General features: G+C 45.7%; 3 protein-coding genes and 1 pseudogene across 3 annotated transcripts; 3 read left to right on the top strand and 1 right to left on the bottom strand.

The window, feature by feature from the left end:
* Positions 1-250: 250 nt before the first annotated feature.
* On the bottom strand, positions 251-866 carry LOC118847119 (annotated as a pseudogene).
* A 13,556-nt stretch (positions 867-14,422) lies between these two features.
* WNT6 (Wnt family member 6) lies at positions 14,423-39,944 on the top strand. Its single transcript, XM_036753382.1, has 4 exons — positions 14,423-14,499; positions 36,002-36,222; positions 36,529-36,872; positions 39,483-39,944. The coding sequence occupies exons 1-4, from the start codon at positions 14,423-14,425 to the stop codon at positions 39,942-39,944; spliced, it is 1,104 nt and encodes a 367-aa protein (XP_036609277.1).
* An 8,134-nt stretch (positions 39,945-48,078) lies between these two features.
* Positions 48,079-68,027, top strand: WNT10A (Wnt family member 10A). The gene is made up of 4 exons (XM_036758258.1): positions 48,079-48,191; positions 49,549-49,811; positions 63,433-63,812; positions 67,530-68,027. Exons 1-4 carry the CDS (start codon positions 48,079-48,081, stop codon positions 68,025-68,027), a joined length of 1,254 nt encoding a protein of 417 aa, XP_036614153.1.
* Positions 68,028-104,429: 36,402 nt separating this feature from the next.
* Positions 104,430-105,760, top strand: CDK5R2 (cyclin dependent kinase 5 regulatory subunit 2). The gene has a single exon (XM_036756813.1). It carries the CDS (start codon positions 104,430-104,432, stop codon positions 105,516-105,518), a length of 1,089 nt encoding a protein of 362 aa, XP_036612708.1. The 3' UTR covers positions 105,519-105,760.
* Positions 105,761-121,896: the final 16,136 nt, after the last annotated feature.

The raw sequence follows: 121,896 nt of genomic DNA, 5'->3' as shown, positions 1-121,896 counted from the left end.
CAAGTACTGTCTTCTATGTGAAGGCTTTCCTGATTTCCTCCAGCTGCTAGTGCCTGTGCACATTGTCCCCCTGGAAGAATATAAGCTCCTTGAAGGCAAGGACTGTTTGTCTTTGCGTCCATCCCCCGCACCTAGTACAGTGTCTGGCACATAGTAAGTACTTAAAAAGTTTTTGCTGATTGATTATTTTCAGAAGTGTGTTGCAATGTCTTTATTTGACCACAGCAACCTTGTTGTGATCTGAATTCGTTTAGCCACTGTTCTGTTTGGCTGCCAACTCCCTGTCTCTTTCTTTGGCAATGATAAGACAGATGCCACCTCCTTGGAGCAGAGAAATCCAAGTCTTATTACCTTTGCCACTAGCAAAAATGATTGAAAGCCTGGTGGCAAAGGTGTTGTCATTGGCATCATTCATGTGGATACCATCAAAGGAACCAGAATGTCTCTCCCAGTTGGTGATCACACCAATTCACCCCAAGACAGCTCCAGCAATCCCCATGCATGGGTTATCAGTATCTAACTTGATGAAGTTGGTAATTTTGTCACTCTCCAAATCCGTCTGAATGGTGTCAATCCTTTTGATCTAGATGGTGGATGGTGTGACTGTTATGGGCCACAATGTGAAAGATACCTTTCATGCCCACAAAAGACCTTTCTCACTTGTCATGATTTATACTTGCCTCCTCAGAAGTGATGCAACAGACAGCAAAGGGGCCCTCATTGTCACATACCAGATGGAAATGTTCTCCTGTTTTTTCAAAGCTGATGATTTCCACAAAACCAGCAGGTTAGGTCATGTCCGTGAAGATCTTACCATCCATCATAATGAACCACTGTACACAGATCTCTTAAACCTGGTCTCCTGTCAAATTTCAGAGGAAGATGATGTGCTCACTATCTATTATCATGATCTGTGCTTGTGTTAAATTGTGTTAAATTCTTTTACTAGACACAAGGTGCCCAACAGCCAGGACAGCCTTCTCTTCTCTAAATGTTGGATATCTCTAACACACATGCTCAACACACAATAGATTTTTATTTTGGCCTCACTGGTGATGCCACTGTAGAAACTCCCAGTGAGGAAGCTTCCCCTAGTAGTGCTAATCTGTAACTGCTCTGAAATCTGTTGTTGTTTGTCTTTTGTTCTTGAAGAAGACTATGACACCAGGGAAGTGATGCCATGACATGCAAGTGAATTGGATTGAACTGAGGGAGGGCTGTGCAAAGTCACCAGCCATCTGGTGGCCAGTGGTGAGATACAGATAAAAACAACTGGAGATGGCACTGGATATAGTGGGAGACGTTGGCCTTTTTAAGCTAAGGTCTTTGATCTGGTCTCAGTTTGACTGAGGTAATGCCCATTCTGTGATTAAGGATAGGTTAGAAATGAGGCAGAGAATGGCCTCTTTACCTAGTTAAAAAAAAAAAAGGAAGGAAGAAAAGAAAAATTAATCTGGAAGGGGAAGACCCTTAGGGCTTTTTTTTTTTGGCCAAAGCAGAAACAATTGCTATTTGCATTCACTCTGAGCCAATGGGGCCCAAGAGAAGGAAGGAAGAGTTTCAGTCAGGAAGAGTAGTCTTAGAGAATTGCTGGGGATGTGGAGATGTCAGGTGATTTGCCCAGGGCCACACAGCAAATATAAGACAGAGGTAAAACTTGAATTGAGTTCTTCTTGAGTATGAAACCAGCTTTCTTTCCAAAATGCCTCTACATACCAGAAGTGCTTAATGTTTGTTAAATAATCATAACAGCAAGCATTTATGTGCCAGGCACTGTGTGCTAAGTATTTTACAAAAATTATTTCATTTGATCCTCACAACAACCTTGAGAGGTAGGTGCTGTCACTATCCCTATTTTCTAGTTGATGAAACAGAGGTTAAGTGACTTGACCAAGGCCACCCTGCTAGCAAGTATCTGGAGCTAGATTTGAACTCAGGTCTTCCTGACATCCACTACTCCACACAGCCAACAAGTGAGCATAGGGATATAAATTATTGGCTAAGTCATGAGGGGGAATTCCTTCAGCAGACCTATTTCCCCTTATTTCATTTTTCTTTTCATTCCCTCTAGGCCTCTACTCTCCAACTGAGGTTGTTTTAACCTGGTAAAGGGGAAAGAAGGGGAGAAATTGCAGAGAGGAGAGGAAAGAGGAAGGGAGCCCAGATGAGATGATGGACTCAGTGTGCAGAAAGAGACATGTATATTTGGACATAGCAAATGAGGGAATTTGTCTTGCTTGACTATGCATATTTATTACAGGGATTTTGTTTTTCTCTTTCCCTCGCCACCCCTCCCCATGGGTTGGGGGAGGAAATAGATTTGTATTAATTAAAAAACAAAAATCTCATCTAAAAGAGAAGGAAGGGGAGGGAAGAGGAAGAGGGAGAAGAGGGAAGAAGAGGGGCAAGTGATGAAGGTGAGAAAGGAGCCTGTAGGCATAGATGCCCTTAGGCTGGTTAAATTTTGGACAATTCTCCAGTTTTGCCACAAGGTTGCGCTGTGACTCTGTGCTTAAATTCCTAGGGAAGGGTGGAAGGAGGGAGGGGATGGGTTGGGGTGGGGGGGATCCTAGACTGCCCTTAATGGCCCTAGTTACCAACTGAACTTGTGAAAGGCTTACTAGGTGCTGGGAGCCCACCACAATCTCACCATATCATCTCTTACATCCTCTTGGGGGGCTGAGTCCCTCACATTTTGCCAAGTTCTTTACTCCTACCTTCCCAGGGCAGGAAGTTCTGTACCTCAGTTTCTCCAGGCGTGCTTCTTTCTACTTTTGGAACACCTGAGATCATGTTACATGTCAGTCCAACTCACTTTCGATGACCCCAGAAGCTAGTCCCAAGGGGGAAATCTCTAGAGATGCCCCTTGAGTTCAACCGCTCCCATTCCAAGCCTGCTGGAAAGTGAGTTAAGCGGAAACAAATGTTCCCTGGCTCTCAACCCAACCCAGCCCTGGTGGGTGGCCCCTCCCTCCCTTCTCTGCTAGCCCTTTTCCTCAGCCCCTGCCCCACTTTCCCTTTTCCCCCATTCCCCTCCCTCTTCTTTCAGTTATTCCTCCCTGAGACTCTAGCTAGGTAAAGAGGATGAAGAGGGATGAAGATGTTGTGGACAGTGTGTTTTTAAGGGGAGACTGAGCCTCAGGCTAAGGTATTCCAGAGACCATTGGCTTCCATGGAAGAATGATAATAGCTAACACTTACATGGCACTTTAAGGTTTGCAAAGTCTTTTACAAATATTTCATTGGAGCCTCACAACAACCCTGGGGCTTGTGGTATTATTATCCCCATTTTATAGACAAGGACACCGAGGAAACCAGAATTAAGTGATTTGCCTAGGTTGCACATCCTAGAAGGGGTTTAAGAGAAAACTCTAATGTGTTATCATTCAAACCCTTTTGAATTTTCCAGCCCTTTTCATAGAGAGACCCAGACTTATTAATTAGGGATAAAATTATGGCCAGGTGCAGGAACCTGGGTGTATGAGTTCCCATTTTTGCCAAGTGGAGTCACATTCTGGGGATTTGGGTGGGCTGGGTCTAAGTTGTACACAGACAATAAGCTAGGAGTGATATTAGTTATGATAGAGAAGGGCAAAGAAATGAACTCTTTCTCTCTCTAGGGGTTAGGCCCCTCCCTTCTCCATTCCCTTGGGATCCAGAGACCCAGGATCCCTTCAGAATTCCCAAGCACTGTCCCACAGTAAAGAGAGTTAGAGCCAGTCACAGGATGGGAAGAAAAGGAGGGAGGAACAGAGGGGGAATATTGCAAGGAGAAGGGCCCAAATTCCCAGGCTCTGGCTGCCTTAGGCATTCTGGGAAATAGAGACAGATAGAGAGACACAGGCAGAAACAGCAACAGAAAAACTGAAGAATTATGGAGACAGGGAGACAAGGACATAATAGAAGTAAGAAAAGGAATGGAGAAGGGAAAAAGAAGAAAAACAGGGAAGAGAGCTCTCTAGAGATTGAGCCTGAGGGTTTTGCTTTCAGCCTGGAGCAATCCTGATGTTATCTCACCCCTGCCTGTTGGCTGCTTTCCCCGAGCTCTCCTGCCCTGCCTCCATTCTCTGTCCTTCCCACTGCCCTTTCCTATCCACCCGCCTTCTAAGGAAGCATGAACAGGTTCCCAGGGCTCAAGGCAGAGAGTAGGAATTGGACTCCTGAGGAAAACACTCTATGGGGTCTTGGAGCAAGGGAGTGGAGTGCAAGAAAGAGACCTGGGCTAGTCTGTCCAAAGTTCTCTTCTAGGCCATTCTGTTCCATACTTGCTCCAGTTCTTCCCTTACTCCAGCTGCTGAGAATCTGCCCATGTGGTCAAGGGTGTGAGTGTTTATCTCTGTGTGACCCACTCCCATCTGAGGATCTGAGTGTCTGTCCATGCATATTCATCTCCATTTGATAAATGTTGATTAAATTCATATTCTGTACAAGGCGTCCCTTAAGGCTTCCTCTGATGCCCCATGCTGGAATGGAGAAGGCCCTGCATTCCTGAAGGTGATGCTAGCCCAGCACAGGTTCTGCTAGGTCCTGCCAAGCTGCAAAACTTCACAGATGGGTCTGGTGACAGACTGTCACTCAAGGACCAGACTCTCTAAGTTTAGAAAGGTATATCACCGACAAGTGATGAAATTTTTTGGCCACTGCAACACATGAAACCATCTACTGGGGTTTGGAGGGCTTTCAATCTGAGTCAGTGAAGGGAGCACCCACACTGAGGAAATTTTTTCTTTTTTAAACATTTCTTTGTTTATTTTTAGTTTTCAATATTTACTTTTTTAAGATTTTGAGTTCTAAATTTTTCCCCTTCCCTCCTCAGGATGGTATGCAATCTGATACAGCCTATACATGTGCAATCATATAAATATATTTCCACATTAGTCATATTATAAAAGAATTAGAACAAAAGGGAAAAACCATGAGAAAGAGAGAAAATAGTATGCTTTGATCTGCATTCAGACACCACAGTTCTTTTTTGGGATGTGGGTAGCATTTTCCATCATGAGCCTTTTGGCGTTTCTTAGATCCTTGCATTGCTGTGAAGAGCTAAGTCTATCAAAGTTGGTCATTGCACCATGTTGCTGTTACTCTGTACAATGTTCTCCTGGTTCTGCTCACTTCACTCAGCATCAGTTCATGTAAGTCTTTCCAGGTTTTTCTGAAATCTACCTGCTCATCATTTCTTATGGAACAATAGTACTCCATTCCATTCACGTACCACAACTTGTTCAGCCATTCCCCAATTGATGGGCATCCCCTCAATTTCTGATTCTTTGCCACCACAAAAAGAACTGCTATAAATATTTTTGTACATGTGGGTCCTTTTCACTTTTTTATCATCTCTTTGGCATACAGACCTAGTAGTAGTATTGATGGATGAAAGGGTATGCAAGTTTTATAGTCCTTTGGGCAAAGTTCCAAATTGCTCTCCAAAATGGTGGGATCAGTTCACAACTCCACCAACAATGCACTAGTGTTCCATGATAATGATAATGTTTTCCTGTTTTGTCTATTAGCCAATCTGATAGGTACGATGTGGTACTACTGAGGAAATTTTTTTAAAATCCTTTATTTTTTAAAATTTTTTATTACTTGTTTATTTAATATTTTTAGTTTTCAGCATTAATTTTCATGAGAGTTTGAATTACAAATTTTCTCCCCATTTCTACCTTCCCCCCACTCCAAGATGGCATATATTCTGATTGCCCCGTTCCCCAGTCAACCCTACCTTCTGTCACCCCACTCCCCCCGCCCATCCCCTTTTCCCTTACTTTCTTGTAGGGCAAGGTAGATTTTTATGCCCCATTGCCTGTATATCTTACTTCCTAGTTGCATGCAAAAACTTTTTTGAACATCTGCTTTTAAAACTTTGAGTTCCAAATTCTCTCCCCTCTTCCCTCCCCACCCACCCTCCCTAAGAAGGCAAGCAATTCAACATAGGCCACATGTGTATCATTATGGAAAACATTTCCACAATACTCATGTTGTGAAAGACTAACTATATTTTGCTCCTTCCTATCCTATCCCCCTTTATCCATTTTTCTCCCTTGACCCTGTCCCTTTTCAAAAGTGTTTGCTTTTGATTACCTCCTCTCCCTATCTTCCCTCCCTTCTATCGTCCCCCTTTTTAAATCCCCTTTCTCTTTCTTTCCTGTGGGGTAAGATACCCAATTAAGTGTGTATGTTATTCCCTCCTCAGGTCAAATCCGATGAGAGCAAGATTCATTCATTGCCCCTCACCTGCCCCCTCTTCCCTCCCAACAGAATTGCTTTTTCTTGCCACTTTTATGTGAGATAATTTACCCCATTCTATCTTTCCCTTTCTCCATCTCTCAATATATTCTTCTCTCATTCCTTAATTTCAGTTTATTTTTTTTGATATCATCCCTTCATATTCAACTCACCCTGTGCCCTCTGTCTATTATATATATATATAATATATGTATACATATGTGTGTGTGTGTGTGTGTGTGTGTATTCCCTTCAGCTACCCTAGTACTGAAATCTCATTAATTATACACATCATCTTTCCATGTAGGAATGTAAACAAAACAGTTCAACTTAAGTAAGTCCCTTATGATTTCTCTTTCTTGATTACTTTCTCACGCTTCTCTTGATTCTTGTGTTTGAAAGTCAAATTTTCTATTCAGCTCTTGTCTTTTCACTGAGAAAGCTTGAAAGTCCTCTATTTTATTGAAAGTCTATATTTTGCCTTGGAGCATGATACTCAGTTTTGCTGGGTAGGTGATTCTTGGTTTTAATCCTAGCTCCATTGACCTCTGGAATATCATATTCCAAGCCCTTCAATCCCTTAATGTAGAAGCTGCTAGATCTTGTGTTATTCTGATTGTGTTTCCACAATATTCAAATTGTTTCTTTCTGGCTGCTTAAGAGTATTTTCTCCTTGACCTGGAAACTCTGAAATTTGGCGACAATATTCCTAGGAGTTTTCTTTTTGGGAACTTTTTCAAGAGGCAATTGGTGGATTCTTTCAATTTCTATTTTACCCTCTGGCTCTAGAATATCAGGGCAGTTCTCCTTGATAATTTCTTGAAAGATGATATCTAGGCTCTTTTTTTGATCATGGCTTTCAGGTAGTCCAATAATTTTTAAATTATCTCTCCTGGATCTATTTTCCAGGTCAGTGGTTTTTCCAATGAGATAGTTCACATTGTCTTCCATTTTTTCATGCCTTTGGTTCTGTTTTATAATATCTTGATTTCTCATAAAATCACTAGCTTCCACTTACTCCAGTCTAATTTTTAAGGTAGTATTTTCTTCAGTGGTCTTTTGGACCTCCTTTTCCATTTGGCTAATTCTGCCTTTCAAGGCATTCTTCTCCTCATTGGCTTTTTGGAGCTCTTTTGCCATTTGAGTTAGTCTATTTTTTAAGGTGCTATTTTCTTCAGTATTTTTGGGGGTCTCTTTTAGCAAGTCATTGTCTTGTTGTTCATGGTTTTCTCGCATCACTCTCATTTCTCTCCCCAATTTTCCTCTACTTCTCTAACTTGCTTTTCCAAATCCTTTTTGAGCTCTTCCATGGCCTGAGACCAGTTTGTATTTTTCTTGGAGGCTTTTGTTGTAGGTTCTTTGACTTTGTTGACTTCTTCTGGCTGTGTTTTGGTCTTCTTTGTCACCAAAGAAAGATTCCAAAGTCTGAATCTGAATCTGAGTCCATTTTCACTGCTTGCCCATGTTCCCAGCCAACTACTTGACCCTTGAGTTTTTGGTTGGGGTATGACTGCTTGTAGAGTAGAGAGTACGTTGTCCAAAGCTTGAGGGGATGCACTGTTGTTTTCAGAGCTATTTATACACAGCAAGCTCTGCCATGCCAGTGCTCCTCCTCCCCCAAGAACCACCAACCTGGACTGCAACTCAGATCTTAAGCAGGCTCTGCACTCCCACTCTGATCCACCATTTAATTCCTCCCACCAGGTGGGCCTGGGGCTGGAAACAATGGCAGCTGTAGTTCTGTCCTCAGAGGTGCACCACCTCCGCTGACCCTGGGGCAGTGGCCGAACCTCAAACTCCTTTCACTCTGTCCCCGCAGCTTTTCCCACTAACCTTCTCTGTTGTCTTTGGTGTTTGTGGGTTGAGAAGTCTGGTAACTGCCACAGCTCACTGATTCAGGGCGCTAGGGCCTGTTCCACCTGGCTCCCAGTCTGGTTGGTTTTGGCGCAGCCCATGCTGGGCTCTGCTTCCTGCTCCGTGGGATAGACCTTACCCAGTGACTATCCAGGCTATCCTGGGCTGAAGTCTTGCTTCCCTCTGCTGTTCTGTGGGTTCTGCAACTCTAGAATTTGTTCAGAGCCATTTTTATAAGTTTTTGGAGGGACCTGGGGGGGGAGCTCAAGCAAGTCCCTGCTTTCCAGCTGCCATCTTGGCTCCTCTGCCCTTAAATCCTTTAAATAGGAATTCTTAACCCAGAGTCCATCAGCTTGGTTTTTTTAAAATATATATATGTGTGTGTGTGTGTGTGTGTGTGTGTGTATACATACATACATACATACATACATACATACATACGTAGCTGGCTTCCTGTGTAATCTTATGCATTTTATTTTATTAAAAGTTTTAAGAAATAAAATTATTTTATTTATTAAAAAATAAAATGAATTATTCTGAGAAGAGATACATAGGCTTCCCTAGATGGAGAAAGTAAATATAACACAGAAAATGTTAAGAACTTTATGCTAGTTATTAAATGTTAAAATGTATCCCTATCTATCTGTCCTATCCTGCCTCTCTCCCATTGTCCCCCTAAACTCTCGTCTCTTTCTCTAAGGAACAACTACAGCATATGCCAGTCACTGGGCTCAGTATTGGGGATGCAGAGGTAAAAGATGACAGGCCCCATCCACAAGGAGCTTTCACTGTATTAGGAGAATTGGGCACACACATGAATAATTCTAGGTTGGCATCAAGTGAGATAGTATATGTAAAGTGCTTTTCAAACTTGAAAATATTATATGAATAGTAGCTATTATTATGATTTGATATATTATTAATGTAGCATAAGATAACCCACATTTGTATAATGCTTCAAGGCTTACAAAGCACTCTCCCCATGACAATCCTGGAAGTCAGAGGGGTAGGAGAGATTCGAGAAGGGAAGGATTACCTCTAGCTGAGGAAATCGGAGAGGACAAAATGGAGGATGTGGTACCTGAGCTAGGCCTTGAAGGAAAGAAAGGATATCAATAGGAGAGGACTGTTGGAGGTGGGGGAAATCACAGGATCATAGATATAGAGTTGGAAAAGACCTAGGGGCCACAGAGTTCAGCTCCTCAGGTTAAGTAAATCGCCCAAGGTCACACAGATAGCCACTAGCAGATTGGGGGTTTGAACCCACAGAGGATGGGTGTGTACAAATTCACAAGAGCAGGAGAGAGAGTGCTGAGATGTGTGTTTACATGTGGATTGGTGTATACATCTGATTCTCAGGGTGAATAACTGAGGCTCTCCTCATGTCTCTGTGGGCAATTGTGTTTACAGTCTGGGGTTTTATTTTCCTTTCCTTTTTTTGCACCTGGGTCAAAAATCTTTATATTCCCCACCCCTACCCCCAACCTCCTTCTCTTTCATAGTGTAACTGGTTAACTAGTCCTGGAACATCTGAACTTATCTCCCCTGAAAGCAGTCAGGGATAGGAGTGCAGGAGTTACAGCCCTGACCGACTTAAAAAGGCAAAGAAGCTCATGGTGGTGGTCATGGGTGGGGAGTGAGCTTCAGATCAGAGACTGACTTGCCTCCCTATTTGTATCCTCAGCACCTAGCATGGTGCTTGGTATATAGTAAGTGCTTAATGAATGCTTTTTCATTCACTCGTGCATTCATTGGAAGCCTGGATATCAAAGATCCTTGCCCACCCTCCAGCCAAGGGCTCCTTCCCCTGTTCCAGTTCCTTACGCAAGCAATACGCAGGGGAGTCAAGACACTGCAATAGGGACCCTGGATAGGAGAATGAGAGTAGAAACTTGAGTGTCCTGGGGGCTCAGATCTAACTTCTGGAATGCAGCTGGATACCCCTGCCCCCCTCTGTCTAGGCTCCCAGTTCTTCTGCTCTAAAGTCTGGCCCAATGTGCTGCTGGACTGCTGGAGTGTAGCAATGTGTATTTTAAAGGAAGGGGTGGGAGAGAAAGGGGCAACAGAAAAGGCCCCCTGCAGGGGAGAAGGCTTGTTGGCAGGAGCCCCAGTTTCCTGAGCTGATCCCCTTCCCTGCCACCCTCCCCCATCTTTGTTGTTTCAATAACATCATTTCTGTCCCCCCCACAGAGAGGTCTGAGAGCCAGAGAAGGAAGGAATAGGGACTTGGTGGTGGGGGAGATGGTGGGGGGAACATGGTGAGGAGAGGTGCAGGAGCTGAAGGTTGTTGAAGAACAGGGGATTATGTCCAAGTGGAGTTCAGTTCTTCCCTGGGCAGATTTGGGGTACCCTGCTGCTCAGATTGGGGCAGGGCAGTCCCTGAGTCCTGGTCCCCTGACAGCAAAGACAAATATATTAAAATTCTTGCCGAGGAGAAGAATGCTGGATGGGGAGAATGTTTCATAATCTCTAATAACAGTGGTGGGTGGGGGCAGGGGGCAGGCAAGGAGGGCTCTGGAGAGAGGGAGTGGGCCTAGCTTTGGGCTTCTCCTTGGGCCACCTGGGGCCTTCCCTTAGGGGTGCTTTGTTAGTGGGGGCTGACCCCCAAGCCCTCCCATCCACCTGTGCATCTGTCTGGGTCTGCATGTTCTTTAGTTTGTTTATGTCTGATTGTTTATCTCTCTGCGTGCTCTTGTGCATGTATTGGGTTATCTCTTTTTGTGGATACTACCCTCCCATAGCAAAACATTTGTTAAAAATAATTCATGTGGCTTATTTTGCATTTCCTTTGGATTCTATTCATTAAATGTTAAACTACATCCCTATCTGCCTGTCCTATCCTCTCTCCCAATGCCCCTGCCCCCACTCCTCTCTTTTTCTCTAAGTATCCACCAGCTTCCAACCCTTTCCAAATCTGCCCAAGCTTTTGGCTCTCTACTTCCCACTTCATTTCTCCTAATGCCCCCCTCAGCCCCTGCCCTTCTTTCTCCTTTGTTCTCCTGGTCCCTGCTCCTCTCCAATGCACCCACAGCTCTTGTCCTCTGTGCTTGGTGCCGATCAGCTCCTGCCCCTCTCCTTCAGTGTGCCCTTACTCCTATCATGACCCTTCTTCAGGATCCCCCCAACTCCTACTCAGCTCCCTCATTTGTAAGGGAAAGAGATTAGGCATTTATTAAGGGATGACTATGTGCCAGGCACTTTGCTAAGTGATTTACAAATATCTCATTTGATCCCTTGTATAGTGGAGAGAGAACTTATTCTTGGAGTCAGAGGACCCAGGTTCAAATCCTGCCTCTAACATTACTGGTGTGACCTTGGGCAAATTACTTAACCTCCTCAGGCCTCAATTTCCTAATTTATCAAATGAGGGGGTTGGGTTAGGTGGTTTTTAAGGTCCCTTCCAGCTTTGTATCGAGGATCCTAGCTATGGGACCTTAGGTAAGTAATTTAAAACCCTTGGGCTTTATGAAGCGGCTGGATTGGGTAATCTCTAGGTTCTTTCCAGCTCAAGACCTATGATGCCATGAGGCTTCTGCCTCCTCCCATCAGTCCCTATTCCTGTGCCAATGTTCTCTCAGCTCTTCTCCCTTCACTATCCTCCAGAGCTCCTGCCCCTCTCCTTCAGTGTCTCTATGAACCCTGCCCCTTGTTCCCAATCTTTTCTCCCCTAACGTTCACCATCCTCTCTGTCCCCTCACCTCCTCATTCTGGTCCCGGTCCCTTTGCCCTAATTCTCCCCTCTACCAATATCATCCTTTCTTAGCGCCCCCTCGGTCCCCCCGCTCCTCTTCTCCACTGTTTCCTAGTCTTTCTCTTTATATCGCTTCCCCATTTCACCCCAAGGATCAACCCACAGCACCTCTCCCTCTACTCCTAGTGTCTCCCCACGTCTCTGAGTTGATAAAGGGCCTGTTCCTCTCCCCCACTGTCTCTCCCTACCTCTTTTCCTGCCTCTTCAAACCCCCACAATTTCCCGTCATCATCTCCCAGCCCTCATCCTTTGCTCCTCTTCCTTAATGTCTAATAGCTCTTGTTCCTTATTCCACAATGTCCTCTGCCCCCAGGACTTATTCCCTCCCCCTCCATCTCCCTGATTCTTTCCCCTCTCCATCCTTTGTGCCTACTGTTCTTTTGCTCTTTCCCAGTCCGTTTTTTTTTTTAATGGTACTTTGGGACTTCGGACTGTGAATACAGCCAGGCTGGATCTTTGCTTCTGTCCCTGTTGCTCTGCTTGTCCTCTCCTTACTAGTCCTCCCGGTGTCTGGCCTTTCCTCATTCTCCAGCTTTTTCTCTTTCCTAGTTGTATCCTATCCGCAGACTTTCCCTCCCACCCCTCCCCTTCTGGATTGACTTTCCTTCTTCATTCGATTTCCCTTTGCCCCATAGAGTTCTTTTGTCTCCCTGTCCCTAAGCCAGTGTAGGTGTCTCTGTTCGTCCCACTCAAGCTGCCAGTTTCTCTCTTTCACTAAGTAAGCTGCAGAAGGCTCCTTATTCCTCCCCTCCCCCTAGCTCTCACCCCACCTCCTGAAGTTGAAATGAAGATTCCCTGGATCTTCCTCCCACCCGTGTTGGCTAAGGTCTCTCTTCTAAGGGCCCTGAGCTACTCTGCTTGTCTCAAACTACGCTTTCCTGCCCTGAACCCCGCCCCCATCCCCAAACCCCAAGGCACCTAAAAGTTGGGGCCAGGGCGAACAGGGACTTCTGTTCTCTTCTGGAATCTTGACCTCCATCTGTCTCTCCGCACCCGTCGGGGGGCACTTTGAGGGACCCCTGCTTGCAGGGGGAGGAGGTGAGCCCTTCGGTGCCCTCCCCTGAACCTAGGTGTGATGAATGGTTCTGTCCCCCCTCCTCGCCAGTTGGTGGCCCCCTCCCCACAGGGCCCTTTGATCTCTCCCAGTGGGGAGGGGGCCGGGGGCATCAAAGGCATTTTTGTGGCATTAGAGAATCAGATAAACGCCGTCTCACCTGCAGCTGGGCTCCCCCACCCCCACAACACCGCCCAGCGGCTGCCAGGGGCGGATGCCGGGTGGGAGAGGAGGTGGAGGGGCAGGCTCATGGAACCAGGGACCCTTTGGGGCTGAGCTGGTGCTCACTCCGGCACTGCTACAAAGCGTGGGGCGAAAGAACTTTAGTTTCCTCCTACCTCTGAAGCCCACCAGCCTCCGGACGAACCACAGCCCTTCCCCCTACCAAATGAAGGCGGGAGGGAGAGCAGCAGTGCATGGTCTCAATTCTTAGGCGGGAAGGCGGTCAGAGGAACTTTCTTGGCAGTGAGGACCGCGGCACTGGTTGCCCAGAGGAAGCTGCGCATAGATCACTGGACTTGAAGCTACGGGAATTGAGTTCGAGTCACAATTCTGTTACTTGCTATTATGTGACCTTGGACAATCACTCCATCTCTTTGGGTCTCAGTTTCCTCGTCTGTAAAAGGAGGGGATGTGTGGACTAGATTATCTCTAAATTCTCTTCCAACTCTAAAGCCTATGAATCTTCTTCCCTGGGGATGCTTCAGCTCTGGGAGAAACTTCTGAGAGCTTTGGCTAACACAGATCAAAAAGTCTGTAGACTGAGGGAGCAGATGACCTTTGTCAGGAACAGTTAGCCTCAGGAGGTCTGCGACTCTAAGTTAGACACCCCTATCCTTCTAGGCCCCCGGGGCTGCATATTCCTCTAACTCTTCCCCCCCCCCCCCACTCCCTCATTCCTGGGAAGTTTTCTCTCTTTACAGTCAACAAACCTGTCAAACTTCTCCTCCCCCCCCCACCTCTCCTCTCCCCTTCCCTCCCCTTCTTAGCTCTTCCCCGCCCCCCTTCCCACACAGTTTTCTCCCAAGCTCTGAGCTGGGGGCAGACAGGGCAGCTCGCGGACCCAGGATATAGCCAGCCCTTGGGGTGGCGGAGGAGAGACCTGCCCCACTGGACCGGGAATTCACCCCGGCTCCGCCCAAAGACCCCGGCTCCCCGCCCCTCTCCACCCGAAGCCCCGGGGCGCAAGGCTCTGGAGATCTCCGCCGCCGTGCTGTCGCAACTGCCACCCCCCCACTCTTCCCCTGCCCCTCTCTCCCGCCCCCGCCCCGGCCCCCCTCTCCTCCCACCCCCGCCCCCGGCTCTGATTTCGTCTCCGGAGTTCTGGAGAAGGCAGAAGCTCTGGCTCGCCCCGTCCCTCCGCCTCTGCCTCTCCCTTCTCTGCAGGGATGGGGCTGGGAGTTGTAGCCGCTGCCGCCAGGCTGCACCAGTGCTCCCCCTGAAAGCTCGGGATCCCCTCGCCCCAGCTTCACCAGCACTCCCTCCGGCTTCTATCTCTCCCGCCCCTCCCCAAAAACCAGACCCCAGCCGTCGAGATGCTACCGCCAGCTCCGACTCGCCTGGGACTTGTTCTGCTTTTGCTCTGTCCCGCCGACGTGGGCGGGCTCTGGTGGTGAGTGCGGAGAGGGATAGAGCTGGAGCTCTTAAGCTCCTCCGTGGGTTCGGTGGAGCGCAAGGGTCCGAGGCAAGGGGATTGGCAAGCCAGGCTAGATACACAGAGAGGGACTGGAGGGAGAGGCTGGGCTTGGGGAACTCTGGGGGAGAAGGATAGGGAGTGGGGGGATCACTGGAGGAGAGGGATAGGGGAGGGGGGAAATCATATACGGTTGGGGGAGAAGGAGGTTTGGAACCCCTACTCCCTTGCCCAGTCCGTTGCCGAATCCTTTCTCATCTCCCTAGCTTTCTAGTGCCTAGAGGCTAGAGCCTCAGTCACCCAGGCTCTGGATGAACTGCTGCCGAGGGAGGAGGAAGCGGCAGTGGAGAGGAACGAGGGGGAAAGAGAGATGGGAACGATTAGAACCGTAGGCACATTCTACAGCAATTGTGAATAAGCTGCTAGGTAGCTGTCATGTTGCTTCATGTATGTTTTATATGCTCTACTAAATTGAAAGTTCCTCCAGGGCAGAGACCAGGTTTCAATTCTTTCATATTTCTATTCCCCTTCTTTCCCTGCCCCCCCCCTCACATTACTACCTTCTTATCCTCCTCCCTCCAACACAGTCCACATCTCCAGCACAGTTGGGGCTCAATAAATGATATGTGAGGAAGTCATCAGAGAAAAAGGATAAGGTGCTGGTGGAATGGTTTCAGGACCGATAGAGCTAAAGAGGCCAGGAGAGGGCTGGGGGAGGAGCACCTTTCTGGAAAGAGGTGAAGGGGAGGAGCTTGGAAAAGGAGGGAGAAGGGGTGGTCATGAAAGAAAGCCTAGGAGGTAGCAAGCAAGATTCACTCATCCATTCATTCAACAAACATTTATTACTATTATTAAGTGTGCAGAGCACTATGCTAGGTGTTGAGGGCCATGCAAAGCTTATGTAAAACTGACCTTTTGGAGTCAAGTTAGGGAGATGAGACATAAACAGAGATAACTATATACCTGTTAAGTGTGTAGAGAGGTTTAAAACCAAGGACCACATTTGAGATCAAATGGAAGAGCCGTCTAATGTAGTGTCTTTGATGTTCCACTCTGGAAGGGGAAAGAATGGAATTTTTATTATTTCAAATGCTTCCCTTAGACTATAAAAGACTGCACACTGGTGGGGGGGAAGTGGCAAAAGGAACACAGGATAAAAAATTTGGAGCTTCAAGAGATCTTATAGGCCATCTAGTCCAAACCTCTCATTTTAGAGATTGCCGGACTGGTGCCCAAAAAGGTTTAATGATTATTTCACAATCAGACATATATGACAAAGGTAAGACTTGAACCCAAAGTCTCCAGACTCAAAATTCAGTGTTCTTACTGATTTCTAATATTTAAAAAAAATCCCAAAATGTGAACTTGAATAAGTCATACAGGTATTGATAAGGGGAGGCGGGAACCCTGGTCCAGATGGATTGACAGTTAAATACTATCAAATGTTTGAAGAATAATTAATCACCATGTTATATACATTATTCCCAATAATTAAGAAAAACTATTAAATTCCTTTTATGAGACAAAAATGATTCTAATCCCTAAACCAGGGAAGGATAAAGCAGAAAAAGAGAACTGGGAAGACAGCATGGTACAATGGAAATTTCACCAAAAGGGTGGATATGCCTTCGGATTAGGAAGACCCAAATTCAAGTTCTACCTTGGATACATACTGACTGTGTGACCTTAGGCAAGTGACTTAACCTTAGTTCTCTTAAACAACTCTCTAAGAACAGATGCTGATCTGCATCAATAAAAGGAGTTCCTCACTAGGAACATCTTACATAATGAAATAACAGGTCTGGTTGAAAAAAGAAAGGAAAAAGAAAAAAAAAAGCCCTGGGGGCCTGGGTACTGCTTGTGATGGTTACTCCTTGTATGACCTTGATCAAGTTGCTCAACCTCTCTGGGCCTCATCAGCAAAATGAGGTTGGAATAGATGAGTTCTAATGTCCTTTTTGGTTCTTTATCTGTAATCCTACGACCAATATTTGGTAATAAATTTTGAAGCAAAAAAAAAATGCTAAATACAAATCCAAGCAAAAAGACTACATATAAAAATACATACATATTGGCTATGACCAAGAGTTTCTCCTGGCTCTGCTTCCCAGCTAGCCCAAAGAAGACAAACCAGACAGGAAAAGATTTTAGACCATGGCCTAGAGCAAAGGGCAGAAGATTTAGAATCAGAAAATTAAAATCCTGACTTTAGTCGTAAATTAAAATCCTGACTTTGATACTTACCTATGTGACCTTGGGCCAACTTTAGCCTCTCTGACCTTATATTTAAAATGAGGAAGAGTTTGGTTACTAGATAATCTAAGGTCTATCCTAGTTTTAACTTCTATGATCCTGGACTTCTCCTGGGTATCTTTCTTCAGCTTATAGCCTCTTACCACTTCTAGTTTGAGGTCAAGAGGCAAAGTTAAGGGGCCAGGGTCATCCCCAGACCAGGGAGCATTGTGCCAAATGATCAATTCCAGACTTTCTGGGATTCAGGAAGGCTAATGAGGTTAGACTGGGTAATAAATGGATTGGATAGATAATCTCTAGGGTCCCTTCCAGCAAAAGTATTCCATGTTCTATGTTCCACATAGCTCCAACATTCTGTGTTCTGTGTTCTGACATTCTCTGTTTTGTGGTTTAAGCGCTTCTTCCAGGTCTTCACAGTCTATGTTCTTTGTCAGCTTTGACATTCTAAGAGTAAGTCCAGGTCTAGGTTGTATTCCCTATCTTATTGTGGGCTGATTCTTGGAATAGCTCAATCAGAGGGAAGCTTTTATCTCCAGAGCTTGGAGTTAGTTGTCTCACCCTGTGGAGAAGGCTGGGGGATTAGGGGTCCTGGATCAGGTAGGAGTTATGACAAGGACATCTCTAACATTTTCAAGAGGTTTTTTTTCTTCTTTGGTGGAAAGAGAAGAACCTGTGGGTGGCTCAGGGAACTGTGGGAAGGGCGTCTTCAAAGGGACACGATCACCCAGTCCATGCACTAGGAACTCTCATTTGTGTGCAGACCATTGGGTCATTGGTTGGAATGTGGTTCTCTTGAACCCTCCCACCCACCACCTTGATGGTTTGTGGTGGAGAAAAGGGCTTCCTTTGGGAGAGGAGGCGTCAATGCCTAAAGTGAGAGCTGCAGGCCTGTATGACACCACAGAGTGCCCCCTTGGATGGAACCTGGGGGTAAATGAAGAATGACTCCAAGGCCCAGAGTAGAGAAGAAGAAACATAATTCATATCTGTAGAGTTCTTTAAGGGCCACAAATCCATTTCTTTATTATTACTTGTATTTTGCAAATGAGGAAACCCAAGCAAAGTTACTTGATCAGGGTCACAGCTGATTGTGTCAGAATGGGGGCCTGAACTTAGGTTTTCTGGCCTTTTGGCTCTTTTCGCTGCACTAAGCTTCCTGGACAGTGCTTTGTGTCTTTATTCCTAGCTCAGTCATGGACTGTGCCTCAGTTTCCCCCAACTGACCTGCTCAGGATTCCCAAAGGCTAGGCAGGGCATGCTGATAGAAATTTAAAATCCAGGCCCCTAAGAAAAATCTTGCAAAGGGACCTCTTCCTCCACCTCTTTAGAGGGTATGGTTCTTCATTTAGTGGAAAGGACACTGAAGTGGGAAGTAGGTCTGTGGAAGGGAGGAAATGTGGTCATCTGGAGGGCAGAGGGTCTCCTGTGGTCTCCTGCTTAGGGAAGCAGAGCTGAGTCTAGGTAGCCTTATCCCTGAATGCCTGGAAAGCTGGAGGAGTGGGGGAGTGGAAGATGACTGGGAGAAAGGGATGTGGGGGAGGGTGGGATGAGGTAGGACAAGGAGGCAGGTGTGGGGAGAACAGAGAAACCTTCACAGCTGCAGCTGCAGGGAGAGAATGGTGAGGACAGAGGGGCAGTGGTGATAAGGGGACTGGGCTAGGGAACTCAGATACTCCTCAGGAAAAGAGAGATCGGAGAGAAATTGCCTCCCCACCCTCGTTGCCCCCCCCCCCCCCTGTATAGCAGCTGGCTCTCTCTCTCTCTCTTTCTCTCTCTCTCTTCTCTCTTTCTTCCTCCCTCCCTCCCCCTCCCTCTCTTTCCTCTCTCTCCCATCCTCTCTCTCTGGCTCTGTGTTCTCTCTCTCCTCCTTCTCCCTTCCTATCTCTCTGTTCTCTTCCCCCCCCATGATCCCTCTGTCTCTCTCTTTGTCTCCTCTTCTTTATTCCTCCCTCCATCCCTTTCCCTCTCTTTCCTCTCTCTCTGATCCTGTCTCCTCTCTGGCTCTGTGTTCTCTCTCTCCCCTCCCCCCTTCCTATATCTCTGTTCTCTCTCCCCTGCTCTCTGTGATCTGTCTGTCTGTCTTTCTCTCTATCTCGATCTGTCTCCTTCTGTCTCTGTCTCTGTCTGTCTGTTTGTCGCTCCCTCTCCCTCTCTTTGTTTATCTGTCTTTTCATTCCTTTGGTGAGAACCAGGCCTCCCTGCCTCTCTCTTAACTGTCACACTTCAGTATCCTGCACCCTTTCCCTCCAAGATCATTCCTAGGCTGAGCGATGGTCTCGGTGGCACTTGATGTTCCAAATTATACTTGATGTGACCCCCTGGGGGCCCCAGGATGATGACACAGAGGCGCCTCTCTGCATACAAGCAGAATGCATCTCTCCGTTCTCTGTTCCTTCCCTTCAGCAAGGCATTTATCAGTTTGATTTAGCAGGAGTCCCCTGACCTAGAGTGGTTGCCTGCTTCCTGGTTTCTTTTGAGTTCTGGCTGCAGAGTTCTGGAACAAGAAGCCGAGGAGAAAGAAAGTGAAAGTTCCCCTAAAAGTCTAGAATGAGATGGACTTCTTGACCAGAGATTTACCTGTCTGGGGTTTGGTGGAAAGAAGTAGTCTACGAAAACAGGTTTGGCTCTAGGGTCAGCTCTGGGGCTCTGGCCCCCATGGACGGCCCCACGTGGGAGCCTCAGGGCAGATTCTCAGCCCCGACCTCCAACCACCTTCTTTCCCACCCAGCTCCCCCAGTTGCATGACTCAGCCTTAAGGACTGTCTGCCTTTCTCCTCTGTGACTATATCTCTGTGAATCCGAGAATCACAAATTCTGGGAGGCAGGCCAGGCCATCTAGGGGTCATTTTGTCCAGCCCAGACAGACACCTTTCCTTCCCTGCTGAGAGAGCCATCCTAAAGAACCAGGTGCCTCAAAGTCTGATCACATCCTCCAAAGTCTTTTGCTCTGCCATTTTTGCTAAATGCTTTCTAAGGTCTCAGTTTGACTGCTCATGCTGTTTCCTCGAGCATGAATGATGAACTTCATCATTACCTTCCAGTGGAAAAAGAAAACAACTTATCCCACAGAATGACCAAACTTGTTTTTCCCCCCTTCCTTCCTGATTTCTTTCCTTCCTTCCTCTTTGTTTCCTTCCTGTTTCTCTGATATGAACTAGCCCTCTCCCTATGCCCCTAGAAAAAACACAGCAGCAGCCCTAGTTCCCTTCCCCCACCCTCTTCCTCCCCAATTCTCTTGGAAGAAAAAAATCTGAACCAGAAATACAGATGAGGACAGATCTCATCTCTGGCCTTCCAGGGAAGCATAGATAGAACCCAGGCATCCTTGTTCTCTCCTCCCCCTCCTTTTGCCATGCCCTTAGCTTTTCCCGGGCTTGACCAGGCCTGGCCATCCTTTTCATATCCTGTCTTAGCTTGGGGCCCCTGGCACGGCATGGGTAGCACTGGTGTTAGCCCCACCCAGCCTGGGTGGTGATAGTGGGGGTGGTGGGGGAGGTGGCCATCCTTCCCCTCCTCCCTGCATTGCCTTGGCAGCTTCTCAAGGAGGGAGACAATGGGGCTGTGAGCAGGAAAGGGCAGGGTCGGGAGGGGGCATCCAGAGCCTGGCCAGAGCTCGCCCTATGCCCACTAGAGTCCTGGCACTGTGACATTGCTAGAGGGAATGGACTGGGCCCCCTCTCATGCTCCCCCAACCCTTATCCAAAGAAGCTGTGGAGGTGGCTGTGGGGGGAAGGAGGGGTAGATCAGGAGAAGGCCCTGGGGTGACAGGAAACATCAGGGCCCAGTCAGGGGGATTCCAGAGTATGAATATTAACTGAAAACTTCGGCTGGGTCGGAGGGGGCACTCAGGGGACATGGCCAGGCTGGATGGAGGCCTTGCATGGCAAAAGAGGGGTGTTGGGGCTGGGAGGGGCCCTTGGCAGTAAACTTCCCACCCCAACCAAGTATTACATGGATAAGAAGAAGGAGGGATGGAAGGAGGGAGGGAGGGAGAGAGAGAGAGAGAGAGAGAGAGAGACAGAGAGAGAGAGAGAGAGACAGAGAGAGAGACAGAGAGACAGAGAGAGAGACAGAGAGAGAGACAGAGAGAGAGAGACAGAGAGAGAGAGAGAGAGAGAGAGAGAGAGACAGAGAGAGGAGGGGGGGAGAGAAAAAGGGGAGAGGGGAAGGGGGGGAGGGAGAGAGGGAGGGAGAGACAGAGAGACAGATACAGAGAGAGAGACACACACACAGAGACAGACAGACAGACAGAGAGACAGAGAAAGAGAGACAGACAGAGAGAGAGGCAGAGAGAGAGACAGAGACAGAGATGGAGAGAGGAGGGGAGAGATGAGAGAGGGGGAAAGGTGAAAGAGAGGAAGGGAGAGATGACCTCTTCTATTCCTGCTCTTTCTCACTTGTTCTTCTGTCATGGGCTTTTTTTAGGGCCCTAGATGCACAGGAGCCTCTCCCTTCTGTTTAACTTGTTAAGGGCTGGGCACTCTTCTCCAGAGAAAGAAGAAGTGATGTTAGGGCTCAGAAGGGGCTTGGGATTCAGGGCTTATCCTGGGGAGAGAGCACCTTCTTAGCACCACTTACCAGGGCTCCTGAGGAACTTTATTTAGTCCCCAAGTACATGAAGTCTAACCTGTTCTGATTTCTTTAGACGTCTTCCTTTCCCTCCTGCCTCAGGGACAAGACTATGACACTGTCAGCTCCTTCACTTGGGAGATGAGAGGGCTGGTCTAGAGCAGGGGGGTCTTAACCCTTTCTTTGTGTCATGGACCCCTTTGGCAGTCTGGCAAAACATGGGGACCCTTCCTCAGAATGTGTGTTGCTTACAATTGTAACTGAATGAAATATTAAATCTTAGTTTGAAGTTAATGAAGATAAAGAGGTATATTTTTTATTTCCTATCCAAGTTCACAGACATCCTAAAATCAATCAAAAGCCCCCTTGAGTCTGTTGTGGACTTGGATTAAGTACCCCTGACAGATGATCTCTTAGGACCCAGGCGACTCATAATCCTGGAGCTGGGAGTTGACTGATCTCCCACACTTGAAGTCAGCTAAGTCCACAGGCAGTTCTCTTGTGTGGGATGAAGTCTCTTAGGACGAGATGCTCAAGTCACTTGGAAGATGGACTAGAAGGGGACGAAGAGAGAAGGGAAGTATAGAAGAAGAGTAACAAGGCCAGGGGAAAAGTGGGAATGAGCTAGAGGCATCATGGGACAATGGGTTGGGTTTGAGAGAGGATGAGGGGAGGTAGAAGCTATTGCCAAGCAGGTGGAGAGGCAGGGGTTAATGGAGTACGGGGCATTCCTAGCTTTAATGTGGTGGTTGAGGTGGGAGTGGGGGGGGGGGAGGGTTGAGGGGCGTGGGGGAGGGGGGCACTAGGGAGCAGTAATTACTGAGTTACTGAGCAGGACAGGATGGGCGGGTGGGCACAGGCCCGGGCCCAGCCTTCGACTGCCGCTGCTGCTGCTCTTGCTGCTGCCACAGCAGTCAGGCAACATTTTTCTGCCCCTTCTCCGCCCCCCACCTCTCCCACCCACACCCAGCCCCCACCCACAGCCCCAGGGCTCAGGGCTCCCTCTGCTGGCTCCAAGGTGGTGGGAGCCAGGGAGGGGACCCTGGGAGGAGATGGGGGGGAAGGGGAGGAGGTGGGCAGCTGAGTTCCTGAGAAGATGATAGATTTAGAGATTGTCTAGTCCAACCCTCTCATTTTATAGCTGAGTAAACTGAAGCTCAGAAACGGAAAGGGATTTTGGTTAAACTGAGTCAGAAGAGGCTAAGTGTCTGTCACCTAATCTTCACCCTTCTGTTTTGGAAGGGCAAGGAATAAGCCTACTATGTGTCAAGCACTGTGCTAAGTGCTTTTTTTTTTTTTGAACAAATATCTCATTTGATCCTCACCAAAAAAAAACCCCAAAAAAACCCTTTGAGTTAGGTGCTATTATCATCCCCACTTTACAATAGAGAAAGAGAGGAGTTAAGTGACTTAGGTTCACACAGATAGGAAGTGTCTGAGGCCAAATTTGAACTCAGGTCTTTCTAACTCCAGGCTCAGTCCATTGAGCCAACAGCTGCTTCTGACTTGTAAATAGAAAGGAGAAAGAAATCAGGACTTGGGAATCAGAAGTCCTGGGTTCAAGTTCGAGCTGTTACATTGTTGGGATGGTATAACCTTGAACAAGTTACTTCGTTTCAATAGGATTCAGTTTACTCTTCTATAACACAAAGGGGCTGGCTGGAGGGGATGTCCCAAATAGCCCTCTGCCCTTGGCCCTGGTGAAACCATACCTGGAGGGTGATGTTCAGTTCAGGACCATGTGTCAGTGTTAAAACCACCAGAGGGTCTGGAGGAGGGCAGCCAGGATTATGAAGAAAGGACTCTGAGATTGGGACTCAGGAATATGGTATTTTCAGATTGGGGGACGGAAGATGAGGATGCACACAGTAGGTGCTTGAAAGAGGAAGCACTGTCATATGGAAGATGGGTTATTAGACTTACATTGCTTGGCTAGAGATTGGCTAGGAGCATTGAGTGCAATTTGCATGGAAGCAAATTGACGATGGAGTAAAGAAAAACTTCCTCACAATGAGAACTTCCCATAAGTGGAATGAGCTGCCTCAAGAACGGGCTGGCTCCTGTGGAGCAAAAGCTGGATTTGAACTCAGGACCCCAGTGACTCAAAGTCCTGCTGTCTTCCTATTCTCCTATGCTGCCTTTAAGGGTTTTATAGTTTGCTTGGGGAATATACTGGGATTGGGGCAGGGGAGACTGTTGCTGAGGTGTGTTGGTTTGGATTGAGTGAATGCTGAGGTCCTGACCCACTCTGAAAATATGTAATTCTCTGATTCTCCATGATCTCTTTTGGCTTCAACATTACATTATTTTGAGAATCTATGGAGGACTTCCCATCTAGTGGTGTGCTGGTAAATGTTTAACAACTGGCTCTCCAAAAAACCCACTTTTACTTTCAACCTACGTTATTAATATTTTCTCAACCACTTTCCTAATTCTAGACAGTTTTCAAAATAGTAGATCAAGTTTGGATTTATATCATTTGCCAATTTCTGAGGTGTAAATGTTCATACCAAAAATTTAACAATGGGCCGTTTTAAGCCTTTTAAGCCTTGACTCCAACTTACTGCTGCCCTTATCCCACCTGATGAGTTCCCTCCCTTGCAGAGGTGGGTGCAGGGAATACTTAGTTGGATAGGATAAGTGGGAGAAGAGAGATGAAAAAATCTGAGTAGGAGGCAAGAAGGGAGTCTAGCTTTAATGCTTTAAGTATTCATTTGTATATTATAGTCCTCAACAACAAGTATCATTAAACAGCCTACTATGTGTAGGGTACTCTGCTAGGGGTGTGTGTGTGTGTGTGAGCGCTCCAGCATATGTGTGTGTGTGTGTGTGTGTGTAATCACAGGTCACTAAATCATGCTTCTGGAGCTGGAAGGGACCTCAGAGGTTATCTAATCCAATCCCTTTCTTTTATAGATGAGGAAATGGAATTCTGGAGGTGTTTTGCCTAAGTAAGGTAGTAAATGGAAAAACTGAGATTTGAACTCAGGACCCCAGTGATTTCACATTGAACTTTCTGCTGCCTTTAAGGATCTCATGGTCTATTTCAGGAGATAAGACTTTGATACATGAAAAACCAACACCTCAAATCCCACATTTTGTTGGACACATGTTAATGGCAAGTCATGGAAATAGAAAATAACTCCTGGGAGGAGGGAGGAAGGTGAGGTGTCTGGAGTAGTCAAGACTCAGGGCTAGTGTAGTCAGGGCAGATTAAAAAAAATGTTTTATTGATGCTTCTTGACTTTACATGACAGTCATTTCTTGGAGGAAACCTCCTCCTCCTCCAGATTGAACCCTCTCTCATAGTAAAGAAAATAAGATGCCATAACATCTAGGGGTGCCTATAGCATTCTCCCACCTTCCTGCTCTGAGGAAGGAGATGCTTCATTGTTTGTTTTTTAGGGCCATCCTTGCCTTTTTTGAGGCTCCTTTTTTATTGATCTTTTCATCTCCATTGACTAGGTTTTGTGTATATTGGCTCTTTTGTTTCTTCTGATGCCATCAGTTTATACTCTTCTCCAGGGAAGATTTCTTAGAGAGGTGTGGTCTAAGCTAGGTCTTGAAGGATGGGTAGAATTTGGATAGGTAGAAAGCTCTGGAGAAGGAAGAGAGGGAAGAAGGAAAGAAGGAAGAGAGGGAGGAAGGAAGGAAGGAAGAAGAGAGAAAAACAGAAGAAGGAGGGAAGAAAGGGAGGGAGGGAGGAAGGAAAGGAGAGAGGGAGGGAGAAAGAATTTATTAAGCACCCACTGTATGCCAGGCATTGTGCTAATTGCTTTGTGAATATTAGATCCTCACAACAACCTTGGGAGGTAGCTATTGTCATTATCATCCCCATTTTACAGTTGTGGAAACTGAGGCAGACAGAAGTTAATTGGCAGGGTCACACTTTGGGTGAGGATCTGAGGCTAGATTTGAAATCAAGTCCTTCTAACTGGAGGCCCAGTGCTCCATCCACTATGCCACCTAGATGCTGGGTAGGAGGATGAGGATGGGGGCTGGTGGTGGGAGGGAGAGCAGAGGTTCAGGTTCTGAGTCAGGAAAGCACAAGTTGTATCATGGAGATAATGAACAGACAGATGTAGCTGGAGGGGAAGGTTTGTGTTAATAATCACTTACCTTTCTACAGCACTCTCCTTACAACAATCCTTGGAGGAGGTGGGTACTCCAAGTATTATGATTCTCGTTTTAGAACCAAGGGTCCTGAGGTGGTGTTCACACAGCTGGTGTCTGAGGCAGGATTTTTTGCCCAGGTCTTTTGCCTCCAGCAGCAATCAGATAGGTGGAGAAATGGAGAGAGTTAGAGTGAGAAAGACTCATCTTCCTGAGTTCAAATCCAGCCTCAGACACTTAGTAGATTCATGAGTCTGGGTAAGTCACTTACCCCTCTTTGCCTCAGTTTCCTCATCTGTACAATGAGCTGGAGAAGGAAATGGCAAACCACTCCAGTATCTTTGCCAAGAAAACCCCAAATGGGGCCATGAAGAGTTAGACATGACTGAAACGACTCCTGGCTTCCCAGCTACTCTAATATAGTGATTCTCATTAAGGAGTATCAGGGGATGGCATAATCTCTTAAACTATCTCTTAGACTTTTATAATGTCTTCATACAGCTACTTCCTACTAATGATTTAAGACAGTCAAGCTTAGTATTTCTTTACTTTTAATACCCCTAACTCACACCTATCACAAATGACTCCCTGTCTCAGGAGACCATAGTACTGTTGTTCAAGAGGAGGTTGGTGTCAACAGCCTTGGAGACCCCTTCCAGCAGGGATATTCTGTGACTAGATGATGTATATTTAGAGCTGGAAGGCCCCCTTGAGGCTGTCTAATCCAAGCCCCTCATTTTAGAGATAAGGAACTAAGTCCCAGAGATGTTTGATTTGCCTAAGGTCACACAGCTAGTAAATAGCTGGTCGGACTATGAATCCAGATATTCTGATACCCAATCCAGCATCTTTCCACTGTACTGCACTCTTTCATTAGAATATCTGGATTCATAGCCCAGCTCAACTATCTACTACTTGTGTGACCTTAGGCAAATCGAGTCACAGAATATCATAGCTGGAAGGGGGCTCTAGGGCTGCTTTTTCACTTTTAAGAATGTTCTATGACTCTGAGTTTAATAATTCATAAAGGCAAGTAAAATTGGTGAACCTGTGAAGGGCCTTGAACATTAAGGCTAAGGAGTTGGGACTGTTTCTTATAAGCAACGGGAAGACATGGAGGTCTTTTCATATGTGTGTGTGTGTATATATATGTATGTATGTTTCATGCATATTTACCAATGTAAATACCTGTATATAAATGTATACATAATTTCATGTATATAATATATACTTCATATATATGAGAGTGGGGGGGAGAGAGGTGAGTGAGAGGAAAGAGAGTGGGGGGTAAAGAGAGAGGAAGAGAGGAGGAAGAGGAGAGAGAGGGAGACAGAGAAAGAGAGAGGAGAGAGAGAGAGAGAGAGAGAGAGAGAGAGAGAGAGAGAGAGAGAGAGAGAGAGAGAGAGAGAGAGAGAGGAGAAAGAGAGAGGGGAAAGAGAGAGACACAGAGAGAGAGAGAGAGAGAGAGAGAGAGAGAGAGAGAGAGACAGACAGACAGGCAGAGAGACAGAGAGAGACAGAGAAAAAGACACACAGAGAATATGATGATATTGTGACCAGAGAACTGGCCTTAGGGTCAAGAAGACATAGGTTCATGTCCTGCCTTTGAAATGTACTGATTATGTGATCCTGAGCAAATCATAAAACCTCTCATTGTCTCAGAAAATTTTTTAAGTTTTTTTGTTTAGGTATTATAAAGACAGATTCAGTGACAGATGATAGCTTATTTCTGTTTATAAAATACTTTCTTCACAACTACCTTGTAATACAGGTGGTGTACATATTATTAACCTGATTTTACAGCTGAGGGAAGAGGCAGGTCACTTTCCCAAGGTCACAAAGTTTAATAGGAGTCAGAGTTGGGATTTGAGTGGAGCAAGGTCTCCAGATTCTCAGTCCAATGATCTTTTCACTATACCCCGTATATATAACTTCCTTGCTCCTTCTGGGAATTCACACTGGCTAATATCCCAGGGAGAAGAGAAAGGCCATCGATTTTCAGCATCTTCTGGCTAAGATAAGAGGAAAAGGGCAGGACCATACCAGGGGATATGGATCCAAGCGGCCACATTCATTCTAATCCTGTCTTGACTATCTTTTGTTTCTTTTAGGCTTTACCTAATTTCTTCTAGGTCCAAGTTATTTGGTTAATTTGGACTCATTGGACCTTGCCCAGAACCCTCACCTCCCCCAAAGTGATACTGAGTCAGTATCTCCTCTGAGATGGTCACAAGTCACTTAGCCTACTGGACCTCAGTTTCCTCATCTGTGAAATGATGGCCTTTGAGCTCCTCTCCAGCTTTAGATCCTCTGCCTTGTCAGCCCAGTATCTGTGGGACCAGAGAGCACAACACATTCATCACTCATGGAAGATGCAGAAGGGCATGGAGGAGGCGGAAGGTTGAGGAGGGGGTGGAGGCAGGGAAGACAAAAAGGATGTTATTCCTTCTTAGAATAGAACAGAATCTTGTGGCTAAAGGGAAGCCATAGAGATTAACTAACTCAGCTCTCTTTTTGTCACAGACACGGCTCCTAAGGTTCAGAGGGGTTAAGTGACCTGTCCAAGGCCATTCAGCTAATTTGTGGTAGGAGCAGGACCAGACCCTGGGTCTCTGGATTCCTAGGCAGGTTCACTTTCTGTTATAAAAGACTCTGTCTAATCTCTTACAAAGTTTTTCTCTTCTCCTGTGACTATAGAATGGGAGAGGAGAGTAAGGCCAGGAAGACAGGAATCCTGGCTATCTTGGGGTCCTGGAGAGATTGAACACTGTCCCCCTCCCCTAGGGCAGCACTCCCTATGAGTTGGCTCTCCATTCCTCCCCCCCCCCACCCCCAACACCACCCCCAGGGCTCCACAGCTGGTAAACAATCCATGTTCCCAGGCAGTCAGCCAGCCAGCCAGGACTGAGGGGCAGGACCAAGACTGAGCATGGCCTCTTCCTTCCCCTGTCAGGGCAGTCTCCCCATTCACCCTCCTCTGCCCATAGCCCTCAGAGAGCTGACATAGCCACAGATAACTCCCTCCTCCTTCCTACCTCCCATCTCCTGATTCTAGCATGGGGAAGGGAGGAGAAGGAAGGAGGGGAGAGTTAGGGCAGTGTGACCTTGGAAAGATAAGACCATTTAACCTTGGGATAATAGGGAGTTTGTGGTGAGCAGAGGAGTGATGAGGAACTGGAGAAAAGAGAGTGTTAGTGGTGGTGGATGGAGGAGGTGAGGAGAGGCATGGCCATCCGGATCCAGACACGCATGGATGGACTATTTCAGGCATAGACAGAAGATCTGAGAGACCATCTTCTATGATTTTTATGCCCAAATGAGGATGGGGAAAAATTAGAGGAAAGAGACCAGGGTGTCAGGGAATAGAGAATGTCAGCAGGGACCAGATTGAAGTGCGCATCCTCTCCATACTTAGCTCTCCCATTTCCATAGTCTACTCCCCTGACCCTTGAGAGTGTAGTCAGTAGGCTCTACAGGCAGGCTTTCCAGGCCTGATTTTATTTATGAATTTGCTTATTAATTATCACTATATTCACTGCTTTCTAAGGTTAGGGCTAAAACCCATAAGGTTTTTCTAGAGATCAGGAGCTGACCCCATTCTTAGTCCCATTTCTCAGAGCCATGGGGCATTTGAGGTCTGCCTGGGCCCTCCAAAAATCACCCTGTCTGTCCCCATGCTGTTAGGCATCATGGGCCACACACCTAGGCCAGGCAATGTAGGGGTTTCCTTTCTGCTGACAGATGTTTGGTTAGGGGTATAAATGGGCCAACGGGAGAGGCATGAGTTAGTCTGGAGAGGAGATTTGAGGACTGAAGCTTCCTGTGTCCACTTCTTACAGCATCTCAGTGTGAAAAAGCCCTGTGTTCCTTACTACAACAAACACTAATTCCCCCTCTCTGTTTTCAGTGGTGAAATCCAGAGCTCTTATGTTTGGTGGCCGTTGCTGCAGACAATCGCTAAGTAATGAAAATTTGTTTGGCACCTTCCCACCTACTTTCTGTGCCCTCTCTAAGCTTATGAAGGCCCCTTAGCCCCAATCCCCACTACAACAGCCAGATAGGCCTAATTTTAAATCTGTTAATCCTCAAGCTTTCTCATCCCCGAAATGGGAATAATAATATATGCTACATTTACCTCCCAGGGTTGTTGTGTGGAAAGTGTTCTGTTAATTGCAAAGATATATATATATATATGTATATATATATGTATATATATAATATAAATGTATGTAGAAATGTATGTGTGTATGTATATATGTATGTATGTATACTATATGCATGTATTTACGAACCCTTGTGAACCTGGTGATTATTATGATTACCATGTTAAGCTTCCAAATCACCTCTTAGCTCCCAGTTTTTCCCCCTTTTTCTGTCAAATCTCCCATTCTCCCTGTACAGCTATTTTCAGCCACTAGTCAGGAACGGGTAGTGGTATCTGATTATTTGATTAAAGTAATTCACATTAGGATGTGAATGAGGGATAGATGTACCCATCCTGCCATTTACATTTTAAAATAAGGAAATTGGTGACTCAATGTGGTCTAATTCATAGAATCAACATGAGAGAGATTTTCCTACTTTCTTCAATCCAACAAACATACATGGAGCAGAGTGGAGGTGGAGTCAATGTGTACACTGAGAAGTATGATATAAATTAGAAAGTGGAGAGAACAAGGTGCCCTACAAGCACTGGAGTGGGGAGAAGCACTAGTAATTGGGGTACTGGGGAAAGGAATGAGGATGGTGCCCAACAAGTTGATAGCTAAAAGGTTAGGGTGCTGTTTGTAAGTGAAATCAAAGGATCATAGAACTGGAAGGGATTTCAGAGGCCATTGGATCTAATCTTTATTTTAGAATTGAGGAAACTGAGGCCCAAGATGGTGAGGGCGCTTGTTTCACCTTACACATTGCAGTATACCATAGTGGAGCCCTGAGGTCCCCATCCATTTATGAGCATCTCCTGTTGGTCCAGACGCCCAGGTCTGACTTCACATCTAAGTTGGTGGGGAGTGGTTGGGAAGAGGGATGAGTTGGTCTGGAGAAGAGGAGCCCAAGGGGAATAGTTACAGAGATATAGGGAAGGTACAATCCCTCTCCTCTACTGATCCCTGTCTGCTTACCTCATTAGATGTGCAGGCCAGACCTGGGCACCTGGACCCACAGGAAATGCTTATAAAAGGATGTTGACCTTGGGGGCTCCATTATGCTCTATTGCTATAAATAAGTCCAGGACCCCCTCCTCTTCTTAGTATCCATGCTCTGTAGTGAAGCTTTATTGTGCCCCAGATCTTCCTGCGGCATTCTTATTTGCAACCTTTGCTCTCCTGTTCTCTTTCTTTTGCTCCAGTCTTTGATGAAGAGGTTGCTCTTCCCTCCCCCACCCCCTGCCAGGGGCCAGCCAGTTTACTTGTACCGGATCCCCTCTTGGCTCTTTCTGTAATTCACTTCCTCTTCTCAAATCTACCCATCTTCAATCACTTCTTATCTACTGGCTCCTTCCCAGTTGCCTATACACATTCCCAAATTTCTACCATTCTTGAAAAACCTTTCCTTAACTCCAGCTGTCCTTTCAAACTATCATCTATCTCCTCTCTTTCACAGCCAAATTCCTCCAGTGAGCTCTCTATGCCTCCATTTACCTTCCACTCCTTTCTTCAATGCCTTGCAGTCTGGCTTCTGAACCTACCATTCCACTGAAATTGCACTGTTCACAGTTATCAGTGATCTCAATTCATTTCCCTGATGACCTTTTCTTTCCAGTCCTGATCCTTCCTGACCTCTCTGTAGCCACTCTTTTATTCTACATACTCTTTCCCTGACTTCCCTGACCCTGTTTTCTCCTTGTCTTCCTACCTGACTGGTCCTCATTCTTCTTTGCCAAGTAATTACCCATTTCTGATCCCCTAATTGTAGATGTTGGCAGCTAGGTGGTGCAGTGGATCAACTGAAGTTAACTAGACTCATTTTCCTGAGTTCACATATGACCTCAGACACTACTATTTGTGTGACCCTGGGCAAGTCACTTCACTCTGTTTGCCTCAGTTCTCTCATCTGTAAAATGCACTGAAGAAGGAAATGGCAAACCACACTAGTATCTCTTCCAGGAAAACCCCAAATGGAGTGGTGAAGTCTGCCGAGACTGAAATGACTGAACAACAACAAAAACTGTTGATGTTACCCATTGTTGTTGTGTTTGTCCTTCATTTTTGAAGAGGACCGTGGCATCTGAGAAATGATGACGTGACTTGTAGTTGACTTTGTGTAAGGTTACCAGCCTCACTTTCTCCTCCAGAGCCATCTGGGTCCAGTGACCAGATGTTCATCAGATGACTGGAGGTGACCATGGCTTTTTCCTGGATCCTCCTCTCTCTATACCCTCTCCTATGCTGATTTCATCAGCTCCCACGGTTTCAGTTATTTCTATGCAGAAGACTCCCAAATCTGTATTTCCAGCCGTATGCATTCTCCTAACTCAGTCCTGAATCATCAACTGCCTGCTGAACATTTCTATCGGTGGGAGATATTCTATTGGGATCTCACCTTTAACATCATTATCTTCCCCTTCAATCATGGATCACTTCTAAACTTCTATATTTCTATTGAGGGCTTGACCTTTTTTCTGTTACCCAGGTTTGAAACCTTGGGATCATCACTGAGTCTTCTTTCTCCCTCATCCAATCAGTTGCCATGTCTTGTCAGTTCTTTTCCATGGGTTCCTTTCTCTCCATCCTCATGGCCACCATCTCAGTCCAGGCCCCCATCATTTCTTACACAAACCATGACAATGGTCTCCTGAAATTGGTCTCCCTTATTTCTGGCCTCTACCCTTCTCTGACTTTTCTCCTCTTCCACAGAGCTGCCAAATCCTAAAGCACAGCTCTGACCACATCATTCTCCTGGCTTTACCAAATCTTCTGTGGTCTCCTTTAGGATCAAATACAAACTCCTCAATGTAATATTTAAAACCTTTTCCATCCTGGCTCTGGTCTACTTTCCCAGACATTTCACTCTACTTCTCTTCAGCAAACCAGTTTACTTTCTGTAGAGTTCCCAATTCAGCATCCCATCTGCTATTGCAAAGACTGTCCCCTCACCTGGAATGCTCTTGCCTATTTAGAGGCAGCTAGGTGGTACAGCGGATAGCACGCTGGCCCTGGAGTCCGGAAGATTTGAATTCAAATCTGGCCTCACTTACTAGCTCTGTGATCCTGGGCAAGTCACTTAACCTCTGTTTGCCTTAATACCCTCAACTGTAAAATGGGGATAATAATGACACCCTTTTTGCAAGGTGGTTGAGAAGATCAAATGAGATAATGTTTGTAAAAGTGCTTAGCATAACACTTGGCACATAGTAGGCACTATGTAAATGCCTATTCCATTCCCCCTTCCTTCCCTATTGGATCAATCAAAGAGCATTTATTAGTACCTAATATGTATTCAAGTACCTACAATGTATGAGGCATTCTGCTATGTGTTGGGACTACAACTGAAAACGGAGAGTTCCTGCCCCCAAGGAGCTTACATTCTGCTTTTAGAATCCATAGCTTTCAAGGCTCCAGCTCCAATGCCATTTCCCCTGCCAATCATCCTCTGACTCATCACTGGTCTCTTCTTCCTCAAATTAATTTAGATTTGTTTATATGTGATAATACCCAACAGAAAATAATCTCCTTAAGGGCAGGGATTGTTTGTCAAAATTTTAGTCTGAGTCCACAAGCTGGTAGCAGAGTCAGGGTTCAAGTCAAGATCCCTTGACTCCAAAGTGTTGGGTCCTTCTCCCACATACACGTATATACAAATATATACATACATACACACATATGAATACATGTGTGTGCACATACACATATACACACATACACATATACGCACATACACATAGTGGCAATGGAGTCAGCAGACTTGGGTTTGAAAGCTGGACCTACCATTTCCTCATCCACATCCACATCTCACAGAATCGTGAAAGAAGTGCTTTGTGAACCTCCAAATGCTAGGGAGATTGTAGTTATGATGTGAATCAATAATCCTCAGTGCTCTCCCATTCTGTGCTATCCTCTTCCATAACTTTCCATGAATAAATACTCCATAGAGGATCCATTCAATGTGCTATATGGGTGAGGGCAGATCTTTTTGTATCTTCAAGATACTGACGGAGCACTGGGAAATGACATCTGCAAGTCTTCATTCTCACAACATGACTCACCTCCTTTTCCAGTCCTGATGTTTCCACCATGTCTTTCACAGCACTTTTCACGTGCAAGTCATCATTACCTGCTGGTAGTAGGCTGCATGTTCAGTCAATTAATAATCATTTAAATGCCTACTATATATGCCAGGCACTGTGCTGGGTGCTGGGAATTCAATACAAAAGTGAGATAGCACCTGTCCATAAGAAGCTTACATTCTACTAATAAATACAGCATATATTCAAAATAAAGGCATAGCGAGTTGGAGGGCACTAATTATTCTGGGAGTCAGGAAGGAAGCAAGCATTCAGGTACCTATTATATGTCAGGCACTACGCTAAATGCTTTACAAATACATCATTTGATGCTTACTACATCCCTGGACCATAGGCACAATTATGATCCCCATTTTATAGTTTAAGAAGCTGAGGCACAGAGGCTAAATGACTTACCCAGGGTCATACAGTGAGTACGTTTCTGAGGCTTAGTTTGAACTTGGATTTTCTTGACACCAAGCCCAGTGCTCTGTCCACTGTGTCATCTAGTTGCCTTGGGAAAAGTCTCTTTCTTGAAAGGGGTGGCTTTGAGCTGAAACTAGAAAGGATCGAGGAGTCCCAAGGGGTTGAAATGTGGAAGGAGTGAACATTACAGGTGTGGGGGGCAATTTGAGAAAGATACAGAGATGGGTCATGTCTGGGGAACAGTAAATGTGCCAGTTTGGCTGAAAGAGAGCATATAATGAGTCTAGAGAGATAAGAGGAAGCTGGATTATGAAAATCTTTAAAAGTCTTAAATACCAAACAGGGGAATTTGTTTTTTAACTTAGAGGGAACAGGGAATCATGGACATTTCTTGAAGGGAGAGGTGGCAGTCAGATCTGTGATTTTTAGTAGTATTACTTTTCAGCTGAGTGAAGGACAGATTGGAGTGGGGAGAAAGTGGATGGCCAGAGACCAGAGTCTAGGTGAGAGGTAACCAAATAGTCTCGGTGACAAGTGATAAGGCTCTGACTAGGGGGTTAGGGAGAGTCAGTACAGAATGACTTGAAGGCAGTAAATTGGGGGTGATATGAAGAATGGTGGTGCCCTTGACATGGAATAGGGAAGTTAGGAGGAGAAATGAGCTTAGGAGAAAAGTACTGAGTTCTCTTTTGGACACGCTGAGTTTGAGAAATCAAACAGACAATTGGAGGTGATGAATTGCAGCTTAGGAGAGAGATCATGGCTATGTAGCATCGAGAGTCATGCGCAGAGAGAACAGCTGAATTCATGGGAACTGATGAAGTCACTGAGAATTTAGAGAGGACAGCACCCAGTTCTACTTATGGCTATCGTGCATCTTTTGCCCTCTGGGTTGGTTATTCTATCGCTTTTGATTCTCTTGTGACTGTGGTGTGCCATGAGTCATAGCTATTTTCCAGAAGAGCCCCAGAGAAGTGAAGAGACTAGCTAATAAGGGGCAGAGTTGGGCATTAAACACAAGTCTCTTGTCATTAAATCCAATGCACGTATTGAATAACAATATAGGCAGTAAATATAATTGGATATAATGTAATATGTTACAGATGTGGAGAAAATCCAAGTGTGAAAATGTATGTCACCCCCTCCCTTCCCCCAGTCCTTCCCCCAGGGTTACCCACTAATTAACCTCTTTGTTTTTGGCCTCTTCTCAGCAACCTGGGGAAGATAGGCAGAACCTTTGGCCAGTGTTGGCACTTGAAGAATGCCAGCCATTATATTACACCTTTCAGGTCTCAGTTGTCTAAGTTAGCTCTGAGAGAGAGAGAGAGAGAGAGAGAGAGAGAGAGAGAGAGAGAGAGAGAGAGAGAGAGAGAGAGAGAGACAGACAGACACAGAGAGACAGAGACATACAGTGACAGAGAGAGAGAGAGAAATAGAGACAGAAACAAAGACAGAGAGACAAAGACAAAGAAAGACATAGACATAGAGAGACAAAGAGAGAAAGAGACATAGAGAGACAAAGAGAGAAAGACAGAGATAGAGCAACAGAGACAGAAAGACAGAGACAGAGAGACAGAGACAGAGAAATACAGAGACAGACAGAGAGACAGAGACAGATAGAGAGACAGAGACAGAGAAAGATAGAGACAGAGAGAGTGAATGCTATAGGACACTGCCACTGGAATCAAAGGTCCTGATTTTGATTCCTACTTCTTCTGTTTTCACTTCCATCTTGAACAAATCATCTTATTTCTCTGAGTTTCCTGTCAAGTGTGGGGTTGGAGTAAATGATCTCCAAGGCCCTCTTCTGTCTATGAGAAGTGTGGGCCTTAAGAGGCAGGGTACAAGGATCGTCCTTGCACCTTCCCAACCCAGCTGTTTCTCTGCCCTGTCCAGGGCTGTGGGGAGCCCCCTGGTCATGGACCCCACCAGCATCTGCCGGAAGGCTCGGCGGCTAGCAGGACGGCAAGCAGAACTGTGTCAGGCTGAGCCTGAGCTGGTGGCGGAGCTGGCACGGGGTGCCCGGCTAGGTGTAAGGGAGTGCCAGTTCCAGTTCCGATTCCGACGCTGGAACTGTTCCAGCCACAGCAAGGCCTTTGGGCGAATCCTGCAGCAGGGTCAGTGGGAGTCCCGGGCCTGGGGAGTGGGTGGGGAAAAGAAGAAGGGGAAGGGGAGGGAGCTCTTTCTCCCTAGGGGCTAAGACTGACAAAATTGGAGGGTTTAAAACCTGTGAGGAAAGAAAAGGGCCTGACTTGAACCTCATCTCCCAGTCCAATTATAGTGGCCTTCAGTCTCCTGACATAGTGGGCCCAGACTACTTAACTCCTCTTCCATCCTACCCTGGTGCCCTAACTCCAGCCCCTAGAGTATTGTCTTCCTAATTACCCTTCGCTACTGTCACCCCTCCTTGGCTGTTCCCTCAGATATCCGGGAGACAGCCTTCGTCTTTGCCATCACAGCAGCTGGGGCCAGCCATGCAGTGACCCAGGCCTGCTCTATGGGAGAGCTGCTGCAGTGTGGCTGCCAAGCCCCCCGTGGACGAGCCCCACCCCGGCCCCCTGGGCTCCCCAACCTCTCTGGGACTCCAGGGCCTCCGGGCCCTGGGAGTTCCTTGGATGGCAATGCAGCCTGGGAGTGGGGGGGCTGTGGGGACGACGTGGACTTTGGGGATGAGAAGTCTCGGCTCTTCATGGATGCCCGGCACAAGCGGGGCCGAGGTGATATCCGGGCATTGGTGCAGCTACACAACAATGAGGCTGGAAGGCTGGTGAGGCTCCCTGGAGGGATTGGGATAGGGCAAGGGGAGGGGGAGAGGGAGGGGGTTTCGGAATGTCTGGAAACAAGGGGTGGGGACTGGGGCAGGCTGTGGGAAGAAGTTAGGCTGAGTGTGGAAAGGATGAAAGGACTGGGCTAAAAAAGGGGCCTGTGGATTAGGGGTGGGACCTGGGAGGATAAGGGAAGGATGAGGGATAATGGGTAGGACCTCGGGGCTGGGTTGAGCCAGTTGGGGAGCAAGGAAGGGCTATGAAGTTGAGCAATGAGTTTAATCTCAGTCAAGCTAAGCCTACCTTGACAGAGGCAGTTAACTAGTCCATCAGTTGATAAACATTTAATTAAGCACCTACTATGGTACCAGACCCTGGTCTAGACATTGGAGATACCAAGAAAGGCAAAACTCTTCAAAAACCCTGCTTCCCAAACCTGGGATGGTCCCTGTTTTCAAAGAGCTTGAATTCTAATGGGGGAGATAACATGTAAATTACTGGCTATTTACAAGATCCCTACAGAATTGAGGCTGGAGGGACTGGGAAAAGCCTCCCGCAAAAGATGGGCTTTGAGCTGAATCTTGAGGAAAATCAGGATGCCAGCTATAGTAAAAGCAACACCCAATTTGGAGTCAGAAAGCACAGCTTTAAATATTGAATCAACTACTCATTACTCATGAGACCTTAGGCAAGTCACCTAAACTCTGTGAAACTACTCTGTCATCTGTAGAATGAAGTATCTGGGCTATTTGACCTCAAAGGTCCTTTCTGGTTGTATTGTCTAATCCAGCCAATGTTAACTACACTTAACCAGCTTCCCCTACATTCATCCCTAGACCTGGCCCTCCACTCTAACATTATACTGACCTCTTCACAAGGCAAACCCACCTTGTCCTCCCTAGTTTCTTTCTCTTCTCCCTGACATTTGTTCTGTTCCTCATCTCCCATAAGAGGAACACCAAGGGACTATCTATCATTCAATCAGAGTGATGAAATATTATTGCTTTCTGAGGAACTTAGGGTGGGTAGAAGGAAGATAAAGTAGATAGGAAAACAGGAGTACCAGGCGCCAGGATTTGTCTGCTACAATTTCTCTGGGATCATCTGACCTTAGCTAATCCACAGTCTCACTTCATGTGGTTGCCCTTCTCCCACCTCCCCCCAGTCTCCCATCACTTATCACCCCTAGTCAAACTCACAACCTTTAAGCCTTGGATAGAAACTCCCACCTCAGGAGGACTGGAAGTCAGAACTCTTGGGTTCCTATCTCAGCTGTAGGACCCACCCCAACTCTATACCTCCAGGATGCCCTGGAACTTTCCCCTACACACTCGTTTTACATTCCCATTTGTGTCAGCTGGGCCTCTTGTGGTCCTGTGCAGGGGATGGAGGGGAAGTGGTGTTGGGACAGGCCCACATATTTGTTTGGAGGGGTGAGCCGCCCAGCCAGCCTTGCTCCAGCTCTGAGTATATGATCAGTCCCTGCCTGGGGACATGAGGGGCTGGAATGAAAGAGTAAAAAAGGCAGGAGGGGATGGGGGTGACTGACATCTTATCACCTCCCCTTCCACTCCCAACTCTAGCATCTCTTAGATACAATCTCATCCTCCTCTTGTTGTTTCCGCTTTATCCCAACTCCTATGGCCCCCACACCTCCCCAACACGGCATTCCTGTCTCTTTTCATCTTTGGTTCATGCCTCTTTTCTGTTCCTTCCTCTTTCTTGTTTGTCTTTATCTACCCACCCCTCTCTTCTCCTTTCCTTCCATGTCTCCTCCTTCATCCTATTTTTACTCTCATCTTTCCTCTACTCTCTTTATTCTCCATTGTCATTTTTTTCTAATCCTCTCTTCTTAAACTCTCTTTTTTTCCTTCCTATTTTCCTACCTTTTTTTCTTCTGTCTCCCCTCCCTTCATGTTTTCCCATCTTACTTCTCCCTTTTCCACATGACCTCCCTGTCCTTACTTCTTTGTGTCAAAATCCATCTCTGTGTGTTTTTCATCTTTCTCTTCACTGATTTTCACTCCATCGTCCTCATCGTGTCCCCAACCTTCTTTTTATTTCATCCCTCCCCCACCTTGATGTCTCTTCCTCTTCCTGTACGTGCCCTTTGCTGTTTCTTCTCCTTTTTTTTCCTCTTTCCCTTTTCCCATCCCCCAACGTCTTCCGTAACTGACTACCCATCGTCTGTGTCTCCTGGATGTTTCTCCCTGCTTCTCTCTCGTCTTCGATATCCCTGTGGTTATCTCCCTTCATCACCCTTGGCTGCTCTCCTTCTTCATATTGCCCTGCTTCCCGTGGCTTTCTCTGGCTGTCTGCCACAAATCTATACTCTTTCTTCCCTGCCTTATTCCCCATGTGCCCCTTTACTGTCCCTTTTCTCTTCCCTCGCATTTCACCTACTTCCATGCCTCTCTCTCCTCTTCCTCTCATCTCCCATGTCCCACTGACTGTCTCGCCCCCCCCCCCCCGGCATTCTCCCTTTGGGCTTTCTTGCCTCCCTCGTGTCCTGACCTTGGGCCCGTGTCCCCCTGGGCCCATGTCCCCACTCTGTCTCTCCCCTGCCCCATTTCCCCATGTGCCCCTCGGCTGTGCCACTCCTCCATCCTCAGGCGGTGCGGAGTCACACGCGCACGGAATGTAAGTGCCACGGCCTCTCCGGCTCCTGTGCCCTGCGTACCTGCTGGCAGAAGCTGCCCCCGTTCCGGGAGGTGGGAGCCCGGCTGTTGGAGCGCTTCCACGGCGCCTCCAGAGTCATGGGGACCAACGACGGCAAAGCCTTGCTGCCGGCTGGTCACACCCTCAAGCCCCCCGACCGCGCCGACCTGCTCTACGCCGCCGACTCGCCCGACTTCTGCTCGGCCAACAGGCGGACGGGCTCCCCGGGCACGCGGGGCCGCGCCTGCAACAGCAGCGCCCTGGACCTGAGCGGCTGCGACCTGCTGTGCTGCGGCCGGGGACACCGTCAAGAGAGCGTGCAGCTTGAAGAGAACTGTTTCTGCCGCTTCCACTGGTGCTGTGTGGTGCAGTGTCACCGCTGTCGCGTGCGCAAAGAACTCAGCCTCTGCCTCTGACCCCGACCTGCCCTTGCCCCGCGCCCCTGAACCTCAGTGGGCTGAGCCTGCGTCTCGGGGCCGCCGGAGAGAGACTGCTAGCCCCCGACAGAAAACGTGGCCTTGGGCTGGCCTCAGCAAGGGAGTATTTATCCTCTATCCGAGAACTTGGGCAAAGGATGCCTGGGTCCCCGGATTATCGCGGCCCATTGTTCCAGGAGCAGAGACCAATACGTGCAGGGAAGAGGACTCTCGAGAGACAACTAGCTACCTGGGTGCCAAGGATAGTGGGATGATTCTGTGGATGGGGCTCCCCCCCTGCTCAATTCTAGCTGACATCTCCTAATAAAGATGGAGATTTGGAATGGGGATCAGGGTACTTGCCTGGGGAATGGGAGGAATCGAGAAACGCCAAGAGAAACAACACTGGAGGACGTGGGGGGGGACCCTAATGACAGGGGTTGGGAAGGGCACCAGGAGGTGTCACGGGGGTGCTTTTGGTACTAATAAAGTTATTTAAAGCAAATAGACTCAGTTGGGGATTTGGGGAGAGAGGCTGTGGCCAGTCTCTCCAGGCCCAAATTTAGGGAAGGGACACTTAGCATCATGGTGTAGGACTGGGAAGGGGAAAGGAGGAGAGAGAAGGTTGTAATTTGTAATGAAACCCTTGAAGGTAACCTTACTTTCTGTGCTCCAGAGGGTTCTCTCCTCAGTAAGTTGGATGGCTCCTCCCACAGATCACTTTTAGGGATGAGGGCTTGAGACCAAGATAAGTGAAATAATTTGCCCAAATCTGGGGTAGAGCTGGGATTTGAATCAGGATATTTGACTTCAAATCCATGCTGCCTTCCTTGCCTCTTTTCTGGCAGCCACTATGTCTGAAGGTTCGTAGAGTGGCATTTTATTTCTCATCTCTGGCATGGTAGGTGTCCTCCTTTCACTTTATGCTTAATCCAGCACAGTGACTGAAGGGGTGGGGAGCAATCTACAACCTGACTTTATTTTAACAGGGTTAGAGAGTTTGTGGGAAAAGTTAATATACAGTGTCTTACAGCCTAAAAGAAAAGACCAGTATTTGTCTGGCTAGTCCAACCCCTTCATTTTACAGATGAGGAAACTGAGTCCTAGGGAGGTGAAATGACATAAATTGCTAAGTTACCTTAAATTCCTGGCCCAAACCAGTAGACCTCATGGTCTTAGGTTGTCTAGGATTTTATCAGTGCAGGGGGATTCCCAGTAAGGAATTTCCTCTACAAATGCAGCAGCACTTCAGTAACTTTACAGTCTTAGAGTTGTCAAGACTCAGACCCAGGTTTTCCTGAGTCTTAAGTCATTCAATACATATGACTTAATATTTATTAAGTACCTACTATACTACGCACTGTAGATACAAAGATGAAAGGTGACATAGTTCCTACCCTTAAGTTTACAATCCAATGTGGGAGGGAGAAGTGATATATACAAATGAATATGCTAGAAGGTAATGTGTGATAAGGACAAAGAAAAGATCCAGACACAGTGCTACTTCTATATCGATGGCCAAGAAGGGCAGCAAAGACTTCCCACAACCACCCTTTTGTACCCTGGTTAGAAATGGAAGACTGGGCTTTGTGGATCATGGTCTCACCCATTGCGGTATTTCCCATGTTCTTATGGTTCCTCCCTCCCATCAGCCATAAAACCTAAGCCACAAGGAGGAAACCTAGTAAGTAAGGATGGAGTTATTCTCATTTTTTTCTTGGTTGTTCCTAGATTGTATTTAATTCAATTCCACCAAACTTTCATATTCCTGCTCCTCCTTATTCCTTCTTACGGAATATGAGGTACCTTGTTAACCCCTCTCCCCCACTAAGATTTCATGAATAGGACAGCAGCTCTCTTGACACAGAATTTATCTTTACCCACCACTTGAATATATTTAAAATACAGATGGACAATAAAGCATTCTTATTCACAACCAAGTGGGAGAGGAAAAGATATTTTATCACAAGGCTGACTTTTTGCATTCACCCTCTTTTCCTTCTCTCAGGACCCCTCAGTAGTCCCAAAAGTGAATTCACTAAAAGGTCATGTGGAGTTGGGTAGAAGAGAAGGGGAGAATGGTTTACCAGAAATCAGGCCCTTGGACTCTCTGATGGCTAGTCCCATGTCCCTTTCTCTCATGACAGTAAACATGAAAAGAATGGAGAAGAGCCTGGCCATTGGGGAATGGTGTTCAGGATTCCTGGTTTTGATAATAGGATCAAACAATTTGTGTGGGAATGAAAAATACTAACATAGTGGTAAAAGCACTGGATTTGGAGTCAGGAAAACCCAAGTTCAAATTCTTCCTGAATTAGCTGTGTGACCCTGAGTGAGTGTCTGGGCCAGTTTCCTCATCTGTAAAAATGAAGGAACTGATGACTTCTAAGGTCCAGCTTTAAATCTATGATTCTATGATCCTATGATCTAAGGGTTTTAGTGAACTCTGTAGATGAAATGATTGGCCCTCAGAGTCATGTGATTTTAGATTGTGGCCATACGGTCCAGAATGGGAGACGTGAGAGTCCTGCAGTCCTCTCGCCCTGGTCAGATCAAGAGTTCTGCTCTGGATGCTACATCTGAGGAGAGACATTGACAAAATAGAGTATGTCCTCAGTAGGGCAGCTCTGATGTTGAGGAAAATGGAGACCTTCCAGAAACAACTGATGCAACTAGCAATAACTTAGAGGTGAGATGAGTGTGGGGAGACATAGAATAGCTGTCTTCAAGTATTTGAAAGGCTGTCAAGCTGAAGGGAGATTAAACTTGTCCTTCATGGCTCCCAGAAAAGAACTTGGAGCAAACAAAGGCAATTGTATAGAGGTCAGTTTCTCCACCGAAGGGAAAATTTCCTAACAATTACAACCATCCATAAAGGGAATGGGTTTTCTTGGGAAACGGTGGCTCTGTCTTCACTGGAGATCTTCAAGTGGACTCCACCTGTCAGGGATGCTGGAGATAATACTAATATATCTTCAGGTTCAGGTTGGACTAGATGACCTCTAGGGGTCCATTCCAACAACGAGTTCTGGGATTTTGATTTAAGTTATCCTTTCATTTATTTTTATGGATGAGGAAACAGGGGAATCAACTGCTTCAGTTATATAGTTGGTAAGTTGCCAAGCTGGATATGAACTCAGATCTTTTGACTCTAAATTTAGCACTCCTTTTACTACATACAAAATACTACCACTTCTCCTCAAATGCATACCATCTCCAAAACAGAATTAGTTCTGAGGGGTTACTTAGCCCTTCCTGGGCATCAGCTCTACACCATTCAACAGGACCTTAGTGGGCCCCAGACTCAAAGGAGTAGGATGTGTGTGTGTATGTGTGTGTGTGTGTGTGTGTGTGTGTGTGTGTGTGTGTGTAGGGGGGATAGGGGGGAAAGAAATCAGAGGGGTCAGGATGGTGTGTGTTGGGCTTGAGATGTATATATCATCTGGCTGAAGTCAGGAGAAAAGGAGAAAAAAATTCTAGGTAGGGAGTTCCAGAAACCTTCCTGTTGGGACTCTGAATTGGCTATGAGGATGGACTGATCTGCTAGCACAAGACCTTTTGCAATTGATGGTTCCTCTACCTGAGCCTTGGGCCAGAGTTCTGTGGAGACACTGGTTTCTGTTCCCCATTGAGGAGAGGAGGATTCTGCCCCCTCACTCCAGATGTTCAGGTCTGAATTAGCCTTAACTCCCCAAGGGAACATTTGGCCTTGGGGAAAGGTCAGGAGAAGAACCAAGGAGGGGGTGGAATCTGGACACCTCTCCCTTGAGGGGTTCTGCCACCTCCTTCCTCCACCCCATGATGGCATCCATTCTTAGGTGGAAGAGACAACTAGCAACTTGGCGGTACAAGACAAACTCAACGGCTCTTTTCCTTAACCTATCTCCTGAACCTCCCTTTAGTGTCACCAGAGGGCGCCCTGACCCAGATTTCCCTAATGCTTGGGCCTGATTGTAGATCTATAGTCTTTAGAGAGAAGAGGGGAGCTAATTCAGTCCCTCTCAGCCTTTTCTGTCTCATTTCTGTCTGGTACTGCTGGATCACCTCACCATGGGACTAGGAGCTGGGGAACCTCTTGAGATTTTCTGTCTGTCCCTGAGAGTCCTAATCTCCTCATGATCCTGCCTTCCCTATTCTAAGGAAAGAAACTGAGGCAAGGCAGGAGCTGTAGGCCACTTTATTAATATAGAGGGGAGCCCAAGGGTCTCAGGTTAGAGTCTTGGCTCCTACACCAGATTTCCATGACTTAGAGGAAAGGAGAGGGGAAGCAGAAGGAGCTGGAGCCCAAGGAAGAGTAAGAACTTTGTTACTGTGCCCTCTCTCTGAGACCAGTAGCCAAACTCTTATCCTGGCCTTTTTCTCATCCCTTAAATGTGAGGATGTAGGAGACCCTGGACTAACTTTCCCTCTGCTGTCTGGGTAAAGGAAGGAATTAGATCTCAGATCTGCCTCTCTATTCCACCTCCCAGTTCTTCCCACCTCCCTCCCCTACCCCCCCAAGAGTCTGATGTATATTCCCAGTCCCCACTGACTGGGGGGGATGAGGGAGGTGAAGGGGGCTGAAGAGAACAGAGCAGCCCCAGATGTGTCTGACCACATCATGAACAGCAGAGAATGCAAGCAGGCGGGGGTGGGGAGGCCAAGGCGCAGGGCCAAGGACATGAATGAAGCTGAGGGCCTAGGGGGTAGTTTAGAGAAGCGGTAAGGTCTGGGGCTCAAGGACACCCCTGCTCCCTCTTTTCTTGTGTCTTTTAAGGAACTTCTCCAGGAGGCCACTTAGAAGCTAAGGCAACTGTGTTCCAGGATAAAAATGAAGTTTCCTCCTTCCCCAAGCCATTGAATTTCTACTCAGAGTCTAGAGGGACAGGGCAAATGGAACTGCCTCCCATTCTTATCTCCCAGACCCCAGCATGATGATATGATCTGTGTTTTGGGATGGGCTGTGGACTGGGGGAGTATGGGTAGGGTCCTGCTTTTCCCCACCTGTTTCCCCTTCCCCTTTAGTCTTCCCCAACTTCCCTGCTTTGCCCCAGAGTACCCCTGCATACAGCACCCCCCCTCCCATTGAGCACAGCTGGAACCATTCTCCTTGCTGCCTTTCATCCCCCCTCCCCCCACCCCCAGTGGCCCCTGTAATTGTGGTCTCAGGCGGTGGCTGTTGCTGCTGCTCTGGGGGCTGGAGTTGGGACAGGGGCCAGAGCACAGGGCAGGGACAGAGGGTGGGGATATGATCGGGACATGGAATGGGTTATATAACACTAGGGGTCCTGAGTCTTGGGATGCCCTCTTTGAGCCTCACTTCCTGTCTTTCAGGATGAGTCCATATGGCTCTGGGGCACCCCAAACGCCTCTATTTAGATTCAACTCTTCCCTTCCTGGGGGTAAGGGTAAGGGAAAGGAGAAAAAAAGAATCCCTAAGAGACTCCAGTCCCTAGCAAGGTTGGATGTTGGGGGTTGTACATCATTTTCTGCACTGAGGGGAACCTCAGAGGAGAAGTTTGACACCCCACTCCACAAGAATTGTTGAAATGGAGCAAAAGGACACTTGTCTATCTCTAGGAGGGAAACAAACAATGGGGTGACCACTCTCCCTGAGTTACCCAAGGAGAGATCTAGTCTCAAAGAGTTTTGGCTTTGCCTCTAACAGCTGTTCAGTCTTGGGCAAAATCACTTCCCATTCTGGGCTTGAGTTTTTCAGCTATACAATGAGCAGGGTGGTCTAGAGATCCCTTGTAGTGCTAAAGGTCTATGATTCCATAATAATAATTCACATTAATCTAACTATACTTTAAAATTTTTCAAATTATCTTTTTCTTAACCTCGTGAAGTAGATACAACACCCCTGCATCCATTTTGTAGGTGAGGAAACTAAGACCCAAATAACTTAAATGTCTTTTCTAAGGCCACCCAGCTAATAAGTGAACCATGATCCTACGTCTCCAGGATCAAACCACATTGCTTTTGTGCCTAGATCAAAAGAGGCTTAATTGGGATAGTTTTTCCTTCTCCTTTCTCTCTCCTAGCTTGGAAATCTACCTTTTGTATGAATTCTGTCCTGCACTGCTCTATCTAGTCCCATTCTGTCCTCCCTCTCTGACATTCCAGTCCCCTGCTCAGCCTTTTAGGCCCAAGATGCCACAGTCCGGATGGCTTGCTGGGAGAAGAGGTGAGTGGGGGGGGGGGACGGGGAGTTGGGTCAAGGTCAGACAAGGCTTGCTGACGCAGACTGCTTCCAGCCCCCAGCTGTTTTCCTGCTGTCCAGCCAGACTTCTCCCTAACCACTGCCCTCCACCACTCTCCCCCTCTGCCCCCACCCCTTCCAGCAGCCTCAAGCCCTTAATTCTCGCCAGCTGCTGTGGCTCGAGGGCCTCATGAGGCGGGGGAAGGGGAGGATGGAGGAAACTTCCCTGCTCATGTTGCCCCTACCACCTGATGATCTGGATACAGGGAAGGTCCCTCCCTGTTTGTCCCTCCTCCCTTCCCCCAACCAATTCCCTAGGGAAGGGAGATTCCAGGAATGGGCCCCTTTTGTCTCTGAGCCCAGAGACTCAAGCGGTGTCTTCCCTCAGCTAAGAGGGGCTTCTCAGAAGGAGATGGTGATGTTGGGAGGGGTCCGGAAGGAATGTGGAGTGTGCATGGTGGGTCACCCCCATTTAAGAAGGGGAGAGTGAAGCACTATGAACGATGCGACTCATTCTGGGCCCCACAATAAACTGCGATCAGAGACGGAAGTCAAAGCCTGGTCTTGGGTCCTTGCCCTCAGAGCCTTGTGAATTGGTTTCTTTCTCAGACCCCTAAACTCCGAGGAACACAAACATATCCATAATACTTCATGTGGAGGACCTCCATGGAGGGGCAGAGAGAAGGAGATCAGTTCCCTTTTCTGACAGAACCCCAGAGAGCCCCCTGGACACTGCAGCATTATCAGACTGCCTCCTCATTCGGATAGGGAACCAGTCGAAAAGGAGGCTGGTCAGCTAAGCCGGTGCCTCCCAGGCCTCCCCACTTGCGGCCTTAGACTCCACCACATACACTACGACCGTCTTTCTCGATCAGGATTCTGGCTGGAGGGGGTACTGTACTCTAAGCAACTCTGCTTGGACTTCCTGCCTTTGCTGCAGGTGGCAGGGGGAGGCTGACCTCGGCAGTTGCATTTTCGAGGAGGACACACGCAGGCACATACACAACACACAATGACATCACACTCCCACACAAAAACACAACTCTAACTCACATACTGACAGAGTCATAAATACAAACACAGGCCTTTCGGCCCACAAACAAACGCAGAAACGCCAACACCCACCTGGGCTCTACACGTGCACTCGGTCCAACTTACCGCCAAAGCCTTAAGCAGACTCGGTGGCCTTCGGACACACACACGCCCCCCCCACCCCTCCCCCCTGCTCCGCCCCCCTCCCCCAATCCCGATCTGTGACGTCACCAGGAGGTAGAGCCGGAGCACTAAATGCTGAGGGTGGAGGGGGAGAGGGAGGGGTGGACGGAATGGGGGGAGCTGTGTGGGGGAATGGGGGGGGGAGGAGGAGGCTGAGGCAGTTGAGCTCCTCTGGGCCGGGACAGTCACTTATACACTGGGCTTCGGGACAGAGGGACGGAGGGACAGACAGCGACGACTCTTGGAGCTGAAAGCTCAGAACCCTTAGGAAGTCCAGCCTCCCTGCTTCCAACCTCCAGCTCTTTGCTGACTCCCTGCCCCTTGACTCCGCCACCCTAAGCTGTGCCTCGCGGCTTTCCTCTCCCCCCCCCCCCACACACCTCAGGCTTCTCCCGGAGCCGCTGCAAGGGGAGGGGGTAAGGGGGAAATCCCCTCGTCCACCCTTGCCAGGAGGTGCCCCGCGCGCCCGCCCCCCCGGAGGGCGGTGCCCCGGGGCGCTGCCCCATGGAGCGGGGAGGCGGGCGGCGTCTGCCCCGGGAACCCTGACCCGAGCTAGAACCAGAGCTCGAGCCCAAGCCGGAGCTTCCAGAGGGTCAGAGCCACCGCCGGCCGCCCGGGCGCTAGCTCTGCTCACCCGGTCTGCCTTCCCTGCCCCAGCGGACCATGCGCTGCCGCCCCCCGCCCGCGAAGCAGCGCGCCAGCCCTGCCGGGCTCTAAGCCCTTCACCCCGGCCCAGCCATGGGCAGCGCCCGGTCTCGCCCCCGGCTCCGGCCCCGACCCCGGGCCCGGCCTCGGCCGGCGCTCTGCGCGCTCCTGCTGCTCCTGCTCCTGTTGGCCGCAGCCGTGCCCAGGTGAGACCCCCGCCTCCTCTCTCCCTATCTTCCTGCCTCCCTCCTCATGCCCCGCCTTCTGGGACACCAAGGATTGCCGAAGAGTTCTGGAGACCCTCAAGGCTCGGCTAGGAGACTGACATTGCTCGGGGGTGAGCGGTGTGCCCAGGCCAGGGGACAGTCACCTTGGACCCCGACTGGGGTGGGGGGTCGGAGGGGAGGAGCTGTCCTCCCTGGGGAGAGGAAAACACTCAGAGGGGACCAATCCGATGATGCTCCAGAGGGGGCAACGCCAAGAACAGGGATAGCTCCTTCAGTGTTGGGGTCAGCTGCCAAATTCAGTCTCCTAATCGTGCCTAGTTAATGTCTTCCTATTAGGGGGACTTTCAGGGAAGGCACCCCAAAACAATCCCGCCCTCCCCGTTGTGGAGATTTCCCCCATGGGTGGGATCAGTAGATGGGGATGGGTGAAAAGGAGGCGGCCCCAGGTGGGGTCAGCAAGGGGGCACAGAAGGGAGTTCTCCCATTTTGAGTGTGGCTTGGCTCCTTGTGTTTCTGAAAATAGATGTCTGTGAAAGTTTTTCTGAAAATGTGTGAGTACTATATTATTCGTGCCTGGAGACTTCCACTCTGTTTATGTGTCTGTGTGTTAGATACTGATTTCAAATGTGGGATTCAGAACCCAGTCAGGGTGCTGATATTAAGGATAGTATTACCTCTCATGCAAATCTCTGCGTCTCTAGAGGTATGTGAGAGATATTGTGTTATCTGTACTCTATAGGCGTGACATTGTAAATTGTGTGAATCAGTGTGAGTTGATGTGTATGAGTGTGAGGCTGGGTTTGTATGTGTCTGCTGTATTTGGAGGAATGAAGATGTTAGGGAGGGAGCTCTGAAGGAGAGTTGGGGGCATATTTGAGATTCTGCTGAAGCTTCATTCATTCTTTAATGCATCATTTTTTAAACACTTACTGTGTAGAAAGCGCTGTGTTAGGTAGCACTAGGCTTTCCTGGGAGAAAATCCAATTTGGAATAAGACATGCTCCCAACCTTTCCTTACTTCTGAAGTCTGATACCAACACAGATAACTGTAAAACACAATGTTACATGAGAAGTGAGAACCAAAGTTCTATGTGAAGTATGAGGTGAAAGGTTCTTAGCATTTGGGAGGTAAGAGTAGAAAGTGGGGGAAAGAATGGAAGGAACTGAGGGAAAAGAGAGGGAATAGATTTTGTGTGCACGTGTGCATATATGTTTATACGTATGAGATAAAGTAAGTCTAAGAAACATTCCATGTTATTGCTCTCCCAGCTCCCCAGTTCAGTCTGAGGCCTTACTTAATGGTCCCTGCTTTTCCCCATATCTCCCATACCTGCAGGTCAGAACCAAATGACATCCTGGGCCTTCGATTGCCACCAGAGCCTGTGCTGAATGCCAACACGGTATGCCTGACATTGCCAGGGCTGAGCCGACGCCAACTGGAAGTGTGTGTGCGCCACCCGGATGTGGCAGCCTCTGCCATCCAGGGCATCCAGATTGCCATACATGAGTGCCAACATCAGTTTCGGGACCAGCGCTGGAATTGCTCCAGCTTGGAGACCCGAAACAAGATCCCTTATGAAAGTCCCATCTTCAGCAGAGGTAAACTCCTCCTTCCTCCTCTCCCCCAGCACTACTCTACAGCCTTTGTAGTTTCCATATCCTCTCACACTCCACACATCATCTCTTCTTTAGCCCTTCCCTGCTTCAGATTTCTAATGGTTCAGGTCTCCTGGTCCCTGGGCCCTTACACTCTCCTCATTCTGTCTTTCAAAGCTTCTGCCTCCTATTGGTTCCTATTTCCCTCCTGTTTTTGTCAGCTCAAATCTTTCTCTTATCCCAGGCAGCTCTGATCTTGGGACATGGGGGGGGGGGTTTGGGGGGGGAGGTGGTCTGCTAACCATGTCGCAAAGGATGGAAGGGACAGAATATATAGAATGTCCAGGGTTCAGGAACCCAGGTGCCTTGAAAAACTATCCTGACCTTATGGGGGAATGAAGCCAACTTGTGTTGCTTAAAATGGGTGTAGGGCTCTGGAAATTTGGTTTCTATTTCCTCAGCCACCAAATCTCAGGCCTATGTGGCTCACACTTGCCATTTAGGATTAAGAAGGGAAAGAGGTCTGTTTGCAAGGGGACAGGATATAGAAGGTAAAATGAAGTATGTGGGAACCTTGGCTTTTGGCTAGAGCCAAGATGGAACCACAGGAACCTGAAGTTTGGTGATAATCTCTCATTCATGACTCAGAGTTTGATGGGAGATGGGGTGAAGGCTTAAGCCTCTATATTTGGGCCACAAGGCCCTTCCATCTAGCACTTCTCCAGTCCTAGTATACAAATAACTTTCCTCCAAGTCACTTACTCTGAGAAATTCCCTGGATTCCGGGGGTTGGGAGAGATGATGCTGATGACTCTGCATTTCTCTGCACATCAAATCCACACATTTTACAGCATTAAAAAACATCTCTCTACTAAATAGCAGGGCCCCTCTGAAAGTCCAGTGGGGGAATTTGGAAACACAGAATTGAGAGCTGGAAGTGACCTGGGAGATCATCAGGTCAAATTTCCTCATTTTCTAGATAAGAGGCCAGGAGAGGTTACGTTATTTGTCCAAGGACTTGCAGGAAGCTTGGCCAGGATTCCCACCCAGCTTTCTGCTTCCAGGTCCACTGCCCTTCTTGGGAATGGGGTTTAGTGGTTTTACTTTCCACACTTGCCTCTCCCAGACTTGATGTGGTTTAGAACCCAATCGATTTCTTTCAAGCCCATGTTTTATTGGACTGGCTAGTTAAACTGGTCCCTCTTATCAGCTGAAGGGCAGACAGTATGTTGGAACAGTATGCTGGTGTATTAGGACAGGTTGGGCCTTTTTCCAACCAAATTTGGGGTTCAACAGGGGGTGCTCCCTAAGGTTGGGGTAAAAAGCTACCCTTTGGAGGTATAGACTGTCCTGGGCAGAGAAGGGGAGGTCAAGCTCTAGGTTTCCCCTTCGTCAGAAGGAACCCTGGGCGTGGACGGTGAGCCTAATAAGCCAGTTCCTTCTTGCCATTCTCATCCCCATTTTTCGACCCCTAGGATGGGGAGCAGCCCTAGCCTCCCCCAAACCCAGCCCCGGGCCCCGCCCGCCTCCCTCCTCCTGCCCCGCCTCCCTCCCCCGCCCGCCCGGGGCTGTGTTTCTGCCCGGCTGAGCCCAGCCCGACACGCGTGTGGCGGCATGTAGCCGCGATCTAATCCCCCCGGGGCCGATCCAGACGGCTCCCGAGCTCCAGACAAGCTGCTTTCAAAGGCTCCCCCCCCATACCCTCCCCCCACCCGCACCCAGCCCTCGCGGAGCAAAGCCAGGGACCTCATAGGGCCCGTTGAGAGGACGCTCGGCGTGGCCCCTCACCCCACTCACTGCTCTATTCTTCCCTGTCTGGGCCTCCCCCTTCCCACACTGCCCATCTTAGGGCCCAGCCTACTCGCTGCCCCTCTGCCCCCACCTCTCTGACCCCCCTCCTGCTTCCCCGCCCTTTGCGGCCTCTGCTCCCCCAACACGAAGTGACAGGTTCTTCAGACTTTCATATGTTTGCGGCTTCCCGGACTCAGCTCCTCTCCCTCAGCTCGCCTCAGCCAGGCCTCCATTCCCACCCCAGATTTTCTAGATCGTCTTCTCTCTCGATCATTCTCTCTATCTGTATCTCTCTTCACCCCACCCCACTTTCCTCCTTGGGCCTCATTGCTAGTCTTCTATCTTAGTCTCTGTCTCTATGCACTCGTCCCTCCTTCCCTTTTCTTTTGGATCTTGTTTTTTGTCTTTCTGTCTTCTTGCCTTAGTCTTTCTCTCTCTATGTCTCTCTGTCTTTCTCTGTCTTTCTCTGTCTTTCTCTGTCTCTTCTCTTCTCTTCTCTTCTCTTCTCTCTCTCTTTCTCTCTCCCTCCCTCCCTCTCCCCTCTCCCTCTCCCACTTTCCCCCTCTCTGTCTCTGTCTCTCTCCCCCTCTCCCCCTCTCTCTCTGTGTCTGTCTTCTTTTGACATATTCCTTCCTACCCTCAATTCCAGGACCCTGCAGCTCTCTTCAGATTATACTGGTATACTGTGAGAAACCAGAGCAAGAAACTGACTTATCCCAAGCCACCTCCCAGACAGGCTTGGGCTCCTAGCTCCACCTTTCCCAATCCCTCTTACTCTTCTATCTGTCCCTCAGTGACCACTTTGCTGAAAAGGTGGAGGGCCGAGTGTGTGTGGGGGGAACTGAGAGGAAGTGGAATAGTGTCTGGATCCCAGAAGGGAGTCACTTTCTCTAGTCCACTCTTAATCTGTTCAAGGCGGGGAGGAGGAAGAGGAGGAAGAGGAGGAGGAGGAGGAGGAGGAAGAGGAGAGACAGAGACAGAGTGAGACAGAGAGAGATATGAACCCAGGCATCCTGCTTCACTTAGACCCAACCCATATGGCCTCTTGAGGGCTGGAGCACAAGGGTCTGGAGAAAGCGGTGGCTTTGAAGCATGGGGGCGAGTCCAGAGCTGCGGAGTTGGGCGGGGGTTGGCACCATGCCAGATGCTGCTGGGTTCACCTGCAGTTTAATGAGCAGGAGGCAAGCTAGGGTGGTGGGGGGGAAGGTTAAGGGGGGTACAAAACGTGCCGAGGCTGGCCAGAAAGGGGGGCCGCACCCAGGATCGAGGAGGGGGTTGGACAGCCAGCTGAGAAGCCAGAAGGAAGTTGCTCCCTCGGGTGCCCTCAGTCCCCAGCACCCGCCCTACCCCAAAACATCTTGAGTCTCCTGCTCTCTGATTGAGACCCTTTTTGACTCCACCTTAGACCAAGGGTATACTGGAAAAATTCTTGGAAAAGAAATTCTTGGGGTTCCAAGAAGGCTAAGAGGTCTTTGCTTTTTGTTCCTCCTTTTGCCTTCCCTTCCCTGGGTCAGGTCACAGGCTCCCCTGAATGCCACTCTTGGCCAAGCCTAACTGAGGCCTTCCTTGACATCTGGTGGTCAAGCCTAACACAAGTGGTTGTCTCTACTACTTCTGAACAACTCATTTCCTGTGGGGAAGCTACCCGTTGGCCAAGTGTCTGGGAAGCTGAAACTTGAAGCCCAGAGAAATGACCCCAGAAGGTCATTCTTACTTTCTGTCTCCCTGGTCTGAATATCTTCTCTTTTCCTACTGTGACTTTGAATATTTCCTGAGCTCTTCAACTCTAAAGCTATGGAGTCAGCAGCCCTGATAAGTGGAATGATCAGTAGCTGATTCCTATCTTTCTGGCCCATTGCTTCTCCCCCAAACTCATCTGGATTTACAAATTCTTTTTTTTTTTTAGTGTAAAATTTAAGGGCTATCAGCCACCCTCACCCCAGTAAGAATTACTCTAACATTTGAAATCCACTTGACAGGGAAAGTCAGTTTTGATGATACTGGAGACTAGGAGAGGTGGTAATTTTGGGGCACAGATCACTTGGAGGAGGAGGGCAGCCTGTATAACATAGGGTAATGAAATGAGGGCTTGGAATAGCCAGAGACCAGCTTGAGGGTGGGGGTGGGGAGGTCAGTAACTAGAAGAGGAAAAAGAAAGGAGACCTAGAAAGACTCTTAGGAGTCTGACCATAATGGAACCTTAGATATCCAGTTAAAACTCTTAATTTTACATATGATAAAATAGAAGCAAATGATTTGTTCAAGGCACCACAAAACTCACCTCTCATCAGTTCTTTGACATTCACACTAACCTATGCTAGATGCTGGGCAGAACATGATGTGAGATGTGGGTGGGGAGGTTGACTCTAACTTGAAGATTCCTCCAGGCTCCTTGGAAGCTGGAGGCAGAGCCAGAAGGAAGGGAGAAATGAGAGAAAGTTATGAGGAGAGAGGCATCAGTCAGGGTTAGTCTGCAGCCAGCATCAACAGGAGGGAGCAGGGAAGGGAAGGTATAAGATATGAGAATCAAAGGAGAAAAGGTTGTGAGGAAACAGACCCACGGCATCGAGGGTCATGGGCCAGAGCTATAATCTTTCAGGAGGGCTTGTCCTTGAAAGAGTGCTGCACTTGCAATCAAAATACAGCTCTTATTTCATTTTACAAATCTTCTAAAGATACTGAACCCCAGTTTTCTCGCCTGTAAAATAAAAATGTCATTTTTCTACTTGCATGGATAGAATGTTCTAGATGCTTCACCAGGCTGTGCCTAACAAGGAGACACGGATTCGAGTGGTACCTCTGACACATCCTGGCTCTGAGACCTTGGGCAACTCTCCAAAACTATCACTCACAGTTCTGCTTTTGGGGTTCACTATACTACTGAAATCACAGAACCATTTATCCGTGTCTACCTAAAATGAGTTATAGCCCTGGATATAAGTGGGGTGGGGGAAATTATTATTTCCCCTTTGAAAGCCTTTCTCCAGCTGTAAATACTTCCCTCTAGCAATCCTTCAATTGCATTTATGTTAAAATGTCCCATAACTATAACAGGGACCCCTTTACTATTAGATTTCCAGCAGAAGGCAGCATCATATGTCTAGTCCACTCTAGGTGGGAGGTCTTTCTTTGGCACAGGGATTGCCCCCTCCCAAGTCCTAATCCCTTTCAGGTTGGAGGAAATGGGGCAATGTGTGGAGCTTTAGGGAAGAAGAGGCAGGGGGAGGTGAAAAAACTGGCAGGCTACTCCAAGAGGGTACATTCTGAGGCCCATCAATCTCAGAACAGGGAAAAGAGAGGCCTAAGGCTTCATCTAGCTCTTGATTCTCTTCTCTCTTAGCATCTAGCTTAAGAACTCTATTCTACCCCTCTGCTCTCTATCAAGGCTGGGGGACCTTGTTGGGAAGGATGGAAGTACAGGGGGGATTTTTTCAAGGCTTGAAGTAACGACCAGTCCCAGGCACCCTGGTGTTGGGATGGCTATAGAGGATCATAGATAGAGAGCTGAAAAGGAGTGAAAGACCATCAAGTCCAATCCCCTCATTATACGGATCACAGATTTGGAGCTGGAAGGGATCTCCAAGGCCATCTAAGCTAATCCTTTCATTTTATAGATGAGAAAACTGAAGACTGGGGGAGGTTAAGTAAATCACTCAAGGTCACACAAGTATTAAGTGTCAGAGGGGGGATTTGAACTGGAGTCTTCTACTTCCATGTTTAGTGCTCATTCCACTGTCCACTTTACAGGGGCACCATAGTGCACAGAGGGCTGGATCTGGAGTCAGAAAGACCTGAGTTCAAATTTGACTTCAGATGCTTACTATGTGTGACTTACTGTGTGACCGTGGGCAAGTCACCTAACCCTGTTTACTGTAAGATAGGGATAATAATACTAGCACTTACTTTGAGGGGTTGTTGTGAGGATCAGATGAAATAATTTTTGCTTAGTGCAGTGCCTGACTCATAGTAGGTGCTATATAAATGCTTATTCCCCTCCCTCCCCGCCCCAACAGAAAAGTATAGAAGATCGCTGTGTGCCTAGCAATGTGCTCAGTGTCATAAAGTACTTAATCTAGTGCCTGACACATAGTAGGCACTATATAAATGTTAGCTATTATTAGCTGCTTTAAGATATGCAAGAGAAGAATCAGATCTGAGAGCAAAATCTACCCACATGGTCACACACATTCATATACGCACACATATGTGCATACATCCACCTACATGAACTGTCTCATGCCTAAGTATCTCCACGTGTTATACATACAGACATACAGGGACATGTGTACATACCAAGTGTCTGTACCAAGGAATGGGTACCCGATATCTCCAGCTCCTTTTGACCTGGGTCTGCAGCAGTAAGGTGAGGTCAGGGTCTCTTTTTCCTGATCCCTTCTCCCCAGCTGTCCATTCCCCATCCCCTCATCTCTCCTTACTAGCTGGTCTCCCTCCCCCCTTCCTCCCGGCTATTGGCTGGGGCTAGAAGCTGCAGCTGACTTTACTTAGATCCTGGCAGTCCCTGTCCCAGATCAAAGGCAGGACAGCTAATTGTGCGTCTTAACGAGCTCTCCCCCTCTCCCTCCCGGCAGCCCAGCTGGCCACCCTGCCCCACCCCTCTCCCCCACCAGCTGGCCTGCTGGCCCTCTGCCTGTATCTGCCCCAGACAGTCCGGGCCCAGGACTGGGGCCCAGGGACCGGAGCTAGGGCAGACTAGCCAGGCTATAACATCAGATTCTCCTGTGAGAGACCAGGAATAGAGACCTCACACACTCACTCACAGACAATGGTTCCTTCACACACACACACTGACACCTGAATACAGTCTAAGTGGGACCATGCACATCTAGGAATGATAGAAGCAGCAAGACAGAGTCCTTAGGATGGAGTTAAATCCCTGAGGCCAGAAGAGATGTGTTAGGGGGAAGGATCTTGGCGAGGAAAGATCCCCCTGCAGTTTGAGGCCTCTCAGTGGACGCAGGAAACTTCTTACTCCCTCTCTCTCTTTTCCCTCTCCCTGTCTCTTTTATCTCTGTTTATGCCTCACAGTGTCTCATTCTTTATGACAGTCCCCATATTTCATTCTCATTCTCAGGCTGGTTGGCTTATAGGGAGTAGGGCAGTCTCCAAGGTCCTAGGGCTGAAATTTCCCCCTTCTATGCTTTTATTCCACTGCTTCCCATATTTTTCAAGTTTTATCAGGTCCCACCCTAATGATCATATAAAAACAGGGTTGAAAGTGATCTTCTCCCCCATATCACATTCCTAAGCCCCCTTCAACTAAAGCTACTCACTGCCTTCTGCCCTTCTCCTAAGGAGAATCTTGGTGACATCCAAAGGCACAGCCTTGGATTCCCAGATACCTGGATTCTGCACTCAGTGACAATTGTGTGAAATCTCACTAATACTGAGCCCAGTCTGTATAAAGACCCCGAGCTTCATCTGTCTCAGTGAAATGTAGAAATGCAGCAGAAAGAACATGGAGTATTCTTGAATCCTGGGGACATCTGAGTTTTCTACCTCTATGCCCTAACCACTAACTAGATGTAGTGATTTTAGACAAGCGCCTTCTCTCTCTGATCTGTAAAATGGTGGTGGGGAGGGGGTGTGGCGATGGATTAGATTGGCTCTGAGGTTCCATCCAGATCTCAAAATTTACGTTCTATGATTCTCTGCCTGTCAAGCAGGCTCACGATGCCCGCCAGCGTCCAGGAAGGTTCTTTGAGAATGACAGATGAAAGCATGGGAAAAGTACTAGGTGCGCTGGTAGCTAGACTCCTTCAGCCCTGGCACCCTAGGGGCAGTTTCCTGAGTAGCCCTGCATGTAGGTTTTCTGACAGGCCTTTCCCTTACTTCCCTTCCCTATTGGTTATTTCTTGCCATCCTGTGAGAAAAGGAGAAAGGAGCTGGGATGATTTTTTTTTTGGCCTGGAGAAAAAAAAGGTGAGGAATAACTGAATAAAGGCTTTAAGTCAATTATTGTATAGGATTTACTGTTCAGAGGAGATAGAGTTGCTGCTGGAATGAGAAAGAATAGGTTAAAACTGCAGCAGGAAGGAATAAGGTCAGAGAGCAGGAATGTTCCCAGAAAGTGTTGGGGCCCAAAAGAACGATGTGGAATCTCCTTGGTGATGCCTCCAGGTGTGGTGTATCTCAACACTTGGGGCCAGCCTGTCTGGAGGTCAGGAGAGGGATGTAATGACCCCTCCCGTCATCCTAGGAAATAGTCTATAATTCTAGGACTCAGTGGTTACTCTCTGCTCAGTTTTCCCAGGCTCCTGTGAAGATCTGGGAGATTTGAACCTGGGGCAAGACTAGAAAGTTGCTTTAGGAAGTAACAACAGAGATGAGATTATGACCAAAGTGGACGTATGGGTGCGGTCAGGCCTATGCCTTTCTGACCTCTGGCTAACTTTGGTGCCTCTCTGAGAATCACTTTCTTGTTTCCACGATGTTATCTCAGAGCTTCAAAAGAATGTAGAAGACAGCCTCATTTCAATCCTAAGGGGGTAGCCATAGTCTGCGCTTCATAAATGCTTGATGAATGAATGAAGGAAATCATGAGTAGATTGTGTGTTTTTGTTGAGTTTTGTGCACTCACACCCCTCCTTCCACTAGCATCCTACCTGTTTGCCCCCAAATTTTGGGCTATTTCAGCTGACCTATTCTCTAGTACCTTCCCCCAGACATTTGGCCCACTCCATTTCTGTTTTTCCATTTCTTATCTAATTTGATCCTAGTAGTCCTGGAAATACTGGTTAGTTGGTGAAACCTCAGCCTACTCTGAGCTCAAAATAATTTCTCAGTTACAAAATTAAGGAAGAAACAGATCTTGGATTTTGGGTTTGGCCCTCTCTCCCTTCTAGACTTCCAGACTCACCTGGCCCCAAATTATCAGGTTCATGAGCAAGGAACAACATCCTTCTGCCCCTTCCTAGAGCTGGCAAACTGAAGTAAGAATTTGAGTCAGAACTCAAGAGGTTTCTGCTTCTGAGTTCATGACTATGTCTTAGGCACTGGGGACATAAATGTTGAAAAATCCCAAATAAACAAACAAAAGGATGCCAAACAATCTCTACTCCCAAGGAATTTATAGTTTATCAAGGGAGGCAATATGTAGACATACATGTATATACAGAAAAAAACACAAAATAAAAAAATTCAAGGTAGTTTGAAAAAGCAGGATATAAGCACTTAGGAGTAGGGTGACTTTTGGGGGGATAGAACTGAAGACTACAACCAGCTTCTTTATGAGGTGACCCTTTCATGTTGCCAGGTTAAATGTAGAGTACGAATTTGGGTGGTTATAGGAAATGATAGGAATATTTTTCTCTACAAGCTCAGGCTTCCATTAGGAATAAGGGCTAAGAGGATTCTGCAGTCCTTCTTTCCTTGCCTGTTAAGTCTGACCTTCAGGGAGTTATTTTGTGGGTGAAAAATTGACAAGAGGAACATATAAGATGAATTAGGAAAGGGTCAGCCATAGAAGTAGGGTAGTGGTGAGTGGTCCTGCAGGAAACCAAGAAGGCCTCTGTGCTCAAAAATCTCTTCTCTACAGATACCTTAAATTCCACCATTAGTTATTTATTCTTTAGGTTAAACATTGCCTTCTCTTTGCTTCGCTCATTTATTTTTTCTTTTATTTAAAAAATACTGCTATAATTACTAGCATTTATACATAGTACCTTAAGGCTTATAAGGAGCCTCCCAAATATTATCTCATTTCATCCTTACAACCTTGGGAGGTAGACACTATTATTATCCCCATAAGAGATAAGGAAGCTGAATAAGACAGAGGTTAAGTGACTTGCCCAAGTCCATGCAGCTAATAAATGTCTGAATCTGAATTTAAACTCAGGTCTTCCCGACTCTAGGTCCAGAGCTCTATCTACCATGCTACCTAGTCATCCATTGTAACAAAGAATTTTAAAAAAGAAAAAAGTTTCCCCAAGCCAAAAAGAGCACATCTACTGAATCTAATGATGTATATAATATCCCACACCGGTAGTACCCCAGACCTTCAAAGAAGGGATCACTCATATACTTTTAAATGCATTACCCTAGAAAGGGCTAGTCCTTTCTTAACCTTAAGGTATTTTTCAGTTGTTCACTGCCCATCCCAGAAAACACCTAATATGAGCATTGGATTTCTGGGTGTTGAAAAGGGAGAAGGGAGGGGCATGTGTAGCACATTAGTGTCTTGCTAGTGTACCTATCAAGTGGTATTAAGTTTCACACTTACCTGTGCTTATGTCATATCTTCCTACTGGATGAAGCTCCTTGGGGTCAGAGGACATATCTAAAATTTATCCCTCCCCCCCTGCCCAGTGACTAACAGGGATGCTCTGTATACAGCAGGTGCTTAATATTTGTTGATGCACTGTGGGGGAACTGAAGCTCTGGGCTTGCACAGACTGGATTCAGCCTTGGTGATTCCATCTCAAAATTTTCTCTTTGCCTTATGCCCCACCCAGGGTTTCTCCTAAGGACACCCATAACAAAAGGTAAAGACCCTTTAACACTCCTGCTAGCACTCAAGCTAAGGAAACATTGGCTATAACATACATTTTATTTCATTTGACACACATACACAAATCCACAAAAAACCACTGCTTACACCCAGGACTATAAACAGTCAAGATAACTCCCCTGCCCTCTCGAGTAATTTCCACATTCCCCAAAGGGCTATATAGTCTTTTTGACTTGTAGTACTCTTCTGGAGTTGAGCACTCCCCTCCCAAAAGGAGTTTCGAGACTGTCCAACAAGCTTCCCCCTCTGATGAGCCTTACCTCTCCCAGGGACCTACACAGCTGCTCCACCCTTTGCTTGAAGCTTCTCCACAAAAGGAAAGAATTTGGGGTCACTAGAGAGTTGAACTGCATAGTCTTCATAACTTGCATTGAAGGCAAGGGCTGGGTCTGTTCCTTCACATCATGGAGCCCTTCCTTCTTGATCTTAGGCCTCAACTCCCACTTGGTCCAGGCACTCTGGTTGGAGAACTCCATTGCATATGTGGTTCCCCAGAACACACGGTTTCCTGGAGCAGCCCTGTGGCCCATGCTTTTCTCCATGGAAACAAATCTGTGTCTGTCCAGCTTCTCTTTTTTTTGTTTCTTCCACTCCATTAAAAACATTATTTAATTTTAACGAACAACAATCTATTTTCTCTTCCTCCCTTTTTCCGATTCTCCACATTTGGAAAAAAAAAACAAAGAAAAGAAAAGCCCTTGAACAAAGAAGCAAAATGAATTTCTGCATTAGTAGTGTCCAAAAATGGCCGACTCTGCCTCTTGGATCTATCACCTTTTTGTCAGTACATTTCACCATTCCTTCTGGAATCTTGTTGGTCGTTGGGATGATCTGAGTTCTTTAGTCTCTCAAAATGATTTGTCTTTAGTTGTTGTTATTATATAAATTGTTCTCTTGGTTCAGCTCACTTCACTCTGAGTTAATTCATACAAATTTTCCCAGGTTTCTCTGAAAAAACCTCACTCATCATTTCTTATGGCACAGTAGTATTCTGTCACACTGTCACATTTATATAGTATAGTTTGTTCAGCCATTCCAAAATACAGTTGATAGGTACCCCCAGAGTTTCTAATTCTTTATAACCACAGAAAGATCAACTATAAACACTATTGTATTCATGAATCTTTTTCCTTTCCTTTTTTTTTTTGCTCTTTGGGGCATACCTGCCACTCTTTCTTAGGTCAAGCCTAGATGTATGAATAGACTGTGAATCAACTAATCACCCCCATTGTGCTAGTCATTGGTCAACTCAAGACGAGGCAAGGAATGGACGTTTCACAAAGGAGTTTACCTCGTGATGGAAATTTCTGAACAAAACCTCATCGTGGGTACAATGAGAAATCTAGGACAAGGCCTACCCAGGACATGGCCCAGCTAGACTCCCTACATAGTATTTAAAATGTGCAGAAATGAGAACCTTTTTTGCTGTTAAAAAATGAGCTCAATAAGGTATAGACTGGAGCACACAAACTAATCCTTAGTCTTCTCTATGTGATGTTTTCCTTATTCTCTAATGGGCTGACCCCAGATCTGATGGGGATCACCCCTCAATATTCCACTGCCACTAGAACCTCCCTTTACCCTCTGGATACCCAGATTCCTCCCAGCTCTCCTGCTCTAGGCAATGAACAAAAACAAAAATAAAAATAGCCCTGCCTTTCCTTAATCCCACTGAGACTTGGTAGAATTTAAAGAAAAACCACAAAACTTTACTAGGAAAAAATGCATCAAAAACAAAAAGGAGGTACAAAGTTCTGCTGGTCAGTTTACAAAGCCATAGGGAGCTGTTCTGGTGTTTAACTCTCTCTGATCCTCCTTGTCCATGTTCTTTGTGACACGTATGCCTTTTTCCTAGCATACCAGGACCTGCTAGGTTTTGCTCACCCTGTGGTCTTTGTGGGCTACCTGGCTGCTCTTATGGCTTCTTCCCATTTCCTCATCCATCAGGTCTTTTCTCTTGGTCACTTTCCAGCTCCCCTGTCATTTTCCCCACTGGCTCCTTTGGGTACACTTTCATCAGCAGAGAAAAGGCTTTTGACAAAAAGGACAGCACTCATAGCTGAATTCTAGATTTACCATAGACCCCAGATTTAGAACTGGTAGAGACTTCAGGCATCTTTTATGGGTGAGGAAGGTAATGGCTAGGGTCGGGGTGGGGGGCAAGGGGGGAGGTCAAATAACTCACCTGAGGTCACACTGGCAGAAGATGACAGAGGGGATGTGAACCTAGATTCTGACCACCTTGCCTCTGATTTTTGTGAAATCAAACAATTCTTTGCATTTGCAAATGGTGACTGTATCTTGTATCTTACTTTGTGGGTTATTATTTTCCCTTTTAATGACTTAGTGTCCTTTTAACCTTATTCTTTCTCAGCTGTGTTAAAGGTGGAAGGTCTTTTGTCTTTTATCTGGGTCAGGAGAAGTCAAGGGAATTAGGGATACTCTAGAGCAAGGGTGGGGAACCTTCGGCCTCGAGGCCACATGTGGCCTTCTAGGTCTTCAGGCGCTGCCTTTTGACTGAGTCCAAATTTTGTAGAACAAATCCTCTTACTAAGGTGATTTGTTCTGTGAAGTTTAGATTCAGTCAAAGCACAGAACTTGAGGACCTAGAGGGCCACATGTGGCCTCGAGGTTGAAGGTTCTCCACCTCCACCCCTACCCTGGAGCATGGGTTTTGTATGTGTGTGTGTGTGTGTGTGTGTGTGTGTGTGTGTATGTGTGTGTGTGTTGGACCCCTTTGCAGAATATTTGTCATCTACATTCGTGATTGAAGAAAGTTTAGCTAAAGTTTAGCTAGAGGTTAGTGAAAATAAAGAAGTAACTTTTTTCCATCCAAGTTCATGGGTCACCTGAAATCTAGGCATGGTCCCCATGGGAGTCTGTGGATCACTGGTTGAGTATCCCTGCCCTAGAGGGAGCCAGGCAGGGATGGATGGCAGTTAAAACAGAGGGGCCACCACCTGAAGGGTATGGTTGATTGGAGAATAAAGAATGAGTTCTTAACGTGGGTCTATGAATTTGTTTTTAAAATATTTTGATAACTATTTCAACATAATGGTCTCCTTTGTAATCTTAAGTATTTTACTTTACTCATTATTCTGAGGAGGGGTCCATAGGCTGGCTTCACCAGACTAGCAAAATGATCCATGCCACAGAAAAGGTAAAGAACCTTTGGATTCACTCTGAGGGTGAGGGTGATGGAAAGCATTTCTTTGCAATGATGAAGACAAACCTCTCTTTCCTCATTGTGCCAAGGCCCTGTCTGGGCAACGATGATGGTACTCTTCTTCCCATCTCTGTATACAGGCTTCCGAGAGAGCGCCTTTGCCTATGCCATTGCAGCAGCTGGTGTGGTCCATGCCGTGTCCAATGCCTGTGCCCTGGGGAAGCTAAGGGCCTGCGGCTGTGATGAGGCTCGTCGGGGGGATGAGGAGGCTTTCAGGCAGAAGCTGCACCAACTACAGCTGGATGCTTTACAGAGGGGCAAGGGCATGAGCCACGGGGTCCCGGAGCATCCGGCCTTGCCCCCTGCTGCCCCTGGACTCCAGGATGCCTGGGAGTGGGGGGGCTGCAGCCCAGATGTCAGCTTTGGAGAAAGGTTCTCCAGGGACTTCTTGGACTCCAGGGAGCCACACAGAGATATTCACGCCAGAATGCGTCTCCATAATAACCGAGTTGGGAGGCAGGTGAGAAGCCTAGCTCCAAAATCCTGGAGCTTATCCTTTTAGCTAGGTTCCTGCTTATCCTTGGAACCTTCTCTCACTCCTCCAGATCCATTATACTCAGACTCCAGGACATGAGAACCATTCTGGTCTGGCTAGCTCTCTCCTTTTTTCTCTATTCCTCTTCTCCTTCTTCTATTCCCATCTTCTCTGTTACTGCACCCCGCCCCCATCCTCTACCCTGACAAACACTTGGCAACACTGGCCTGGAAGTCAGGAGATTTGGTTTCTATCCCTTCCTTGTCAATGTGTGATATTGGCCAAACCAATGTGCCTCTCTGCCATTTTCTTGTCTGTAAAATGAGGAGCTTGGATTAGATGATCCCAACACACACACACACACGATATGGTTTTCACCCAATTTTCCCTTTAAGGAGGTTAGGCCCTTAACATCCTGCAGCAGGTTTACTGAATTCTCACAATGCCAGTTCAGTAGGCAGAGTTGCCAATATCAGAAAGGCTTTTAGGATCATGGGATTTAGATTACCTAGTTAGTACAAACTCCTTCATTTTGTGGAGTCCTAGAGAAGTGAAATAAGGCACCTGTGTCCCAAAGGGTAAAGCTAGGATCCAAACCCAGATCTTTGTCCTGCTAGACTCTACCCTGGTCCAATGCCTGCAGTATTGTTCTTAGTTCTGGTCAACACATATTAATCAATACAAAATATTAATATGGACTTTGATAAGCTAGAGCAGGGATGGGGAGCCTGTGGCCTCAAGGCCACATGTGGCCCTCTAGGTGTCCCAAAAGATAAAGCTAGGATCCAAACCCAGATCTTTGTCCTGCTAGACTCTACCTTGGTCCATTGCCTGTAGCAATGCCTGTACTTAGTTCTGATCACCACATATTAATATGGACTTTGATAAGCTAGAGCAGGGGTGGGTAACCTGTGGCCTGAAGGCCACATGTGGCCCTCTAGGTCCTCAAGTGTGGCCCTTTGACTGGGTCCAAGTTTTACAGAACAAATTCTTTTATTAAGTGGATTTGTTCTGTGAAGTTTGGATTCAGTCAAAGGGCTGCACTTGAGGACCTAGAGGGCCACATGTGGCCTCAAGGCCACAGATTCCCCACCCCTGACTATGTTCAGAAGAAGGAAAACAGGATGATGAAGGGCCTAGAGATCATGCCATATAAAGCTCTGATTAAGGAACTGGGAATAATTACCCTGGAAAGAGAAGGCTTGGGAGGAGGTTGTGATATCTGGCTGTAAGCACCCCAAGGGTTATAACATGGCACCTGGATTAGACTTGTTTTGCTTAGCCCCAAAGTGCAAACAGAATTAAGAACGACCGGGAGACGTGACAATGAGGCAAATTCAGACCTGATGTCAGGAAAAACTTCCTAACAATTAGAGCTAATGAGACAAATTCAGACCTGATGTCAGGAAAAGCTTCCTAACAATTGGAGCTATTGCAGGATGGAGTAAGCTACCTCAGGAAAGAGTGGGGTATCCTTCCCTGGCAAAAGCTGAGTGACCATGGGTTTGCTATGTAGGCGATTCTTGTTCAGGTATGGATTGGATGAGATAGTCTCTGGGCTCCCTAAAAACTCAGAGACTTTCTGTCTTTAGTTCCAAAGCCAGTTTACTTTCCAATATGTACCACTGCCTTATTTCATCCTCTTCTTCAAGGTACATGGTATACCACAAGCCACTGGGCATCACTGGCTTTTGAGGAAGTCCAAATTCATTTTTTCATTCCAGTCTCTCCTCTCTCCCCACCATCTCCTTTTTTCTCCTCTCCCTGTCACCAATGTGGTAACCCCCGACCCTTCCACTTCCCTGATTTCTTCTCATCTAATCCTCTTTCCTTGCCCTGTTTTATGTCTTCTCTATTCCCTTCCCATCACTGGAAGGCTAAAGAGTGTTCCCTTCTCCCTTGCAGACATGGAGAGGGTTAACTGAGGCACAGGAGGGGATGCACCCGAAGTTTCAAACTCCTCCCAACCCTACTCCACCCAGGCAGATCTTCCCCCTAGCTTTAACACCTTTGCCCTCCCATCCCCCAAACCAATGGCTTCAACTTCTTGTTAAACTGGTTAATTAATGGCTGCTGCTGGTGGGAAGCAGTTTTGGAATTGCTGGACTTGGGAGGCATCAAAGCTGGTTCTAATGTGGCCTCCAAACAGAGAATTCCTGGGCATAACCCAGCCCTAGAACCCCAGTGCTGCCTGCTTCAGCTACAAATACTTTCAAGAGGGCCACTGGGGTTAAGACTTCCTAGCCCTGGGGATCTCAGGTTCACCTTGGATATGGGAAGGGTTTAGAGCCCAGATGTGTGGGCTGGGTTTTGTCATGCCATGGGTCATGGCTGTTCTGATCTGGGATAATACTCTGGAGTGGGATGGAAAGAATGGTGTGATTCTATTAAGCAGTCAGGATGCTGAGGCTAACTGCAGGGTTCTCTGGGACACTAATTAAATTTAGAGGTAGGAAGTACCTCAGGGACCATCTTATCCTAAACCTGCATCTTACAAATGAAGAAACTCTCTGAGATGTTAAGTGGGTGACTCAGAATTTCACAGGTAGCGAGTGGCAGAGCTGGGAACCAAATTCAAGTGCTCCAGGGCTGGGGGTCTTTTCTGTTATATCACATTGCCTGTCTTATTCTTCCAGATTCAATTGGAATTGAGACATATTGGTGCCTTTACCTCCTACCTCACTTCTCCTTCCATTCTGGAATGAATTGGGGAGTGATCTAGGAGCTAGGCTGGTTAGGGTCATTTCCCTGCCTTGTCTTTAGCTTTTGAGTGTGAGGAAATTTTTTTCCTGGTGGTTCTCCACTCAAACTTCCCTTTACAGAAGGGGAAACTCAGGCTCGAAGAATGGCAAGTCCTATTGGAGATTTTGTAGAGTCAAAGTTGCTTGACCACTCCTACCCATGGTATCCCCAAAATGGACTCTAAGGCCTCAAGGAAGGAGTGGGACTTTCTGTGTCTCACCACAGCCTTCATTCACATCCTGGAGCTAGGCCAGGCCATCAGATCTACGGGCTGGGACATGGTGCCCCAGCCCCTCCAGCTCCTGCCCCCCACCTCGGGAAGGAAGGCTTGGGGATTTCCCTGGGGATTGGGTATCCCCCCTCAGGAAGTAAGAGCAGGCTGAACTGTGGGAGAGAGACCCCCCAGCCCCAACGGTCCCTTGCAGCTGCTGTGGAGGGGGGAGCAGTGGTGGGAAGGGGAGGAGAGCAGGGGCTCCTCATACCGTTAGAGGTACTGGGGGACTAGAGGGGGCAGGAAGCCGGGGAATCCCCTGGGGTCTGGTCTTGTGGGAACAGAAGTAGGGATCAGCAGAATATAGAAGTAGAGGGTTTGAAAAAGGCAGGGCATGTGTATGTATAGTGAAGAGAAGGGGGCCTGAAACAGGAGCCCGAGTGCCATGGTAGGCAGTACCCCCCTCCCTCTTCTGTTTCTGATGATTTGGTAGACATCAAAGCTTGTCCCTGTATGGTTGTGACCCAGAGAGTGCCTAGGCATGGCCAGCCCTGGGAGTCCATGTTGCTTGTACCGATTTCAGACCACTGGAAGAGGACCTGTTGTAGTCGGGGTAGGGGGTCGCGAGCAGAGCTGCGTCAGGCTGATGCAGAGGAGTAGGGCTACTCGCTTAAGGGGGTTGTTGGGCGGCAGGGGGATGTCTAGTACCCACTTCATCCATGCCTGCCTCCTTGTCCTCCTCCCCCTAGGCAGTCATGGAGAATATGCGCCGGAAGTGTAAATGCCACGGCACATCGGGCAGCTGTCAGCTGAAGACCTGCTGGCAGGTGACCCCCGAGTTCCGGGCGGTGGGCTCCCTCCTTCGAGCCCGCTTTCAGCGCGCCACACTGATCCGGCCCCACAACCGCAATGGTGGCCAACTGGAGTTGGGCGCGGCTGGGGGTCCCCTCCCCTCCCCAGGATCGCCCCCAGCTCGCCGGCGAGCCAATCCCACAGACCTGGTCTACTTCGAAAAGTCCCCGGATTTCTGTGAGCGAGAGCCCCGGCTGGACTCGGCGGGCACGGCCGGCCGGCTGTGCAACAAGAGCAGCACGGGGCCGGACAGCTGCGGAAGCCTGTGCTGCGGAAGAGGCCACAACATTCTGCGGCAGACGCGCAGCGAGCGCTGCCACTGTCGCTTTCACTGGTGCTGCTTTGTGGTCTGCGAAGAGTGCCGAATCACCGAGTGGGTCAGTGTGTGCAAGTGACCTCCGCGGGCCGCGCGGCTCTGAGGGCATCCGACGGGCGTGAAGGTGGGATGAAAAGATCTGGGGCCCTGCCACAATCCTCAGTGCAGCCTTGGCCCAGTCACTTGCTTTCTGTGGGCTTCATCTGTAAAATGAAGAGGCTGGGCTACACCATCTCTCAAGTGTCTTCCAGCCTATGCCTTTTTGGACTTCTCTTCGCAGGCAGCTCAGCTGTTCCCACACCCCCCGACCTTGTTACCTAGGATCTCGGGACTGGACTTTCACCCTCTGCCAATCCTCATTCCTTCTTCCTGAACAAAGGGCTCTGAAAGGGGAGTATTGGGGTGTGCTGAGACATGGGGAGGTGCAGAAATCACTCAATTCTCCCTACTCTCTTTCCCTCAAAAATGTCCTCCCCAGAAAACACTGATTCTGTTGAGTGGAAAGAAGAGGTTTATTAAAAAGAAGACACAGAGACTATTGGGCAATAGAGCTTCTATAAAGGGATCAGGTACTTCCTTCCTTGCCTTCTCTTCCTCCTCTTGGCATTGTTATCTTTAGAGTTCCAGTCTGGGAACCTGGATGCTTGGGTTCATACTCCAATTTCAGCCCCAGGTACACTACCTCAGGCCACAGTTTCCTTCTCTTTACCCCCAAGGCAGAAATGAGTGGGGAAGGGGAGTACCCAATAGCCTAACAGAGCAGGCAGGAGGCATCCATGTGAGGAATGGCCCCATGAAGGCGGGTCGTTGGTAATCCCTGGGCACGGCTTGGCATAGCCAAGCCCAGAGCCCCAGGGAGCAGGTGGGGCCAAGAGGTGGGGCCAGGGGGAGGGCTAGGGAGACTCACTGTCTGGAATGTTACTGTCTAGATTCTCCACTCCCAGGACTAGAGCTGAGTATGGTAGAGATTGGAGAGCTAGAGAGGAGATTGAAGTGCTTAGAGAAGGTCCCCCATTCCCTATTATGTTTTTCTTATTTCCCCTGCCCCACACCTCTCTTAGTCAGCCAGCTCATCACAAAACTCCCCTTTCCACCCCCTTGTACACACATGTGCTTATGTGTATGTATATGTGTTTATACACATCCATTCACATATATGCCCAGACAATTGAATGGATAGCTTTCTCCTCCTCCCTAACCACCCCTGCATTATTTTCTCCCAGTCTTAAAGGGAACTAGGCAATGATATGGGGTCCCAAGACTAAACCCAACACCTGCACAAGGTAGAATAAAAAAGAGGAAGAAAGCATCAATTGAAGGAAGCTGGAATCCAGGAGTTTTAGCCAACTCCACTTTAAATCCCCTGTTATCCACAGCTGTCGCCTTATTGCCCTCTTCACTTTATCCTAAAATAGGTGTTCTCCCCACCCCCAAGATCTAGGGCTAAAGGTTGGGTCCTCTGGACCCACCTCTGAAGGCTAGTCTCCAATCCAAATGGGATGATCCATGTTCCCACCATCGACCTAGGCCGACTTCTTTGGGTGACAGTGAAAGCAGAGGTTTGGATGATTGTGGTTCATGTCTTGGTCATGTCCACACTCTGCTAACCTTTTCAAGCTCGGCCTGGCCCAACCAGCTAAGAGAGGAACCCTCATCGGACTGCTCTCAGGTCCACACATCTTCCCCAGTCCTGCAGTTTTGCAGCTTCTGAGTAGATTCACTTGGCTCATCTGAGCTTCAGTAATGCCTTAACTTCTGAGGCCTGGTTGGATGAAGCTTGAAGAGGACAAATCTCCAAAATTTCATCCTCCAGGAGAAAGGCCAGGAAGACAGAAAGCTGTGGGGCCCCTGGGAGGAGACGTGGAAAGGGGGAGGTGGGTGGGGAGGGGGGCAGGAGCAGTCAGACACACCTGGTTCATTCCATTCCTCTTGCTCATCTAGGAGGAAGCTATGGGGCTGGGCTCCCCCCCCCCACTCCCAAACCCTCCTCTGCCATCATTGGTCTAGGGGGAGGGGGAATAGAAGATAGGGGAAGGATAGAGTGAGGATTAGGTAGGCTATTGCCATTCTCAGCAGGATTTTACACCATTATATCCCAGAGCTGTCCATTACCTCTGTGCCTCACTCTACCTCCCGGATGGATGAAGCCCTGACTCCAGACCCAAAGAGGACATTGAACTAGTACAGGGCAGCTGGAGTGAGGAAAAGTGTGGGTGGAGATTCACAGGAAAGTGGAGATGGATATAGTTAGAGGTACAAGATAGGGAAGCACCAGTATTATTATGCTAGGTATGGCACAAAAAAAGCTGATGGGTCACAGTGGCTACAAAGCTATTGGTTCATCTGTCTTGAAGTAAATTAGGAATCCTTACTTGAAGAAATGGGGGGTGGGGAGAAGGAGTTTTCCAGTGATGGGGTTAGGGAAACAAATGGTAAAATGTCCCACTTATCCTCAGTCTGGGTTCAGGTACTGGCCAGGGTCCTGAGGCCAGGGCTAGATTCCACAACTGAAAAAGTGATATGGGGAAGGTGGAAAGAAACTAGAAGGGAATCATGGTGATGATGAGGGGCAGGAAAATGAGATCTAGGAAGAGTTGAGCTTATGTAGTCCAAAGAAGGAAAGCTAAAGAGAGACTGAATGAATGGGGCTTGAAGGTTATTAGAAAAGTGATTTAGGAGTAAGAGAAGAGGTAGAGGCTAGATGCCAGTATGAACTTATGAACTAAGTGGTGAGGGTGGGGGGAATAAGAGGAAATGAAGCTGGTGAACTGGTAGAAGCTTTGCTGCTCAGGATCTGTCAGTGAAGGGAAAAGCTTCCCCTATGCCTCCATACCCCTCATCTGACTGAGAAGCTCTGCTCACCCTCCCAGGAAGCAAGGAATAAATAGGATCACCTTGGAAAGCCCAGCCAGACCATGGAGTGAACTGGAGAATGGAAGACAATGAGAAGGCATGTCAAGAAGTGTCAAGTGAGACAGTGTGGAGTAGTGGGAGAATCATGGATTGAGACAAAATCTCTATGACCTTAGGAAAAACATGAGGATGTTGGATTAAATGATCTCTAAGATCATTTAGCTCAAAATCCAATGAAACTTTAAACTGAAAGTAAAGTGGAGACATGGAATTAGAATGGAAAACAGAGGCAGAAAATGGGGTAAGGCTCTGGGACAGAGAGCCTGGAGTGCAATTGAGAAGCATCCTGCTTCCCAGACCACCCTTAGGCCTGGGGAGGAGAAGATGAAGTGGGGCCAGGAGCAGAGGGGCAGAGGTCGGAGAAATATCTTGAATGCAGCTGAGGGAAGAAGTCAGGAGAAGAGAGAGTCAGGAAGATGCCAGGGCTGGAGCAGCGAGGCAACTGCCATCAAGGAGAAGGAGGAGTCACCTCCCTTTCTCCCCCCTCCCGCCCCGAACTTAATCACCCCACAGCTGAGCCCCCAAGGGGGGCCAGAGCCTTTCATGTCTGGAGCTGGTCCAGGATACCCCCCCTCCCCCGCCCCCAGCCTCCCCAGCTCTGTCCCCCCCACCCCCTTTCTCATGTGGTTGCCGGCAGCTGCCTGCGGTCGCCCCAGCCCCTGAGCTCTGGGCACAGGGATTTTCCAACAGGGGAAAAAATGACTTAATGAGAGTGGGAGCTGGGGGCGGGAGGGACAGGTCCCTGTAATCACAGCCTCGCTTCAGGGCTTGCAACACCCCCTCCCCCATATACACACCTCCCGGGGCCCCTCCCTAGGCACCCCCTAGTTCTCTCCAGGCAGGGAAAAGGGAGGGAGCTGATTTATGACCGTGACTCTTCCTCTTCTCCAGGTGGGGAACAAGGGGGTACTTCCCTCTCCATCACGAGCAATGATGTCCTATCAAAGGACACGACTTCTGAGTAATTCTTGATGTCATTTCAGTTCCTGATCCAGAGCGACCTAAAAATCTTCTGGACACCCCCCACCTATCCCCACCCCCACCCCCACTGGACTTGGAGGGAGGAGGCTTTCCTCCGGATGCTTGGGTGCTCGGGTCAGGAAATGGAGAAAGAGCCATCCTGGAACCTGGGGATCTTCTCCCAGGCGGTTGCGCACATCAGCGGCACCCCAGTTGCTGTGGCAACAAGGGCAGCCGACAAGCTTCCCCGGGGCAGGGAGGCTCCTGCCACCCCCCCCCCCACCACCATCTTCCCCTCCCACCCCAGTCTCCGCTGCGGTGAGCGGGGGTGGGGGTGTGCCGTTGCCATGGCAAGCGCTGCGCCAGGAGGGTACATTCTTCCCCAGGGTGGGGGCGGCCCCGGGGACACTGGGGGAGGGGGGCGAGGCAGCGGAGAGGGACCGAGGGCGGAGTCCAGAACAGAAATCCAGGAGAGAGGTGCCCCCAGGACAGTCTCCTCCCTTCCCCTAACTATCCAGCTGTTTCAGGGATCCAGCCTTGAAGAAACGTCCCATCAATCCCCCAAGAGTCGGAGACCGTCTCATGGCTCTGAAGTAAAGGATTCTCTCCCTCCTTCGGTCCCCACCCCCAGCTTCTCAGACTCTGCTTTCCCTCGCCCTCCTCCCCCTCCTTCCGGTTCTCCCCATATGCTTCATTCTGTGTCCTTCTTTCTGTCCCATTCTCCCCTAGGGAGGTCATCTCCTGACCACCGCACGCGACGGGTCGAGCGGCTCCAGCCACGGCCTGGGAAGAGGCGAGCGCACCCACCTCTGGCCTCCCCCCACTTCGAACTCCTCCTCCATCCCCACCCCAGCCAAGCAGAGCCACAGCTGAGACTGCGGCCCTGCAGCCCTGCAATTAACCTCCCTCTATTCTACACCCCCCCCCCACCCCCATCCTCCCTTTCAGTCGCCCTCCGCAGGGCCGGTAGGCACCGCCAATTACAGCCACGAAGCAGCTGATTACCAGAGGAGCCGGGGGCAAGGGCGGGGCCAGAGTCTGGGAGGGGCCCCGGAGACCAGGGAGGAGGGAAGTATGTGGGAGGGGGCAAATCATAGGGAGGGGGGGTCTCCTAGGGTCACTCTGTTTCCTGGTAGCTCCCCACTCTCCTCCGCCGCTGCCCCGCCCTTGCCATTGTCCCTTCGTGTCCTTATTTGAGTTTCAGCTTTCACATCATCCTCTCCCCCAGCCCCATAAAGCTTTGCTGTGATTCCAGCCTGTCCAGAGGCTCCCCTACCTATCTCATGGTTCAAGGTGACATTTCTGAGACGCATATTCCCTCTGCTGGTTCCTCAGTTTCCCTCCTCCCTTCGATCTCGGTGGGGGGGGGGCGGGGAAGGAGGGGGTTAGCATATGCTCATGCCAATGGGAGGGGTGGAGAGTAAGAGAAAGAGGAGACACGTTATTACTGAGTTAGGGGACAAAAAGTCCTCTCTTAGATCGGTCCACAGACGGTCACTCCTATCCCTACTCGCCTCTTCTACAGAATAGGGACCTCGTTCCGTACCCACCTCCACTCACACTGCTCCCCTTCCTCCCTCAGACCAGCCTGGATTGTTAAAAACTCAGGAGATACTTTGGAGTTCCCTGGAGATGTCCTGGTTGGGGGGGAGCAGGGTGTGTGTGCCCTGGCATCACCCTCTATCTTCCCCGCTCTCTACTTCTCCATCGCTCTCTCCCCTCCCTGCCCCCCCCCCCATACAGTGCCCCAGGAACTCTGGTCCTCTTTCCCATCTCCTGCAGTCCAGCTGTCCACATCTGGCCGGCAGCTGGGAGCCGCCCACTTCCTACTTTTGGGGAGAACATGCCCTCTGCTGGAGGCCCTGAGAGAGGAGGGACAGGACCAGGAATAGAATTATTGTCTCATCTCCCGCCATCCTCCCTCTCCACATATTCCTTCCTCCCCAACTCCTCCCACCCCAGTCCCTGTTCCCCCTTCTATGTCCTTTGCACCACTCTCCAAAACTGATTGTTATCTCTCCTGAATCCCAAATCCTTCTCTAAGCTTTATCTACATCTATCAACAGTATTTTGTCTTTATCTTCCCCAAAGTCCGTCCTACTACCTATTCTGCTCCTTTCTCTTTCCTCAGACTCTCTCAATGCCATCACCCTGGTCTTATATTCCATTTCTTTTATTCCATTCATGCCTTTCTTCATTTGCTTCTTACCCCCTAAATCTTCTGTTCTTTTCATTCCAGTCTGGGAAACATTTTCCTACCTCTCCTATCTCCAGCCACTTTGCTGGGGCAATCTATCCTTTTAAAAATGGGATAGAAATAGGCTAGTGAAGAAACTATAAAACCAAGTCAGCACCTTCTCTTTGTCATATGGAGAGATTAATTGATAAACAATTATGTTGAAGGTTCTACTGTTTCTGTTCTCAGCAATAGACTGGAAATTTTGAAACCTGGGTTCTACACTTGTCTCTGTTATTCTGCTGTGTGATCCTAGGTGATTCACTTTCCTTTCTGGGCTTCAGTTTTCTAAGCTGCAAAATGAGGAGTTCCACTGGGACCTAATAATCAGTCCATCTGTCTGTCTGTCTATCTATCTATCCTTCTATCATCCCTTTCCCATTTTCTTTGACTACTAGTCTTCTCTCATATCATCCCTACCTAATTATTCACCAAATTTTCTCATATTCTTCCTTTGAAATATCCCTTGCAGTATCAATTTAATCAAGGTCATTAGGGGCCCACAAAGTAAAAGGCATGATTCTAGGTGCTGGGCATACAAAAACAAAAATGAAATAGTACCTGCCTGAATAGATGCAGCATGCATACAGAGAAGTATAATGCAAAATAATTTAAGGAATAAGAGAATAGTAACAACTAGGGTAGTCCAAGAAGGCTTCATGGAAGATGTAGAACCTAAGTTGAGTTCATCCTTTCTACTTAGACTGCCACCATATTGGTTAAGGCCTTTCTCAGCCCACAACTGGTATTTTATAACAGCCTTCTAATTGGTCTCAATTTCTTCATCTTCTTTCCTCTCCAATCCAACTTTAAAAAACTGCCCAAATAATTCTCCTTATGTGCCAATACAGTCATTTCACTATCCTGCTCAGAAGCCTTCAATGACTTCCTTTTGCCTAGAAGTTTTACACTTGGGTTAAAACATTCAACTTTGTTAGTATAAAATTGGGAAGTGGGTCTAGACAGCAGTATAATTGAAAAAGCTGACATTTTTAGTACACTGTAGATTCAATTTATGAATCAACATTTTGACACGGCAGCCAAAAAAAATTGAAATCTTTGACTGTTCAAGACTAGGAAGGTCATAGAATCATAGATTTAGAGTCTGAAGGGTCCTTAGAGGCTTTCTAGTTCAACCTTCTCATTTTACAGTTGGGAAGAATGAAGCTTGGAGAGATTAAATGACTAATAAACACGAGGAATGGAATTTGAACCCCAGTTTTTTTGGTTCAAAGTCTAGTATTCTTTCTACCATACCACATTGGTAATTTTGCTTTCATTTAACCTGGTCAAACCAATCTAGAATACTGTGTTCAATTCTGGGTGCCACATTATAAGAAAGATGTTGATAAGCTGGAGATCAATTTAAAATTGATAAGAAGTGGCCATCCAGAATGACAAAAGACCTTTCTATTGTGCCACATGAAGATTGGTTGGAGGAATGTGGTAGTTTTAGCCAATAAAAGAGGGCACTTCAGGATGACAGGGTGGGGGTATGTGGAGTGGGTCATACTGCCTTCAAGTATTGAAGGACTGACTGTAGAAGAGAGATTGGTCCTGTTTTGCCCAACCCCAGAGTGTGATGAGTTGCAAAAGGGCAAATTTAAACTTCATGGAAAGAAAAATTTCCTATTAAAATTACGCCCAGGTGGAGTGGGATGCCTTGGGAGACAGTGGGTTTCCTTTCACTGGGAGACTTCTAGCAAAGGCTGAATGGTCTTACAAGATTTAGGAAATCCTTTCTAACTCAGATTCTGTGATTCTATGGAGAGGCCTTTCTCAGCTGGTATCCAAATACCTCAGCTTAGTATTCAAGACCCTCCATGATTTAGACCCAACCTGTCTTTCTAGCTTGATCTTCTACTGCTCCCCTCAACCCACTATCTACCACAAGACAAATTGTACCACTCATCATTCCTTAAATGGAATTTGTCCTTTTCTGCCTCTTTACTTTCCCTTATTCCACTCCTTCCACTTGGAATGATTTCCCTTTGCCTATTTTCAACAACTAAATTTCAATTCAGCTAATTTGATCAAAAAGAAAATAAAATTGCCCAAAGTGAAGATAAGCAAGGTAAATTTACCACCAGAAGAGAAGCAAATTAATTTATTCGAAGTTATGGAGCATAATTGATAGAGAGCTGGCCTAGGAGCTGGGAAGACCTGGGTTCAATTCCCTGCCTCTGATATATACTAGCTGTGCGACCCTGGGCAAGTCTGTTGGCCTCTCAGTTCCATATACAACCCTCTAAGACTATAAGTTTCAGAGAAAGACCTGACCTGCACTGGTAGAGGTTATATCAATGAAAAACCTCAACTCTACTGTGTACATCTATGTGCCAAAAAACCCTGAGAAATAAAAGGAAATGGATGACAATCTGCAGAAGTATAAAACACTCAGATTAGCAAAGCAAAAAATTGAGCTCCTAAACAACCCAATCTCAGAAAAAGAAGTAGAATAAGCCATAAATGAAACACTGAAGGGGGAAAATCCTGATCCTTATGAATTTACAAATGAATTCTATCAAATCTCTAGGGAGATAATAATACCTATGGTACAAATGTTTTTAAATACTCAAGAAAGAAGATTCCACCATTTTTATTTTTGGAGACAAATATTGTCTTCATACACAACCCAGGCAGAGATAAGTAGCTAGATTTATAACCCAATTTTGTTAATAACCATATACATAAAATTTAAAAAAAACTTAGAAAAGAGATACTATGTATTATATGTCCAAAAATTTTATTATGATCAAGTTGTGTTCATGCCAGAGAGGCAAACATACTTCAACATTAGGAAAACTATTAGTATAATTGATCATACACTCTAATCTGAGCTCTCATTCAACAATGATCACAAACCTGCCATATCTGCACATTCTGTGCAACTCTTGTTTATGTCATCTCATAAGTACATCATGGGCTATCTACCCCATATGTGGGAGAGTCTTTCTTAATTTCTCTTGACATTATGAAATAACAGTGGAGCACATAGATTTTCTCCTAGTTATCTTAAATGGTAACTATTTTCTCAGTGGTCTTTTTTTTTGCAAATACCTATCTAAGTATTGAAATATAAATTGGTCACATATTTAATGACATTAATCATATTGTGAAAGAAGAAACAATGAAAGAGGAAGCCACAAATAACAAAAAACAAAAAAAATTGAAAATAGTATGCTTTGATCTGCATTCAGACTCCGTAGTTCTTTCTCTGTATGTGGATAGCATTATCTGTCATGGGTCTTTTGGAATTGTCTTGGATCATTGTATTGCTGAGAAGAGCCAAGTCAATCATAGACGATCATCTCACAATGTTGCTGCTACTGTATACAATGTTGTCCTTGTTCTGCTCATTTCCCTCAGCATCAGTTCATGTGAATTTTTCCAAGTTTTTTTAAAATCTGCCTTCTCATCATTTCTTTCTTTTTTTTGTAATTTTTTTATTTCACCCTTAAATACAAAATGAGAAAAGAAAAAAAATTACCATGTACACAGTAGACCACAAGAGAGGATTCAATATAAAACAATAAATTTCCATTTCAAGAAAACCTATATAATATCACACATTGTTTTCAAAGCTGACCAGTTTTTCTTTGCTTCCTTGGTTTTCCTTTGTTCTCTGCTGTGCACCTTTTACTTTATTTTTTCCACCTTCCTCTTCCCCTCAACCCTAAAGAAGGCTACAATTAAGCATGGATATGTGTGTGTGTACATATACACACATACACATATATGTATATGTACACACATATGCATAGATATAAGAAACTATACATGTACACACATATATACATAGATATCTATAAACACACACATATATGCTTATTTCCTCCTATCATCTGTTTCTCTGAAGGCAGATAGCTTCTTTCTTCATAAGTCCAAGTCTTTCCTTGTTTTTCTAAATCAACCAGCTCACCATTTCCTATTCCACAGCAATATTCCTTTCTAGATCAAAACAGCATTTTTCTTTATAGAATCTTTGAGGTTATTTTGGGTATTTATAATAGACAGAATGACTCGGTTGCTCAAAGTTGTTCTTAGTTTTAAGTTATTAATATGTTGTTACTGTATACAATATGTTCTCTTGGTTCTGCTCATTTCACTCTTCGTTATTTCATGGCGCTCTCTCCATGCTTTTCTAAAATCATTGAGCTCATCCTTTCTCATAGCAGAGTAATATTCCATCATGAACATATACTGCAATTTGTTTAGCCGTTCCCCAACTGATTGGCCTCCCTGCAATTTCCAGTTCTTTGCCACCACAAAGAGAGTGGCTATAAATATTTTAGAACATTTAGGTTCTTTTCCATTTTCTCTAATCATCTTGAGAAACAGAGCTAATAGTGGTATTTCTGGATCAAAGGGTTTAGGCAGTTTAATAACTCTTTGGGCATAATTCCAAATCTCTCTCCAAAATGTTTGGATCACTCACAGATCCACCAATAATGAATTAAGGTCCCAATTTTTTTACATCCCCCCCCCCAATATTTGTCACTTTCCCTTTCTGTCATTTTGGCCAATCTGACAGGAGTAAAATGATATCTTAAGGTTGTTTTAATTTGCATTTCTCTAATCAATAATGATTTAGAGCATTTTTCATATGAGTATAAATGATTTTGATTTCTCCATCAGAAAACCTCCTGTTCATATCCTTTGATCATTTATCAATTGGGCAATGAGTCATACTCTTGTAGATTTTACAGAGTTCTTTATAAGTTTGAGACATGACCTTTTTCTGAGGAATAATTTATAAAAGTTTTTCCTCCAGTTTCTGCTTTCTTTCTCATCTTGGCTATATTTGTTTTATTTGTACAAAACTTTTTTAATTTAATATAATCAAAATTATCCATTGTATTCACAGCACTTTCTATCTCTTGTTTGCTCATAAATTGCTCACCTATCCATAAGTTTGATAGGTAATATGTTCCATATTCTTCAAATTTTCTTGTAATATCTCCCTTTATATTTAGATCATATATCCATTTTGACCTTGTCTTGGTAAATGGTGTAAGATATTGGCCTATGCCCAGTTTCTGCCAGAGTGCTTTCCAGGTTTCCCAAGAATTTTTACCAAATAATGAATTCTTATTTCCCAAATTTAAGTCTTTACATTTGTCAAATACTGGGTAACTATATTAATTTGCTGCTGTAGATTGTATGTCTACTCTCTTCCACTGATCTACCTTTTTATTTCTTAGTCAGTGCCAGATAGTTTTCATAATTATGGCCTTACAATATAGTTTAAGATCTGGTACTGCTAAACATCCTTCCTTTACATTTCCCCCTATTACTTCTTTGGATATTTTGCTCATCATTTCTTATAGCAAAATAGTATTTCATTACATTCAGTTACCACAACTTGTTCAGCCATTCCCCAGCTGATGGGCATCCTCTCAATTTCCAATTATTTGCCATCACAAAAAGAGCTGCTACAAATATTTTTGCACATGTAGGTCTTTTTCACTTTTTTATGATCTCTTTGGGATATAGACCTGGTAGTGGTAGATTCTCCAAATATTTCTAAACAACTTTAAAATAACCTATCAAATTGAATTCTGGGGTGGCATAGGCAACACAATATGGGGTAAGTTATTTTCTAGCCCAAAACAACTTAGGAAGTTAGAAGAACAGATCTGTGACACTGGGGTAGGGGCTAGTTGAGAGCACAGTGAGGCAACAACACCAGCTATGGGTCTAGAAAGCTAAGGAAACAACAGCAGTAGCAGCAGCAGCAGCAGTTTCGGGAGCTCTCACTGTCCAGAGATGGTAAAGCAATTGAACGAGTGAGAAAGAGATTATAGGAAATGCCTGTGTTGACACTGGATGCAGTACTGAATGCTGTTGGGCAATTCCATTGCCTGTTACCTAGTTCTGGGTTGCAGTTCCAGGGTCAAAGAGGAACACTAGCACTGGTGGTTGCAAGGGAGTAGGACTCATACCCAGGTAAGGATCAAAGGCACAGACCAGGAGAGCAGTGACCACACCTCTTCCTGGATTACACGTCTTTGGAAGCACTGAAACTTATAGACCCCCAGAACTAGCTGTGAAAGCAGCAAGGCAAAAAGCCTGAAGCTTGACAAATGAACTCTCCTCTTGCCAGGTGAGCAGAACCCAACCCTAACATAAAATCAAAGCCAAGAAATAGGCTGGAAAAATGAACAAACAACACAAAAAGGAAACCTTACCATAAAAAGGTACTACGGTGACAAGGAAGCTCAAGACACAAACTCAGAGGAAGACAATGACATGAAAACATCTACAAGCAAAATCTCAAAGGAAAAATGAAGATTAGACACAAGCTCAACAAGAATTCCTGGAAGAACTAAAGAAAGATATTTTTAAAAGTGCAAAAAGTGATTTTTAAAAATCAAATGACCTGGTTTTACTTACTTCACTCTGCCTCAGTTCATATAAGTCTTCCAAGGTTTTTCTGAAATCATCCTGCTCATCATTTCTTATAGTATTCCATCACAATCATACACCACAGCTTGTTCAACCATTCCCCAACTGATGGGCACGCCCTCAATTTATAGTTCTTTGCCACTACAAAAAGATCTGTATGTTTTTTCCTTTTCCTTTGATCTCTTTGGGATATACACCTAGTAGTAGTATTGCTGGATCAAAGGGTATGTGCAGTTTTCTAGCTTTGGGCATAGTTTCAAATTATTCTCCAGAATGGTTGGATCAGTTCACAACACCAAAGTGTGTTAGTATACTAATTTTTCTACATCCCCTCCAACATTTGTTATGTTCCTTTTCTGTCATGTTAGTCAGTCTGATGGTATGAGGTGGTACCTCAGAGTTGTTTTCATTTACATTTCTTTAATCAATAGTGATTTAGGCCATTTTTATATGACTATAGATAGCTTTGATTTATTTTTCTGAAAACTAACTGTTTATATTTTTTGACCATTTATCAATTGGGGAATGACTCATATTTTTATAAATTTGACTCAGTTCCCTATATATTTAAGAAATGAGGCCTTTACCAGAGAAACTTCCTGTAAATTCCCCACCCCCTCCAGTTTTTTGCTTTCCTTCTTTTTTTCTTGTCTTTTTAATTTATTTTTATTTTTAGTTTACAACACTCAGTTCCACAAGTTTTTGAGTTCCAAATTTTCTCTCCCTCCCTCTCTTCTCATCTCCCCCAAGATAGCATGTAATTTGATATAGGTTCTACATATACCTTTGCACTTAACTTATTTACATAGTAGTCAAATTGTAAAGAAGAATCATATCCAATGGGATGGATGAAAGAAGAAACAAAACCAAAAAACAAGAAAAAAATTTGCCTCAATCTGCATTCAGACTCCATAATTCTTTCTCTGGATGTGCATAGCTTTTTCCATCACGAGTCTTTTGGTGCTGTCTTTGAACCTTGCATTGATGAGAAGAGCAAGTCTATCAAAGTTAGTTCTTACAGATATCATGTGTCTGTAATCATATGTAATATTCTCCTGGTTCTGCTCCCCTCACTCAACATCAGTTCATATAAGTTTTTCCATTATAATGAAGTCCATCTGCTCCCCATTTCTTATAGCACAATAGAATTCCATTACATTCATATACCACAATTTGTTTAACCATTCCCCAATTGATGGGCATCCCCTTGATTTCCAATTTTTTGCCATCACAAAAAGAGCTGCTGTAAATATTTTTGTACATACTGGTCCATTTCCCACCTGTGTGATCTCTTTGGGATATAGCCCTAGAAGTGGTATTGCTGGGTCAAAGGTTATGCACATTTTTATAGCCCTTTGGGCATAGTTCTAAATTGCTCTACAGAATGGCCGGATCAGTTCAGAACACCAATAATGTAACAATGTTTGTATTTTCCCACATCCTTTCTAGCATTTATTTTTGCTTTCCTTCTAATCTTGGTTTGCACTGGTTTTGTTTGTACAAGACCTTTTTAATTTCATATAATCAAAATTATCCATTTTACTTCCTGTGATCCTCTGTATCTCTTGTTTGAGCATAAACTCTTATACTATCCATAGATCCGACAAATAAAGCTTTTTGTGTTCCCCTAATTAGCTTATGATATCACCTTTTATGTCCAAATCATGTACTTATTTTGACCTTATCTTGGTATATGGTGTGAAACATTCATCTTTGCCTAGTTGCTGTTAGACTGCTTTCCAGTTTTTCAGCAGTTTTTGTCAGTTAGCTCTTGTTCCAAAAACTTGGATCTTTGGATTGAAATTAAAGCAATTATGAGGAGCTATTTTGCACAGTTATATGCCAATAAAACTGACAATCTAAGGGAAATGAGCGAACATTTACAAAAATATGAATTGCCCAAATTATCAGAAGAGGAACTAGATTACTTAAATAACTTGTATTAGAAAAAGAAATTGAATAAGCCATAAATGAGCTCCCTAAGAACAAACCCCTGGGAACTGATGGATTTACAAATGAATTCTATCAATCATTTAAAGAATAATTTCAATACTATATGTGTTATTTGAAAAATAGGTTAAAAAAAAGATTCCTACTAAATTTCTTATATGACACAGATGTGGTTTTAATGCCTAATCTAGGGAGTCAAAAACAGAGAAAGAAAACTATAGACCAATTTCCCTAATGGATATCGATGTAAAAGTTTTAAATAAAATACTAGCAAGGAGACTACAGTACTATATTGCGAAGATCATACGTTATGACCAGGTAGAATTTATACCAGAAATGCAGGGGTGGTTCAACATCAGGAAAACTATAAGCATAATTGACCATATCAATAACAAAAACAATTACATCAATAGATGCAGAAAAAGCTTTTGGTAAAACACAACACCCACTCCATTAAAAAAAATGCTAGAGAGCATAGGGATAAATGGAGCTTTTTTTTTTTAAAAAAAGATAAGTAATAGCTATCTAAAACTAAAAGTAAGCATTATGTGTTATGGAAATAAACTAGAATCCCTTCCAATAGGATCAGGGGTGACATAAGAATAGTCATTATCATAATTATTATTCAATATCGTACTAGAAATGCTGGTTGTGGCAATAAAACAAGAAAAAAAATTAAAGGAATAAGAATAGGCAATGGGGAAACAAAACTCACTCTTTACAGTTGATATAATGGTAGGGAACCCAAGAGAATCAACTAAAAACTAGTTGAAATGACAACTTTAGCAAAGTTACAGGATATAAAATATACCCACATAAATCTTCAGCATATCTATATATTACCAAGTAAACTTAGCAAGAAGAGATAAAAAGAGAAATTCCACTTAAAGTAACTACAGACAGAATAAAATACTTGGGAGTCTATGTACCAAGGCACACCTATATATACACAATTACAAAATGCTTCACACAAAGATCTAAATAATTGGAGAAATATTCATTGTTCATGGGTATGCTTAGCCAGTATAGTAAAAATGGCAGTTCTGCCTAAATTAGTTTACTTATCCAAGGCATTACCAATCAAACTTGATTGGTCTTTTGAGTTGTGTCCATCTCTTCATCCCCATTTGGGGTTCTTGGCAAAGATGCTGGGATGTTTGCCATTTCTTTCTTCAGCTCATTTTGTGGATGAGGAACTGGGGCAAAAAGGGTTAAGTGACTTACCCAAAGTAGTAAGTGTCTGAGACTGGATTTGAACTCAGAAAGAGGAGTCTTCCTGACTTCAGGCCTGACACTCTATCCATTTCACCACCTAACTGCCCTTCAAATCAAATTAACAAAGAATTATTTTATACAGCTAGGAAAAATACAAGATTCATCTGGAAGAACAAAAGGTCAAGAATATCAATGGAATCAATGAAAAAAATGTGATGGAAGGAGGGCTAGCAGCATCAGATTTCAAACTATATCACAAAGTGGTTATTATCAAAACAATTTGGTACTGACTAAGAAAAAGAGTGGTTGGCCAGTGGAATAGACTAGTCACACAATATACAGTAGTAAATAACCCTAGTAATCTGGTATTTGAGAAATCCAAAGATCCAAGATTTTGGAACAAGAATTAACTATTTGACAAAAACTGCTGGGAAAACTGGAAAGCAGCCCAGTAAAAACTAGGCATAGATGAACATCGCACACCATGTAGCAAGATAAGGTCAAAATGAGTACATGATTTAGACATAAATGATGATATCATAAGCAATTTAAGGGAGCATGAAAAGTTTTACCTGTCAGATCCATGGATAGTGGAAGAATTTACGCTCAAATTTATGCTCAAACAAGAGATAGAAAGGATCACAGGAAGTAAAATGGATAATTTTGATTATATGAAATTAAAATGATCTTGTATAAACAAAACCAATGCAAACCAAGATTAGAAGGAAAGCAAAAATTGGGAAGAATATTTACAGAAAGTTTCTCCAATAAAGGTCTCATTTCTTAAATATATAGGAAACTGAACCAAATTTTTAAAAATAAGAGCCATTTCCCAATTGATAAATGGTCAAAGGATATAAACAGATAGTTTTCAGAGGAAGAAATCAAAGCTGTCAAAAGTAATATAAAAATGCTTCAAATAACTAATGAGAGAAATGCAAACAAAAACTACAGTGAGGTACCACCTAACATGACAGAAAAGGAAGATGACAAATGCTGGAGGTGATGTGGAAAAATCGGTACACTAATACACTGTTGCTGGAGTTGTGAACTGATCCAACCATTCCAGAAAACAATTTGGAACTATGCCCAATGGGTTATAAAATTGTGCATACTGGCTGACCCAGAAATAGTGCTACTATGTCTGTCCCCCAAATAGATCAAAGAAGAAGGAAAAGGACTTATATGTACAAAAATATTTATAGGAGCTCTTTTCATGGTGGCAAAGAATTGGAAATTGAGGGGATGCCCATCAATTGCGGAATGGCTGAACAAATTGTGGCAGGTGATTGTGATGGAATGCTATTGTGCTATAAGAAATGATGAGCAAGATGGTTTCAGAAAAACCTGTGAAGACATAGGGTTGCATAGATGCAAAGGGAAATGAGCAGAACCAAGAGAATATTGTATGCAATAACAGCAATATTGTAATGATGATCAATAGTAAAAGATGTATCTACTCTAATACAATTATCCACCATAATTCCAAAGGATTCATGGGGCAACATGTAATATGCTAAAACTAATTAACTCCAAACACAGATTGAAACATATTTTTCACTTTTTTATTTTTCTAGCTTTTTTTGTGACAACTAATATGGAAATATTTAGCATGACTTCTCATGTAAAATGGGTATCATATCGCTTGCTTTCTCAATGGGTCGGGGAGGGGCTGAGGGAAAGAAGAGAATTTAGAACTTGAAATAAAAAATAAATGTTGGGAAAGTAATAAACAAAATGGAACCTAGATTAAAAATAACTATAATAAAAATAACTAAACAAAATAATTGCAGAATTCATTTGGAGTAAGAAAAGCAGATTCATTTGGTTCTCTCAGAATTTGAGAAGACAGAAGAGAGTGCAGCAGACTCGATCTGTTTTAGGGAGGCAAGGTAGCAGAAACTATGCCTATGTTCAGTTTTCTTTTTACAGAGCAGTTGATCGTAATTTACGGTAGAATAAATGGTAGATGTGTGTGTAGAATAATTTGACACAAACACACACACATGTATATATATATATATATATATATATATATATATATATATATATATATATATATATATATATATATACACACCTATTTATGTCCAATGGTAGCATCTCTGGGGCCAGGTGGGGATGAGGGAAGAAAAAAAGAAATTTACACAATAACTTTGTTGTATATTTGGAATAGAAAATTATACATGGTAGATTTGCAGTTTCATGTGCAATCATCTTTTATATTGTACTGTGTTATGGAAATGCTTGTTTTGTTCCATGAATTGAAAATAAAATAAATTTGTGATACCGAAAAGAAGGAGGAGGAAGAAGAGGAGGAGGAGAAGTAGTATATGGCAGAAGTAGGTATATGCTTACAAAATACTTGGGAGGATGGGTCACAGACAATGCTTATGACCTCCAATCCCTATGTAGATGGGGTGGAACACTGAGTTGCATAGGTTAAATGATAGAATTCTTGTGCAGTTTCAGTTTTGGGAGTTGCCTTGTGAGAAACCTAACCTTCAGGCACTCCCAAGTTCAAGAATTTGGGGATTAAACCTTTTGAGAGAGAAGAGTATTTTCTAATGGAGCATTGCTCCTTGGAGGAAAAAAGAAAGAGGATCACGTCTCTCCCTTAAGTCTCTCCTCAGTCTAATCTAACCTGCTTTCAGTGGCAAGGTGATTTTTCTAAAGCACAGGCCTTACATGTCGTGCTGCCTCCTCATCTCTTCTCAATGAGCTCCAGTCTCCCTATTACCTTCAGGATCAAATATAAACTCCCTTATTTGGCACTGAAAGCTCTTCATGACCTGGCCCCTTACTACCTTTCCAATCCTCTTATATTTTACTTTCCACTCCCTCCTCACATCCTTGCACTCACTTTATAATCCAGCTATACTGGCTTACTTACAGTACCTTGAATAGGACACTCCAACTCCCATATCCATGACTTTTCACTTGCAGCCTCCCATGCTTAGAATGCTCTACCTCTTCTTCACTTTTTATGTTCTCTGTCTTTCTTTAAGGCTCAGACCATATTCCATCTGCTCTAGCAGGATTTACCCAGGCCCCCCTCCCCTCAGCTGCTAATGCCTTCCCCTCTCAGAGTATCTTCCATCCTCTCTCTCTCTCTCTCTCTCTCTCTCTCTCTCTCTCTCTCTCTCTCATAAAATAAATTTTTAATACCAAGGAAAAAAAGGAAGTATTTGGCAGGAGCAGGTACATGCTTTCAAAATACTTGGGAGGATGGGTCACACACATCCAACAGTTACTTGCACAGTCCTCTCAAGATTCATGGTATTATCTTGTTGTTTAGACTGCCCCCCACAAGATAATACTATGGGGTCTGCACGGGAAACTATCCTCCTCTTCCTCCTCCTCCTCCTCCTCTCTCTCTCTCTCCCCCTCCCTCCCTCCTTTTCTCCCTCCCTCCTTCCCTTTTCCTCCCTCCCTCCCTCTCTCTCTCCATCTCTCTCTTTCTAGATGGATATTTAGATAAATACGTCTTGTATATATCTAGTTGTTTACACATTACCTCCCTCATTACAATATGCTTTAGCCTTTCTTTGTATCCAAAGCACTTTAGTACAGTGCCTCTTGGCACATAGTCAAATCTTAATAAATGATGGTCGATGACTCAATTCTTCTCCATAGCTCTTGCGAAGCATCCTATTTGAAAAGCAATGTCAGTGAATTACTTAGACTGTGGGGGTCTGATAGACGGAGGATAGTTTCCCGTGCAGACCCCATAGTATTATCTTGTGGGGGGCAGTCTACACAACAGGATAATACCATGAATCCTGAGAGGATTATGCAAGTAACTGTTGGAAAGACTCCCTGCCATATTAAAGCGTTTCCCCAGTGGCAACCTTGGTACTATTAGAGTGTTTTGTGTGCTTTCTGTGTTTATTCATAAACTTCTATTATTTCCCTTTTGCATTTTCTGTTAGGTGAAATAAAGATATATCCTCTACCCATATGCATTGCTACCATGAGTACCTATAGGGGATCTGAGGATCGTATTCCTCACATTTGGGAAACTTTATAAATTGGGAGATTTTCCTGGAGGAACTTCAGTTTAAGGCAATGAATCAAAATTACTTTGTTGGGGTCCACATTCTGGATCAAACTCAATATGTGTAAGCCCAGAGTTTTGGTGGGCCTGGTTTACATCTAAAATTGACACATGCATACAGCATTATTACCTAATAGATAAGGAATCACTTATTTATTGAAAACAATTTTCAAAAGAATTGCAAATTCTAAACGACCACATGTAAACATTCTATAAATATCCTTAAATAAGAATAACTGAGGTTTTGCTTCACACCATTTAAATTAGCAAGGATGGCAAAAATTAAATATAGTCAATGTTGGAAGGGCTGTGGGAAGACAGGCATACTGAAAGATTAAGAAGCTGTATATCTATTCTGAAAAACAATTTGGAAGTTTGCAAAATAGAAAAAAAGGAACAGATCTGAGCACATTCTCTGATATGGTGATCTCTCTACTGGGCATCTACCATAAGCAAATTCAAGACAGAAACAAAGGTTCAATGTGTCCTAAAATATCCATAGCATCACTCTTTGTGCTGGAATTGAAAAAGGTAGATCTCCACTGATTAGACAATGACTGTAGAAACTATTGCATGTGTATATGTCTAGGCTGACTGGCTAGTAGGGGCCCAGTCCTTCAAGCATGTGTAAGTCTTCTCTACTTGGTGCCAACCCACATGGACACATGAGAAGCGTGCCTCTGAACATAGCCACCACTTCAGAGCAGGACAGATGTTCTATGACTTTGTCCTGTCTGTTTATTTTGTTGTGATGAAAAGTCTTTTAAGTGGGTGAGGAGTCAGAACTGATATACACAAAAGCCTCCAAGGGAGAAAGTTTGTCTCTCTAGTTGATTATGAAGTATAAGGAAAAATCTTTGAGCTATGAAGGGCTGGTGACCTTCTCCACACTTTTCCTGGCTTACGGGTGAATGCCCCTGTAGGCAAGCCTGTGTCCAGGTTGGGCATTTCTCCTCTTTCTTGCTTCTTTCCTTTGGCACAGGATCTTGTGAAATCCCCAAAAGTCAAAAGAACCACTAGAAGTACAGCAAGATGAGGTGGGGAAGGCACCAATCCTGAGTGACTGTGTGACCTTTCCCAGAACTCAATTTAACTGACAGTAATAAATGACAAATATGGGAACTTCATAGCAACATGGGAAGATGTGTGTGAACATCCACAGAACAAAGTAAGTAGAGCCAAGAAAATAATTCTACAGCAACGTAAACAAAAAGCTCCCTAAAGAGGAGCTGAACTTTGAGGAATGGAAAAGGCAGGAATGGTACAGGACCAGAGGTAATGAGAAAGAATAGTCCATTGTCAGATAGGGTTACTGGTCTATAGGATGTTTTGGTCTAATTACTTTTCTTTGTCCCAAGGGATGCTCCATTCCAGAGGGGAGGGGTTGAAATGATTATGTTGTAAAGACAAAAGACTTCAATAAAGACTATCGAGTAAAAGAAGAAAAAATTGAAGAGGTTAAAGCCCAAGGGGCACTGTCCAAATGTCCCCTGGCTGACTGGCAGGGGACAAGTAAGCTTGCATATCAGCCCTGGCTATTATAATTTCACTCTAAGTTCTCTTCTTTCACCTTCTAGCTTATGCTGGATGGAAAGTGGGTCTCGTGTCACAGTAAACATGCAAGTCTATTAATCCAGTCCAAGTTCATTCTGAGCCAGTGGCATCAATCATCTTGCCTGGTTTGCATCTTCCTCTATCTAGGGGGTGTACACCCCTCTCCATTCCTCCATGGTATCTGTCCTATCCTTCACCCAGGCACATGGCCATCAGACTAACATAGTTCAAGTAATAAGCATGTCTCATCTGAATTATTGCAAAAGCTGACTAACTGGTCTTCCTTTTGTCGATCTCTCCCATGTTCAATCCATCCACCAAATAGATATCAAAATCATCTTCCAAATGTCACTCTTCTGCTCAAAAATCCTCCATGGTCTTCTACCCGCTTTAAGATAAAATACAAATTTAGATGGCTACTTAAAACACTGTACAATTGGGCTTCAGCCAACCCTTTCAAACTTATATCACATTTCTCTCCTTTATGGTCTCAGTCTTTTACATAAACTGCTCTATGTGCTGTTCTCCAAACTTAGTGTTTCACCTCTGGCTGGTCTCTGTGCCTTCTCATAAGCTGTCCCCTATGCCTAGAATACATCCCCTCCTACCTTCCACTTCTTAAAATCTTTAGCTTCCTCCAAGCCTTAGCTCAGGTGTCTTCCTACAGGAATCCTTTCTTCATCTCTTCAACCACTATTCTCTACCTTCTCAAATTAGCTTACCTTAACTTGCCTGTGCCAACATTATATCTAGTTAACCTGGACCATGGTCAGTCTTCTTAACATGTCTTACCACTGGACTCTGATGACTCTGGAGGAGAGAATGAAGCTGATGACTTTTCCTAGCTCTGCCTCACTTAAATCCAATTCATTCTCAAGTCAAGGCATCACGCTTGTGACGTTGTTGGTCTTCTTCCAGAAGGAAGGACAAACAGTCTAGTCAACAGAATGTAAGTTTCTTGAGGGCAGGGACTATCTTTTACCCCAGCACCTGGCACTCTAGTCCTGACAGTAGGCACTTAGTAAAATTTGTTGAATTGACATTGACTTGCAATTAAAATGTAATCTCCTTGAGGGCAAAGACTGTTATTTTGTATCTTTGTATACTCAGTGCCTTACACATAGTATGGGCACTGATATATTTGTCAAATTGAACTTGCCAAGTAGTCGGATAAATTATTGTTGAATGTCAAATCCTCTTATCCTTCCCACCACCCCTGAGGAGGAAAAAGGGGTTAATGTATGAGAACATCAGAGCTGTCCCTAAAGCATGGTGAATTGGGCCAACCCAAATTTGGACTGGACCATGATGCTTTTGGATGGGCAAAGATTCTGGGAGGCAGCTGGTGGGTAGGAGGTGCCTCTGCCGTCTGATTCTAAAAATGATTTGAGGCTCATATATATAGAATTAGTCCATAGCATATGTACCCTGTTACTGAGGCAAAGGGAGAATCTGCTCCTCTACACATATACACCTCAGGTTCGTTTGGGGGTTTCTTTCCTCTTTAGGGATGCTCTTGATATCCATTGCTCTTTACTGATCTATCTCCTTCAGCCTTGATGCAGTTTGATTAGATATTTTTGTTCATACCATTTGTTTTTACATCATCTTTATTTCTGAGTGTATTCCTCCCCTACCCAATGAGCCATACCTTGTAACAAAGACTAAAAAACAACCTGTAAAGATTGCAGACCTAATCTTTTCCATTAAGAGAACACAACCCTCATCTCACATAGACCAAGTTTGATCCTGAACAAGCCTATCCCCCAAAAGGCAGGAAGGCTCTTCTCTAACCTTCTGACTTACCATATCCCTACTGTGGAACCTGGGGAAAATTTCTTAAAGTTTAGGCTTGGCTCATGTTGAGAACCTCCCCAAAAGCAATTTACTGTACCCTTTTTAGAGAATTTAGTGCATGATCTAGAGATTTTCTCTTAACCTTCACTCAAAATGGCAGGCTTGGTTTCCAAGGGGTGGTTGCTAATTCTCTCTTCAGGGTTCTAGGGACCCTAAGGGAGTAGGAAATGTTTTTCTAGTTCTATAGTTCATGAGCCCCCACCACTATGCCCTCAGGATGCTGAACTTCAGTAGTCAGTAGATGCAATTAGCTCAAGATATAGATGTTTACTAAGATGGCATGATAGGAACAATAACTATAAGATATCTTCTTTCCCTCGTCTATAAACCTGAGGCTCACTCTCCCACCACTATGTACAACATCAATGGGAAGAGTGGGCGATAATTTCACATATACAGGTATGAGGAACATATGTGGCCAATACAATTTATGCCTCTTGCATTGCTGGAACTCAGTAACCTTTCTCTTCTCATGGTTTCTTCACATCACTACCCACTGGCTGCAGCATCTCTGCTGGGCCAGCTACTCAACTGGGTTCCCTGGGTAGACTGCTCTCGCCAGCTCAACTCCCTACTGCCAGGGCTAATTCTCTCTTGAGTTCATAGTTGGCTCTCTTCTCTGCTGCCACTGGTCACACTCCTTGAAAAAACCTCTACTAACTCTCTTCTCTGACAGTTCCAGTGTCACCTACAGTAAGTAGGGAAAGTAACCACCATGGAGGCGTCAATGGGATGAAGGGAGAGGAGAAAAATAAATACTTTCCCTTGCTCCAGCTGATCTCTGGTAGAGGCACAGGGGACACAATCTGCAGGCCTGCTCCTAGTTTCAATTCAGACTGATTCCAGGTCTAGGAAGCTAAGACCTTTTTAATGCCTATTTGGGGCATGACCAATGTTCATTGATTCAATGACAAACTGCTGTTCCAATTCAATTCAGAAATTTTCTTCAGTTTGTAAGGTGATAACAAGGATAGACTTATCTTTGCACTTATTTTAATACATTATTAGCACCTCATTAGCTCTGTCATCTGTCTCATGTGAGTGAATCAATTGAGACTGGTCTGAGACCAACCCTTCCTACCTCACCCTCTTGTAGTAGTTTCTCCTTATATCTTTTCCCACACACTTGAAGGCTGATTGACTCTAATCTTTAATGATTCAAATAAACTATGAGCTATCCAGGAAGAATAACCAAAGTTCATAAACATTCTGGAAGTAGGAGGAGCAGGGACTGGGTCCACAGTGGATAGACACTCAACAAATCACATTGCTTTGTACATGGCAAGTACAAAATAGATTTCTGTAGAATGGATGAATGGATTTCCTGGAACTTGAGAACTAATGCCTAACTTACTGATGTTCTGTTACCTTTATGATAAAGTCACATCAGGGACCAAATTAAACAACACCCCCGTGGAAATTCTGGGCACATGAGCAGCCACTGCAACAGAAATCATGAGGGAAGTAGAGATTTGAAAGCTTGGTCTCTAATGATGAATGCCCTAATGAGGGAAGTCATGCTAATGAGGCAAGGGCTGAGGGAGTTTTCTCTCTTCTGCTCTCTGGATATAAAACCTTTCCTTTGCTACCAATGGATCTTAAATTCTTTTATTTGACTCCTCCCTTCACAATCAAGGGGAAGCCAAGGCACATAGCCGAGATTAGAACCCAGGCTCGGCTCTCAGCCTCAGCCCAAGCATAGGCTATTCAGTGAGGGAGTTAGGAGGGTGATTTTTCACGGGATATGGGGGAAGGGGTGGGGGTGGAGTGGGGAGGAACTTAAAAATTCTAAGATATTAACAGGATCCTGGAAACCAAGCACCCTCTGGTGGCGGATGTGGATGCTGTATGAAGCACCCCACTGGTGGAGGCAAAAGAATTTGGGCCCAGGGAAAATTAGAGAGAGTGAATAGAAAGCAGAATGAAGGACTGGGAAGCAAAAGAAGGATGGAGGTGCCTATGGAGCTCATAACTTCTCTGTTTCATGGACCTCTGGGTTCAGACTGCTGCCAAGGTCCTTTCTTCCCATCCCCCCAAATCTCCAAGGACCTATCCTACCCAGCCTCCCTCACCACCCACTAACTCTTCAACTACTCATACTAAATGGATCTTTAGATTAGAGAATCCCTGAGCCCCATAGGCTTCTCCTTCACAATGGTGGCCAGACTGGGGAGAATAGGACCCCAGCCAAGGAATGTAACCCTGGGCCCAAGAAGGAATATGGGGAAAAATGAACCTGACTACAGGAACCTCCCTAAAGCTGTGAACTCAGTGACTGATACAATGACAGGGAGAGAGAAGGAGGAGACAGAGAGTGAGACACATTGATAGGTATGGAGACTGCTTTTTCATAGCCACCTGCCTGGTTGAGATGGAAACACTGATTCTGGTTCCAGCCCCCAGACAGGGCTAAGAATATCCTAGGGAAGCAACAGTCACCACTCCCTCCCACTTGGATATACTCCTATATTTTGAGTGCCATGTTGGGAGCCATCCGGGGTTCAGGAAAGAGCAGTGGGGTGGGGATGGGGAGGGTGGGGGATAGGGAAGGAATGGGGTAAAGAAAAGAAGAAAAAGGAACATAAAGCCAGGGAAAGCATTTTCAAATCAGGGAGCTGAGAAGGAAAAGAGGAAGGAAACAGGAGAGAGAAGGAGAGCCAAGATCCTACGCAGGGGAGCTTTGAGAACAGAGCTAGAAAAAGCAAAGATGGTTTTAATAAAAGCTGACATTTATGTGTCAATTTAAGGTCATTACCTCTCATGACAACCTTGTGAAGTAGGTGTTATTATCTCCATTTTAAAGATGAGGAAATTGAGGCTGAAAAAGGTTTAAGTGACTTATCCAAGATCACATATAGTGTCTTAGGCAGGATTTGGGAACTCAGGTCTTCTTGAAACTGAATCCAACACTCTATCCACTGCACCTACCAACAGCAATAGGGAAACATAGATTATAGCATAGGGATAAGAAAGTCTGGAGGATCCAGTCCAGGAAAGAGTAAATAGAGAGGGTCAGACAGAACTGGAGTTGGGATCTGCTTCAGAACTGATACCAATATTCTCTGAGCTCCAGAAGCCCTCATACTGGATAATCCTCCATCCACAAGAAGGCCCCCAAGGAGTAGGAACCCCCTACCAGAGACCTCAAGTGATGGACCTTGATTTTGATGCAGAGATAGCTTGATACATGGGAAAGAGTGTGTGAAGCGGTGGGATGAAGCTTCGACCCAACTCTCAGATCTCTGAACTTTGACCCTTTCATCTTGGACAACTTAAGACCCAGTAGGCTCTGTTCTCACGTTCCCTATAGTGGATTACCATTCCTCTAATGAGCTCCCAGCCCCATTGTTTTTTTCTCAAAAACCTGTATTTGAATTCTTTAATTATACTGGCTTGCTGGTAGGGCAAGTGAGAGGACATGTGAGAATTTGAAAAGAGGGGGGAAGAGAACAAGCATTTATTAAGCACCTCCTATGTGTTAATCACTGTACTAAGCTCTTTACAAATATCATTTCATTTGATCCTCATAACAATCTTGGAAGGTAGGTGTTATCCTTATCCTTATTTTACAGTTGAGGAAACTGAGGCAGAGAAAAGTTAAGTGACTTGCCCAGGGTCACACAGCTAGTAAGAGTCTGAGGTTGAATTTGAACACAGATCTTCTAGCCTTCTATCCATTGTACCACTGAGCTACATATGAAAGCAGAGCACCCCTATTAATCAATTGTGATTCTCCCAACCCTCAGGCTTTAGGTGGTTCAGGGTTGTTTTTTTTTTTACTCCCCATTCCTATTCCTAGGATCTGACCTCTTCAGTGGCTTTCTTGTCCCTAGGGTGGGAAGAGTGTTTGAATCTAGAAAACAGGAATAGGGTTGAGTGGAAACATATTTTCCATCAGATTGATAGAAAAGCTGGAATATCACCAGAGGAAACAAGGAAGATGAGAAAGGACAGGAAACAACATGTAATCTATGACTCTACCTAGACTGTTTCTAAAATTCCCTGTGGGTAATCTTTGTTTTGATGGGGTTTCTTTTGAGTTTTCTATTTTAGGAGGAGGGCACTTATCCCAAGCCTTCCAGACCCCTGTGCTGCTTTGATATATGCCTATTCCCTGACTTCTTTCTTCTTTAGGAGGTCATCATTCCACATTCTAGGAGAGAAAATGGGTGACTCAAATGACTAAGGTCTCAGTTATAGAAATATCTCTATTTGAAGGGATATCTACATAACCTTGGTTCAATGGGTCAGTTGTATGGGACTCTTTCCTTATGGGTCGTGATAGATCACTCATCTTCCCATCTTCACCTGTATCAGTAAGGCAAGATTCATGATATCGATGGTGACCACGAATACGCCTGTATGGTTCAGAGTCACGAAATATAAGAGACTCTATATAGAAGGCAGAAGAAGTAAAACACGTATTCAGACACCAGAGGATCAAATCCCAAAACCAAAAATTCCAATTTGACATAGCAACAATTGTATCCCAAAACCAGTCAGTTCATTTCAATGTAACAGCAAGGAAATTAAAACACAGAATCACAGCAAGGAGCCAAGTCATCCTGTAACCTTCCCTTCTGCTACAGCCTTCCCATAAACATTCACTCATGAATCTTAACTGTCTGCTTGCCTGCATCCTCTCCTCCTGAAGTTCTGAGAGCTTTCAGTTCTGAGAGTCCTTTCAGTTCTCTCTCTCTCCCTCTCTGTCTCTGAATCTTTCTCTCCTTCTCCTTGGGCTGGATTCTGAACTGTGAGTTTAATGGCTACCCTTAGGGTATATATGCCCTTCTCAGGGCTCAAGTGCTTCATACCTAATCAGCAAAAAGGTGTGGGCCTGGGGCCTCACACCTAGTTAGCAAAAGGGTGTGGAACTTCCCACAAACAAGCCTCCTCTAATCAAACTTCCCTTAACTAGCTCCAGGGGGAAGATCTTTAATCACATTAACACCACACCACCTCTTCAAACTAGATTGCTCTCAGTGATGGATATAGGGATAGGAGAGGTGGAATGGCTGTGCAATCATAGAGATCAGACTGATTTTCTTCACACTGGGAACGAAACTGTAATAGTGAGGTAAAAATCCATTAAAAAAGATGGACAGTGATTCAATAAATATTTACTACATGCATGGTACTGTTCGAGGTACTGGGGATGCAAAAATTAAAAACAACTTCCCTTTCCCCCCTTAAGAACTAAAGAATCAGAATGTTAGGGATGGAGCAGAGGTATATAGCCTAACTCCCTCATTTTACATATGAGAAATTGAGATCTAGAGAAATGTCCAAGATTTGTCCAAGATCACACAGCTAGGTAATATCAGGACTAGAACCTAGACCTCCTGAGTTTTAATCTTATTTTCTTTCCACTACACAATAATGCTTTGGAGAGCCAAATATAGACAGAAGAAATACAGATAGAGAGGCACAGAAAAAAGTGAGTAATGATTTTCTTTCATACATAGAATTCACAACAGTATGGAACTACACCTTAAGAAATACTAATACTTTTTCAAGTATTTATAATTTGGGGGGGGTGGCGGTGATAGGTAACTTTACTAAACCTTAGTATTGGAAATTGCTGAAGCTAAAAAAAATTCATCACCCTGTAGTCTACCTTCTGGTGAGGAGACTCCAAACTTGGCTAGATTAGTCCTTGAATAAGAGACACACTATCAATGATACAATGGAGAGAGTGCTGCACTTAAAATTGTGTAAGACCTCCTTTCAAACCCTGTCTTTGACATTGATTAGCCTTGGACAACTTACTTAGCCTCTTTGAGCCTCAGTTTCCTCATCTGTAACATAAGGATAATAATTACTGTATCTCTTTCTCCACAGGCTGTTGTGAGGGTCAAATAAGATAATGAATGGAAAGTACTTTGCACATTTTAAATTATTATGAAAATGTTCTATTATGATTTACTTGAGGCCTTTCAGACTTGGTAAAACCCATCAGAACTCAAGTTCTGCTGGCATAGCCTTCAAGGACTCAAGATCATGTCTGTGCCACAATAAGGCATCAACAACTTACTTTGGTAGCATAAAATACAGAGGTGAGATTTCAGGAGTCAGAGGGATTGGATTCATTCTAGCTTCTTCCTAGGCTATGTGGGTGGGTAAAATATTATAAACCATCTTGTCAGACAGGCTAAACCAGGTTAAGGGTAACCAATGGACCTCAAACTTATCAGTTAGGGGAGTGTCTACCCCAAGCATATGAAGACTTTCCCTAGCCAAATGCTAGGGAAATGCACTTAGAGTTTGGTCAGACATTCATCCACTGTATCCCAGGCCATCAGGAGTCATCTTGACTTTTGTCTTGTCACTGGAGTTTGATGACTCTGGAAAAGAGAGTGAGGTTAATGACTTTATGTAACTCTGCCTCACTTCAATCTAATTCATCCCTGAATCAAGACATTGCCTTGTGAAGTTATTGGTCCTCTTCGAACATGAAGGATAACAAGATATTTCAGGTAGATACCCCTGCCTTGGGGGAATGCTCAGAGCTACCAGACCAGGGGTAGGACGTGAGGGGTTGGAGAAGATCATTGGGCAAATAATATTTCCATTTTTGTCAGTAGGGAGTACTTCTTCCACATAGTGGGAAAGGTCTTAGTAACTAAGCAGGAGGTTACTTTTGCTGAAAAGAAATCATCAACTTGCAGACAACCTAGTGACGAAACTTGTTAGGCTTCAGGCAGCAGACACATACCTGTTGTTCATCCTTACTACAACTTCCAGTTATTTGCTGCTCTCCCAGGCTACCTTGCCTGTTCTGACTACACTTTCCTCCCTTCCCAATCTTGACCCCATAATTAACCACTTCAATCATTTCTAGGCCTATGCTCAAAGACTATACAGCTTTGAAAGACACCCCAACTCCCACCCAGAACTCATGATCTACTGGCATGGGAGTAATCACTGGCATTTATATAGTGGCTTAAAGATTCCAAAGGGCTTTACGTACTTTATCCCATTTTACAAATGAGGAAACTGTGGTTCTAAGAAATTAAGGGACTTGTTCATGATCATATAGTGGTAAGTAAGTATCTAAGGTGAAGTTAATTTTAGCACTGGTTTTGATATACCACACCATGTTTAAGAATCCTATGGTACTTCCATGATACTACAAGGTATTAGAGTGAAACTTTAGTGGAGGATATGTACTAATACGTTATATTTATAGAATAAAAACATGTGTCTTGAAAGATCTTCTTCAAGGTGAGAAAACACCATTTCTGAAGCCTCTGCGCTTTGCCCTGAGGGCTTTGTCTGAGATTTTATTTATGGGCCCCCTACAATCTTACAAGGCTCTCCAGACCTTGGCCTAATCTGCAATCACAGCCACCAAATATCTTCTATGTATTAAGTGCATCTCTGGGTGCTGAACAGAGTGATTTAAAAGCTAAGTGTGCCTACACTCCAGTGGCTTATGATCTAAGACACATGAGAACATACAGAAAAATGTGCAAATGACACATGGAAATAGAACCAAGAATTCTGAAATTCCATTATATGACCATGACTTCTTATCATTTCATCTCTGCCAATGCCTCATTACTCCTAAACCTATTCTTCATCCTCACTACAACTTTCAGTCTTTTACTGCTCTCCCAGACTATCATCCTTGTCTGGCTTTACTTTCCTCCCTTTCCAATCTTTTTTTTGGAGGGGGAGAGGCAGGGCAATTGGGGTTAAGTGACTTGCCCAAGATCACACAGCTAGTAAGTGTGTCAAGTGTCTGAGGCCAGATTTGAACTCAGGTCCTCCTGACTCCAGGGCCAGTGCTCTACTCACTCACCTAACTGCCCCATCTCTTTCCAATCTTGACCCTATAATTAATCACTTTGACATTACACTGTTCTCTACTCTTGATTTCTTAGCTTCATAATCCTTTGACACTTTTACCTTGCTAAATCCTATTGATGTACTTACCTTCCTCACTCCTACCATCTACCTGTAACTCCTGTTTACCTGCTGGTGAAGAGAACTGAAGGAGTCAGACAATTATGCTAAATAGGTACGCTACAAATTTGTGTCATGTAATCTGAACTGGGTTTTCACTCATGCAAGGGAATCCTAATTTTGATATTCAATTGATTTCAGCAGATAGTCTATTCTCCCCTTAGGAGAATAGACTACCCTCTCTGCAGATGACCTTTACTTATACTTTAATGAAAAAAATAGAAGTCATTCCCAATATGCTCCCTCTTCTCTCCTATACTATATCTCAAAATTCCTCACCATCATTTCTCATTCTCTCTTCTTTTACTCCAGTCTCTGAGAAAGAGGTGGCCCTTCTCACCAAGGCCCCAGCTTCTCTACTTTTACTATGCATTCCATTTCTTCTCATCTTCTCTGGGAGACTGCCCCCATATTCATCCCCTTTTTTTTCTCTGACCTTCAGCCTCTCTCTATCTACTGCTCCCCCCAATCATCCTTAAGAGGAAAAAAACCCCTTTAACTTACTATACCATCTATTCAAATCATGCTTCTAAACATCTGTTCCCTTTCATGATAACACTTCTAAAAAACTTCTGTTTACATTCATTGCCTCTTCTCCGTTTTCTCTCCTCTCAGTCACTTCACTCCTCAAAATCTGGTTTCCAACCTAATTTTCCAACTGAAAGTACCATCTCCAAAGTTACCAATAACCCTTTAATGGCCAACTCTGCCTCACTTAAATCCAATTCACTTTTAAGTTAAGACATCACCCCATGATGTCATTGGTCCTCTTTGAAAATGATGGAAAAACAACAATTGTGCAATCCAAAGGCCTTTTCTCAGTCTTCATTCATCTTGAATTCTCCATTGTATTTGGAACTGCTGAGCATGAGCATGAGCACCCTCTAGGTTCTCTAGCTTCTCTTGGTTTTCAATACAGTGGTTCTCCTCCTTGATTTTCCTTTCCTTGGCCCTTCCTTCTCAGTCTCCTTTCCTGAATGAATCTTTATCCATTTCCTTCCCATTGTGAGTGTACTCCTGGGTCCTATGCTGGGCCCTCTTGTCTTAGCTCTTTACATTCTCCCAGTGATCTAATCAGTTCCCTTTAACTCAACTACAATCTCTATGAAGAGGACTCCCAGTAATCTCTATAACTGTCTCTTTATCTATCCATCATCGTCATCATCATCATCATCTTCTTCTTCTTTTTCGTCTTCTTCATCATCTTCATCATCTTATTCTTCCTTTGTTCTTCTCCTGATCTCTGTTCCCATGTCACCAACTGCCTATTGAATATTTCAAACTAGATATTCCATTGTCATCTCAAACATGTAGAATTTATTTTCCTTCCCCTCCCTCCAACCCACTTCTTTTCCAAAAATCCCTATTCTTGTCCAGGGTATCATCATTCTTCAAGCTACCCAGTTTTGAAACTTCAGAGCCATGCTCAATTAAAAGCAATATTCTGAATTTAGATATGAAAAAATATTTCCATAACCCAGAACATAAAAAGGATTTTATATGAAACCATGAATCTCCATTTCATACCACTTGTAGATATTCAACTCTTTACTCTTTACTCTCTTTTTCTCCTCATCTAGGCTATTACAATAACCTAACTCACCTCCCCACTTCCAGTCTCTCCCTCCTCCAATCCATCCTCCACACAGCTGCCAAAGTATTATTCTTACAGCACAGGTATGACCATGCCACTCTCCTGCTCAATGAATTCCACTGCTCCCTATCACCTCTAGGATCATATCCAAGCTCCCCTGTTCACATTTTAAGCCCTTTACAATCTGGGTCTACATTTCCAGGCTTATTACATATCACTAACCCCACCCCCCACCCCGCCACATGCTATATTCCTACTAAACTGACCTATATGTTGTCCTTTACAGGCAGCATTCTTTCTCCTATTTATATGCCTTTGCATGGTCTCTGTGCCTGGAATACACTATCTTCTTACCTCTACCTTTTTGAATTCTTAGCTTCTTTCAAAGTTCTGTGCCAACACCACATCCTCCTTGAGGACTTTCCAGATCCTCCCAACTGCTAGTGCCTTCTCTTCCAAAATTATCTAGAATTTACTTTGCATATATTTGTAATATCAATTAAGTTGGGACTTTCTTACTGTTTTAAAATGAGTAATTAAGTGTCTTTGATTGAGTCTTACTAGGTGCTAAGTCCCAGGCCCAAACCCCTATTAGGTGCTAAACCTACGTGGGCGTGAATTGGTAACTAAGGTGGGACCCCAGGTAGGACAAACTAAGGGAGGTCTGATTAGATCTTTGCTCCTAAGTTTGCCCCAAACCCCTAATTACTAGGTGCTAAGCCTATGTTGGTGTGAAGCTCCCAGGGTCCTAAGGGGAGGTGTTAACTCCAGAGCCAGTCATAGGAGCCTACGTTCTGGTCACTCAGATAACATTTGATAATGTCTGAAACTGTATGAAAAAGAGAAGACAGAGCCATTTGCTTAGGGCTCTCACTCTTGGTGACACGCTGATGCAGAGACTCTGGGCAGACCTCCAGCTTGTAACCCAGATTTTGGGACTTTGTTGAACTCTGGTAACTATGAATAGGGATTTGAATCAGACTAGGTCTGTCTGTTGATGTTTGTAATTTGTTTGTATGTGCTGTAAAGTTCAGGGTGCTGGCTTTTCCCCTGAACTAAGTGAATGTTATTTGCATGCTGGATTAAATTGAGATTGTTAACCCCTTAACGCTGCTTTCCTTAGTAAAGCAGATCAAAAGAACCTGGACTTGCATCGTTCTGTGAGCTGGTTGTTGTTGATTTTACACCCCCCACAGCAGCTGCTAGCTGGATTGTTGAAACAATATTTAATATACACTTTGAGTCTACATGTTTCTCCAGATAGAATGTAAGCCCCTTGAGGTCAGGAACTGTTTGACTGATGTATTTGTATCTCCAGATCCTACAATAATTCCTCACACAAGCTGAATAAATATTTGTTGATTGATTGAATATATAAATAGGCAACAGATAATTACATTGCAAGCAAACTGAAAGGAAACAGTGGAATAGTGAGTAATGGAAGTTTCCTAGCCATTTCATGAAATTCTCCATCCTCCATAAAACCTTCCCAACTTGTTCAAAATAATAGTTCCCCTAGCCCCTTACTCTGCATAAGCATGGAATACCTATGGCCCCATCTCCCCCCAAACCTCCCATTTTGCCATGCATAGAATGGAAATTCACTTCCTATTAATGTGGTTGATTGATTTTCCTTTAAAAAATAATTTTATTTTACTATAAGTTCATTCCTATTAATCATATCTTTCTTGAGACATTAATTAGTACAGTCTCATGGAAAGAGCACTGGATTAGTCAGAGTACCTGGATTCAAATTCTGTCTCTGCTTCTTGCTAGCTGGATGACCTCGGGCAAAACATTTAACTCATCTAGGCCTCAGTTTCAACATCTGTAAAGTTATGGGGTTGGATTAGATAACCTCTGAGGAGGTTTCCCACTCTAAATCCTGCAATGTTAGGACACAGAAAGACAAATGCTCTTTGTTCAGTACCTGGAACAGCGATGCAAATAAGCATGAACCCTAAGCTTCCTTTTGGTGGTAGTGATGGCAAAATCAGGGTGAGCCTATTGAAATTACTCTCTTCTTTCTAATTATTTCACAAAGTCTTCTTGGAGAAGGTGAGGTTTTAGGAATTTCTGGAACAACTGTAGGTGGTAAGATAGCCCAAATAGATGATTCAATGTCGGAGATACTCCCAGCTGGAAGGGAGCTATTTGAAAGAAGGGAGCAGAGAGCCCTAATATGGAAAGGAACAGAGGAGGCTGAGCTAAGTGTGTTTGTGGGGTGCGGATTGAGGAAGGAAGTGAATTGGGGAGCCCTGTATAAATATGGAGTCCTTGGCCCTAGCCAGTTGATTGGTGAGACCCTCATGACAGACGTGGCAGATCATAGACATGGCTGAAAAAGGCTGTGAGGCAGTAGTGTTGACAGCGCTGATCAGAGACATGTAACTAAAACTACCATAAAAGTATATCCCAATCCATGGTGGGGAGGGAATGGAGGTAAAAGGGTCATGCAACTCATTCCCAAGTGGTGTGCTTTATGTGAGCGTAGATGCATGTTTGGGGGGGGGTGTCCCTCTCTTTAGGGTGAATTGACAGCTTCTTGGTTGTCAGAGAAGAGCTGATTAGAGACTAGCACAGTGACCACCTATGGAGTCCTAGACACAATGCAATAGCCTTCGGGTCAGAAAATTGGGACCACAGTATGGAGAAGTCAGAAGCTTCATCTCCATCCCCTGCAGAGATCCACTGTTTCCCTAAGCTGCTGGGCCATCTTTCGGTTAGCTCTAAAGGAAGAACCCAGACAAGGAGTTAGCATCATCCTCAAAGTACAATCCTCTGATATGGGGAAGAAAAGTGGGGGAACAAAAACTCACGCAACAATCCATAGATCTGCATCCGTGGCCACAATGCACACCTATGCACACATATACACATATTTTTGCACAACACACACACACACACACACACACACACACACACACACACACACTGAGTCTCACAATTCATATCCCTCCCAACCTCTGCAGCGGCTCTCATGGCGGGAGGGAAGAGGAAGAGAGGGAAGGTTGGAGGAGGTAAGGGAGAGGGATGGTCCTCAGAGACCTGCCTCTCCGCAACTTGGGGGGGCAGGGAATTATTAGGCAAGGAGCGCCAGCCCTTTACTCTTCTCCCCTACCCCACGCCCTGGGGCCCCCAGAGCGGGCTCCCCCTCAGCCTCATCGCAAACTCGGCCCCACTGCACCAAAACAAGCCAGGCCGAAGACGGACAGTTGAGGAGTGGGAAGAGGGAGACAGCCGCCGGGTGCTTGGAGAACCGTTCTCCCACCCTCCACTACGGCCAGCCCCAACCCCCCGGCCCTGCCTCGGCTTCCTACAAATAGCATCTCTAAACCCCCGGGTTCCCAACCGCCCCCCCACAGAGCGAAGGGAACGAGGTGGTGGGGGGAAGGATGGGAGGTGGGGGGGGAAGGGTGGGACTTGGAATCCCGAAGCGAGCCCTTATTGGTCCGAGGGGCTGCCAGTCCTGGGGGCAGCCCAGGCTCGGATTGGTTGCGTGGGGCGGGGCGCGGCGCCCAGTGGGAGGGGGCCCGAGGGGTGGGGCTGGCGCAGCAGCTGGCGCAGCTCAGACCCGGAGAGCAGCCGTCACCGCCGCCGCGGTGCAGCTACATTCCCACCTCCAATCCCACCCCTCCCGCCCCGAGCCCGGGGTCTCCTCCCTTCATCAGGCCCCTGTTCCCGGGTGCTGCAGCAGCGGCGGTGTCTTTCCTGGCTCCCCCACGGGGAGCGTCGCCCGGGGCCGCGTGAGCTTTTTCTGCCCCACAGGATGGGCACGGTGCTGTCTCTGTCGCCCGCCTCCTCCGCCAAGGGCCGGCGGCCAGGCGGGCTGCCCGACGAGAAGAAGAAGCCGCAGCAGTCCGCGGGGGAGGAGTCGCTGGGAGGCTACGGGCAGCTGCCGTCGGGCAAAGCAGGCAAGGGAGAGAGCCGGCTGAAGCGGCCATCAGTTCTCATCTCGGCACTCACCTGGAAGCGACTGGTGGCCGCATCCGCCAAGAAGAAGAAGGGCAGCAAGAAGGTGACGCCCAAGCCTTCCCAGGCGGGCCCAGACTTACTGGTCCAGCAGCGCAACCGAGAGAACCTTCTCCGCAAGGGCCGGGAACCTCCAGATGGCGGCGGCGCCGCCAAGCCCCTGCCTGTGCCCGTGCCCACAGTGCCCACCACCGTCGAGCCGTCCTCCGGAGTCAGCGCCTCGGCCCCGCCAGGCTCCGGAGGGGGAGGAGGAAAGCCTCCGCCGCCGCCGCCATCTGTGGCGGCCCCCCAGGCTCCCTCAGTCCCCGGGGGTTCCCCCCGACGGGTCATCGTGCAGGCCTCCACTGGCGAGCTGCTACGCTGCCTGGGCGACTTTGTGTGCCGGCGCTGCTACCGGCTGAAGGAGCTGAGCCCTGGGGAGCTGGTGGGCTGGTTCCGAGGGGTGGACCGATCTCTTCTGCTGCAGGGGTGGCAAGACCAGGCGTTCATCACCCCCGCCAACCTGGTGTTCGTGTATCTGCTGTGCCGGGAGGCGCTGCGCGGGGACGAGCTGGGCTCGGCCGCTGAGCTGCAGGCCGCCTTCCTCACCTGCCTCTACCTCGCCTACTCCTACATGGGGAACGAGATATCCTACCCGCTCAAACCTTTCCTAGTAGAGCCGGACAAGGAGCGCTTCTGGCAGCGTTGCCTGCGGCTCATCCAGAGGCTCAGCGCGCAGATGCTGCGGCTCAACGCCGACCCCCACTTCTTCACCCAGGTCTTCCAGGACCTCAAAAACGAGGGCGAGGTCGGTATCGGGGCTGGGGGTCCCACGAGCGGTGGCGCTGCCAACGCCAGGGACAGCAACGCTGGAGCCAAGCACTGGACTATGAATCTGGACCGCTAGGAGGCGATGCTGCTGCTGCCACCGCCAAGGGGCACCTGGGTCGGAGACAGGGGATGACCGGGTCCCCTCCCCCTACCCCGGACACATTCACGGAGCCCCTGGGACGCCGCCGCCGCTGTTGCTGCTGTTGCTGCTTCTCCACCCAACTGCCCCCCTCCACTGAGGGGATGCCACCACCCATCGGAGTATGGCGGATGGGACACCTGGTCCTGCTGGTCTTGGATTTGCGGGGGCGGGGGGGGGCGGGGAGCTGAGCAGTGGGACTGGGAGAGGAAGAGTGGGGAAGAGTAAATGGGAGAGGGGGATGGATTCTCTCTTCTGCCTGTGGGTCTCTCCATCTCTTTCTCTGCACAGCTCTCCTCATGACTGTATATGTGTCTCTGTGTCTCTCTCCATTTCTCCTCTTACCTCTATGCTTTACTCTCTGACCTTCTCTGTCCATGTTTCTGTCCATTTCTCCTTCTGTCTGGATGAGTGCCTGTCTACCTCTTCTATCTGTGTCTCTTTTCTCTCCTCCTGTCTGTATGTATTTGTGTCTGTCCATCTCTCCTGCTTATATGTATCTCTACCTTTTTCTCTTCTCTGTATGTGTCTCTATTCATCTATCCTCCTGCCTCTTTCTGTCCATTTCTCCTGTCTGGAAAGATGCTTGTGTCTTCTCAACTCCTTTTATCTGGAAGTATGTCTCTGTCCATCTGTCTTGTCTGGAAGTATGTGTGCCTATCTTTCTTGCTTGTGTCCATTTTTCTCTGTTCATTTCTCCTCCAGTCTTCTGGATGTGTGTCTCTGTCCAGTTTTCCTCTTGTCTGTTTCGTGTGTGTGTGTGTGCGCGTGCCTGTGTGCCTGTGTGCCCCTCAGTCCACCTCCTCTTTTCTGGATACATGACTGTCCCTCTCTCTGATTTTCTCTTCCTCTTTTCTCCATGTGTTTTTCTCTCTCCACCTTTTCTCTTGTCTCCGTGAGTCTCTGATTCACCATTCTCACCCCTACCCCCACCCTCACCCCGTTTCCTCCGTCTTCTCTCTGAAAGAAGATTACATTGACTGGGGTTGGGGGCTGTCTCTCCTGCAGCAGAAAGTTGCAGTCTTGGGAGCTCAACCACCAGGATGCCCCTTGTTCTCTCCCCACCTTTTCTGACGCGGTGCATGCCGGGAGAGGGGGAGGTGCTGCGGGTTGAGGGAGTTGTGGGGGGCGGGGGGAGAGATTCCGCCCTGAGTCCTGGGTAGGGGTGGATTGGGAGAGGCCCTGGCGTCAGCTCAGCAGAAGGGGGAAAGGAGAAAGAAAGAAAACTCTTCTCACTTTAGAAGAGGCCTTCTCTGTCGTCCCCCCCTCCCCCACACACACACCTTCCAGCCCTCCCCTTCTCACCTTTTTTTCCTTTTTATTTATTTGGATGTTTTCAGGAAGTGATCCCTGGGGGAGGGACGGGGAGGGAGAGGGCTGGCGGGCCGGGAGCTGTCCAAGGTGCTGAGCTGGGGCCTAGTTCCCTGGGGGAGGGGGCCTGAGGCCGAATTGGGCCTGGGGGCCGTGTCCAACGTGCCAATGTTGCGGACCGAAGGCGCGGGCTGAACTGTCTGTCTGTCCCTGAGGGAGCTATAAAGCGCTGGAAGCGCCTGCAGAAGACTCTGCGACTGCGTTTCTTTGGGAACTGGGTGGGAGGGGGGAGAAAAAGAGGTGTCCACACTTGGAGAGGGAAACAGATTGAAATCTGAGGTGGGAGAGACATCTACAAATCAATATCCTTTTAATTCCTCCATCTTACCCCCATTTTTCACAGAAGAGGAGACTAAAGCTGGTCAAAGCCCTGGGTCAGGAGAGGAAGCACCAGCATATTGAGGTGGGTGGAGGTGAGGTGGAGATAAGAGGAGACGTCTAATCAAATAGCCCCGACAAGATCCCTTCTAGCTCACTTAGCTCCAGACTCCCTAGTAAGGAAGGTTAGAAAACAGACCATTATCATTTTAAACTAGGGAAAATGAAGCTCAGATTGACCAGCCTCTATCTCCGTTTCTCCCTTCCCCAACCCTCGTTGGCCTTTACATCTGGTCAAGAGGAGAGTAAAATTATCCAACCATCATTTGGGGACTACTTTAGCTCTAGCCAGACATTCTTTTACCAAGGCTCTGCCAGCTTCGAGGACCACCAAGCCCCTTTAAACTGTTTCTTTTTCTCACTCCAACCCAGAGTAGCCCCAGAGACTGAAACATAACCATTTCTCTCTGCCCTAGAGAGGAGCTAACACACATATAGAGAGAAGTTGGCTCGCCACAGGCAGATTTTGAGCCATAGAGAAAAAGAGTCCAATTGCCACTCTCTACTCAGTTGCCCAGAAGGTGCCTCTATTATCCACTTCCCTTGACCTAGGAAAACTGGTTCGGAAAAATGTCTGTGTCTCTGAACTCAGCCAACGCTATGTCGAACTCTTTGTCTAACAATCCTCTCGAGCCCCACCCTTTAAGTCCAGGGCTGGTTTGCCTACCCTAGGAGGTGGGGTCTCCAAGGTACTGGAGCCTGAGCTTCTGGCACCGCTGTCCATGGTACCAAACACCAGGCATGGCGTAGAGAGCGGTGCGTGCGTGCGTGTGTGTGTGTGTGTGTGTGTGTGTGTACCTGTGCGTGTGCGTGTGTGTGCGCCGCGCGCTGCTGATTGTAGCAACGGGAATCTGACTTGGCGTTCCTGTGAAGTTGGGGCCCGAGGTGGGATCAAGGCCAAACGAGAGAACCCTGAAGCTCCTCATCCCTCAACTATCCATCCCTGAAGACACAAGATCTCCTCCCCGACCTGCAAGCCTTTCCCATCAGCACCAATTCCACACCCTCCACAGCACCACCTCCCCGGAGCCGGAAATCCCTAGCACAGATTTGTGAATCAAGTTCCTAGGGGAGTTATAATGGGGGAGGGCGGGAGGGGGGGAGAAGGAGGATAGACTGGAGCAACCGCCCATTGGCTGGTTTTTGGCGCAGTCAGCAGCGCGCCGTCATCTTTCCTACCAGGCTTGGAGTTGGCTGGGTTGGAGGCGGGGGGGAGAGTTGGGAGGAGGAGAAGAACACTCGGGTCACCCTGCGGCTGTCACCATGGTAACCAGACGGAGCTGGGAGTGGCTTGCTCTCCCCTATCTCTCTAGGTGGCTAGGCTGCTGAAGCCTCGTCCCGGGTTGCCATAGTAAGGGCTAGAGTGGGGGTGAGCGGGGAGGAGTTTTGGGGAGGCGGAGAGAGGACCTCCGTCTAGTCCGCCGGGAAGAAAGCCAAGTGTATGACTGAAGAGGAGAGGGCCGGAGCAGAAGGAACCTCAGTGTTGAGGAAGGATAACTGAGCTCCAGCCCCATAGTTGCACCTGCCTGTTCTCCGTCCACCCGCCCCCACCACACAGCACAGAAGAGCTATAATCCCTAAAATATCTCTGAAAGGCTATAGTCGATGAGAGACCCTAATCAACTATAGCAATTGAGATTCCTATAACCAAGCCACCTAGACTTTCATGCTCCACGTCCCATCCCCTTCGACCATCTGCGTGACCCTTCAATGACATTGGGTGCCTAGGATAGGTGAGAAGCCATGTCACAAACGCTGTCTGGGAGAGAAGCAGCTGTCCCCTGTGCCCTCCCTAATCAGATTAGCAAGGGAGAGGCAGATGCTAGGGATCAGTATGAGGATGGAGAAGGTATCCTGAAAGCTAGTTAGTCTCCCAGGGGGCTCAGGAAACAGGACAGATTCCTGGAGCAGAGCTGAAACTCAGAAAAGGAAAAGTCAATAATTCTATCCTGAGCCAAGGGCAAAGAAGCCCAGACTGACAATCAGGACCCTGGGTTGGGTGGTATTGAAGATACCATTCTTTCCCACTGCTCTACCGGAGCTCAGTTCAGATATAGGGTAAGAAAGAGGGGCATGATGGGGGTTGGGAGGAAGTAGGAGAACATTAATAGAATCAGGAGAATGTATAGGATGGGGCTGCAATCTGTGTCAGACACACTGAGCCCATGATTCAGCATTCAGCACTCCTCAAAACAAAGGTATCTACCTCCTCTTTCACAGTAGGGGAAGCAGAGAGAGACACAGAGAGACAGAGACAAAGAGAGAGACAGAGACAGAAGTAGAAGGTTCATGGAAACTAGTGGATAGGTGTCACCATACACAGAAATGTGTACAAGCAGATTACATATATCTTACCCCTTTACACTAACAAACAGGTTATTGCAGCAGGGGAGGGGGTGGGGGAGGGAACACATGCTTTTTAGGGTGAAGGATGTCCTGTCCTGAGGGTTCTATTTTGATATCTTCACCACCTACCTGGAACAGGTGTTGTAGAAGGGCATCCTAATACTAGGAATGAGCTACTGAGAGTGGTAGGGAGAGGAAAGGATGCAAAAAGCTGGAGACGTGTCCCAGAAGTTGCCATAGTAACCACTTTGCCAAGGTGCCCGGCAACTGGAGCATCTGGCAGCATCCATGAAGTTGTCCTATGAGCTCTTACCCCATAGGCACCTGCTGCAGGCCATCCATATGGACAATTCAGGAGGATTTCCATAATAAAGACAATGCAAAAAGCCCCTTCTACCAACTCCCACGTCACTAGGGACAACTACTAGAACAGGCTTAAACTCCCCTGATGCCTTTCATACTCTACAGCACATGTAATATGTGCTCCCTGCCTACTTCACACCTGAATACTTGTCTAGTGTTCATCACCTGTAAAAATGGGTCAGAACACCACACTCACACACATGGGGAGAGGGAGGGAAGAGAGAGAAGAGAAGAGGAAAGAGAGAGAGAGAGAGAGAGAGAGAGAGAGAGAGAGAGAGAGAGAGAGAGATATCTTTGATGTTTCTGCTCCAAAGACTGAAACCTGGGGACTATACAGCCTTTGCTCTTTATTCCTTTTCTATGCCTCTCACTCATGAGTTTTTGGTACAACATATACTCAATCAGTAGACTGCAAGAAATCTTGAGATACAAATTATTTGTAGACATGCTACAGGTACATAGTCTTATTTCTAAAACAATTATGCTCTGGCTTAACACAATGATCAGGATTTTATAGTTGCCTCTCTGTTTCCCCCACTCTCAAACTGGCTAACTCTTCATCCCAGTCCTCTTTTTTGGACTATAGGAATGACCTCTCATCTGAGAGACCAACTTAGGAGTTCTTTCTTCCCTTGGATTGCTAAAAATGTGGTATGTGGATTTTATTCATGACCCTCCTGTATATTTCTCTTTGAATTCGTCTCATGTACTACATTCCCATGTACCATGCCTCTCATCTGACTTTTCAAAAAAACACAGAATGAAGTTGGGCCACAGCGCCAACAGTTTAGAGGATTCTTATGCCTTTGCTAGTATCATTACCATTATCCACATCACTGGGTTGCTGTGAAAGAACTGCTTTGGAAACTTTAAAGAGCCACAGAAATGTGAGCTTTGAGGAAAGCTATAAAAATAGCGTATGTTCACCCTTCACTTCCATCCCCGAGGTCCATTCATCACACCTTTGTTCTCCATCTCCCAAATGCACATGTTGACTCTTTCTGGGTGGAGGGGTGGAGAGCCTGCACAGCAGCACATCTTTCTATAGACACACAGAATCCTGACCCTCCCATTGGCCAAACCAGGTTAGGCTGAACAGCTCAGAACAATTGTCACAGTAGGTAGAGCATTAGACTTGGAGTCAGGTTAGTCTAAGTTCAAATCCTGTCTCAGACCCTGACTAGCTATGTGATCCTGGGCAAGGTACAGCTTCTCTCAGCCTCATTTTTCTCATCTGTAAAATGGAGTTGGACTAGAGGCTTCTAAAGTTTCTTTCAGCTTTAAATCTATGATCCTATGATTCTAGGTCACCTCGTCTGTTTCCCTCTTCAGGAGGTTCACCATCTTAACCAAGTTAGACACAATAGCCCCAGGATCTTTGAGGAAGGACAGGAAAGGAGACTGAATTTCATTTCCTAACACCACCCCCTCCCCAAGCTTGCTATGATTAGTTGCTCTGGGTTTGCCTTGAGAGGGTTAGTGAGAGATACTGTCACCAGAACTGAAGCTAACAGGTAAAACAGAGGCAGGTTCTCTTCCTGAGAGAGCTCTCTGGCATGGAGCTCTCAGATTAGAAGAGGCCCCTCATGTTCTCCTATATCTGAGAAGGATCTTTGGGAAATGGAGGGCCTGAGTGCCAGTGAGGCAAGGGACTCATCAATTCTGGCCTACATATTTCTGATCTCAGCGTTTAAGAGCAGAACCCAGAATGAGACTAAAGTCTTTTCTGCCTATCTACACCTGCCTTTGGCACACTAAAGGCTCCAGGGAACCCACACCTCCCCTGAGCCATCCTGTGTCCTGGGTGATGTTTGTTTACTCTTCAGCTGCTAGAACATTTCTCTCTTCAGGCCTTCAGTTCCAGCAAAGCCCAAATCTCTCACTGTCAGACTAAATGTAAACCCTACCGCAGCTGTCAGGGTACAGATTTTGACTCTGGCTCTACCCAGCTGAAAGGAGAATCTGGGATCCATACGCCACTCAGACTTCTACCCTAGGAAGGACAGAGTGCAATCCCTAGCCAATCAGCAGGACTTGTCCTAAAATGCTTCAGCACTAGTAAGATGAAGGACTTCCCTGGTAGAATCCAGGATCATTATGGCTCGTGAGGTTCCTGAGAATGTGTAATTCAGGCTTGTAAGGGTATGAGGTCAAATCTGTGCCTGTGTCCATGTGCATGCATATATCTAGACCCCTATGCATATGTGTGTGTGTATCTAAGTGTGTGTATCTAAGCATATCTATCCATGGAGATATGGGTACAGAAGAAGAATGAGACACCAACTTGGAGTCAAAATACCTGAGTTCTGGTCTTCATTCAAACACATACTAGCTTCATAAGCATAGGCAATTCTATGCTTCTATCCCTCATCTCTACCATCTACTTCACGGGGTTGTTAAGGGTGGGGTGGGGTACTATCTCTGTCTGTAAAGATGTATCTTGGGGTGTCTATAACTAGTGTCATTTATATAGCATTTCAAGGTTTACAAAGCATTTGCAAATATTATCTTACTTGACCCTCACAACAGCCCTGGGAGGTAGATGCTATTATTCTCCTCACTTAACAGAAGAGGAAATGGGTGCATGTAGGTTAAGCGACTTGCCCAAGGCCACATAGCTGGAAAGTATCTGAGACAGGATTCAGACTTGGATCTTCCTGACTCTAATTCATCTGTACTCCATCCACCGTACCACATAACTGCCCCTTCCCCAAGTGTATTCACTTTAGTGTGTTCCTATCTGACCCTGCCTGCCTGCATGCATATGAGCATGAGTGTGCATAAGGCAACATTGAAGGGGAAAGGGCTGGAGAAGTTGGGAAGAATGTAACTGAGGGATAAGAAGGTGACACCTCAATATTTCCAACTGAAATAGCTAAATGTGATGGACTTGAAGGAAAATAATTAGTTTAAATCCTGCCTCTGCCACTGTATGACTAGGGGCAAAGCTTTCACTTCTCTAGGTTTCAGTTTCTTCACCAGTAAAATGAAGGGGTTGGACAAGGTCCCTTCTAGCTTGAAATCCATGCTCCTCTTCATTTTCTAGTTCCTGGATTCTAGATAACTTCATTGGTCTTTGGATACATCCTACCATGTACAGATTCTGTGTGTGTGCCTAAAAGTGGTAATTTTCCTCCTGGTCACAGCTGGGAACATCCTTGCCATTATTTTTTCTTAGAGTCTTAGGGTGTTCCTGTCTCCACCACCATGGTCTTCCTGTATAGAAGCCCACCTAATCCTTAATGCCAATTCCAGACTCTACTTCCACATTTCTCAGGGCTAGGTTATCATTTCTGTCTACTCCTTTTCTTCCTCCTCTGAAGGGAGGTTAGATTCCCCAAAACTTGTGGGACATGTAATGAAGGTGGTTATTACTCATGTATAAGCAATCCAATATGACTGGATGACCTCAAAGGTCTTTTTCAGCTCTGAGATTCTGTGAGTCCTCAAGCTCTCTGATCTCCCTGGCCCCTCACTCCCCCATTGCCTTTCCTGTACAACCCCCTCCCCCAGCTCTCTCTATATTGCAGGATTGAGAAGTACAAAGCTGCTCACAGCTTCCCTGACAACCTCCTGTTATGTTGCTAAGCGACTTGGTCTCCTCTCACTTCCCAGAAAAAGGAGCCAGATGCTTGGGGCCCTGGTCACCCTATTCTTCTTGGCTCCTTTTTCTTCCTGGGAAACTCACTTCAGTGGGTTTTTCATTAGTATATCTGATCCACAAAGAGGTAGCAGAGGGGCAAAGAGATGGAAGAGGCATTGATAGCACAGGAAATGCATCCTAATGAGGAAGGGAGTGACAACATAGACAATTTCTATCTTCTCTTGGACAGGACTATGCCTAAGATGTAGACAAGTTGGCCACAAGCCTTTTAAAATAGGGTAAAATGTTTGTTTTGAGTCTCCTGGTAAAAATTCTTTTGAATGTTTTATTTGCTGTAGAAGCTGAGATTAAATCCTATGGTGGGGATTGGGCTCAGGATGCAACTCTATAAGTGGTTTGTAAAGAGTAAACCTGTTTCTAGGTCTGGGTGTCCCAGAGTGTCCAATATATTTTTTCTTCTATGTGATAAGAATTGGTATGGGGGTGGGAGTAGATAAGAAGGTTCAGTAATAGTGGCAAGAGCCCTAGACTCCACAAAGATAGTGGGTTTCCCCTCATTAGACATCTTCAAGCAGAGGTTAGATGATCATTTGTCAGGCACATTACAGTGGGGATCCTTTCAGGTATGGGCCAGACCAACTGGGCACTGAGGTTTCTCCCAATTTTATTCCTCAAACTAGCTCTCCTATAGTTCACCCTACAGGAGATAGCAACCATTTAGGAATACAAAATTTAGCTACATCTGTCTCCTACTTTGTTGTTAAAGCCTAGGTCAAAACTTGCCAATTTCAAATAAGCTAACCCATCTTGGTTTCGGACTTCCACATCTATTTAACATTGAGATTCTACACTTAAATTGCTACCATTTGCAAATATTGACATTTGTTGATGGATGGGTTTTATATACAGACTCTACAGTTATTACTCTCCTCCCATATTCCCCAGGGTCTGTTCTCTGAGATCCACTGGGTAATGGGCAATATAAAAGGGGGTTAGCCTGGGATATAGAATGATTTGGGAAGCAATCTATTGGGGTTTCTAGCCTTATTTATTCTGGGACCCTGATGTATACATGTGGATAGGTTGAACTATAGATAGGGGATTAGTGATAAGGATGGTTACTTCATCCCCAATTTGATGACTTATGACTCTGCCTTCTCTGTTCTTATGTGCAAAATAAAAAGAAAAATATTATATGATATTGACCTGAATCATAATTCCTGATCTGCCATTTCTAGCTATAAAACAATGGGCAAATTTCTTACCATATCATTGTGTGAGATGGTCTCTGTGACTGTCATTATGAGATTTAGAACTAGAAGGTGGAGCTAATCTAGCTTTTTTCACCCACTGTAAGGCAGAGTAAAGAATTCAAATCACAGCTATCGTTTACTACTTATGTGACATGAGAAAGTAATTTGAACTCTGTATGCCTCAGTTTTTGCTCTGTAAAATGTAGGGGGTTGGTCTAGTTGACCTGTAAGGTTCCTTTCTAGCTCAATATCTATGGTCCTAGTTCAACTCTCTCATTTTTCAAAAAAGGAAACTGAGACCTTGGACCACATAGGTAGCAAGTAGCGTGATTGGAATTTAAAGCCATATCCTCTAGTACCAAATCCAGGGCTTTTTTCACTACATTAGCAATTGTGTCATGGAGTATTATGTAGTAGGTGAGAGGAAGTGGCGTTAAAAAGGAATGTGACCCTGAGGGAAAAAAGGCAAGACCTGGAAATTCCAGATTTAGATGGTACGGAAGTACTTTTGGATGGCCTAACAGTCCCTGGATAATATCATTAGCATCCTAGGTGCATTACACCATATGCTACAGACTCAAGTAGAAGCCCCTCTGAATGGACTTTCTTTGTAAATGAAAACTACAGAACACAAAGAATTCATTGTCCCAGCTTTTTGGGAAAAAAATATAAACTAAATAAATAACAAGAAAAAATCTAGCCCCCAAGATACCTTGTGAAGTATGCGATCAAAAATTGTGTTCCTTTGGTTCATCAATTTCTTTATCAGTAAAATGGCAAGAGCTTGAACGGACAGAAATGGAAAAGCCAAAGACTGCAAAATACAAAGAAAGAGAGGTGTTGTCTTTAATTTAAGAGAAAGGTCAAGGTCAGAGAAAACATAATTTCTTTTTCACAGAAGAAAGAGGACTAAGCAACATAAGACATTCTTAAAGACTTGGAGTCAGGAAGATCTGCATTTGAATCCTGCTTCAGACACTTACTTGTTGTGTGACCCTGAGAAAGGTACTTAGTCTTGGTTTTTCACATCTATTAAATAAGGATAATAATTGTAAATTGTGAGGATGAAATTCAAGAATAAAAAAGAAGCACTTTGCTAACCTTAAAGCACCATATTGTCAATTACGATCATTGTTATTAATATTACTGTTGTTGATGATCCTTTATTCTCAAAGAGGACCAATGATGTCATAAGAGTGATGTCTTGACTTTTGAGTGAATTGGATTTAAATGAGGCAGAGTTGGGCAAAGTCATCAGATGCCTCACTCTCTCTTCCAGAGTCATTATAGTCCAATGGGAAGATAAGTCAAGAGGACTCACTATGGCCCAGGATGCAGTGGGAGACCTTGGCCTTTTTAAACTAAGGTCTTTCCCAGGTTTCAATTTGTCTGAGGTAACCCCCATTCAGTGATCAAGGGCTAGGTAAGACTGGTGACAAAAGATGGCCTAGTTTACCATCACCAAAGAATACTTCTGGAAGGGAAAGGCTCTCAGAGTTTCTGGCCAAAAGAGAAACAATTGCTATTTATGCTCACTTTGAGCCATCAAAACCCAAACAATGAGGAAGATAGGCTTGGTCTAGGACCTATTATTGACCAATCAATGAAAGTCAGAGTGATTTGGGTTCAAAGGCATAGTCAAGTATTTCCATTTGAACCACAATGGGCTTTTTCAAAGCCTGTTTTTTCAGAGCTATGTTTCAAGAAATCATAAATGAAAACTACAGGACATGAAGAATTCATTGTCCCAGCTTTTTGGAGAAAAAAATGATAAAATAAACAAGAGGAAAAATCTAGCCTCCAAGACACCTTGTGTAGTATGTGATCAAAAATCATATTTCTTTGGTCCATTGACAGTCATCTTGACTTATGTCTTGCCACTAGACTGATGACTCTGGAAGAGAGAGTGAGGCTGATGATTTTGCCCAGCTCTGCCTCACTTATATTCAATTCACTCAGATGTCAAGACATCACTCTCACGACATCATTGGTCCTCCTTGAGAATGAAGGACAAAAAACAACCCCCTGGACACCTAACTGGCCAGTTCAAGTTGCTATTTCTTCTCTTTCTCCTCCTGCTCCTTCTGCCCCTCTGTCCACATGCGGAGTCATACCCTTACATGTGGGTGTTCAGTCCAAAGAAATTCTTCTTCTTATATATATAATACATCTTCACCCAAAAAACTACATTTGATTAGATATCTTGAACACACACCCTAGTGATGAGAGGGTAGAAAGTCATCCTAGTGTTATAAAGGAACTCATTAAAGATTACTCAACCAAATTGAATGTGTCCAGAACAGCTATTCAGATGATACACCAGGCAGAAATAACACTTCCCTTCCCTTTGGTGGGTAAAGCCTTGCTAATGTGGAAGACTGATGATACCTTTTGCCCCAGCATTACCATAATGCCTGGCATTTATAAATGCTTTTTGGTTGACAGACTGGCCTCACAGAAGTTGAGATTGGGCAGAGAAGACCAGCTTTGAAATGCATAAAGAGAGGTAGTTGAATGATCTGAGGGAACCCATGGTCTTCTCTCAAATAAGGTTAGAAACTGGCCATGTAGGAAGGCAAGGCCAAGACATTAGTACTGTGGCAAGAGGCTAATTAGGTCAGGGCAGACGTCCTGACCATGAAGAGGCTGTATTAGGAGAAAATTCCAATGCTCTGTGACTGGACAGTTCTGTGCTCTGTGAATTTTTAAAAAAATGTTATATCATTTCCCTTAAATGCAGGTAAAACTCATTTGAAAAACTGAACTTTTGCCTTGAGTATACCAAAGGGAATAAAGGATCCATCCATGCTGAGGTCAAGCACAAAATGGTGCCCCAATTAGATAATGAAGTGCTCTTACACAAAGCACTCTGAGGTGCCAGCCAGTAGTAATGATAGAGTCAAGCACAGAAAAGAAAAACAGCTGCAGGTGAGACTATATCTTTCTAGTTCCTTTTCTTCTTGGGACTCCATTTCCTCACATTTTATTTTTGACTGGACTTGTGATTTCATCAGTGTAAGAACTCCCTCTACCATAGTAGACTGGCACCTATTTGGAAACTTACTCTCAGTGCATTTCCTGAGGCACTGGGAGATTAAGTGGCTTGTCCAGGGCCACAGAGCCAGTTAAGTGTCAAAAGTGGGTCATGAGACCAGGTCTTCCTGACTTGGAGGCTAGCTTTCTACCCACTATTCCATGAAGAACATAGGAAGACAACTGCAAGTGGGTCTGTATCTGTATGATTCCTTTCCTGTTTGAGACCCCTTTTCCTCTTATGTGCATCATAAAATACTTGGGAAATGGGCTGAAGTTAATGAAGAGAATTTTATGAAGTCATGGAGGAAAGGCTAAGGAAGTCTGAGAGAAGAGCAGAGAGCTTTGTGAAGGGCAAATAATGTAATGTCAATTTGATTTCTGTTCTAGACCAATGGGAATAGAAAGCAAGGAGAAAAAATTGGATATAATTGCATTAAATTTAGATACAGTTTTTAATTCCACTTTATTTGACCTTTAAAATGAAGAAGATATTATTAGGTGGAAGTACAGATTGCTTAATGGATTTAAATATTCCTTAGTTAACCACAGAAGTGGTCTTTTTATTTGAAGTGAGAGAGATCCTTAAATGAGCAAGACCTGGAGGGACCCCAGGATTATGGAGAAGCAAATGTGTAGTGGAAAGAGTGCTGACCTAGGAATCAGAAGACTCCTAGTTCAAGTCTCCATCTTGCTACTTGCTAGCTTCTTAATCTTGGAGAAAGTCACGTAGCCTCTCTGAGTCTCAATGTCTTCATCTGTAAAATGAAATCAGTGCTAGATTTTCAACACTCACAAGGCTGTTACGAGAATCAAATGAGATATGAATGTGCCATGTGACCCAGTAAAAGATTCTCAGTAGCAGTTGTCATAACACTTTCACCAACAACCTGGATGAATTCACAGAATTGTGGGATCTCAGAGTCGGAACAGAGTTGAGGGGTCATCTAGTTTAAACAACTACCTGATGCATGATTACCTCAGGATTAGTACCTTGTAAAGGACACCAGGCTGAGTAGAGGTGAGAGGTTTCTGAATAGAGGGTTGTGGGGAAAAGAAAATAATATTTTTGATTAATTGATTGACCAACATCAATCAGGGACAGACTCCAATAATGTGGCCATGTTAAGTGAGAACAGTAGACAAAGGGGGTGAAGGTCAGCGAGAACAGGTCAGCACAATTAGGGAGAAACAAAAGTGCGAGAGGTGGAATATGGAGAAATAGTCATAAATATAAAGGCACAATGAAAGCAAAATATAGGCCTTGGAATTCTTCTCCTCATTCCCCCCTCCCCAAAATATACATTGTGATTCAATCTTAGGAGACAAAACAGTAATAAGATGATTAGTGATGTTAAGGAACAAGGAAGACAAATAGAATGAAAGAATTTTTGGAGATGGAAAGGGGCCTTAGAAATCATCTAGTCAAGGGATCAATAAACTACTTTATTTAAACCATTCTTGGCACCCCAGCCCTTTGAAAATAGAATAGGGACTGGATTTAGCCCAAGGGTCATAGTTCATTAATCCCTAAACTAGTCCAATATCCTCATTTTACAGATGAGTAAACTGAGGATTAAGGAGAGGAAGTCATTTGGCCAAGGTCATCCAATTCATCAGTGACAGGATCTCAGATATTAAAAGGATGTCATAGGTTGGCTGGTCTAATGCCACCATGAACAAAAATTCCTCTTATGGTATACCTGATGAGCAGTCAGCCAATATGTCTTTGAAGATTTCCACTGAGGACATATCCACAAGCTCCCAAGGCAATCCATTCCACTTTGGGATCACCAGGAAGTTGTTCCTTATATGAAGCTAATTTTACCTCTTTGAAACTTCTGCCCATTTCCCACTCTGAGGCCAAACAACAGATGAAATCCCTCTTCTATGTGATAGCCCTTCAAATACGTCAGGATAGCTCAGCATGCATTCTTTCCCCCAAGCCTTCTCTTCCCTAGATTAAACACTGGCCAAGTCCTTCAGCTGATCCTTATATGGTATAATCTGGAGGTAATTTGCGATCCCATCTACCTTACTACTCCATCTCTAGCTCCTTTGCTGGATCTTCTTCCAGGTCATAGCCACTAACCATGGGTCCTCCAGGTTCTATCCTAGACTCTCTTCTCTTCTCCTTCCAGACTATTTCACTTGGTGATCTCATAATTGCCCATGATTTCAATTATCATCTCTGCAAAAGATCCTCAGATCCCCAGCCCTAAGCTCTCTTCCTGTCTTGGATCTTCAACTGCCTATTTAGATGTCTCAAACTGGATGTCCCACAAACAAATTAAAGTCAACACATCCAAAACTGAACTTATCTTTCTCTCGTCAAACACTCTCCTGTTCATAACTTCTTTATGACTGTCAAAGGCACCATTATTCTCACCACTACGGTCTCCTAAATTCCCAACCTATTGTATCAGTAAAGCAAAATTCACGATATTGACGGCGAACAGGAATATACCTGTATAGTCTGGAATCACAGAATATGAGACTCTCTATGCAGAAGGCAGAAAAAGGAAAACATTTATTCAGACACCAGAGATCAAGTCCCCAAACCAATAATTCCAATTCGACATAGCAACAGTTGTATCTCAAAACCAGTAAGTCTACATCAATGTAACAGCAAGGAGATTAAAACAGAGTATCACAGCAAAGAGCCAAGCCATTCTGTAACTTTCCCTTCTCCTAGGGCCTTCCTGTAAACACTCATGAATCCTAACTGTCTGCTTGTCTTTGTCCTCTCCTCCTGCAGTTCTGAAAGCCCTTGCAGTTCTCAGATCCCTTTCAGTTCTCTCTCTCTCTCCCTCCCTCTCCCTCTCTGCATCTCTCCATCTTCTCTCTTAGCCCTTCTATTTCTCTCTCTCTCTGTCTCTTCCAGTTCTCTGTCTCTGTGTCTCTGCAGTCCTCTGTCTCAGCCCTTCCAGTTCTCTCTCTGTCTCTGAGCTTAATGGCTACCCTCAGATATATATATATATATATATATATATATATATATATATATGTATATAGCCTTCTCAGGGCTCAAGTGCTTCATATCTAATCAGCAAAAGGGTGTGGGCCTGGGGCTTAATCCCTACTTAGCAAAAGGGTGTGAGCCTGCCTACAAACAAGCCTCCCCTAATCAAGCTTCCCTTAACTAGCTCCACCTGAGGCCTATTAAATGGGGGTGGGGGGGGTGGGGAGAGAAGATCTTTAATCACATTAACACCACACCTATATGTCCCCAATATCAAATCAGTTGCCAAGTTCTGCCATTTCTACTTTTGTAACATTTCTTTTATGTGCTCCCTTCTCTCCTCTAACACTGCCATGACCCTGATACAAGCCCTCATCACTTCATAGGGGGACTATTACAAAAGCCTGTTGGTCTCCACATTTCAAGTCTTTCCCACATTCCCATCCATCCTTGTCTAAGCTGTCACAAAGGACCAGTTTGACCATAGCAACTTCCCATTCAAGAAACTCCAGTGGCTCCCTATTGCTTCTGGGATCAAATATAAAACCCTGCGGCTTTTGAAGCCCTTCATAACCTTTCTACCTTTCCAGTCTTCTTATACCTTACTTTGTGATTCAGTGACCCTGGGCTCTTGCAGTTTCTCAAACCTGACATTCAATCTCTAGACTCTGATTGTTTTCACTGGCTGTCCCCCATGCCTAGAACTCACTCCCTTTTAGTCTCCATCTCCTGGCTTCCTCCAAGTCTCAGCTAAAGCTCTGCCTTCTGCCAGAAGCTTTTCCCAGTTCTCTTTAATTTTGTAATGTCTTCCATCTGAGCCTACCTACAATTGATAATATAGGTGTTTGCATGTTGTCTCCCCCATCAGGATTGTTTTTGTGTGAGTTTTTGTCTTTGTATCTGTAGCACTTAACACAGTGTCCAGTAGACAAGAGGGCAGCTAGGTGGCACAGTAGATAGAGCACCAGGTCTGGACTCAGGAAGACTCATCTTGAGTTTAAATCT

Source organism: Trichosurus vulpecula, chromosome 4, assembly GCF_011100635.1.
Source record: "Trichosurus vulpecula isolate mTriVul1 chromosome 4, mTriVul1.pri, whole genome shotgun sequence".
Lineage (NCBI taxonomy): Eukaryota > Metazoa > Chordata > Mammalia > Diprotodontia > Phalangeridae > Trichosurus > Trichosurus vulpecula.
This window is presented reverse-complemented; position numbering and strand designations above follow the sequence as displayed.

Excerpts from the sequence above, each read along its gene's own strand:
- WNT6 (XM_036753382.1), top strand. The coding sequence starts at position 14,423 with ATGCTACCGCCAGCTCCGACTCGCCTGGGACTTGTTCTGCTTTTGCTC. Across the intron at positions 36,223-36,528 it reads TGGGCGAATCCTGCAGCAGG|ATATCCGGGAGACAGCCTTC; the intron begins GTCAGTGGGAGT and ends CTGTTCCCTCAG. Across the intron at positions 36,873-39,482 it reads ACAATGAGGCTGGAAGGCTG|GCGGTGCGGAGTCACACGCG; the intron begins GTGAGGCTCCCT and ends CTCCATCCTCAG.
- WNT10A (XM_036758258.1), top strand. The coding sequence starts at position 48,079 with ATGGGCAGCGCCCGGTCTCGCCCCCGGCTCCGGCCCCGACCCCGGGCC. Across the intron at positions 48,192-49,548 it reads TTGGCCGCAGCCGTGCCCAG|GTCAGAACCAAATGACATCC; the intron begins GTGAGACCCCCG and ends CCATACCTGCAG. Across the intron at positions 49,812-63,432 it reads AAGTCCCATCTTCAGCAGAG|GCTTCCGAGAGAGCGCCTTT; the intron begins GTAAACTCCTCC and ends CTCTGTATACAG.
- CDK5R2 (XM_036756813.1), top strand. The coding sequence starts at position 104,430 with ATGGGCACGGTGCTGTCTCTGTCGCCCGCCTCCTCCGCCAAGGGCCGG.